Raw genomic sequence first — 144,179 nt, 5'->3', positions numbered from 1 at the left:
TAGGCTCAGGAGAGTGTACCTGGGGAGAGATGGAGGGAATGACGGGTTTCTGGAAAGTAGGAGCTAAACGTGGAATCCTTCTCTCACGGGTGACCTCTTTGGCACGCTCCTGGAACCGTAGGTCAATCCGGGTGGCAAGGGTTATTAGATCATCGAGAGAGGTAGGAATGTCCCGACCAGCAAGTTCATCTTTAATACGACCGGACAGACCCTCCCAGAAGACGGATACCAGAGCGTCGTTATCCCAAGCCAGCTCCGAGGCAAGGGTGCGGAACCGTATGGCATATTGGCCCACGGTGAGACCCTCCTGACGGAGGCGTAGCAGAGAGGATGCGGATGAGGTCTTCCGTCCGGGTTCGTCGAAGACTTTCCGGAAAGCCGAGAGAAAAGCAGGCAAGTTGGACACCAGGGGGTCTCCTCTCTCCCATAGAGGATTTAGCCAGGCCAGGGCCTCCCCGGTGAGATGGGACATGATAAAGGCAATTTTGGCCCGGTCGGAATTAAACTGATGGGACAAAAGTTCAAAGTGCAGGGTGCACTGATTTATGAAGCCCCGAGCCTGGACGGAGTCGCCTCCGAAGCGAGGAGGTGCAGACAGCTGGGGACCGGGATAGGTTACCATGGTATTAGTGGGTAGCGGAGCTGCCGGGTTGCGAGTCATGGTACTGGCAGTGGCTGCAGGTGGTGCAGTCAGAGTGTCCAGGCGAGTATTGACATTCCGCAGGTGACCCAGGATGGACTCCTGTTGGGACCTTTGACGGGACAGTTCATGACACAGGTCCGTGAGCGAGGGAGCTTGGGTGCCACCGGGTTCCATGGCCCGAGCAAACTGTAACGGGTCCGGGAGGCGGAACCTCTGAGCTACTATACAAGGGGGCGGCCCTTGTAAGGGAGCGGGTGGCAGTCTCTGGGTGAACGGACAGGGAGTTACGGCAAGTGATCAGGGCAGTCTCTGGGTAAGGGGTAGGTACGACCTGTGATGGCAGAGCCTCCGGGTAGGCTAGCAGGCAGATGGTAGATGTGTGCTCCCAGGTGAGCAAGCGAGAGTCTCTGGAATAGCAGGTGGTCACGGCACGTGACGGCGGAACCTCCGGGCTGGCAGGCAGGTAGGTAACGGAGAAGCGCTCCCAGGTGAGCGGGCAAGAGTCTCTGGAATAGCTGGTGGTCACCGCACGTGACAACGGGACCTCCGGGCTGGCAAGCAGGCAGGTAACGGAGATGCGCTCCCAGGTGAGCGGGCAAGAGTCTCTGAGATAGCTGGTGGTCACAGCACGTGACAACGGAGCCTCCGGGCTGGCAAGCAGGCAGATAACGGAGAAGCGCTCCCAGGTGAGCGGGCAAGCTGGTCCATAGACAGACTGACCGGAGTAGTAAGGCAGACCGTCGGACCTCAGGCAAGCAGGCAGGTAGCTGATATGCGCTCCCAGGTGAGCGGGCAGGCTGGTCCTTTAGACAGACTGACAGGAGTAGTAAGGCAGACCGTCGGACCTCAGACTGGCAGACAGGTAACAAGTATTCAGGCAGGAAACAGGCAGGTAACTGGCAGGTAACTAGCAGGAAACTGGCAGGTAACTAGCAGGAAACTGGCAGGTAACTGGCAACGGGACCTGAGGGCTGAAGCACAGGTGAGACACAGGTGCAAACAACATTGCTCGGGCACCTCCATTTTGGAGGAGGTGCCTTATATATGATGAAGTCCTCCGGCCATTGGCCGGGGACTCTTTAGGGCGGCGCGCGCGGCCCCTTTAAGAGGAGGGGAGCGCGCGCGCGCGCGCCCTAAGCACAGGGGCCGGGAAGGAGCGCGCGCTGAGAGCAGAGCGGGAGGAGGACGCCGGGAAGGAGCGCGCGCTGACAGCAGAGCGGGGAGAGGACGCCGGGCACGGAGCAGAGCGGTGAGGGGAGCAGCGTCCCTGCCTAGCAGAGGGCAGGGACGCCGGCGCTACAAAGGGGCTGCTGTCCAAGTCTTGCCGTCCCCACGAGTTGTGCGTCAATCCTCTTTATCTCAAAGTTCCTCCACTGCTTCTGCCTCCTCAACCTCCTCTCGGTCCTCCACCTGCACCCAAAGCCTGTCTGGTCATGCCACAAGCTTTCTAACTGCGCAGAAGGGATCCTGCACACCTCCTTACTATGCTGGCAGCAGGGCTCAACGTCATCAGGCGGTTTTTACTTTGAAATGTCTGGGAAATGTGAGTCACACAGCTGAGGAGTTGTGGTCAGCTCTGGAGACCCAGTTTCATGAATGGTTGTCTCCACAGGAAGGCCGTGTGCGACAATGCTGCAAACCTGGGTGCGGCCCTTCGCCAGGGCAATGTCACACACGTGCCTTGTATGGCTCACGTGTTGAACCTGGTTGTCCAGCAATTTTTAGCCCACTATCCCGGACTAGATGGCCTTCTGCAGAGGGCACGGTCACTGTGTGCTCACTTCCGCCATTCGCATCCCGCAGCTCAGCGACTTACATCTCTACAGAAGTCGTTGGGCCTGCCAGTTCACCGGCTGAAATGCGTTGTGCCGACGCGGTGGAATTCAACTCTGCACATGTTGCAGCGACTGTGGCAGCACCGACAAGCCCTGGTGCAATACGTTCTGACGTATAGCCTGGGCCAACGAGATCCAGAGGTGGGGCAAATCACGCTGCAGGAGTGGTCTCAGATCAGGGACCTATGAAGTTGACGCGCCCCCTGGGCCGTGGGGTACCCGGAGCCGGGCCAGTAGACGCTGGGGGTTGTAGTCACTGTGGCGGTGACCCGGTCCGTGAGCCTTGCTGTTTCTCTGCTAGTTGAGGGACCGGTTCCCCTTTTCTGGCCTGACCCCTCTACCTCCTGGTAGCAGCGGGAGTACGGGTGGCCTTCTGCACAGCCCGTACCCCTAGGGTCCCTTCGGTTCCTGGAGCCTTCCTGCTCCCACTCCTCTCTTCTCTCCTTCAGTCCTGGGCCTCCCAGGCTAGGCCCGCCTCCGGAGCAGAGCTCATGCAGAGCCTCTGCTCCTGTCACTTTTCCTCCTCTGACTGGCTTGCTCTTTCTAAGATGGCTTCCTATTTATACTCTCCCTGTCATGTGCTCCCCTAAGCACCCACTACATAGGACCTTCCCGCCAGCTAGGGACCTGGGACTGTGCTCTCCCTTAGGAGTAATCTCGCCCTACCCCCACTGCGGGTATGTGATGGATCCAGGTGTTAGGGGCCCGAGCCATACGCCTTCCTTACCTGAGGGTGAGATACCACACCTCTGGGTGAGATGCAGTAACTCTGTGGCGACTGAAGCCTCAGGGGCGCCACACACCCTTCTGCACAGTTTTGAAATGGTGACGAAGATGTTTAGTGCTGATGACGATGCCATTATCAGCATGACTATTCCGGTGATTTACATGCTGGAGCACACATTAAACAGAATTCAGAGTCAGGTGGTGGGACAAGAGGAGGTGGAGGAAGTAGAGGAGGAGTCGTATGCGGAAGGGATAACATCTCCAAGGTCCAGACGGTCGGCAGCACCAAGGCGGCAGGCATGGGAGGGTGGGGGAGAGGGATTAACCAGGGCGCATGGTAGCAGCCAAACTGTTGAGGAAGGTGCAGGAGCCGAGGAAGAAGTGGAGGATGAAATGGCGATGGGCATGGAAGACTCATCAGATGAGAGAGACCTTGATCACATTTCTGTTGTGCGAGGTTGGGGGGAGAGGGCAGAGGAAGGAAGCATGATTCTCACCTCGCTACCAACACAACAAGGACTTGGTCCTCCTGGATGCGCAAGACACATGAGTGCCTTCTTGCTGCACTACCTGCAACATGACCCTCGGATTGTCAGAATTCGAAGTAATCCTGACTACTGGGTTGCCACACTCTTAGATCCCCGGTACAAAAGTAAATTTGCCGAAATAATTCCTGCCATAAAAAGGGATTTACGCATGCAGGAGTATCTGCAGACGCTGTTGCAGAATCTTACATGTGCTTTTCCACAAAACACCAGTGGTGCACGTAGTGAATCTCACAGTTCTAACTTGCCAACCGTGGGACTGTCGAGTCTTCATCACTCAAACCGTAACAGTAACACAGTATCTGCTGGTAACAGCAATTTTGTGGAATCGTTTCACCACTTTTTTAGACCATCCTTTGCAAGGCCACAGGAGACAAGAAGTCTGACACATAGTCAACGCCTAGAGAGGATGGTACAGGAGTATCTCCAAGTAAACAATGAAGCCATGACTGTGTCACTGGACCCTTGCTCATTTTGGGATTCCAATCTGGAAAAATGGCCGGAGCTCGCCACTCACGCCTTGGAGACCTTGTCATGCCCCGCAGCCAGCGTTCTCTCTGAACGTGTGTTCAGCGCTGCTGCTGGTGTGCTGACAGATAAGCGCACGCGGCTCTCCACTGATAATGTAGGCAGACTCACGTTCATAAAGATGAACAAATCACGGATTCGCAAGGACTTTTCTACCCCTGTGTCATCCTGGGGAGACTAAAAGCTTGAGGATTTCGTAAAATCACCTCACCAACCGTTTTAAGCAACTGTGGGGCAATTGATGCCACTTAACCCTAGAACGCATGACCATAAAAATCTACACTTTCACATACCTGGGACCTTTTAGGCCCGTGTGCAAATAACATGGAATAACTCAAAGTCAAATGACAAACAACTATATACATGAAGAATACCTAGAGTTTCAAAATTCTAACTAAAGTAATCTTGCAGAAAATAGAAAACAATTAACAGGGCGGGCCTACGAGGCCCCAGGTATGCGTTCTAGGGTTAAGTGGTGTCTGTGCCACAATTTTGGGAAAAAATGGAGACTCTTTTTGGAGTCCCCTTGCTGTGTCTTACGTGACGTTGGCATCGTCAATTCCAGGTGGGTTGGGTCGCTCCCCCCGCCCTTTTAACTGTAAGAAACTACATACACTATGGCTTGGGGTAACACAGATGGTTGAGTGTGAAGAGCTGTTTACTCAGAGGTCTGCTCCAAAGCTTCAGTGTCTGCTAGTCAGCGTAGAATTTTTAACTGCATCTAGCCTAGGCAATACTTTGGGCGTAGTAGCCCAGCTGTGAAGCAAGCTGCACCGCCTGTGTATCTAATAAGAATTTTTAAATGCATCTAGCCTAGGCAGACTGTGGGGACCCCCAACCTAACCCAGATGCTCAGCCCCCCTACCGCCCCCCTTTCCTTGACAATACAATAATGTAACTCTTACAACTCGATGGGTGAGGATCGGTCACAGCTTTATTAACTCTTTATACTCATTCCATTAGAAAGGCACTTTATTTCTAAAATAATTCAGCTTGTTGCAGCATGCCCTGGGTCTCCACTCTGGCAAGTTGGCCAACAAGTGTAACTCTCCAACATGTCCTTTCTATTTCCACGCCACGGAGGATCCTGCGTACTCGTATGCAGGACTCTGACCCCCACCCATCACTCTTAACGCTTGTTCCACTCCGTGCTGGAGTCCTGACAGGAATATGTCCAGTCCAATATCCATTAAGTGAACACCGTCGGGCCGTATGAGGCCTGCTTTATCTCCTTCCAGTTGTCGGTGTCGTATCACTACACCCCATCTGTCTCTTCTAAATTTTGCCATCCGAATATTTATTACCCGCCTTGTCCGTTCGATAGCCGTGATGTCTCGCGCACCTTGCCATACTGCTATCGGCACAATCTCTGACCATACTATAGCCAGTTTTGTAAAAAATTCTCTGAAGCGCTCAGTGTCTACTTTCATTATTGCCATTAGTTATGCGCTCTTGTGATGACCTAGGTTGTTTCCCCCGGCCTGTATAACTAAGATGACCAGACCTCTTGCCTCTCTCCCTATCTTGATTACCTCCATTAGTACCTGTGGCCATAGCAGGCCTCTAATACCTCTCCAGTTGAAATATGTGTTATGAAACTCTAATTTCCTCCCGCCTGGGCGGACTTTCGCCCTTTTTTCTGCCAAATATATATACGAGTGGCCTATCACCCACACTGTTGGCTTAGCGTCACCTGTAAAAGAAACAAACCACGTTAGGATAACAAGTCCGGTCTTATGTATCTCGCCAAACACGTGGATCGCTTCTCCCTATCCTCTGAACTTCCGTTTCTGACAGTCCTGCTCTTGCTGCTTCCGTGGCCACGCCTATGCGGAATGAGTGTGTCCCGTAATCTTTGGGGTGGTTCCCTGCCGATGTTATGCATTTATTAAATATAGCTTGGAACTGGTATCTTGATAATGGTGTTCCATCAATGTGTGATAGGAAGAAATTACTTTGTGATCTGACGGTTATATATGTTTTTACTATTGTTACCCGACTCAGTGTACCGTTTGTGGGTTGTAGAAGTACCCAAGTGCCCCTGCCCGCTGGAACCATTTTCGATTGGCGTATGCGTAGACGTATTGCATTATTGGCTATGACTACGTCCTGGTGTAATAAGCCTCCACTGGTGGTAATTTTGGATTGAGGGACTAATTCGCTTATGCATAGCGCCCCGAAGAAGGTGATCACAAATGCAGTAGACAGTAGTGTTGCTTCAAATTGTGAGTGTCATGTTAATGGTGTTAGGGATATGATGTGAGAAATCAGTTTTAGTGACACGGGATGTCTACACTCCTGACTTGGCTGACCCCTTTTCCACCCTTTTATGGATTGTCTGATGATGAATCTTTGTCACATCTCCCCAATTCAGTAGTTGGAAGTGAAATGCTACTCCGGTCAGACACCGCTGCGCTGACACCCATGATATGCCCCTCATCATTAGCTGGTGGAGAAATTCTATGGTGACTTGTGATCTGGCTTGTTCACATTGGTCAACCCGTCTGCCTGCTACTAGTCGTGTCCACTCTTCCCATGCCTTACCGTATGCTTGCCACGTCGACGGGGCAACTGACGCTCTGATTAATGGCATCAACTATTCGCCACTAGATCCCATAGGGAGGGTGGGCAACAGCTGCCCGATGGGTGGGCGTTGGGGAAGAGCTCTGTGAAAATCTGCCAATTGAATTGTTATAAAGCGTTAGCAGCAGCTTTACACCCCTCAGCATAGTGGCTAGCGCGGACCCATACATTGTGTTTTAGGCACAGGAATGCTAGCCGGCGTAGTAGGCCTAGCACTGGGAGAGACGATGATGCCATTTTATTAATGCAATGCGCTAGGCTGGTGTTTTTTGTTATGAAGCGTATATTTTTGTTAGCCAGGCGCGCGCCCCTTATTTCTATTGCTACCACTATTGGGAAGAAAAATTATTTTCAGGGCTAGATGCAGCTAAAAATTATTATTAATTTCAAAGCTGGTGGAGCTTGGTATAGATGGCCTAATACAATGAGTACCACACACTGCTAGAAGCCGAAATATTTTTTCAGAGCTAGATGCAGAAAAAAATTATATTGAATTTGCATCCTGATGGAGGTCAGTATAGATGGACTAATAGACCAAGTCCCACACACTGCTAGAAGCCCAAATATTTTTTCAGATCTAGATGCAGATAAAAATTATTTTTAATTTGCAACCTGGTGGAGGTTAGTATAGATGGACTAATAGACTAAGTCCCACACACTGCTAGAAGCCCAAATATTTTTTCAGAGCTAGATGCAGAAAAAAAATATATTGAATTTGCAACCTGATGGAGGTTAGTATAGATGGACTAATAGACCAAGTCCCACACACTGCTAGAAGCCCAAATATTTTTTCAGAGCTAGACGCAGAAAAAAATTATATTGAATTTGCAACCTGATGGAGGTCAGTATAGATGGACTAATAGACCAAGTCCCACACACTGCTAGAAGCCCAAATATTTTTTCAGAGCTAGATGCAGATAAAAATTATTTTTAATTTGCAACCTGGTGGAGGTTAGTATAGATGGACTAATAGACCAAGTCCCACACACTGCTAGAAGGCCAAATATTTTTTCAGAGCTAGATGCAGATAAAAATTATTTTTAATTTGCAACCTGGTGGAGGTTAGTATAGATGGACTAATAGACCAAGTCCCACACACTGCTAGAAGCCCAAATATTTTTTCAGAGCTAGATGCAGAAAAAAATTATATTGAATTTGCAACCTGATGGAGGTCAGTATAGATGGACTAATAGAACAAGTCCCACACACTGCTAGAAGCCCAAATATTTGTTCAGAGCTAGATGCAGATAAAAATTATTTTTAATTTGCAACCTGGTGGAGGTTAGTATAGATGGACTAATAGACCAAGTCCCACACACTGCTAGAAGCCCAAATATTTTTTCAGAGCTAGATGCAGATAAAAATTATTTTTCATTTGCAACCTGGTGGAGGTTAGTATAGATGGACTAATAGACCAAGTCCCACACACTGTTAGAAGCCCAAATATTTTTTCAGAGCTAGATGCAGAAAAAAATTATATTGAATTTGCAACCTGGTGGAGGTTAGTATAGATGGACTAATAGACCAAGTCCCACACACTGTTAGAAGCCCAAATATTTTTTCAGAGCTAGATGCAGAAAAAAATTATATTGAATTTGCAACCTGATGGAGGTCAGTATAGATGGACTAATAGAACAAGTCCCACACACTGCTAGAAGCCCAAATATTTTTTCAGAGCTAGATGCAGAAAAAAATTATATTCAATTTGCAACCTGGTGGAGGTCAGTATAGATGGACTAATAGAATGATGCTATGCCCAAAAGGTTTTACTTCACTAGGTGCAGTAAAAAATTGGTATTCTATACACAGGTGGTGTAGCTTGCAACACAGATAGGCTACTCCACTGACTAACACACTCTGCAATAGGCCAAAAAGGATTAGCTTTGCTAGATTTAGCCAAATGCTGTGAAAAAAACTTGCACAGCACTGGCACAGACCTGCCTGGCAAAAACTGATAGGAACTGATGTAACTTAGTCCTGAAAAGGACTGCAATAACAATTTGTCTTTACTCCCAACCTATCTATTTAAGAGCACAGACCTGCCTGATAAAAGTCGTAGGAAATGCTGTAACCTAGTCCTTAAAAGGACTGCAATCACAACTATTCCCTACTCCCAAGCTATCTGTAGATTTGTGCGAAAATTGGCTTGAAATTAAGGAGGTATAGCGCACACAGCAACAGCGGTGCCGTCTAACACGCAGCTGCAGCAGTGAGAAAATGGTGGCGACGGGGAAAATGGCTTGGTCTTATAGGGCAAGGACATGTGACATACACTGCCAATGACACATGCCCTTGCTTGTGTGAAAAAAAGCACTTCGCTCCGTGTGTGCGCTGCTGATAGGCTGACAGATTGCACCTCCCCACTGTAAATGCGGGAAAGAGAAAAAAAAATGGAGATCTTCATTGCTCCTGCAGAGATCCATCCCCTGCCCCTCCCCCCGCCCCGCTGTACACTCAAACTGCGTATTAACATTAATTTTCAGCATTACTGAGAAAAAATCCAGTTATGATTTTGGGGCACGAACAGTTATCGAACATAACCTCGAACAGCCGAATTTTTTTCAAATCGTTCGTGTTCGCCGAACGGCTCGAACACCGCCCAAAACAGCTCGAATTTGAGATTGGCGAACAGTTCGAGTCGAACAACGCTCATCTCTAGTAATAACAGAATAATAGTATAGTATTCTCATCATATTAGGCTTCAAGAGGCGAAAATATTAACTAAAAATTCATCCCAACCAACTGATACACATGGAAAATAGAGAATCATTTTTGTAGGAGGCCATGCATTTTGTTATATAAACAATGTTATTGTAATTCCTAAATGTGATTTTGCCTTGTGTCAGCAAGTATCATTGTGCCATTTTGCCATCTTATTATGTTATCCTTCATGAAATGAATTGTATGTGAGATCTAAAACCCCAGAGCATATCTAGAATTCATAAGACCCCATAGTAAAATGAAATGGATCGCCACCGCCTAATAACAGGAAACTGAAAAAAATCTGTATAAAAAGCAATAATTACAGTTATGGATAGTAATGCCAAATGTCAAAGAAACTATATAGCAGAAAGTCACGAACTTACAGAAAGGTGCAAAGTTCTTGAATCTGAGTGAGTCCCCTCAAGTTCTGAGCCCCATACTACGCCCATACTAAAGCTGTATAACAGCCTATTCATGGCCCAACTATATTTACTCGATGGCGCATTACCTGGAGATTACCATTCACAGGAAATACCCGGTAAAGCTGAAACAGTCTAAGCTCTAAAACTGCAGGAACCATTTATGTCATCAACTAAGAAAAATGTATATATGGTTAAAACGTGAAAGAAAAATGTACACATGGTAGGAAATGTTAAACTTCTCTACATATTTAATGTCTGTGGTGTTTTCCTCATGTAACCTAACCGGCTTCATTACCAGTTCCTGGTATCAGTCTTTAGTCACAACTTCCTCAGTGAGCAAATTCCATAGTCTGATTACTTGTTCAACGGATATTTCTTGTCATCGGGATGGAATTTATACTTGCTCTATAACAGCCAGATATCGACTCCATATGGATATTGTAAAAATATGCCTTGTAAATGTATCCCTTGTCACATACTCATTGTGGAATCGCTATGCAGTACGATGGCTTTAGGCTCTTGCATTTGGAGACCTTGTAGACTACCAGTCACTTCACCATATGTCAGTAGTAAAAGTAGGAGGGACACATAACACCATTGTGATTAGGTATTTAGTTTTCACAAAAAAAATAATATTTAGCCAAAGTTCAGTAGTGAATGCTCCTACCATACCATCACATTAATCATTAGTCATATACTTAAAGGGAACCTGTCACCCCTACATAGGCTGCAGACCAGACTGTCAATCAATGTCCTGGGGAGTGACTACAGCGCCCTCACTGCATAGTGAGTAGTTACTGGTACTGCCCATTGCACCACCCCTATGACTTGAAGAGAGCAGCTGCAGGTAGAATTAAACCTTATTTTCCCATGTAGCTGCTGCATGAGTAAGCCTGACAGGCAGGATTTTAAAGCAATTTACCTGCAGATTACCTGTCACGGGTGTGTGAGATGTAACAGACAGTCACTCTGGATCTGGCTACAGAAGGTCACTGTGTTTGGCTTTGCAGACACCTTCTTAATGCTGCTTACTTTTGGACCTAGCGGCAACCTCCCTCCTGCTCTGATTGACGCACCCTGGTCTGGGTGTTTATAAACTCTCAGTCTGCTTCAGGGAGTCGCAGGTGATATTCTCATTTTCCCTTGTGAAGACTTGGAGCAATAGCAGTTGGCTAGCCTCCTCTCTGGTTCCCTTGAAGAACGCTTGGTGTTATCTCTCTAGTGTCTGCTCAAGCTAAGTTTCCCCGCTTTGTTTGTCTCCCTTGTTGTCTTTAGTTTATAGTGGGGACTGACCAGTGCTCACGCCCCTCCCTATCTAGGTCCTAGTTCTAGGGATATACAGGGATTAGGTTTCCTGTTCGGCGATAGGTGCGGAACCTATATAGGGATGGTAGGACAGGTAGGGTGATATTAGATCTGCCTAGGGGTCTTTACTTCCCCTTTTCCCTAGTGTTTGGACTACCCTCCCTTCATCCCTTCATTTTGCACTTAGTCTTTCCCACACTGTGCGCGACATTACCCCTACGTATTCCACAAAATCATATTTCTGGAAGTGACAAGTTGCCTTTAAAGGGGCATATCCCTCTTAAAACTTGATGTAATATCACTAGGATATGCAATCACCTTATGATTAGGGGGGTCTAATCTTTGGGAGCACAGTGCTAATATAATGTGAACTGTGCTGTCCTGCATCACTCCACATCTCCTCTCATTGGTAATTTTGTGAGAGGAGGCATAGAGACCTGCTGGGAGAGCTGTCTCAAATATAAATGTCCCCTGTAAAACTTATGTATAAAAGGTCTACATAAAACTCTTAAAAATGTTACTGTATATAATGCTATAAGCAGTGGTGGCATAATCAAAGGATTTTAAAGGTATGAAGTACTAGAGAATGTTCAGTACCACCTTGGCTGAAACGTAGTTGTTTCTCATGTCTTGTTGGGTAAGTTATTAAAGTTTTAATAAGGTCCTGTCCCTGTCGTGTACAGTTGATATTAGTAATGTCATACATTGGTGTGGAATACATCTTGTTGCCAGTAAAAGCAGAAGGATGCAATTTAATAGCATTACGCTGAGACATATACAGAAAGCTGTAATGTGTTGTTTCAACACCCAGTGGGCCAACATAAGCTTCTTCAGCACTTCCAGTACTCCTGTCCGCTGCCATAAGGCACAGGTAATAATGACAATAAAGCTTTATAGTGGTGCTAAAGCCTAACAAAAACTTCCTCCAGACATAACGAAACAGGCAGGGGCAGGTAGAGTCCGAAATATGGGCTGGTAGGTGTTTGTATAAAAAGCCAGACAAAGTTTTACAGGTAGAGCTGCCAGCAGAAACAGTGTCACTTTCCAGACTCATATAGTAATATATTGTAAGCATGGTTACTGATGGAAGAAGGACAGGTCAGATACTTCTGAAAATATAGGGCACAGCAATATTGCCCTAATATCATCAGAAGGTGACAATGCCAATAATACAACATGTTGTATTTTCACCTGAATACTGATGTCACAATGTATTGCAGGACATTGGGGCACATGGGACACCTGTAGGTGGAGGAGGAGGCAGATAACTAAATGCAGTAATCAAAGTTACTAGCAGATTGTTACACACCTGTCCCTGGTCTGGATTCTGCTCCATCTGCCTTGGTCTATTGAACTTTCTTGTGCTCCACATCGGGCTTTGCAGGTGACCTGGCATGCTTCCATATGATTAACTGCTTGGGCCTATTTAAGAGCTTCTAAGTCACACACCCTGGCCTTGGTATTGAATCTGAGACTAGACTTGCAGTTTGCATGTGCACAGCAACCTGGCTGTGGGCTGCAGGACATCTCCTGTAGACCAGCAGCCTCTAGTGCCTCTATATACTTGCCTGTGGCTTCTAGTGACTCTGGAGTCCTGTTGGCTACCTATGTCTGGGTCTTATGGACCGCTTCTCTGTGTCCAACTGTGGTTTTCAGGATGTCTTCCTGGCTGTGTGTAGCTTTCTTGGTTGTTGACTTTCTCATTACTCTGGAGTGTTATCTGCTTTCTGCCTTTGATTTCCAGCATTGCACTTTGCCTGCCTGCAGTTTCCTAATGTCCTCTGCCTGCCTGCCTGCGGTTTCCTGCATTCCTCCTGCCTACCTGTGGTTTCCTGATGTCCTCTGCCTGCCTGCTGTTTTCTGCACTCCACCTGCTTGCCTGTGGTTTCCTTACGTCCTCTGCCTGCCTGTGGTTTCCTGCACTCCGTCTGCTTGTCTGCGGTTTCCTGACATACTCTTTCTGTCTGCTGTTTTCTGCACTCCTCTTACTTGCCTGTGGATTTCTGATGTAATCTGTAAATATCTGACAGCGGCATTTAACATGCTCGTGCCGGAAGCACATCACTAACCCCGCCCATCGGCGCCCCTTTCACATAATCGCGGGGTGCCGATGGGTTGGCATGACAACCGAGGGTCTGCAGTGGCCGGTGCTCATAGCAGATGAGCATTTCAATGCGTTTCCCCATATTCAGTTCATTAGAAGGTCAGATACTTGGTGGAGAAACATATAAAAAATCCAGCATGGTGTGAATTAACCGGATTTTCTGGGATAGAGCATTCCAGAGAACTGATGCAGCACGAGCTGGGAGTGAGAGGTTTGGATTATGTAAGATGTTAGTGTTCTATCATCATTATCAGAACGAAGAGCACGGGTAGGATCGTAGACAGATGAAGGAGGAGATATGTGGCAGTGCAACTCTGTCGTGAGCTTTGTCGGTGAATGTGATAAGTCAGTGTTGTATTTTGAAATGGATGAGCAACCAGTGCAATGACAGGCTCAATTTTTGTGTTTTTTTTGCATTTTTGCATTCTGAGCAAGCCAGGGTGTGGCCTCCCTTCCTTGAGCTGGAAATTACATTTAAATAGCTTCCCAAGGCTGGTGTCCACAGTTCAGGACCTAGTCCTTTGTCTGCCCTTATTCACACACTGAACTCAACTCTGACACATGGTAATGTTTTTAATATTAGACAGTGTAGGACAGTCCTGTATTGGGTCACCTTGTCATGGTGGGATGGCTTTTATGCTATTCTTGATCAAAAACAGTGTTACTAAGAACCCTATGTTATTTAAAGGGAATCTGTCACCCCCTGGGAGATATCAGACCTATAATATGGGCATACAGGTTATAGAAATGTAAATCTATACATACCTTTATGTCCCATATTAGCGGTCTGCTTGCAGAGAAAGGTAGATTTAAAATATCTCTTTTCATTTGCTTGGTGCGCCAAGGGGCGCAAAGAAATGCCCGCCTATCTGCTTAGGAAGCCCAGAAATCCACGCCTGTCAGCTTATTTTGCATTTTCCTCCCCTCCCCTGCACGTCAGAGTGCCCTGTGACGTGCACTCTTTTCATTGACATCCCGCGCATGTGCAAAGCGCCGCTAACATCGGGAGCGCTTTTTTTCCTCCCGGCCCCATTTTTCCCTGCAGTCACTGTGAAAAAAAGCGCTCCTGATGTTAGCGGCGCTTTGTGCATGCGTGGGATGTCAATGAGAAGAGTGCACGTCACAGGGCCCTGTGATGTGCACTTTTGCTTTTTACTTATTTAGTTACAGCAGGGTTCATGTTCATTTTGTTTCTTGTAGGTTTTGTCTTTTATGGCCAATGTGAACATGCGTTTATGTTCTGCATGTGTACCAACTCAAGCTCAATTTTTGTGTTTTTTCTTTGTATTTTTTGCATTTTATGCAAGCCAGAGTGTGGCCTCCCTTCCTTGAGCTGGATAAATATTAGACAGTGTAGGACCTTCCTGAATAGGGTCAACTTGCCATTGTGAGACGGCTTTTATGCTATTTTTGATCAAAAACAGTGTTACTAAGAACACTATGTTATTTAAATGCACTTTTGATTTTTACTTATTTAGTTACAGCAGGGTTTATGTTCATTTTGTTTCATAGGTTTGCTTTACAATGTTGTAGGGGACTTATAGACCCTATAACAACCATACTAGCACTGCAACTGTTACTTGTACAGAGCCTGAAAAAATATTTTTTTGTATATATGCAAATGAGGAGACTTTCAGGGCACACTTGGCATGGCAAAGAGTTCCGTGCACTATTATGCTTGCTCATTTGCTTATTGGGGCCCTTCTCCCACTTCTGATTGGCAGAGCTCACTTCCCAAAGAGAGCACTGTCTGAATGTTGCAGATGTACAGTACAGACCAAAAGTTTGGACACACCTTATTATTTAAAGATTTTTCTGTATTTTCATGACTTTGAAAATTGTACATTCACACTGAAGGCATCAAAACTATGAATTAACACATGTAGAATTAGATACTTAACAAAAAAAGTGTGAAACAACTGAAAATATGTCTTATATTCTAGGTTCTTCAAAGTAGCCACCTTTTGCTTTGATGACTGCTTTGCACACTCTTGGCATTCTCTTGATGAGCTTCAAGAGGTAGTAATCGGAAATGGTCTTCCAACAATCTTGAAGGAGTTCCCAGAGATGCTTAGCACTTGTTGGCCCTTTTGCCTTCACTCTGCGGTCCAGCTCACCCCAAACCATCTCGATTGGGTTCAGGTCTGGTGACTGTGGAGGCCAGGTCATCTGGCGTAGCACCCCATCAATCTCCTTCTTCGTCAAATAGCTCTTACACAGCCTGGAGGTGTGTTTGGGGTCATTGTCCTGTTGAAAAATAAATGATGGTCCAACTAAACGCAAACCGGATGGAATAGCATGCCGCTGCAAGATGCTGTGGTAGCCATGCTGGTTCAGTATACCTTCAATTTTGAATAAATCCCCAACAGTGTCACCAGCAAAGCACCATCACACCTCCTCCGCCATGCTTCACGGTGGGAACCAGGCATGTAGAGTCCATCCATTCACCTTTTCTGCGTCGCACAAAGACACGGTGGTTGGAACCAAAGATCTCAAATTTGGACTCATTAGACCAAAGCACAGATTTCCACTAGTCTAATGTCCATTCCTTGTGTTCTTTAGCCCAAACAAGTCTCTTCTGCTTGCTGCCTGTCCTTAGCAGTGGTTTCCTAGCAGCTATTTTACCATGAAGGCCTGCTGCACAAAGTCTCCTCTTAACAGTTGTTGAAGAGATGTGTCTGCTGCTAGAACTCTGTGTGGCATTGACCTGGTCTCTAATCTGAGCTGCTGTTAACCTGCGATTTCTGAGGCTGGTGACTCGGATAAACTTATCCTCAGAAGCAGAGGTGACTCTTGGTCTTCCTTTCCTGGGGCGGTCCTCATGTGAGCCAGTTTCTTTGTAGCGCTTGATGGTTTTTGCAACTGCACTTGGGGACACTTTCAAAGTTTGCCCAATTTTTCGCACTGACTGACCTTCATTTCTTAAAGTAATGATGGCCACTCGTTTTTCTTTACTTAGTTGCTTTTTTATTGCCATAATACAAATTCTAACAGTCTATTCAGTAGGACTATCAGCTGTGTATCCACCAGACTTCTGCACAACACAACTGATGGTCCCAACCCCATTTATAAGGCAAGAAATCCCACTTATTAAACCTGACAGGGCACACCTGTGAAGTGAAAACCATTTCCGGTGACTACCTCTTGCAGCTCATCAAGAGAATGCCAAGAGTGTGCAAAGCAGTCATCAAAGCAAAAGGTGGCTACTTTGAAGAACCTAGAATATAAGACATATTTTTAGTTGTTTCACACTTTTTTGTTAAGTATATAATTCCACATGTGTTAATTCATACTTTTGATGCCTTCAGTGTGAATGTACAATTTTCAAAGTCATGAAAATACAGAAAAATCATTAAATGAGAAGGTGTGTCCAAACTTTTGGTCTGTACTGTATGTGTGGCCGCACGTGCACTCTGTGGCCACGTGTGTTCTCCTCCATGTCTTCTTTCTTATGATGCCGCTCACTGCACTTCCGGGTATATTAGTGTAGCAAGGGGCTTCAGAAGAAAGGAGACAGGGAGGAGAACGTGAATGACCACTGTATGCGCACGTGCTCGCACACAGACTGGCAGCATTCAGACAGTGTTCACTCTAGAAAGTGAGCACTGTCAATCAGAAGGAGGGGAAGGGCACAAATAAGCAAATAAGAAGGCATAACAATGTACCAAACTTTTCATCAAGAGTGCATCAGAGCCTCCTCATTTGCTTATTAGTTAAAAGCTATTTTCTCGGGCACCGTACCAGTAATAGGTAGTGCTAGTATGGTTGTTATAGGGGCCAAGTCCCCCACAACACTACATAGCCCATTTAAAATGCATTTTTGAGGTGAGAGATTTTCTTGAAACATTCAGTTTCAATATGCCTGAAGAAAGTGATTGACAGGAATTCGTAATCTCTACTGTAAAGTTTGTTGAACAAGGGGTAATGCTATGTTTTTTTTCTCAGGGGTTGGCCTAGGCCCTTCCTATGAAGGATCATTTTAATACAAAGTACAAAGCGATTTTAGCCAACTCTGTGCGTCCACCTTTGTAACATCACTTTGGGGAAGGCCCTTTCCTGTTCCAGAATGACTGAGCTATGAAGACATAGTTTGATTAGTGTGGAGAATCTCAAGTGGCAACACTGAGTCCTACAGTCCTAACTTGAACCCCATCAAACATTTTAGAGAGGAATTGAAATGCAAACAAGACCTTCTCATCCATCATCAGTGCCACAGACACACGTGAAAATCTTGTAGAAAGTCTTCACAGAAGAATGGAGGCTGTTATAGTTGCAAAATGGGGTTCAATTCTATGTTGACAACTAAGGTTTTGTGCTAGGCTAATATAGGGGTGATAGTCAGGTGTCCATGTAGAATATTTGAGCTTATTGATCATATGTCATATGTGCAATGATAGCACCCTTTAGGGTATGTGCACACGTTCAGGATTTGAAACAGAAATTTCCTGAGCAATTTTGCCTCTGCCTGGCAAAAAAAAACACATGTGGATTTACATGCATTTTTGACGTGTTTTTGATGCGTTTTTACATGCGTTTTTTGAAGCGTTTTTGTACATCAATGAATGCTTTTTGAAGCTAAATAAAGTTGGTGGGACATTGCGTAAGCCCTTGGATTACCATACAAACTGGGGTGAGTATATTGGGTTTGTTGTATTTCAAATAAAGTGTTTACACTGTGTCTGTGTGTTTCTTTACTTTAATTAAATTTTGGTCATGAACAGGTCTGATTCACACCTTGACATCACCAAACAAAAGAGCTGGGTGTCAGCTAGTCTAGTTCACCCAATCTTCAGTAGCATTTCTATTCATGTAATTTATGCCTCTGCTGTGAGATGCTAATTTTAGCCTGGGAAGGTGCTATTAGGCAAACATGGTCCCTGGCCATTAGATAACATCTCACAGCTGGTTCGTTAGCCACTACATCCCCCGATCAGCACTCAGCAGCGTTTTGCACACAGCGTATTTATATTGAATCCAAAACGCGATATTCTAATGCTGCACTTTTGTTGTCGGTACATGTGAATCCACCGCATATAATGACAGTTCAATTGGTCAAAATCTGCAGCAGAGACTATCTTGTCCGCTATAGAAATTGACATGCTGCGGGTGAGTCTGGGTACGTAGCCACGGTCAGGAGCCGCAGCAGGTTTGACGCTGCGTGTTTATACAGCGTCAAACCAGCAGCGTCCAGATGTTACGGCATAGTGGATGGGATCTCTAGAAATCCCACGTCCACTATGCGTGCATCAGAGGCTGTGAATCACCCGTGGACTCTGACATGCGCGTCTTTCAGGACCACAGTATGTCAAATTCTCTTGTGAAGTCTCCACTACAGAAATTTGACGACCAGAATGTATTGAATGCGGTAAATCCGCCTGGTTCAGTGAACACATATGCATTTACCTGTGTTCAATAGAATGCAATGTTTTGGGCGCAGCAAAAATTTGCGTCCAAAGCGGTGCTATGTCTGAATTATGGGCACAGAGCCTAAAATTAAAAGAAAAAATGGCGTGGGATCCCGCGTCATTTTTATAACCAGCAGAGGGAAAGCCGACCGCTGGAGGCTGATATTAGTAGCTGCGGAAGGGGTCATTAGCCAACAATGTTCCCTGGCTCTTAATATCAACCCACAGCTGTTTGTTTAGCCTTTACTGGCTATATTGCAGGGGGACCCCAGAAAAAAATTGATGTGGGGTCTCCCTATAAAACTAGCAAAGGTTAGACAGCTGCAGGCTGATATTAATAGCCATGGAAGGGACCATGGATACTAGCCCCCTCTGCAGCTATTAATATCACCCCTCAGCAGTCCCAAAAATGGCGCATCCATATGATGCGCTAAATCTGGCGCTTAGCCTTGCTCTTCCCACTGCCCTGTAGCAGTGGCAGTGGGGTAATGGGGTTGGGGTTCACGTCAGCCTTGTATTGGCGGCTGACGAGAAGCCCAGGTTAGTAATGGAGGGCGTCTATAAGATGCCCCCATTACTAACCGCGCAGTAAAGTGAACGGCGCTTTTTCAATAAAAATATGGCCAGAATAAAGTATTTTAATGAAATAAAAACACACTGTTTTTACATTTTTTTATTGCACGCCTCTGCGAAGCCCTCGATCTACTGCAAAAAACGTAAAATAACAAACAACCATATTCCTCACCTGTAAGCCGTCAACGACGCAGTCCATGATCACCGCCGAGTGTCCCACGACGATCTGTGCCACTTCTACAGCTGCGACATCAGAAATCACTGATGTCACAGCTGTAGAATGCAGCACAGTATACTGTCAGTATACAGGCTGCAGGAGGTCACCGATCAGCTGATGGTCGCGTGACCATCAGGCGATCAGTGATGTCTCCGCAGGTCCAGGCAGTACACTGCAGGGCGCAAGCCCAGAAGGACCACGGGGGCCGCCGGACAGGTGAGTATAAAGGTTTTTTCTTTTATTTTTACTTTTTTATTCTTTTTTTTTACTATTGTGGGCATGCGGGCTGGGAAGAGCAGATTTCTGCTCCTCCCATCCACGCTGCTCTTGCTGCTATCAGCCAGAGCAGCGGTCGGCTGAGAGGAGTAGCAGCCTCCTCTCCCGACCCAGGTACCACCCGCAGCATAATTTTGCGCCTATTGATTTTCATTGAAACGCAGCAAATCCGCATGTATAGATATTATACATGCCGGTTTTCTCCGATTCAATGCAAGTCAATGGATGAGAATTCACAGTGGAATCACACTATAAATGGTCCTGCTGCGGTTTTGCTGAAATGGTAACCCGGAGCGGAAATTTCTGCATCATGTACACAGCACATCCGGATTACCATTGCTATACCTGGCAGACCTATTAACAAGCGGTTTTAATGCGTTTCCGCGGAGGAAAAACCGCCATGGAAACGCATAAAAAAGAGGGTAGGCTCTCAGAGTCATTTTTCAATGCTTAGTGCAAGAGATCACAGTTTAACTTTGCAGTAAAGCATAGAGGGCACAATTTATTAATTGTTTTTTTAAGAAAGACAATTTACAAATGGAGAAACATGAACCAAGATGGTGCCTACTCCATATAATATTTGACACAAATCAAAGAATATGAGATACTATTAGGTCATCTTATAGCGGTCAGTCATGTACATTAATTTAGAGGTTTGTCCACAGTAAAAGGTGCTTCTCCAGGGTCGCAAGTTATTACAAAAGTCAAGCATCTTTTTCAAATCTATTCGTTATAGCACTAAATAAAATCAAAAGTATTTCTTGAATAGATACTTACAATTTGTATAACATATGTTAAAAAAAGGTTTTGGTTCTGTGCTAGCCAATTGTAAAAATTTTGTTTTCTCTCTGCAAAAAATGATGATAATCTTATAGTTATGATACCTTTAAAAATGTCTAACAAAAATAAAATAAGTGATGTTACAAGGCAAGCTTTTGGAGATTATTTAGGTCTCTTCATCAGGCATGGTATAACAAAGTATATGTGCTTCTTCATATACAGTACTTTATTGAACCATGCCTGAAGAAAAGAACTACAGTACAGACCAAAAGTTTGGACACACCTTCTCATTTAAAGATTTTTCTGTATTTTCATGACTTTGAAAATTGTACATTCACACTGAAGGCATCAAAACTATGAATTTACACATGTGGAATTATATACTTAACAAAAAAGTGTGAAACAACTGAAAATATGTCTTATATTCTAGGTTCTTAAAAGTAGCCACCTTTTGCTTTGATGACTGCTTTGCACACTCTTGGCATTCTCTTGATGAGCTTCAAGAGGTAGTCACCAGAAATGGTTTTCACTTCACAGGTGTGCCCTGTCAGGTTTAATAAGTGGGATTTCTTGCCTTATAAATGGGGTTGGGACCATCAGTTGTGTTGTGCAGAAGTCAGGTGGATACACAGCTGATAGTCCTACTGAATAGACTGTTAGAATTTGTATTATGGCAAAAAAAAGCAGCTAAGTAAAGAAAAATGAGTGGCCATCATTACTTTAAGAAGTGAAGGTCAGTCAGTCCGAAAAATTGGGCAAACTTTGAATGTGTCCCCAAGTGCAGTTGCAAAAACCATCAAGCGCTACAAAGAAACTGGCTGACATGAGGACCGCCCCAGGAAAGGAAGACCAAGAGTCACCTCTGCTTCTGAGGATAAGTTTATCCAAGTCACCAGCCTCAGTAATCGCAGGTTAACAGCAGCTTAGATTAGAGACCAGGTCAATGCCACACAGAGTTCTAGCAGCAGACACATCTCTACAACAATTGTTAAGAGGAGACTTTGTGCAGCAGGCCTTCAGGGTAAAATAGATGCTAGGAAACCACTGCTAAGGACAGACAACAAGCAGAAGAGACTTGTTTGGGCTAAAGAACACAAGGAATGGACATTAGACCAGTGGAAATCTGTGCTTTGGTCTGATGAGTCCAAATTTGAGATCTTTGGTTCCAACACCCGTGTCTTTGTGCGACGCAGAAAAGGTGAACGGATGGACTCTACATGCCTGGTTCCCACCGTGAAGCATGGAGGAGGAGGTGTGATGGTGTGGGGGTGCTTTGCTGGTGACACTGTTGGGGATTTTTTCAAAATTGAAGGCATACTGAACCAGCATGGCGACCACAGCATCTTGCAGCAGCATGCTATTCCATCCGGTTTGCGTTTAGTTGGACCATTATTTATTTTTCAACAGGACAATCACCCCAAACACACCTCCAGGCTGTGTAAGGGCTATTTGTCCAAGAAGGAGAGTGATGGGGTGCTACGCCAGATGACCTGGCCTCCACAGTCACCAGACCTGAACCCAATCGAGATGGTTTGGGGTGAGCTGGACCGCAGAGTGAAGGCAAAAGGGCCAACAAGTGCTAAGCATCTCTGGGAACTCCTTCAAGATTGTTGGAAGACCATTTCCGGTGACTACCTCTTGAAGCTCATCAAGAGAATGCCAAGAGTGTGCAAAGCAGTCATTAAAGCAAAGGGTGGCTACTTTGAAGAACCTAGAATATAAGACATATTTCAGTTGTTTCACACTTTTTTGTTAAGTATATAATTCCACATGTGTTAATTCATAGTTTTGATGCCTTCAGTGTGAATGTACAATTTTCATAGTCATTAAAATACAGAAAAATCTTTAAATGAGAAGGTGTGTCCAAACTTTTGGTCTGTACTGTAAGTAGTCTCAAAATCTTGATTTTTTTAATTGATCCGCTTTCACGAGTGATGTCTGTGCATGCACAATGCTTAAAAACTGATCATTAAACAGAAAGCATATTGGATGACCATCTGCTATGATCCATTTGCCATAGACTTTAGTGCTGTGCTATCACAGGCTATCTGAATGGGCCCCTCAGCAGGTAAGCCTAATTACAACTAAGGTAGCACACCCTAATAGTTACTGGCGGGATGGCTTTTACATTATTTTGATCAAAATTATGTTAACTAAATACCCTTTATTATTTATCATATTTTTTTGCACTGTGCGATTTATCCATTTACTTCCAGTTAACTGGGTATTTTGCTAGTCTTTGGTTTTTCTCTGTCTAGTGGCCTTATGTGAACATGCATTTACATTTTGCATGCACATTTATTTATGTTTCAGTTCAGACTCCCAGGTTTTTTCTTTGTAGTTTAGTGTGATTCAGTGGATATAAGGGTGTGGCCGCCCTTTGTCTGAGCTGAAAGGTTCATTCTGCCTCTCAGGTCTATGTTTCTACTAGGGGTTCAGTCTCTCTGCCCTTATCCATATGTATGTCACTTGACAACTGGTAAGGTTTTAATATTAGAGTTAGGACTGTCCCATAAGGGTTGCCGTGACGTGGCGAGATGGCTTTTACATTATTTTGATCAAAATTATGTTGACTAAATACCCTTTATTATTTATCATATATTTTTGCACTGTGCGATTTATCCATTTACTTCCAGTTATTTGGGTATTTTGCTTGTCTTTGGTTTTTCTCACTTTATTGAGCCATGCCTGAAGAAAAGACCTAAGTAGTCTCAAAATCTTGATTTTTTTAATTGATCCGCTTTCACGAGTGATGTCTGTGCATGCACAATGCTTAAAAACTGATCATTAAGCAGAAAGCATATTGGATGACCATCTGCTATGATCTATTTGCCATAGACTTTGTAACATACCTGGCGGCGTCCTTGCATGGTGGTCCATCTCCCACTGTGCAAGAGGGCGCACTTGATCTCCTGTCCAGAATGTCTCTCTGGCTTCCCTCCATGCTGTCTGTTTGTGTCTGTTTCTGCTGCTTAAGGGCGGCGCCCGATCACTTCCTGCCTTTTGTACCTGCTGTGGGTCACACCCCTTGTGCGTCCTCAGCCTATTGCTGTCTGTCACTTGGTATATAGCTCAGCAGCTCCCTTCTATCCCTGCCTGAGCATAGTGTTTCCTTCAGTGTGTGCTTGCACTCTGAAGGTGCCAGGTCCCGTTCTTTGTTTCCTTGTCTGCCTTTCCTGGAGGCTGTATTTCCAGGCCTGTCTGAACTGACTCCTGTATGTCTCCTGCTTTGCGGTATTAGTTCCCGTGTCTGAACTGAGTCCTGTATGTCTCCTGCTTTGCGGTATTAGTTCCCGTGTCTGAACTGAGTCCTGTATGTCTCCTGCTTTGCGGTATCAGCTCCCGTGTCTGAACTGAGTCCTGTATGTCTCCTGCTTTGCGGTATTAGTTCCCGTGTCTGAACTGAGTCTTGTATGTCTCCTGCTTTGCGGTATTAGTTCCCGTGTCTGAACTGAGTCCTTTCTGTGTTCTCTTGTCTGTCCTGTCTGAACACGCTCCTAGCCTGTTCCTCCCGCCTTCTAGGGGCCGATTACCTAGACCCGCTCCTGTATCTTGTCTGTCCTGTCTGAACACGCTCCTTGCCTGTTCGTCCCGCCTCTCTGGGGGCAGTATTCCCAGACCCGCTCCTGTATCCCGCTGCAGTGTCGGTCTCCTCCGTACACTCAGTTCCAGTCTGAACTCTCTCCTATCCTTTACCTGTTTTGCCTCTATGTCCGTTCCCTTCCTTTTTCTGCAGAGTCTGAACTCGTACCTAACTCCTGCTTGTTGTCTCTGTACTCCCGTTTGTGAGTTTGTGGTCCCCTCGCTACTTCACTGCAAGTACCCTGTGGGTATCTGGCTCTGCCTTTCCCTTCCTGTCTGTTCCGTGTGAACAGAGTCCTGTCCGTTCTGCTCCGGCAGCCTTGCTCCGCTCCTGCCCTGCTTCTGCCCGCTGCTCCGGCAGTCCTGTCCTGCCCTGCTTCTGCCCGCTGCTCCGGCAGTCCTGTCCTGCCCTGCTTCTGCCCGCTGCTCCGGCAGTCCTGTCCTGCCCTGCTTCTGCCCGCTGCTCCGGCAGTCCTGTCCTGCCCTGCCTGTACCCCTCTGCCTGTAATGTTCCTGAGTCCCAGTGTGTACTGGGTCCTATCCCGCCTGTGTTCCTACCTGCTAGTGCCTCCCTGTCTGCACTCTAGCTGTGCTTGCCTGTACCCCCCTGCCTGCTTACCCGCCTGCCTGCATACCAGTCGTGCCTGCCTATACCCACCAGTCTGTGTGCCAGCCTAACCAGTCTGTTCCTGTATTCCCCTGTGTGGGTCAACAGCCGTGTCCGGGGTCTGTCCTGGAGTAGCACCTGGTCCCTCTGCTCGGTTCCTCCTTGGTGCACTGGCGTCGTATGCCGTCGTGCGACCCTGGTCGGATCGGGTGAATACCTAGTTACGCCCCTCCAGGCATTCACTCTCTGGCACGGTCCAGTGGAATCACTACCAATCACACGCACACGCCGCTTAGCCCGGGCGTGTGCATAACAGACTTTAGTGCTGTGCTATCACAAGCTATCTGAATGGGCCCCTCAGCATGTATGCCTAATTACTAGTGATGAGCGAGCACTAAAATGCTCGGGTGCTCGAAGCTCGGGCCGAGCTCGCCATGATATTTGGGTGCTCGACCCAAGCAACGAGCCCAATGTTAGTCTATGGGAGACCCGAGCATTTTTGCGACGGCACCCCTAGCAGTCTTTTAAAAGCCTAACAAGTGCAAAAAACGATAGTGACAGTGCTCAAATGACATGGGGACAGCATGGGGATCGCCCCAGGAAGAATTTCTGACCCCCAGGTCACTGCTGTCAACAACGTGGTCAGAGGTATTAAGTCACTTTTAAGGGCTCACAGTAAAACGTTCAAAAACAAAACTGAAACTGATTTCCTTTGAAATATGTTAAGGAAGTTCCTTTCCAGGGTAAAGACTTGTGTATAAGGTAAAATAAATAACCAAAAAAAAAAATACTCCCCCACACCTTGCGCTATGTTCACAAGTAGCATTTTTATGCGTTTTTGCACTTTTGTATTGCTTTCAACCGTGACAAATCCATTCACCGGGAAATGTCATGTTAACATTTTACAACCTTATCTGGCCATGTGCTGTGTGACACATGCATACAGTGCTGAAAAGACATGGGAACAGCATGGGGAAGACCCCTGGAAGCATCTCTGACACCCAGGTCACTGCCTAAAAGTGTGCCCATCAGAAGTCATCCTTGCCACATCAGAAGATGCAGACTTGCAACTATCCCCGTGCAAGTCCTTGTCCCAGGGCTGTGTTCAATTGTACCTCCCCAATTCCTTGCAATGCAAGCGCAAATATGCAGCCAACCACCCACCCACCCCCAGGCTGCAATACCATACTGCTTGCTTGCACTTGAAATTGGGCCTTTTAGGCATGTGGAGGCGAAATCTGGCCACCACTTCATGGCTGCGTTGGCGGCCTGGTATCCATACTCAGTCCCCAGCCGCCCAGCGGCCGGGTGTCCACACACGGTCCCCAGCCGCCTGGGGGCAGCCGGTGTCCATAAATGGTCCCCAGCCGCCCCTATTTCTCCTGTCAACTTCCCCCCACACACTTTTCTTAGCCCGGCCTGCTTTAGGGCAGCATTGGACGAGCCCAAGAGAGAACCAGACTCCTCCGGTGGGTCCTGGCTTCTCCATCAGGGGAGTTGAGAGTGCCAAGGTGAAGAGCATGATGATAATGATAGAAGTTAGCATCTGCTTTGTTTTCTTGAAATGCAAGCGTAAGTGTGCAGCCTGCCACCCACCCACCCCCAGGCTGCAATACCATGCTGCTAGCTTGCACTTGAAATGGGGCCTTTTAGTTTGAAGGAGGTCGAAGCTGGCCACTACCTCATGGCTGCTTCGGCAGCGAGGTATCCATACTCAGTCCCCAGCTGCCCGGCGGCCCGGTGTCCATGCTCGGTCCCCAGCCGCCAGGGGGTGGCCGGGTGTCCACACACGGTCCCCAGCCGTCCCTATTTCTCCTGTCACCTTCCCACACACTTTTCTTAGCCTGGCCTGCTTTAGGGCAGCATTGGACGAGCCCACCAGGGAACCAGACTCCTCCGGTGGGCCCTGCCTTCTCCATCAGGGGAGTTGAGAGTGCCAACGTGAGGAGCATGATGATGATGATAGAAGTTAGCATCTGCTTTGTTTTCTTGGAATGCAAGCGTAAGCGTGCAGCCTGCCACCCACCCACCCCCAGGCTGCAATACCATACTGCTAGCTTGCACTTGAAATGGGGCCTTTTAGTTTGCAGGAGGCCGAAGCTGGCCACTACCTCATGGCTGCTTCGGCAGCGAGGTATCCATACTCAGTCCCCAGCCGCCCCTATTTGTCCCGGTGTGCCTTATACATAAGATTAAGCGCGCATACCAAAACATTACCCGTGCCCTCCCCAGTGCATTTAGTGGGAAGGACAGCCTATTCCGCTGTAGTGTGTGCATGCCAAACCCCTGTTCATGGTACATGCGAAGATGCCTTCCACCCTGCACCTGTCGTTGCAGACTTGCAACTATCCCCGTTCAAGTCCTTGTCCCAGGGCAGTGTTCAATTGTACCTCTCCCATTCCTTGCAATGCAAGTGCAAGTATGCAGCCTGCCACCCACCCACCCCCAGGCTGCAATACCATATTGCTTGCTTGCACTTGAAATTGGGCCTTTTAGGCATGTGGAGGCGGAATCTGGCCACCACGTCATGGCTGCGTTGGCGGCCTGGTATCCATACTCAAATATAAAAAATTGCTGCACTGCTGTCCAATGGTGCTCAAGTAGGGGCCGAACCCACTGACATATAAAAATAACCTTGGCACTCAGATGATCAAAGCAGTGAAGTTTTATTGCAGTCCATTAGTAAATATAAAACGTTTCGGTCATTATGAAGTTCATCAGTTAACAATGTTTCAATCTGACTAGGGGTTTGGGTGTTCAGTTAGTCAATCCTATGAGCAAAACTGATGAGGACCACCTTATTGTATATGGGACCAGGCTGGCTTCACAATGCCTGGCTGGCTTCACAACGCGGTATCCACCGCTTGTTGTTGTTGTGGATACCGCGTTGTGAAGCCAGCCAGGCGTTGTGAAGCCAGTTTTGCTCATAGGATTGACTAACTGAACACCCAAACCCCTAGTCAGATTGAAACATTGTTAACTGATGAAGGTCATAATGACCGAAACGTTTTATATTTACTAATGGACTGCAATAAAACTTCACTGCTTTGATCATCTGAGTGCCAAGGTTATTTTTATATTTTGGTATCCATACTCAGTCCCCAGCCGCCAGGCGGCCGGGTGTCCACACTCGGTCCCCAGCCACTCCACGGCCGGGTGTCCACACACGGTCCCCAGCCGCCTGGGGGCAGCCGGGCGTCCATAAACGGTCCCCAGCAGCCCCTATTTCTCCTGTCAACTTCCCCCCACACACTTTTCTTAGCCCGGCCTGCTTTAGGGCAGCATTGGACGAGCCCACCAGAGAACCAGACTCCTCCGGTGGGCCCTGGCTTCTCCATCAGGGAAGTTGAGAGTGCCAAGGTGAGGAGCATGTTGATGATGATAGCAGTTAGCATCTGCTTTGTTTTCTTGGAATGCAAGCGCATGTATGTAGTAGCGGCTAGGCCTGAGGTGGTCAGCGTTTTGGTGCATATCCTACCTCCTCCGAGGATTGCTGGATGTTTTCCTGCTACTATCCCAGTTCTATGACTCCCGTTAAAACAAAGCTTCAGGTGATAAATGATGGATGAGGTGGTGGCAAAGAGGAAAGAGCAGGAGGAACAGGGACCATTCACATCAATATCAGGCCAGTCAACCACATATGTCTTGTAGGATATGTTTCTGTAACAAAAGGAGCGGTTCGGCTACACAGTCATAGGGCATACAGTGAGTGCAATGCCTACCAAAAATTTCGAGGCACTCCAATGCCCCTTGGAAATGACATGGAGGTCAGAGGGCCTTAACTAAACCGTTTTTTCCATTTATAGCAACTGGGTCTCCTGTACACTGTTGGCCTAAGCAGTGAATGGAAGGCTTTCCAAAAATTATGAGGAACTGCACAGCCCCTTGAAACAGACGTGGATTACAGCGTACTAAAAACCTTCTACCCATTATTGGGGAGTGAGTCTCCCTTAGTTTTTGCCTTTGCATTGAAAAGCAAAAGCTGACTAAAATTAGGAGGAAATGCAATGCCCGTTGGAAGAGTCGTGGAGGTTAGAGGTAATTAAAAACAACATTTCAATGCCCCTTGGAAGAGCTGTGGAGTTCAGAGTGGCTTAAGAAGATGCTTTTAATGCCCCTTTGAAGAGACGTGGAGGTCACAGTAGCTTAACAAGACGGTTTTAATGCCCCTCGGAAGAGACGTGGAGGTCCCAGTAGCTTAACAAGATGGTTTTAATGCCCCTCGGAAAAGTGGTGGAGGTCGCAGAAGCTTAACAAGACGGTTTGAATGCCCCTCGGAAAAGTGGTGGAGGTCGCAGTAGCTTAACAAGACGGTTTGAATGCCCCTTGGAAAAGTAGTGGAGGTCGCAGTAGCTTAACAAGACGGTTTGAATGCCCCTTGGAAGAGATGTGGAGGTCCCAGTAGCTTAAAAAGATGGTTTGAATGCCCCTTGGAAGAGACGTGGAGGTCCCAGTAGCTTAACAAGACGGTTTGAATGCCCCTTGGAAGAGACGTGGAGGTCACAGTAGCTTAACAAGACGGTTTTAATGCCCCTTGGAAAAGTGGTGGAGGTTGCAGTAGCTTAACAAGACGGTTTGAATGCCCCTCGGAAGAGATGTGGAGGTCCCAGTAGCTTAACAAGACAATTTTAATGCCCCTCGAAAGAGACGTGAAGGTCACAGTAGCTTAACAAGACGGTTTTAATGCCCCTTACAAGAGCCATGCAGTACAGCATATTACAAACATTATTCCCATTATTGGGGAGTGGGTCTCCCATAGTCTTTGCTTATGCCTTCCAAGCAAATGCTGCCAAAAATTAGGAGGAAATGCAATGCCCGTTCGAAGAGTCGTGGAGGTTAGAGTTAATTAAAAACAACATTTCAATGCCCCTTGGAAGAGCTGTGGAGTTCAGAGTGGTTTAACAAGACACTTTTAATGCCCCCTTGAAGAGACGTGGAGGTCCCAGTAGCTTAACAAGACGGTTTTAATGCCCCTTGGAAAAGTGGTGGAAGTCGCAGTAGCTTAACAAGACGGTTTGAATGCCCCTCGGAAGAGACGTGGAGGTTCCAGTAGCTTAACAAGACGGTTTTAATGCCCCTCGAAAGAGACATGGAGGTCACAGTAGCTTAACAAGATGGTTTTAGTGCCCCTTGGAAAAGTGGTGGAGGTCGCAGTAGCTTAACAAGACGGTTTTAATGCCCCTTGGAAAAGTGGTGGAGGTCACAGTAGCTTAACAAGACGGTTTTAATGCCCCTTACAAGAGACATACAGTACAGCATCTTAAAAATATTATTCCCATTATTGGGGAGTGGGTCTCCCACAGTCTTTGCTTATGCCTTCCAAGCTAAAGCTGACAAAAATAAGGACAGAGGAACTTTCAATAATGGCAACACGGACCACGGTCACCCTGGTGGTATAGTGGTGGGGGAGGCTGAGGATAAGGAGAAGAACATAAAACAGCCGAAATGAGGAAACGTATACCCATGTGTGGGTGTGAAGCGGTGCATGTGAATACACCTCCCGAAATAACACAGTGGATTTGACTTTATGTTACTCTGCTGTCATTTGGTGGTGATGAGAAGTCTGGCCCAATCCAGCCCTTGTTCATTTTGATAAGGGTCAGCTTGTCAGCATTGTCAGTTGACAGGTGAGTGCGCTTATCAGTTATAATTCCCCCAGCGGCACTAAAAACACGCTCCGATAACACGCTAGCGGCTGGGCAGGCCAGGACCTCCAAGGCGTACAAAGCGAGTTCATTCCAAGTGTCCAGCTTGGATACCCAATAACTAAAAGGCACAGAGGAATCACGGAGGACGCTGGTACGGTCGGCAAGGTACTCCCTCACCATCTTTTGAAACTTTCCATTCCTTGTGAGAGTACCCCGTGCCTCAGGGTCTGTCCGAAGGGAGGGTCTGAGAAAACTGTACCAGAACGTTGACAGTGTTCCCCTGCCTCTTCTGGATTGGAGTTGCGACTCTCTCGCATGTACGCCTTGGTTGGGCAACGAACTGTGACCTCTGCCGCTAGCGTGTTCAGATGGGAATTTTTTTAACAGTTCTGCAGCAGGGGCCTTCAGGTACTGCCCCATTTTTGCAGACCTCTCCACCTCAGGAAAAAGAGAGTGAAAGTTCTCCTTGTAGCGGGGGTCTAAAAGTGTCACCAACCAGTAATGACTGTCACCCAACATTTTGACAACACGAGGGTCACGGTTAAGGCAGCGTAACATAAAGTCAGCCATGCGTGCCAGACTGGTAACGGGCAAGACTTCCGTGTCCTCACCAAGATGACGACTGACCATGCTCTCCTCCTCCTCCCCCCTGTCCTCAGGCCACCCACGCTGAACCGACGGTATGACAGCTGTACAGGTACTACCGTCTACAGCGCATGATACAAGATCCTGTTCTTCCTCCTCCTCCTCCTCTCCCTCATTGTCCCCCAATGCACGTTGGGATGAGATGAGGCTGGGCTGTGTGTAATCGACTGCTACGGCTTCTTGATCCATCTCATCATAGTCTGGCTGCAATGCCTCCTCTTTAATTCTCTGCAGAGAGTGTTGCAAAAGACAGACAAGTGGAATGCTGACACTAATGATGGCGTCATCGCCACTCACCATCTTGGTGGACTCCTCAAAGTTTGTCAATATGGTACATATGTCAGACATCCAGGTCCACTCCTGAGGTCTTATGTGTGGAGTCTGACCTGAATATCGATGGCCTTGTTGCAGCTGGTACTCCACAACTGCCCTCTTCTGCTCACAAATCCTTTGCAACATGTGGAGGGTAGAGTTCCAACGTGTGGGGACATCACACACCAGTCGGTGTGTTGGAAGCTGCAAACGCTGCTGCAACACAGCAAGGGCGGCGGAAGCTGTAGCCGACTTGCGAAAATGAGCTGACAGGCGGCGTACTTTGACGAGCAGCTCTGGCAACTCGGGGTACGATTTAAGAAACCGCTGAACCACGAGGTTAAGCACATGAGCCAGGCATGGTACGTGTGTGATCTCGCCTCGCCTCAGAGCTGCCACCAGGTTACGGCCATTGTCACACACGACCATGCCTGGATGTAGGTTCAGCGGTGTCAGCCACAGATCTGCCTGCTCTTTCACAGCTATCCACAACTCACAAGCAGTGTGAGGTTTCTCACCTAAGCTTATGAGTTTCAGCACAGCCTGTTGCCGCTTGGCGGAGGCAGTACTGCAGTGCTTCCAGCTTGTAACTGATGTGGTGATATCTGAGATGGAGGCTGAACAGGAGGAGGAGGAGGATGATGCGCAGGAGCTGTACACTGTGGGGGCAACTCTGACTGACATAGGGCCCGCAATCCTCGGTATGGGGAAGATGTGTTCCGTCCCAAGGTCCGACTGGGTCCCGGCTTCCACTATGTTTACCCATTGTGCCGTCAGGGAGATGTACCGTCGCTGGCCACAAGCACTTGTCCACGTGTCCATTGTCAGGTAGACTCTCCCAGTAACTGCGTTGTTGAGGGCACGGCAGATGTTTTGGGACACGTGCTTGTGTAGTGCAGGGATGGCACACCGGGCAAAATAGTGTCGGCTGGGGACCGAGTACCGAGGGACGGCCACCGCCATAAGGTTGCGGAAGGATTCCGTCTCCACCAGCCTAAAAGGCAGCATTTCCAACGCAAGCAGTCGTGAAATGTGTGAATTTAGGACTGTGGCCTGTGGGGCGTTAGCTGCGAATTTCCGCTTTCGTTCAAAGGTCTGGAATATGGACAATTGAACGCTGCGGTGGGACGTGGACGTGGACGTTGATGCTGTTTATTGACAAACTGCAATAACAAGTGAAGACTGAGAGGAGGGGGCATCTTTGCATGCAGTATGGACAGGGGATTGCCTTGCACACACAACAGGGGGTTCTATTGCACATACAACAGTGGAAGAAGCAGTGGTGACACCCGCTGACACTGGTCATGGACCCTGGGGTTCTCCCCACAAAGTCGGGTGCTTTGCTGCCATGTGCCTGATCATGCTGGTGGTGGTCAGGCTGGTAGTTTTGTCACCCCTGCTGATGCTGGCCTGGCAGGTGGTACAAATGGCCTTTTTGGGGTTATCAGCAGAGTCTTTAAAAAAATTCCAGACTCTGGAAGACCTACAGGTTGTACTGACAACGTCCCTCGTGTTGGTGTTACGGGGAACTGTTGCCTGCCTTCTGTGTGCGGCCACCACACTGCTTCTTCCTGCCTGTTGGGGTACTCTGCCTCCCTCACCATGTGTGCTGCTGGCCTCGCTCTGCATGTCATCCTGCCACGTTGGGTCAGTTACTAGATCATCCACCACCTCCTCCTCTTCCACTTGCGCACCACGATCCTCCTCCTCACTTCCTGGCAATTGTGTCTCGTCATCGTCCACCTCTTGTGACAAATTGCCAGCGTCGACTTCCTGTGGCCGTGGCTGTTCAAATATTTGGGCATCGCTACATGGGATCTCCTCTTCCACTACTTCAAGCGGAGCAGGCGAGGGGCACAAATCTGGAAATGGACCAGTGAACAGCTCTTCAGAGTGTCCAAGTGTGGGATCAGTTGCTGTCTGATGACACTGGGCATGGTGGGAGGAAGGAGTATCAGGGTGAGGAGGAGTATGCGGTCGAGACTCACGGCTAAGATTTGATCGTGTGGAAGACAGACCGGAGGTGGTGGTGCCCAGGTAACTGGAAGTATTATCTGCTATCCAATTAATAACCTGTTCACACTGATCAGTTCGCAATACTGGTGTTGTTCTGTGCTTCCCTAGTAATTCGGTCAAGAAGTGGGAGCGAGAAGATGTGGCTGTTGGTTGTGGCACATTTTCACCTTGGCCACGGCCCCGTCCTCTGCACGCACCATCACCAGAACGTCCAGTTCCATGTCCCTTGCGACGCGCCTTGCCCATTGTAAAGGAAGTAAAATTGCTTACACTTGCACTATCAATGGAAAAAGGGTAATAAAAAGGAGATTAGAACCGTGGAAGAGGAAAACCACAGTTCTATTTCTCTGGCCTACACCCGACTCTTTTAAACAATCTGAACAATCAGGGAGAAACTATTACTGTTTTTCTTTACGGAAAAAATAACAAAAGCTGGATAATAGAGATTTTTTACCGTGGAACAGCAAAACCACAGTTATAATTTACTGGTGTATACCAGACTTTTTTAAATATATACAGTACAGACCAAAAGTTTGGACACACCTTCTCATTTTAAGATTTTTCTGTATTTTCATGACTTTGAAAATTGTACATTCACACTGAAGGCATCAAAACTATGAATTAACACATGTGGAATTATATACTTAACAAAAAAGTGTGAAACAACTGAAAATATGTCTTATATTCTAGGTTCTTCAAAGTAGCCACCTTTTGCTTTGATGACTGCTTTGCACACTCTTGGGTGAATGGGTGAAGCCATTTATTGTCAAACTACTGTGTTTTCTCTTTTTAAATCTTAAGGACAGCCAAAAACATCCAAATGACCCTGATCAAGAGTTCACATACCCTGGTGATTTTGGCCTGATAACATGCTCAGAATTTGACACAAAGGGGTTTGAATGGCTACTAAAGGTAACATCCTCAACTGTGACCTGTTTGCTTGTAATCAGTGTGTGTGCATAAAAGCTGAGTGAGTTTCTGGGATCCAGACAGACTCTTGCATCTTTCATCCAGCCAATGACATTTCTGGATTGTGAGTCATGGGGAAAGCAAAAGAATTGTCAACGGATCTACGGGAAAAGGTAGTTGAATTGTAAAACACAGGAAAGGGATACAAATAAAAAACCAAGGAATTGATCATTCAAACTGTGATTAACAAATGGAAAATCAGAGGCTCTGTAAAAACCAAACCACGGTCAGGTAGACCAACAAAAATTTTGGCCACAACTGCCAGGAAAATTGTTTGGGATGCAAAGAAAAACCCACAAATAACATCAGCTGAAATTCAGAACTGTCTGAAAACTAGTGGTGTGGCTGTTTCAAGATGCACAATAAGGAGGCACTTGAAGAAAAATGGGCTGTATGGTCGAGTCGCCAGAAGAAAGCCATTACTGCGCAAATGCCACAAAGTATCATGCCTACAATACGCCAAACAGCACAGAGACAAGTCTCAAAACTTCTGGAACAAGGTAATTTAGAGTGATGAGACCAAAATTGAACTTTTTGGCCACAACCTAAACGTTACATTTGGAGAGAGGTCAACAAGGCCTACGATGAAAGGAACACCATTCCTACTGTAAAGCATGGAGGTAGATCAGTGATATTTTGGGGATGTGTGAGCTACAAAGACACAGGAAACTTGGTAAAAGTTGAAGGAAAGATGAATGCAGCACGTTATCAGCAAATACTGGAGGCAAATTTGCACTCATCAGCCCAGAAGCTGCGCATGGGACGTACTTGGACATTCTAACATGACAACACAAGGCCAAGTCGACCTGTCATTGGCTACAGCAGAACAAAGTGAAGGTTCTGGAGTGGCAATCTTGGTCTCCTGACCTCAATATCATTGAGCCACTCTGGGGAGATCTCAAGCGCGCAGTTCATGCTAGACAGCCCAGGAATTATTCTTTTTGCCAAGAATAATTGGCAGTTTTACCATCTGAAAAAATAAAGAACCTCATCCACAACTACCACAAAAGACTTCAAGCTGTCATTGATGTTAAAGGGGGAAATACATGGTATTAAGAACTGGGGTATGTGAACTTTTGATCAGGGTCATTTGGATGTTTTTGGTTGTCCTTAAGATTTAAAAAGAGAAAACACAGTAGTTTGACAATAAATGGCTTCACCCAACCAATAACCATGAGTGGAGAAAAAGTTTTTTTGTTATCATTCATATTCTCTGAAACAAGGCCAAGAAAGCAAAAATTCTGCCAGGGTATGTAAACTTTTGAGCACAATTGAATAAAAGATTTCAGTACAGTTATATATAGTAAATTACAGCTGATGTTCTTTCTAATGGAGTCGTTCACTTTTCCCATCTTTTCCATCAGCAAAAGACAGACATGAAAACTTTTCCAGCCACAACTCGTCTGCAGAGATTACAAAAAAGACATATATGATTTCTCACATTTCCAGCCCTGTCCCCATCTATTCCCAGCCTGCACAAAATTCGTATCCTGCTGATACTCCATTGCTGAGCCGCTGCTGCCGTATGTGTCCATATAGATGCCCTCTAGATGGTAAAATTGAACCCTAGAAAATATTAAAGCTCTGTGCAAGTGTCCTAGAAAACAGTGTACACATTTTGCCCCTGCAATGTAATAATGCCCCGTGTGCATCTTTTGACGGTCACAATACTCTATCAATAATGCTTAAGTCCCCACTTAACATTTAATAATGTCCCCTGAATATCCCCATGTACAGCTCCCCCATACACAGTGTGATAGTCCCACAGCCCCCCTATGCACAGTATAATGCCCCCACTGCTCCCTTATACACGGTATAATGTCCCCACAGCTCCCCATACCCAGTACAATGCCACACAGCTCCTTATACAGATTATAATGGGCCACAGCTACCCTATATGCAGTATGATGGGCCCATAGCTCCCCTATACACAGTATTATGGACTCACAGCTCCCCTATACACAGTATGATGAGCCCACAGCTCCCCTATACACAATATGATGTCAAAGGCTCTCATATATTCAGTGTAATGGTCCCACTGTTCCTCTATTCACAGTATGATGGGCCAAAAGCTCTCCTATACACAGTATGATGGGCCCACAGCTCCCCTATACATAGTATGATGTTGGCCCACAGCTTACTATACATAGTGTGATGGCCCTATAGGTCCCCTATACATAGTATGATGTCCTCATTTCTCCCCAAAACAGAGTATAATACCCCTCACAGTAGTCCTCTCACTGTATAATGGCCCCCAAACTGTATAATGGCCCTCACACTGTATGATGCCCCCCTCTGCAGTCCCCACACTTTATAATGGTCCTCACAGTTGTCCCTACACTTTATGATAGCCCTCGCTGAAGTCCCCACTTGAATCACCCCCACATTAGCTCCCATACTGTATGAGGGCCCCCACAATAGTTAAATAGAAGCACAGCCAAAGCAATAAAAGGACCTCTAAAAATTCACAAAATAATTCAATTATAGGCAGCAAAAAGGTCACAAAGGAAAATGCACAAAAAGGATGCAGCAGACCACTTTACTAAAGGAGGTAACACAGGTGCAAAATACTGATGAAACAACCACTCTCAGCCTACCAATCCATGGAGGAGCTGATTGCCTAGGCTTAGAATTACACACAGATGAAGCTTGCATTAGGTCACACAAATGTATAGCACAGTGTCCAGCCTTTTTGCTATGTCCTCCACAATATTCCCCACACTATATGATGGCCCACACATTAGCCCCCACATTAGTCCCCAAACTGTATATTGGCCCCCCACATTAGCCCCCATACTGCATGAGGACTCTCCACAATAGTCACTACACCTTAAGGGCCCCAACATTAGCCCCCATACTGTATTAGGGCCCCCTACAATAGTCCCTACACTATATAATGGCCTCTAAATAAGACCTCATACAGTATGATGGTCCCCACATTTGGTCTCATGCTGTATAATGGCCCCCACACTTTAAGGGCCCCACACAGTAGCCCCTAAAATGTATGAGAGTCCCCCTCCCACTGTATGAGGGTCTCCCACACTGTATAAAGCCGCCACAGTCACACCAAAAGTTTTAAGTAAAATAAAAAACATCATATACTCACCTAATCCAGGATCCCGATGAGTCCACCGGGCAGACCAACGTGTTGATGTCCCTACACTACACTGTCAGTCACGCGGGATGATGAAATGGCTGAGGCTTCGGCACTCACACTGGACATCAGAACCCCGACGTGACACAATGATGTTACCACGCTAGACTCTGACCCTCCTGTGCATGTGCTGGTGCCTCAGCCATTTTTCTTCATCCCCCATGGCTGAGAGCGGTAGTGTAAGCAGATCCTGTCGCTCTGCGCTACCGCAGAGCCTAAGTTGAAGATAGTTAAGGGTAGCGTAGCTCTAGATGGGCCCCTCTGATTGTAGTGCTGGGGGCAACCACCCCCTCTGCTCCTCCGGATAGCTACGCTACTGTGTGCTATCCATTCTTTTTGGTGGAAAAAAGTTGTGTAGACTAGGGGAGCGATTAATTAAAGTGTTTTCACCAGAAAACTGTTGTAAAATAGTTTGAAAATTTTGCACAATATGGAATTGTGCAAAATATTTGGTAACTTTTGGCATTTTCACACCATTTTGAAGCAGCTCTTCCAAAATGGGCAAAGCTTAGGAGGACCTAGATTAGGGCATGGCTACACTCGTCTGTCAAATTCAGCAAAAGTTCCAGGGTTTATTATGCCAGAAATGGTACTATAGTCCATTATCGAAGTAACATTTCTGGCAAGGCACATGGAGGCACATGCCACTGAGAATGTGCGCTGAATTGAAAGTGGCATTAACCTCCTAATGAATTCAGTGCACCGAACTATAGTGAACCCTTGATTAAGACTGGCATGCGTAATGCCACCCTTAATTAGGTATTTTCTGTCTGCCAAAAAATGGATATCAGAAGGAATGGATGCAAGTCAAAGATATTTTAGGAAGAAAAAAAACATTCAAATGAATAGGTCTTATAACTGAACCCTCTATTCCAGAAAATGGAAATACAAATGGAATTGTGAACAGGTCTAGTCTGACATAACTGCCCTTATTGCTTTGCATTAGGTACATCTGTATTCATATGTATTCATATGTCCCGTATTTGAGCACCCCAAGAAATTCTTACCATAGTTTGGAAACTCTGTCCAACTGCTAAGTGATAAAGTGTCGTTGGATATTGCTGTCAAATATTGGAATATGTACAATCCTTAATGGCTTACATCACGGTAAAATATTACTTTAATAAAAGGTTGAATTGTGACAAGTGGGGATTAAATGGGAACATTCAGGTCTTGGAAACACATTCAAAAACAGTATGATCATTTTTTAGATTAAAATAAGAAGTTTCTTTGTCTTTTGTACCTTATCCTGAGCTCTATGTTTCTATGTATTTCCCACTAGGCAGTTGAAGGCAGGTGCCCAGGGCAGACGAATTTAGGGGGCAGCACTAAAAGGAATGTTTGTCTTTTTTGTTTGTTTTGTTGCTGCTGCCACAGAGGTCAGAAAATTGCATAAAATTCTATCACACCAGAAAGTAAAGGCCCCGTCACACTAAGCGACGCTACAGCGATCCCGACAACGATACGACCTGGCAGGGATCGTTGCTGTGTCGTTATGTGGTCGCTGGTGAGATGTCAAACAGTCAGATCTTCCCAACGACGCAGCAACGATGCGGCGACCCGTAACGATCTGTATAACGATGCACGCCTATGTGTTTCTGTATCTGAATCGTCAACAAGGTCGTTGGTAAGGTGTCAAACACACAGATGCATGCTACCCAGCGGGACCTCAACGATCAAAGAAATGTCCAGACCATTCCGACACGACCAGCGATCTCACAGCAGGGACCTGGTCGCTGCTAAGTGTCAAACGTAGCGAGATCGCTGCTGAGGTCGCTGTTGCGTCACAAAACTTGTGACTCAGCTGCGATCTCGCTAGCGATCTCGCTTAGTGTGACGGGGCCTTAAGGAAGGTTTTCTTAAGCAGGGATAGCTTGTATGCAGACAGAGTTCTTCTTACAGGCATCACTGTGAACGTGAGCTGTAGCTGAATTTAGGGATTACAAGACGCATCCAATCACAAAATGAACAATAATGTTAGTACATCTTGGGATGATGCTGTCATTTGGTCCAGAAATCCAAACACATTATATACTGGTACGTCACACTTTACCACTGCGCAGTGTGCACATGTTCCAATATGTAATGAGAGAGTTTGTAGTAAACGTGCACATGCTTGTAGGTTAGTGAATGTGCATATACTGTATGTGTGTAATGAGTGTTCATATGTAAAAAGATGGAAGTTTTGCCCACATTCCCCCTTGAAGATGTATACATTAATGTAATATAATATGATGTGCGACATGCTTAATAATGTCTGTTATTAGTTATAGGTTGTGTTCTACCCAGCAGCAGGGAGTTAATAGAAACCGTTAGGGTTAATAGTTGGGACTAGCCCAGAGTTAGAGGGGCTAAAGTGAAGGGACAAAGACAGTTTCCTGTCAGAAGGTTAGATGGAGCCCAGGGAGCATTAGAAGCAGACCTATGGTCTGACCAGAGAGCAGAGTCACATGATGTGGTTGTCCATGACGTGAGTGGAGACCAAGGCAGTGGATAGTGTGATCATGAACAGAGAAAGGACAAGGGATAGAAGGACAGAGTGATGCACTGGAGACAAGTCCTGGGACAGGATGCCTAGTATTACGTTCCCGAGTTCACAAGACAGACAGGTAACGGGCTAGGACGGAACAGGGAACGTGAGACAAAGAGACTGGTAGTTCCAATGCGTCAGCAAGCCAAGTAGCTAAGTAACGGCCACAGTGGCAAAAGTAGCTTCCCTAAGGGGAAAAGGATGAGGAACCTGGGGTTGAAGTACAGGACTCTCACTTACTGAACTGTAGTGCCATTACTAGGGACCTGGGAAGCTTCCGAAGTACTGTGCTGGGTTGTGATGAAGGCATAGGAACTAGCTAAGGTAGAAACCAGTGACGCTAGAGAAGGAAAGAGATTGTGTGTAAAGATACTCCATGTTCTAAAGGAAATATTCGTGACATTATGCACTTGCTCATTGAACCTTTCAACATCTGATAAAGGCCAATCAAAGTCAATGGTATCATGCGGCTTGCAAGGGCACAGCATCCCCGTAGACAAAGTCCACACACCCAGCCAGGATCTCCATTTTCATGTAGCATGCCGGGGCGTGAAAGATGAGCACCTCGCCCACGGCTATCATCCTGCGTCACATTACACATACTTGAGCATGCGGCATGCCGTATAAAGCATTGGCTGAACACACCGATATCAACAGGTTAGGTCAACAGTCTAAGGCCTCCACCACCTGTCTGTATAAAACACATACGTGAAAAAACAGTACCGGTGTCGGTGTTGTACATCTATGTGTCATCAGTGTGTCAACCATGTATCCATTTTTACCATCAGTGTGTCATCAATGTTTTTCCGGTATGGATAAAAAAAGAAAGAAATGAAAAAGCTTCTCCTGTACTTTGCAATGTTAAACACGGACAGCACACGGACTGTACACTGATGCCATCTGTGTGCTGGTCTTTGTCAGTGCCTGAAAAAAATGGATATGTATTTGTGTGATTTGCATGGACACATGGTCGGTGTAAAAGCACAGACATGTAAGCAGTACCATAGGTTATAATGAGTACACGTGTCTGATTTTAGACTGCCGATATTTTTGTTATTCCAGAGATAAGCTGCCGGCTTGCATGTCTGGCAGCGACTCTCATGGAGAACACAGGAACGCTCAGCAAAGTGAGCATTCTTGTACAGTATATGGGAGAGTCAGGCAAGGTAGCTGCCAGCTGAACCATCATTATCTAAAGTGTATGGGGGGCTTAGTGTTGGCGCATATGTTCTTGCATGTGGTGAAGGTACATGCGGATGTACAGTACAGACCAAAAGTTTGGACACACCTTCTCATTTAAAGATTTTTCTGTATTTTCATGACTATGAAAATTGTACATTCACACTGAAGGCATCAAAGCTATGAATTAACACATGTGGAATTATATACTTAACAAAAAAGTGTGAAACCACTGAAAACATGTCTTATATTCTAGGTTCTTCAAAGTAGCCACCTTTTGCTTTGATGACTGTTTTGCACACTCTTGGCATTCTCTTGAGCTGTATGTAGTAAGTGAATGTGTGTTTTTTTTATCATTTTCTAATTTTCTATTACCTTTAAAATTAGGCTGTCTTACATAATATAAAAAATAAGAAATGAGCTTTGAGAGTCTTGAAAAAAGAGGCATTAAAAAAAATGGGGTGTATGGTACCCAAGTGCCTAGACCAGATTTAAATATGTCCCCGATTTAAATATGTCCCCTTTTTAACCACTTCACTACCGTTGATGTGCATGTATGTCATTAGCTATGTCCCTGCCTTTGATCCGGGCTCCCTCATGCCTATCATCATGATTCTCCTGTGAACCCCATAGGAGTTCGTGATTTTTGCTATACATAGCAGAGCAGAAGCCCTGCTATGTATAGCACAGGTGATTGGACGATCGCTGCTTCAAAAGTAAAAAGAGAAAAAAAAAGTTTTAAAAAATATGAAAAATAAACACAAATTCAAATCAGCCCCCTTTTGTCCCATCAAAATAAAACAATTAAAAAAAACAAACACATATTTGGTATCGCTGCATTGGGAAATGTAGAAATGTCCGATCTATCAAAATATAAAGTAAATGAATCCAAATGGTAAATGGCGTAATGAGAAAAAAAATCAAAACTCCAGAATTTAATTTTTTTGGTCGTTGCAAAATTGCAATAAAATTCAATGAGAAGGGATCAAAACATCGAATTTACACCAAAATGGTGTCAGTAAAAACGTCAGCACAGGACACAAAAAATAAGCGCTCATCCAGCCCCAGATCCCGAAAAATGGAGGCGCTACGGGTCTCGGAAAATGGTGATAAAAGCAAAAAAAATTTTGGACAATTTTTTTTGTTCACCAAAAAAAATATATATATATACACATTTGTTATATGCGTACTCGTACTGACCTGGGGAATCATATTGCCCGGTCAGTTTTAACATATATTGAAATTGGTAAATAAAAAAATTAAAAAAAAAACATTGTTGAATTGCACATTTTTGCAAAAAAAACAAAACGAAAAACAGAAAATCACTCGGGGGTGAAGGGGTTAAAGAATATAGTTTGTTTTTTTAGTTGTAGTAATTAGTGTCCCACTGTCCTGCCTGGTGGCATGAGATGCTCTATAAACCTTTTGGAATCCCTATGTGATTTCTATGCTTTTTAAGATCTGGTTTTCTCTGTGTCCTGTTGCTGCCAGCCACTCCCGAGCTGTTAGCTGAGCAGCTATATAAAAAGACCCCCACACCGCTCCGGAGGAGAAACGCAGCTCTGCAGGACAACTGGAAGCACAAAAGCACAAGCAACTTTGGTAAGACTAAATATCTGGCAATACCGCATTTGTATCGCACATAGAAAAATAGGGCAACACATCTAAGGTTTAAGTATTAAATACTAATATATTAGGATAGATAGATCTGCATTTAGTTTATTTTTTTCTATTGGGCTTAATTAAAAGTTTGTGTAATTATTATGATTGTTATATTTTATGCAACATTTTGCAAATATTAATTAGTATGAAAGCTATCTTCCCAGATATATTAGTAGGAGTATATTAGAAATGTTGAAGTTATATAATTACACTGTTATGTATTAGTTAAATAATATGATTTTTATACACTTTTTTTGTAACATTGAACTAAAGGTTTTGTACAATTATTTATTTCCAAGAGTTTACATTGTATCTGATGATATGCCCTTGTAATTGGTCATAGTATTTGTTCCTAATGTATTATTAAACGGGGTGTAATCTATTGGAAAATGTCCAAACAGGTTTAAAGTTGTTTTAATACTCTGTATGTAAAATCCATGGATCCATGGTCAGTTTATTTGCTTTTTCATGCCCATTAGAGAACAGCATGGATGTCATATATATACATCCGCATACATAACAGTGTGAAATAAATAAACCCTTCCGCAATCTACGCTCAGGTATTTAATTTTGACGTGCAAAGTTTGAGCCGCTTTGCTGACTTTTCATATAAACCATATTTATTCTTAAGTTTAGAAATTCTTTGTGTCTGGTAAGAGCTGTATCTCTTAGCTGTGTCCCAGATGAAGGATACATACATCCTGGCACGACGACAGGACATGTTGGTCATCGTCTGGATGTCCCCGATATGCTATGACATACACCTGTATGCAATATACATTTAGGGCAGCAGTGAAATGTATTCATTATGTCTATTTCCAAATTTTCAATATTGTTTTTTTGTAATACAGCACTTAACTTTACTTCTACACATAATGAAGAAGGCAGATGGGTAAAGAAAATGTATTACGGTAAATAACGTGCTGATTTTGGATATTCTCACTAAGTGCCCAGGGGAATCAATAGCACTTAATATATCTTGTGCTATGGTTAGAAAGGACTGTTTATGAATCCTAATTGCTATGAAATACTTAAAAACCCAATTGGCTTTTGGACTAAAAACTAATTTATGCTAAGATGTATAGACAGTGTGTCACAATGTTTATTCAGCACTATGAACGGTGCATGGTAAAGGACTTGTACATCAGAGCACGAAACAGTAAGAGCAGTAAGACAGGTGTTTGCGTGACCTAAGTGGTCTTAAACTAGAAGTAAAAGCTAAAATTGGATTATTTATTCTGCGTGGATGAACATTTGAGTTGGGCTTTTAACTAAGTCAATTACAAAGTTAAACATTTCCAAAAATTTCCAAAACTGAGCTACTGTCTACACAATGATAGAACAGCTGTAGGAGATCAAAATGTGGATGATTGATCCCCCCCAAAATGAATGACCTTCTTCCGTGATTTACAGCAGCCTGTAGTTTTCTTATGACAGGTAACTGCTTATAGGTAACTGAGCAGGCAAAATACAGCAGCTTGCAAAAGTATTCGTCCTTCTTGGCCTTTTACCTATTTTGCTACATTACAACCTGTGTTTACATATTTTTGTAATCCGGTTTGTGCATCAGCACTAAATAGCCAAAGTCGGTGAAGTGAGAAAAATATATGCATAAATTAAATTTATGGGATCAAATAACTAAAAATTGCATGTGCATATGTATTCACCCCTTTTGCGATGAAGCCCCTAAACATTTCTGGTGCAAGCAATTACCTTCATAAGTCACATGCTTAGTGAAAGGAAGTCCTCCTGCATGCAATCTAAGTGTCACATGGTCTGTCAGTATATACATAGTTTGTAAAGCCGAATAAAGACTTGCGTCCATCAAGTTCGACCTGTAAGTTCTGTAGTTGCTAAAGTTGATCCAGAGGAGGGCAAAAACCCCAAATGATTTAGCCAATCTTCACCTGAGGAAAAATTCCCTCCCGACTCTGAAACCAGCAGTCAGAATAAATCCCTGTATCAACCTACTATTTTATTCTATTTTTAAGTATATGCAGAAATCTGCCTGGTATCTAGAAAAGCATCCAGTCCCCGCTTGAACTGGTGTAGTGAATCCGACATTACCGTCTCCTCACTCAGTGAATTCCATATTCTCACTGCTCTTACCGTAAAGAACCCCTTCCTATGCTGGTGCTGAAACCTTTTCTCTTCCAGTCTTAGTGAGTGCCCTCTTGTTACCGTAATATCCCTCCTTTTGAACAAATCCCGGGCAAGGTCTCTATACTGTCCCCTAACATATTTGTACACATTTATTATGTCCCCCCTCAACCTTCTCTTTTCCAGGCTGAATAGTCCTAGTTTTGCCAACCTCTCTGGGTATTGCAGTCCCTCCATTCCCTTTATTAATTTTGTTGCCCTCCTTTGTACCTTTTCAAGCTCATTTATATCCTTTCTAAATATTGGGGCCCATAACTGAGCACAGTATTCCAAGTGTGGTCTGACCAGTGCTTTATACAGTGGAAGAACAATGTTCTCATCCTTTGCAGCTATACCTCTTCTGATACATCCCATTACCCTGTTTGCCCTTACAGCAGCGGCCTGACTTTGGGCACTCCAATTTAGTTTGCTATCAATCAAGATGCCCAAGTCCTTCTCCATCTCTGAATTCCCCAATGATTTCCCATTCAGTGAGTACTGGTGACTTCCATTTTTCCTTCCCATATGTATGACCTTACATTTCTCCTCGTTAAACCTCATTTGCCATTTAATGCTCCACCTACCCAGCTTATCCAAATCCCTCTGAAGGTCTTCACTATCCTCTTTTGTATTAATTGTTTTACATAACTTTGTGTCATCTGCAAATATTGATATTTTACTATTTATCCCGTTGACTATGTCGTTAATAAAGATATTAAATAACATTGGGCCTAGTACAGACCCCTGTGGTACCCCACTAGTGACGCTTACCCAATCTGAGTATATTCCATTTATAACCACCCTCTGCCTTCTATCCTTTAGCCAGTTAGCTACCCACTTGCAGACATTTTCCCCCAGCCCCATCATTCTCATTTTGTATACCAACCTATTATGTGGCACGCTATCGAACGCTTTTGAGAAGTCGAGATACACGACATCCACTGGTTCCCCCTGATCTACTCGAGAGCTAACCTCCTCGTAGAAGTCAATCAGGTTTGTTTGGCAGGAGCGATTCCTCATGAATCCATGTTGGTTCGGGGTTAATAGATTATTAGTGTCAAGATGCTCCATGATTGCCTCATTAATAAAGCCTTCAAAAATTTTGCCCACAACGGACGTCAGACTCACCGGCCGATAGTTTCCGGCGTCACTTTTTGCTCCCTTTTTGAATATTGGCACTACATTCGCCTGTCGCCAATCAAGTGGTACAGACCCAGTCTCAACAGAGTCCTTAAATATAAGATATAACGGTCTGTCTATCACATTACTTAGTTCCCTTAGTACCCGTGGGTGTATGCCATCAGGTCCTGGTGATTTGTTTATTTTAATATACACTTTACCTTTTCTGAAAGGCCACAGAGGCCGTAACACCACTAAGCAAGAGGCACCACTAACCAAACACCGTGAAGACCAAGGAGATCTCCAAACAAGTCAGGGATAACGTTGTTGAAAAGTACAAGTAACGATTCTGTTATTAAAAAAAATATATCCCAATCTCATTTTGAGCTTTGCAAAAGACATGTGGGAGACCCCTCAAATGTATGGAGGATAGTGCTGTGGTCAGATGGGACCAAAATTGAATTTTTTGGATACCAAGGTAAACGCTATGTCTGGCTCCAAACCAACACAGCTCAGCAGCCCAAAAACACCATCCCCACAGTGAAACATGATGGTCGCAGCATCATACTGATGTTTTTAGGTAGCAGGGACATAAAAAATGGAGTCCAGGAGAAATGGATGGTGCGAAATACAGGGATATTCTTGAGCAAAACCTGTTTCAGTTTGTCAGTGATTTGAGACTGGGACAAAAAAATGCCAAGGGGGTGAATAATTTCGCAAGCTACTGTATATTGTATGAATTATCCACTGCCTGCCTCACACTGCAGAATGATTGTGAATAGATATACTAGAGGTGTACAGGGTTATAATAGTAAGACCATCTGGTGACCCCAGTAGGGTTGTCAACTTGACTTTTTATTTTTAATGGACAGCTTATCAAAAATTATGGACAAACAATATTTTTTTATTAAACCATAATAAAACATTAAGAATATGTCTATAGCCTATAATTCTGCTATGAAGACATCAGATGCATGCATTGTACATTGGAAAATGATGATAATTACAGTCAAAATAATGTCTATAAGTTTCTCCAGCCTCCAAAAAAATCACAGACGCCTTCATTTTTTTATGGATAGGGCAAAAAAGTAACCAATTTTTATGGACTGTCCTGGAATTTCTTGACAGTTTGCAACTTTGGGCCCCAGGTTGTGACAAAATAATGGACTAAGCAGCATAAGACAAACTCATTTAAATTGGTTTTGGAGCCAATTACATGTCACTAGGGTCTTGAGTTGTTTGACAAATTTCCTATTGGATATTATAAATTATGTCCAGTTTATACAATGATAACATCAAAGTTTACAGCATAATTAAAAGTCAATTTACACATATTCTGTATAGATGGAGTCTTGTTCTTAGCATCACTTTCTCTAGTGGCTCCATTGAAGTCCAGCCCAATATTGTCCTAATTCTATATGTGCTCCGCCATTCACACCTTCATACTGTATATACTATCCCACATTGGGCTGAGGGCAACTTTTGTAGCATTTTGCAAACATTACATTGATTCCCAGTTTTTGACCAATGCAATCCTTATGGTATGTTCAGTGTAATGAAAAATAATGAACATGAGAGTGCAGTGTAGAATACTTGGTATGTTGTTTTAGCTGTTTCTTTAATTAGTATTGGTCGTTTTAATTTAATCCTTCTAGCCTTATGTTTTGTGTGGACATGTGTGTGTAAAATGCCTGAAGCACAGAGACCATAGGGATGATATTATACACCTCATTTGGTTATAGTGCTTTATAATGGATTGCTTTGTTCTGTAAGGAAAATGAGTATCGCTGCCACAAGTAATTAAATTGTATGAATTTTGCTGAGATGCCTGCTTAAAGACAATCTGTCAGCTGGATTTCTCCACTCTTTCAAAGACAAGTCCAGCAACACCTTTACATGGTCAGTCCAGTCCTCCATTACTGAAAAATCAATGTTTGAATTGATATGCAAATGGATATTGTAAATCAGAAGCTTCTGTCACTCCAGCTCTATTCCCCACCTAGCGCCGTCTCCTCCTGTGTGACTGAGGACTCCTTTACCTGAAGTCACACAGCACAGAGGCTGTCAGTGAAGCAAGAGAAGGCGGAGCTGGGGGGGAATAGAGCTGGAGTGACAGAGATTTCTGATCTACAGCCTCATTTGGATATTAATTCAAACGCTGATTTCTCAGATCGGGCCAGCCATGTAAAGGATATGTCCGTGAAAGCCCATGAGGGCTGGTTCCTCTCCCCACTCTACCAATCTCTACCAGTCTGTCACTGTTTGACCATTATCATTTATATCTGTATGTAAACCCTCTTCACATCTTCACATATACAGCACCATGGAAACAATGGTGATTTAAAAATAAATAATAAGAACAATAATAATAGCCTAACATGCTACACCATGTGGAAAAAAATGTGTCAAATTGCGGTGCATATTTCTGGCACAAAGTAAGCCAACTGATAGGTGATGTAAACTTAAATCCCACAGTATTAATATTAAGTATTAAGGATTTTTTTGGTTTAAGAAAACCCTTGTCCCTCAGCTGCAGTTTTTTTTTTTTTTTTTTTTTAAAAAGCAGTGGTTTTACTCACTCTTCCCAGGTCCAACACTGAGTTTCAGCTGCTGGTCCTAGTCTTTGTTTTGTCTGTAGTTCTGACATCATATTGACAGCGCTGCAGACAATAACTGAGCTTAGTGACTCTGACTTAGTTGATTGGCTGCAGCGCTGTTGATGTGACGTCAGCACTGCAGACAATAACAGACATTAGGAGCAATAGCAAAGACTCTTCCCTGCACCTGGGGGGGTTTCAGCAAAGACAGGTTTTTTTTTTTAACAAACTGAAGCCGGGCCACAGGTGTTTCTCAAATTTGAAAATCCCTTTATAGTTAGTTTTATCAAACAGTATGAAGCATTCGGTAAATTGGATGCATTTTAAGACTGTCTAGTATAAGTATACACTGTCTGAGAATTAAACAGTTTCTGATAGATCTAACCAAACGAATGTAGCACTTCTGATATATCACAAAGTAAGATTTCTTGTAACTTATACATGTGCATGAGTTCATTTGTGTACATACAGATTCATAACTCTCAATTTTAAGTTGCTAAAAAAAATGGAAAATGCTAGATTTCTTCACAAGCTGAAATGATTTGTCCTTAGAACAGCATGTAAACATGGAACTTTATCTGCTTCTCCTAGAACAATAATACCACTGATAACACACAATATTATACTGAGATCTACTTTAATCAGACAGACATTATAGTCTTGGAGCATACCAAAAAACTACAGTGTGAAAAAGTCTGTATGTATGCCTAATTTGAAGAGGATGCCCAATTTATAAAACTTATTTTCATAATACTAAAATATGAAATTCACAAGGTCATCCATTACGCAGTGTGGAGAGCAGGTACAAAGAATATCCCCCATTCTGGAGGACCTGTCCTGTGTTACATGGACCCATTTATTTGAGTGAATTCTGTGCGAGAATTGAACACTGTCTTCCAGGATTTTTCACAGGTTGTGGCAGATTACTGACTGCCCCAGCAAGACACACTGTCATCAGATTACTGTAACATCCTCTTTTAATAAGCAGGGATTGTCCAATGCAGAGAACTTCTTTAAGTCTACTAAGACTACTGTAGAGACAAAAGCATTGGGACATACCTCTTAATAATTGAATTTGGGTTTTGCATTCAATCCCATTTCCACATGTGTTTAATCTCCAGCCCCTCACCATCTAGTCTTCATGTATAAACATTTGTGAAAGAATGGCTCCTTCAATTTGAACGTGTTACTGTAATAATACTCCACCATTGTAAGAATTTTTCCCTTCCTAAATATTCCATGATCAACTGTACTGTTAAAAAGTGGAAGAGTTTAGGAACGACAGAAATTTATTCAGAAAGTGGAGGCCACGTAAAGTTATAGAGCGGGGTCGCTGAGATGCAGAATGCATAAAAGTTGTCAAATTTCTGCAGAAACTGCAAAATACAAACCTCCTCTAGCATTTAATCAACACAAAAACTGTTTGCTTTGTAGCATGAGTTTCCATGGCATAAGAGTTGCATGAAAGCCCAACATCACCAAGTACAATGCCAAGCGTCAGATGGAGTGGTGTAAAGCCACCACTGGACTCTGAAGCAGCGGAAACTTTGTTCTGAGGAGTGACGAATCAAACTTCTCTATCTGACAGTGTGATAAATGAATCTGGGTTCAACCCCATTGAAACACCTTTGGGATGAGCTAGAACAGAGATTGTGAGCCAAGACCTTATGCCCAACATCAGTGTTTGACCTCACAAATGCCTTCAGGAAGAAGGGGCAAAAATTCCCAAAGACACACTCCAAAATCTTTCAGAAAACCTTTCCAGAAGAGATGAGTGAATATATTCAAGTGGAATTAAAATTCTACCAAATTTTTCAAAAATCCACATTCTCCAAAATGCAGAAAATTTTTGTAATTCACTTCTGTGCGGATTCAGCAAAAAACTGTAAAGGGCCATCAAAATGTTAAAAAATAAAAAAAAATCCTTATACTCACCTTACTTTTCTGGCCTCTCCATCCCCCCTCCGATCCATGACGCATCTTCTGTTTGCCACCGCTCGTGGTGAAATATCTGCACAATGTGACAGTGCTCATTGTGACGCTGTGAACTTTCAGGGATTTCAGCGTGAACGGAGGCCAGCAGAAGATGCTTTGAGAACTGGACAAGTGACGGTGAGAATCAGAAGTGTCAGAGAAGTGACAGTTGAGGTGAGTATAAGGATTTTTTTTACTTTTTACAGCTGAAGAGACCCCAGCGAATAAAAAGGGCATTAAATTCACACAGAATAACCTCTCTGCCAAGTGAACTTTCCAAGAAAACCCACATGAACAGTGGAATTAAAATTTTGCCTGATCTGATTATCTCTACTTCCCAGAGAGATGAAAAATGTTAGAGTTGAAAACCTACAATATATTAATGCCTATGGATTTAGAATAGAATGTCAGAAAAGCTCCTGTAGGTGTAATTTGTAGGGGTCCCCATACTTTGTCCATGTAGTGTAATTTTATAAATCTTGTTCACATTTTATGATATTTGGATTTTATGATTTCTTTAAAGAACAAAAATATATCAATTAAGCATGAAAACTGGCAAGCTGCCAATTGTCAAATTAGCCTAATCTGACTACATCTCCATAGCAGATTAGGTGCATGAATATTTGCATTCTTTTCTAGCTTTTTTTTTTTTTTTTTTAAATGCTACCAGGTCTGGCACAAGAAAAGTATAAATCAAAAACTTAAAAGGGGTTAAGATAATAAAAAATCAAAAGTAATTAAACAGGACCTTTAACCAAATTTTCCATGTTGAACTGGACACAGGTTGTAATAGTGGCTGTAGAGTGGAATAAAACATTTTGGTTTTGTTTTTTAAATTGTGCCTTTCTGCTGCGGAGATATTACCAATAAAAGTATTTGGCCCCTATTGACTTAATTTCCGTTAATTCCAAAGTGGGTGTTATCAAATAGTTTTCACTAGTGGCATATACTTCTTCCTCATGTATGATGCTGACCAATTATAAGCTGGCAGCAACACTCAAAGGAAAGATAAAAATGTCCCACAATAGCTCAGAGCAGATTTCTCACTGCCTGTCTGGATTTGTGTCAGTATCATACTTATGTCTGTTCTGCTCCCTGCAACCTGTAATCACTCTTCGGTGATATCAGAACTGTCATTATGTCTCACACAGGAGTAACCTGCCTGTTACTCGTGTGTAAGATGTAATGACAGGCACAACTGATCTGATGGCAGAGTGATTACAAGTTGAGCACAACAGACATAAGTGTGACACTGACACTTTGAGCTCTCAGCTCTGAGCAGACAGTTTGGGGTGAGGGGCAGTACAGCAGAGATTACAATGCTATGAAAGGAGGAGAGGTTTGTAATCTGACACAGCTAAACTCAGTTGTACTGCCCCTCTCTCCACGCTGACTAATGCAGGAGGTTAGACCAGAAGATCAGAACTGTATCTTTTGCATCTGACACAGTGAAAAACATGTTCTGAGCTATTGTGGGACATGTGTAGCTGCCTGCTTATGATTGGCTAGCATCATGCAGGGGGAAACACATGTCACTAGTGATATCTATCTGGTAACACCTACTTGAAGTTAACAAAAATTAACTCATTAGGGGCCAAATACTTTGACTTCTATTATCTCTGCAACAGGGAGGCAAGATTTAAAAAAAAAAAAGTTTTATTCCACTCTGCAGCCATTATTACATTGTGTCTCCAGTTCAACATGAAAAATTTGGTGAAAGTTCTCTTTAAAGGGAACCTGTCACCAGAAGAAAACACTATTAACATGCAGACATGGGGTTAATATGCAAGCTAATAGTGTTACTAACCTGCATTGGGGCCAGCTGTCAGTCAGGGTTGTGGGCGCAATTACAGCCACCGATCTGTATTCTCAGAGTGGTGAGTGAACTAGCTCCGGAGCCACCCCCGTGAGATTGTTACATTACATAGACAGTTAGGATTAAAATAAATGTTAGTTTCGGACCACTCTGAAAAGTAGTGGACAACTTCTTTAAACGAGACGCCATCAGAGGGCAGAGGCTGCGATCACTGCTGTAGCCTCTGCTAAAAACCTGAAAAGAAGCATCATCTGTGACTTCCGTTTCAGGGGTTGGGCTAGTCCCTGCTCTACTGAGTTGTGTTGGTTGTTAAATTCCGATGTATGCTTAGTAGGATCTTGTCTGTGTGCAATACTCTTTTTAATGATGAGAAGGGACAAGATGACAGGAGAGCACACTGTCAGTGCACATTGCAATAAGTATATGAGCATAGACCAGCCCAACCCCCACAAGTGATGTCAGTGATGACGCCTCATTTCAGGATGGGGACAATTACCGCAACCTCTGCTCCCTGATGACGTCTCATTTGAGTATCCCAGCATGCACAGGGATTTTCAAACAAAGCGTCATCAAATGGGAAGAATGCCAAAAAAATAAAGCAAATGGAGTAGAGAGGGATAAAGAGGGTCTTTTTAATTAAGGTATATTAGAAAAGAGATTAGATTATTCCATTAACTAGACATTTAGGATTAAAGTAAGTGTTAATGTCAGACCACCCCTTTAATGATAATCCAGCAACAATTTATATCTATGCATGTACAATCGTTATTTGGCATTGGACATTAGATTATAATATAAATGTAACATAACAATAGCCCAGTATTAACATTTTGTTTCTTCATTCATTTCTGGTCTGACCTAAAAAAACTCATGCGGAAATTGCAACAAATGTGCATTATGTGAACAAGGACTGGCACGTGATCCAATGGAAAAAGTATTTTTTTCACGTAGACTCCAAAGTTTCTTGACTCTCATGACAATGCTGAGGAGGAGGCAGCTGGCAGGACACTACATGCTATGGTGCACGCTCTCCTGAGATGTGAGATGCAATACGTCATCCAAACACATTTCATGACAATGGTGCAATGCAGTGAATGAATGCCAGGCTTCCCGAACTAATATGTTTATGGACAAGGTTCCCTTAGACAAGGAACATATAACTTGCTGCAAGTGTTTATATATGAACCAACAAGTCATATGTTACACATCACTGCATATAAATACAACAACTATAATTACAGAATAATCTGGTAAAAATGATCTGAGCGCCATATGTGTGGAATGGACATAGAACTAAATAGCCAATAGTCCTTTGGGAATATCATGCACAGATATCCTCTATATGTTTGTTACTGAACCATTTTAAATTTTCTGCACTTTTTTTCCACACAGCTATAGTCCCTAAATCATAAAGCACTCGTTTTCCCCACTGAGATATTTGGGTAGGACTCGGGAACATTGGTAACATTGACTACTTTAGCATATAATATCAAAGTTATTCGAGATTGTACATGTCAATCTTTTTCCACAGTTTTCACTGACTACATGTCACATTCGTTCATGTAAAAACTGTCAGGGACTAGATGTCTTCCAATGTGAGAAGACAAGGCCACGTTATGGGCTTGATTAATCAAAGCTTTTAAGTGTAAAAAGCTTTGAAAAGATGCATAATTTTTGGTGCACCTCGACGCTGAAATTTTGAAAATTTTGGCATTCTTCAACATTTTCACCCAGCTCCAACATAATTATCAGAGCGGGAGCATCGTGACTGCAGCTCAACAAATTCATGGTGAGCAGCGGCGATCGGTATGCTACAAATCTTATTCCAGCAGGGACTGGAGTAGGATTTTTGGCGAGGTAAACACACAGCTGTACAACACTTCTCCGACGTTCTTTGTAAATCAGTAGTGTCTGACTCCAGCACACCTCTTCATCAAAACCAGCATGAACAATGCCGATGTTGATGAATCGGGCCCTATGGGTCTGAAATGATGTATAGGGGTCTAAAAGCTATTACTAAGAAAAGGAAATATACAGACAAGAACCCTTACCTCTCCTGTGGTATTACCACTACTTTATTGTCATTACTCTGGTTATACTACTATTATTCCACTTATGATACTAAAATAACGTCAAAGTCCACAAGGCTTGTGTCCTCAGCTGCAGCTCTACCACCGCTCTCAGAATACTTTCATATATGTATTTTCAGTCCGTATGCTTTTCATATGCGCAATGGTCCTCACGCAGGCAGCAAACAGACCAATTGTAGCCTATGTCCTAGTGCACATGGGGGATTTTCCACACAGCTTCAGGTCTAAGTGGAAAAAGTCGCAATATGCACTAGTTTGGTCCGATATATGGTTAGGCAGAGTTGTATATAGGATATAGAGTGTATTCTAAATAGAGATTAGCTTCATGAGGTGCAAAATATCTATGGTGGATGCAACTGTGCTGAGCCCATTATAGCAAAGCTGTGTTGGAAGCCTGTACTATTTTACACATTCATCAGTCAGCCAGCTTCCAGCACAGCTCAAAGTCATCAATTCGGAGAGTTAGAGCTAATTAGGAGCACACAGGAGAGGGAGGGGTCTGCAGCACTGAGGAGAAGCAGGATGCTGCTGGGAAATTTAGTTTTAGCAGTGTAAAAATAGGACTGCCCAAATTCAGTTATATGAAGCTGGATGCTTAGATGCAGATGTAGATTAAAAAGCCACAAAACAGAATCTTTATGCTGGGCTTGGTCTGTATATTAACAAGAAGTATGCTTTTATTGTGTTTTTTGTGAAAAATAATGTGACTGTGGGAATAACCCTTTGAAATGGAGATTGTCAATGCCATGGCCAGCAAGCCAGTTAACAAGCGGAAATGTGACGCATCCTCATTAGACATTGGCAGACATTTCTGGAGGATGTGTTTATACTAAAAAAATGCCAAGGATACCAATGGCACGTAAAGCAGCCTGGTAGGGATGTACAATTACCCTGCTCTATGTACCTATACAGATATGATTAAATGTTTATTTCCATTGGAAGACATACAGAAACCTGATTCTGGCCTTTTAACTCTAGGATACAGGAGACGTTGCCCACAGAGCCAAAAATAAGTAATGAAAACCCAGACATTCATCTTAAATCTTTCCTCTACCAGATGAAAGGATCCAGAGCGAGGAAGATTCTCATGATTATAAATAACTTTGCAGTCCAATGAAACATATAGCAGAGGATCGTTCTGGAACGTCGCTTTAGATCTGAATGACAAGAGAAGCATTTCCCCAGTGCTGATGTATAAAGCAGCCTGTGTTCTCATGACATCTTTACACAATTGTGCCGCTTATGGCATGATGTCACACACCTTCGTGCAGTCAGCTGGTTAGGAGGACTCATGATTAGACGCTTGGTTAACAAGCAGCACATTTGCTTTCTACGTCTGGCTTTTTCAAGGCTCAGTTTCAGCTCAATGGATTCTTATTTCAAGGCAAGCAAAAGTTGAAAGTTGTCCGACATGCTAAATAAGTCTTCCTTCTCTTGATTTTCAATGAATTGGATTTATAGATTTTCTTAAGTAGGATTAGTGGATTATAGCAGGGAAGTTGCTACAATCTAAATTTTGGGCCCCCAGAGAAAACATGAACAGGGGGTTACAGTGGTTTCACACATACAGTTCTAATGCATTTTCTATGTTGTTTTTTGCTTGTTTTTGAGGAAACTTGTTACTTTAAGGAGGAGCTGTCACTTCCCAAACTTATGTAATTTTTTTTACCTGGCGTAAATGTGGCTGTTCTCCTGAATCTGGCAATGCTTTTCTTTTGCTCCTACTCTTCTCCATTCCTGAGATATGACCCCCTCTTCTCTGCATATAATCCTAGTCTTTTTAGACAACTGGGCGTGGTCCTCAAAATATGCCCACTGAAGCATTTAGAATCAGACCTATTTGGCTTCCTGCCGGCAGCTGCCGGTAACAACTGATCAGTGGGGGCACCAGGTGTCAGACCCCTACCGATCAGACATTGATGACCTATCCTAAAGATTAAAGTAGTGGACAACCTCCTTAAAATACTAGATTTCTATGCAGGGAAGAGAGCCATATCTCTGGAATGGAAAGGCACAGAAACAAAAAAACATTGCCAGTTTCAAGGGAACAACGTAAAAATTATATATCTACGGCTAGTTATAGGTCCTATTTAAAGTCAAAAGTATAATATACAGTTGAAACCAGAAGTTTACATAAACTATATAAAAAGACACATATACATGTTTTTCTCAATATCTGACATGAAATCAGAATAAACCTTTCCCGTTTTAGGTCAATTAGGATTACCATAATTTTTAATATTAGCCAAATGCCAGAATAATGAGAGAGAGAGAATGTTTTAAGGCATTTTTATTACTTACTGCAAAGTCAAAAGTTTACATACATTTCATTAGTATTTGGTACCATTGCCCTTAAACTGAATGACTTGGGTCAAACGTTTGGGATATCCTTCCACAAGCTTTTCACAATAGTTGGTCGGAATTTGGACCCATTCCTCCTGACAAAACTGGTGTAACTGATCCAGGTTTGTAGGTCGCCTTGTAAAGGACATATCAATATTCATGCTATAGTTACTTTTATAGTTACTTCATTTTTTATTGCTTGCTTCTAAAATCATGTTATTATTACTCCTTGCATAGCATACATTCTTTTATTCTTTTCTCCTGCTTCACATGCAATTTTCTCACAAGAACCTTTTCTCTCAAGAACATTCTATGAAATACCCTGCTCCTGTTATCTAACTAGTCTGAGCCGGGATGTATAACCTTGTAACTTTCCATCATGTGCCGAACTAACGATAATATGACCATATGTGTGTTTCCGTAATAATTGTACTAACATTGGTTTAAGCCTGTAGTATGGCTGTAGGTGATTGGCTATTGATATACTCAAAACAATATATAATGCTAAGTAAAATAAACGGGATTAGAGATTCTCCGAATCCTCCCATACAGAGCTCTGTCTCCGTCTGGTTCCCTGATTGCAATCAACCTTGTAACATAATAATTTGACACTCACTTGGTCAACCGTGAAGGGTCATTGCTGCCCTCCCTCAACAGCCTTGCTGGCACCTGCCTTTTCAGCTTTGCCCATAAATTTTCAATAGGATGGAGATCAGGGCTTTGTGATGGCCACTCCAAAACCTTGACTTTGTTATCCTTAAAGGGGTTGTCCACTACTATTCAAAAAAGCCCAGTGTGTTTTTATGATGAAAAGAAGCTTTTTTTAATTACCTCCCTCTTCTGTTTCTGCCTGTGAGCGGCGCTATCGCTGGCCGCTCACAGGCATCAGGTGACCCCCGGCTGCAGCCGGCTCCGACATCCGCTGATGTTACGTCATGATTCCGGATGCAGCCGGGGGTCTCTCTTCTGCGTTACACAGTGGCTTCTGGGTTGTGGGCGGGGGTACCGTGGGTTGTGGGTGTGGGTGCTGGGTGTGACGTGCGGGGTAACCACGCCCACAACCCAGCAGCCACCACGGGGACCCCAGCTCTGAGTTAGGTCTCACTTGACGTGACGTCAGCGGGGGATCACGTGCTGCTTGTGAGCGGCCAGTGATAGCGCCGCTCACAGGTAGAAACAGCAGAGGGAGGTAATTAGAAATGAGTTTCTTTTCATCATAAAAGCACATTGAGCTATTTTGAATAGTAGTGGACAACCCTTTTAAGCCACTTTGTTACCATTTTGGCAGTATGCTTCAGGTCATTGTCCATTTGGAAGACCCATTTCCTCCCAAGCTTTAACTCCCTGGCTGATGTCTTGAGATGTTGCTTCAGTATTGCCACATAATCTTCTTTTCTCATGATGCCATCTATTTTGTGAAGTACAACAGTCACTCCTGCAGCAAAACAACCCCACAACATGATGCTGCCACCCTGGTGTTTCACAGTTGGGATGGTGTTTTTAGGCTTCCAAGCTTTTCCTTTTTCCTCCAAATGTAACGATGATCATTATGCCCAAAAAGTTAAATTTTAGTTTCATCAGACCACAGGACATGTCTCCAAAAATTAAGATCTTTGTTCCTGTGTGCATTTGCAAACATTAATATGTCTTTTTTATGTTTCTTTTGGAGTAATGGCTTCTTCCTGGCAGAGTGGCCTTTCAGCCCATGTTGATATAGTACTCATTTCACTGTGGATATTGACACAATCTTACCAGCTTCTGCCATCGTCTTTACAAGGTCTTTTGCTTTTGTCCTTGGGTTGATATGCACATGTTGGACTAAAACACGTTCATCTCTGGGACACAGAACCCGTCTCCTTCCTGAGTGGTATGATGGCTGGAGATTCCCATCTTGTTTGTACTTGCGTATAATTGTTTGTACAGATGAACGAGGCACCTTCAGGTATCTTGAAATTGTACCCAAGGATGAGCCAGACTTGTGCAAGTTCACAATTCTCTTCCTGATATCTTGGCTGATTTTTTTAGACTTTCCCATGATGCTACACAAAGAAGCAGTGTGTTTCAGGTGTGCATTAACATACATCCACAGGTGTGTCTCTAATAATCTCAGATGTTGCCAAAAAAACAGAAAAATCAGAAGCTTCCAAACCCATGACATCATCATATGGGCAGTCCAGAAATTTTTAAAGGCATAGTAATCTTAGTGTATTTTGACTTTGTATACATTTGACTTTGCAGTAAGTAATAAAAATGCCTTAAAACATTCTCTCTCTCTTATTATTCTGGCATTTGGCAAATATTAAAAATTATGATAATCCTAATTGACCTAAAACAGGAAAAGTTTATTCTGATTTCATGTCAGATATTGAGAGAAACATGCATATGTGTCTTTTTATATAGTGTATGTAAACTTCTGGTTTCAACTGTACATACTGTACACAGTGTTTGGTCTTTTGATGACTTTATGAAATTTTTATCAAAACGCAATATGCTCTAAGATTGGTATGTTTTTCCTTGTGTTTTTTTTCTTCTAAGTGATCTAAAATAAAAAAACAAGAAAAAAACATGCACAAAACATCACAAAATAAAATGCCATGCAAAGTAAGAAAATAATTATATTAAAAGTATTGAAAGTCCTGGCATTCTTTCCTTTTTGAAAAAAATGCAGAAAAAATATGTGTGAGCAAATGATCGCACAAATTCGTAATATTATTATTGCCTCAATATTTATCAGGCAGTCAAGCAGTAGATGAGTCTGCTGCTTGAACACCTAGCCCATGGCGCTAAGACCAAAACAATGTTCCTTTGATGCCTTTTAGTATGCTATTATTATAAAGCAATAGATAGCCACTGTAGGATGTGAAGAACATAAGAAGATCATTAATTTTTAAGGGATGGGCCATGTGTTTCTTGCAGCTGAGTGGCAAAAATAGCATATGATTTTACCATGAATTGTCACCATTTAATTCCTTTTTATTGTGCACTGTAACCACTGTATCTAAAAACCCTATGGCTATGATCACAAGAAGTAGTTTTACATAGATTTTTGAGTCGATTCTGCTCCAAAATCATCATGAAAAATGAATCAAAATTGTTTTGAATAAGCTTTCTATTGATTTGAATGGGAAAATCCATAGTGCACATGGTGCTGTTATTCCTACAATTTTTTTTCAAATGGTAAAAGAAGCAGCTTGTCAATACGTGAGGGTTTTTTTTCTGCTTAAGTAAATGCTACAAACTTGACTTCTGAACTAATTAAAGCAGAAAAAAACACTCCATAAACAAAGTAGCATCTTCCTCTCATCTTACCCTTACTGTCGGGGTTCCTCAGGGTTCAGTCCTAGGTTCCTTCCTCTTCTCTATACATTGCCCTTATTGGACAAACCATCTGTAGATTTGGTTTTCAGTACCATCTCTATGCTGATGACACCCAATTATACACATCGTCTCCTGACATCACCATTGCCTGTCCGCGGTCTCTAACATTCATGTCCTCCCTCTATCTAAAACTGAATTTGTCAAAAACTGAACTTGTGTTTCCTTGCCCTCTACTAACCTTCCTAATCTCAATATTGCCATTTCCATGTATGGCTCTACCATAACTCCCTAGTAACACGCCAGCTGTCTTGGGGTTATACTAGACTCAGATCTTCCTTCACTTCCAACATCCAATCACTCGCCCTTTAATGTCACCTGCTCCTCAAAAAATCACTGGAATTTGACCTTTTCTTACCTTTGACTCTGCAAAATTTCTTACTGTCGCTCTTATTCATTCTCGTCTGGACTAATGCAACTCCCTACTAATCAGTCTCCTTCTTACCAAACTCTCACCTCTCCAAACCGTCCTGAATGCAGCAGCCAGGATTATATTCTTGTCCAACCGCTAGACAGATGCCTCTACCCTGTGCCAGTCATTGCACTGGTTGCCCATCCGCTACAGAGTCCAATATAAACTTGTCTCTCTCATCCAAAAGCTCTCCACAGTTCTGCACCACCCTACATCTCTTCCCTCATCTCTGTTTACCGAACAACCCGTGCCCTCCGTTCCACTAATGACATAGGATTAACATCCTCAATAATCCGAATCTCCCATTCCCATCTCCAAGACTTCTCGTTTGCTGCACCAATTCTCTGGAATGCATTACCCCAGAAAATTAGATTAATTCCCAATACCCACAGTTTTACATGTGCCCTAAAAACACATTTCTTTAGACTGGCCTATCGCTTCACCTCACTTATCTAACCATTCCTGTTTTGCGCTCTAAATCTGGTCCCTCGTATCATCTGTTTACACAACCTCCAGGCACTCAGTAGCACTTTGTATTATTATTTATTATAGCACCATTTATTCCATGGAGCTGTACATGTGAAAATGGGTATACATAATAAAAAAAAAACAAGTACAATAATGTTCAACAATAGAAATCGCTGACTGGAAGAGGAGGAGAGAGGACCCTGCCCACGAGGGCTCACAATCTACAGGGGATGGGTGAGGATACAGTAGGCGAGGGTACAGATGGTCGTGCAGCGGTATGGTGGAGCGAGGGTTACTGCAGGTTGTAGGCTTGTTGGAAGAGGTGGGTCTTCAGGCTCCTTTTGAAGGTTTCCACGGTAGGTGAGAGTCTGATATGTTGGGGTAGAGAGTTCCAGAGTAATACTTATACTGTTACTAGCTGGTGACTGGTTCATGCAGAGTTATTTGAACACCCTATTTATTATACTGATAGCTGATACCATTTACTTTTTGTGTTCCCCCTATTTCTTCATAGACTGTAAGCAGGGTTGTCACTTCTCTTGGTATCTGTTGAATTATATATTTACCCTGTTATGTCTTTATTATCTGTGCAAGTTTCCTCTGAATTGTAAAGTGCTACGGAAAATGTTGGTGCTATAGAAATAAAATTATTATTATTATTATGCTCTAAAAACTTTACATTATTTTTTAATCAGTTATTTTTTGTGGATTTTTCATGGTATGAGCATACACTAAAAGAACACAAACAGTGTCGCTTATCCATGTTCTAGTGACAAAGTGACCTGTTCTGGAAAGTGAAAAGCTTTTTTTTTTTCCTTTACATTCTGGACTAGTTTTTCATTTTCCAGAATAGGACAGGGTATCTCATGAATAATGTATGTAGTGACGAGGGGTGGGGTCCCAATGTTTCGACACTGGTTTTGAAATGACCACTAGATTTACATCACCTCTATTTTCCCCTCTAGTAACATCTGTCTCTTGTTTTCAGATGTTGCAAGTTTCCCAAAAAACAAATTGATTCTTCAGATGTTGATCTTTATACCTATTTTTCAGAGTTTATCAGAGTTGAGGTTCATGTAGAAGCAGTTAGAAGGTCTTTTTTAAATACCTGAGGGCTTTCAGCTTCTGGCTTGATGCTTCTTCCTCCAGATGCTATTCAGGGCGTGGGCTGAGGTTGACTTTATGGTATTTCCAAGTTATGTGAGACATAGATGTAGACAGAGTCAGAAATGTCAGAAAAAGCTAGTAACTTATGGACATTTAAAGACGCATATCAATTGATGTAATGTCTCATCTGACATTAAGGAGTTGCCTTGGAATCAGGTAAATCTTTGGTGTCAATGGAAGCATAGCACATGGGCAGCTCCTAGAAATCTTGGTTTATTTAATGCTCAATGTCATATGTGTTCATTGGCTTCTAACTGAAATGAAATATGGTCAGTCTGGAGGATTTAATTTGCAGTGCGGAGGTGGAAATTTATATTGTGGAAGGTTCTCAAATTTAAAGAGGAAATTTAGACCGCTCGCAAACTGTTACCTTAAATTAATTATCTGTCAAATATGTTGACCCACCAGGGAAATGGAACAATTTTACGAACTTCGTAAAATCTGAAAACGAACCTTTCTCAGTTAGATATAATAAATATGCTGTCTAAAGAAAGAGATATAAATCATTTCAAAGTGAAGTCTCCTATTATCAATATGTTAAAGGAGATGTATGACAATGGTGGAGTAGACTTCCAATAAAGTAGCATATAAGTTACAGTTCCTAGTAATGTTTCTATAAAGAATATCTAAAAAAAATAATGATGGGAAATGTGTTGGCAGGTATCTAGTAACAGTGAAGCCCAGGACAAGACTCTCCAGGGAAGATGAGACCTGGCCTATTTATTTGCCTGCTTCTCTTGGAGTTGGCCTATGTGTATGGACAAGGTATGTACTCGTTTTACAAGATGTCATCTTAATCTGGTAACATTTATACAAGGAGAATTATTTGCACTTGTTACAGATGTCTTGAATAAATCAAGAACAAGGAACATAAATTCCAGATTTATCTACAGCCATTGGGGAAATATTACCATAGACGTTGGGGGGATATCTCCCTCTTACAGCTGTATGGAGCATGTTTCTTTCACACCTGTATTAACTCAATGTCCTTATATTTTGGTTACATTAATATAGAAATGTGCAGCAATTCCCATCATGAAATGATTAAGACTTGTAGAACTAATTACTTGTTGATAAGATTCATAGTAATACATTTCAAAATGTCATCTAGCCGGACTGATTGCTACAGACAATAATGAGACTTTGTCACTCAGCCAGTTTTGGATGTATAAAAATATCTTCTGCTTGTGTCTAGAGCTCCTATGTAGAACTATGTGTCTTTATGGTAACAGGTTACAAAAAGACTCTGTGCCAACATACTGTCACTAGTGTTGAGCATTCCGATACTGAAATATCGGGTATCGGCCGATATTCACTGTATCGGAATTCCGATACTTAATTCCGATACTTTTATAATATCGAATACCGGAATCGGAAGTTCCCATAATGCCTGCGCTCTGCAGTGTCTGTGAAGGATGACAAGCTGGATGGCAGCGCTCAGCTGCGATCCAGCTTGTCATCAGAATGCCATCCCAGCGTGGGAGAATTCTCCTGATTGTTTAAAAGCCGGCGGGCGGTAAAAAGCCGCCGGCTTTTAAACAATCACACAGCCCCATACTGCTTCCCCGCAGCCTCCCACCCCGATCCTCCGCTCCCCTCGCCACCTCCAATCCCAATCGTAAATTAGGACCGGGCGGGGAGCGCAGCACCAAGGAGCGAAGGACCCGGGCGGGGAAGCCGGCAGTGAAAAGACTTCACCGCCGGCTTTCCCGTTCTGTGCTGCGCTTTCCCGCCGGTTATTTCAAATGAACAGCTGAGGTATCAGGTGATGCCGATCAGCTGTTCATTTAAAGTAGCCGCAGTGCCCTCAGAGGGTTCATGTGAGTTCATGCTTGACTGCATGAACTCACATGAACTTTCCCACGGCCGCACAGGTCAGCCTCACCTCCCAGACCCGTCATGATTAGTGTGTGCGGGGTGTGTGTGTGTGCGGGGTGTGTGTGTGTGTGGGGTGTGTGTGCGGGGTGTGTGTGTGCGGGGTGTGTGTGTGTGCGGGGTGTGTGTGCGGGGTGTCTGTGCGTGCAGGCAGACATAGGCCGATGTGACACTACTACTCCCATCGGCCTATGTCTGTCCCCCATCCACTCGTGCCAGCAGGATCAGCTCGATGGGAGCAATAGTTCCCATCAGCCTGATCCTGCTATATAAATTGCCCTACTGTGTCCCCAATAAATGTTAGATACATGTCATTGGTGGCCAGTGGTTACCTAAAAGAAATTAGTTTATACATTACCTGTCCCCGCCGATCGCCACCTAAAATAAAGTAAAAAATAAAAAACTACACCTATACTCACCTAGACACCTAATTCCCCGAAGCCATCGATCTCCTGTAATAAAATATAAAATAATAAACCACAACCTTATCCTTACCCCTCCGTAGCAGTCCACGAGTGTCCCACGAAGATCTCCAGTTCAGAGCAGCCACATAGAATGTGACCGCTCTGAACCGCTGCCGCCGCTAGAATGACGGGGCCGTAAGGGTTCACCAGAGTTAAGGCAGCGCTGCTCCGGTTAGCTGCTTTACGGCACTGCTGTATCGTGAGAAATTCCCACGGTACAGCACTGCCGTAAAGGAGGTCTCCGGAGCTGCGCTGCCTGAATGCACTCCGGTAACCTCAGTCAGTGGCTCCCGCTGCCGGGAGCGGACGTGTTCCCGGCAGCGTGAGCTTACAGCAGCCATGCACAGCTGTCACCATCTCCAGATGTGACAGCTGTGCATGGGAGATCAGCGCAGGAACGTGGACAGGTAACTATTTTTTTTTAGTAAACTAAGAATTAAATAAAATGGTGTTTTATTTCAAATAAATTATTTTTTTCTGGGTGTAGTGTGTTTTTTCTTTTTAACACTTTGTAGGTTAGTAATGGGGGTGTCTTATAGACACCCATCATTACTAACCTGGGCTTCATGGCAGCTGGCGCTGACATGAACCCCACCACTATTACCCCCTGCCACCGCACCAGGGCAGCGTGGAAGAGCGAGGCTAAGTGCCAGAATTGGCGCATCCTATGGATGCGCCATTTCTGGGGCGGCTGACGGCTGGTGTTTCTAGCCTGGGAGGGGGCCAATATTCATGGCACCCTTCCTGAGCTATTAATATCAGCCCCCAGCTGTCTGCCTAGCCTTTGCTAGCTATTAAAATAGGGGGGACCCCACGTCATTTTTTTGGGGGGGGTCCCCCATTTTAATAGCTAGTAAAGGCTAGGTATTCAGCTGGGGGCTGATATTAGTAGCCTGGGAAGCTCCGTGGGTTTTACCCCCTTCCCAGGCTTCAAACATCTGCCCCAGCCGTCTGCTTAACCTCCGCTAGAGACTAAAATTATGGGGGATCCCACGCCATTTTTTTTTTAAATAAATCCTTTATTTTAACACTAAATGACATTTGAGGACTTAATAAAGATGCAGTCCCTAAATTATTATTTATTTTTTAATAAATTTTTCCCAAAACTTTTGACGTGGGCTTCGCCATATTTTTGTATGCCAGCCAGGTACAGCATCCAGCTTCTATGAACGCGCCATTTTCCGGGGCGGCCGCGGACTGCAATTTTCAGCGGGGGGGGGGGGGGGCAGAAAGCTTGGGCCTCCCTGCGCTGCAGATTCCATCCCCCAGCTGCCTAGTTGTACCTGGCTGGACACAAAAATAGGGAGAAGCCCCACGTTTTTTTTTTTTTAATTATTTCATGAAATTCATGGAATAATTAAGAAAAAAAGGGCTTCCCTATATTGTTGTGTCTGGCCAGGTACAAATAGGCAGCTGGTGGTTGGGGGCAGCCCGTTCCTGCCTGCTGTACCTGGCTGGACACAAATATAGTGTGAAGCCCCACGTCAATTTTTTTTAAATTATTTCAGGAAATTCATGAAATAATTAAAAAAAAATTATGTGGGGCTTCGCCCTATATTTGTGTCCAGTCAGGTACAGCAGGCAGGAACGGGCTGCCCCCAACCACCAGCTGCCTATTTGTACCTAGCCGGACACAACAATATAGGGAAGCCCTTTTTTTCTTAATTATTCCATGAATTTCATGAAATAATTAAAAAAAAAAATGTGTGGCGCTTCGCCCTATTTTTGTGTCCAGCCAGGTACAACTAGGCAGCTGGGGGCTGGAATCTGCAGCGCAGGGAGACCCAAGCTTTCTGGGCCCCACCCGCTGCAAATTGCAGTCCGCAGCCGCCCCGGAAAATGGCGCGTTCATAGAAGCGCCATCTTCTGGCGCTGTACCCAACTCATCCAGGGCCCTGGTGCGGTGGCTCATTGGGTAATAAAGGGGTTAAGGCCAGCTTGGCATTATCAGCTGGCCCTAAGCCCGAAATTCATGGGGTCACGCCAATATTAGACATGACCGCCATGAATTTCTAGTAAAGTATTTAAAAAAAACACAAACACCCAGAAAAAAGTCCTTTAATTGAAATAAAGACACAATTCTTTATTGTTCTAAATTAAACCATACTTACAGTCACGCCCATTCCAGCTGAAGCCAACGATCTCCTGCAATAAAAGTAAAATAATAAAGCAACCTCATCCTTACCTTTCCATGGTTCCCAGGACAGCTTCAGCTCTGCTACATCGAGATGACAGGCTGGACCGCAGCAGAACGCTGCCATCCAGCCTGTCATCCCGCAGACACTGAGAAGCGCAGGCATGCTTGCGCTCCTCAGTGTCTCGCTGTGACGGCATCCAGATGAGCCGAGGTCATGTCCAATGAACTCAGCTCACCTCATGCACGTCACTGACAGCGTGGGAAAATTCTCCTGCACTCAGCGCTTCAGCGTGAGAATTCTCCCACGCTGTCAGTGACGTGCATGAGGTGCGCCGAGTTCATTGGACATGACCTCACCTCATGCACGTCACTGACAGCGTGGGAAAATTCTCACGCTGAAGCGCTGAGTGCAGGAGAATTCTCCCACGCTGTCAGTGACGTACATGAGGTGAGCCGAGTTCATTGTCGGCTCATCTGGATGCCGTCACAGCCAGACACTGAGGAGTGGAAGTATGCCTGCGCTTCTCAGTGTCTGCGGGATGACAGGCTGGATGGCAGCGTTCTGCTGCGGTCCAGCCTGTCATCTCGATGTAGCAGAGCTGGAGCCGTCGTGGGAGCCATGGAAAGGTAAGGATGAGGTTGCTTTATTATTTTTCTGTTATTGCAGGAGATCGTTGGCTTCAGCTGGAATGGGTGTGATGGTAAGTATGGTTTAATTTAGAACAATAAAGAATTGTGTGTTTATTTCAATTAAAGGACTTTTTTCTGGGTGTTTGTGTTTTTTTTAAATACTTTACTAGAAATTCATGGTGGTCATGTCTAATATTGGCGTGACCCCATGAATTTCGGGCTTAGGGCCAGCTGATAATGCCAAGCTGGCCTTAACCCCTTTATTACCCAGTGAGCCACCGCACCAGGGCCCTGGATGAGTTGGGTACAGCGCCAGAAAATGGCGCTTCTATGAACGCGCCATTTTCCGGGGCGGCTGCGGACTGCAATTTGCAGCGGGTGGGGCCCAGAAAGCTTGGGCCTCCCTGCGCTGCAGATTCCAGCCCCCACCTGCCTAGTTGTACCTGGCTGGACACAAAAATAGGGCGAAGCTCCACGTTTTTTTTTTTTTAATTCATGAAATTCATGGAATAATTAAGAAAAAAAGGGCTTCCCTATATTGTTGTGTCCGGCTAGGTACAAATAGGCAGCTGGTGGTTGGGGGCAGCCCGTTCCTGCCTGCTGTACCTGACTGGACACAAATATAGGGCGAAGCCCCACATCAATTTTTTTTAATTATTTCCTGAATTTCCTGAAATGATTAAAAAAAAAAAATACGTGAAGCTTCTCCCTATTTTTGTGTCCAGCCAGGTACAACTAGGCAGCTGGGGGATGGAATCTGCAGCGCAGGGAGGCCCAAGCTTTCTGCCCCCCCCCCCCCCCCGCTGAAAATTGCAGTCCGCAGCCACCCCGGAAAATGGCGCGTTCATAGAAGCTGGATGCTGTACCTGGCTGGCATACAGAAATATGGCGAAGCCCACGTCAAAAGTTTTGGGAAAAATTAATTAAAAAATAAATAATAATTTAGGGACTGCATCTTTATTAACTCCTCAAATGTCATTTAGTGTTAAAATAAAGGATTTATTTTAAAAAAAATTGACGTGGGGCTTCGCCCTATATTTGTGTCCAGCCAGGTACAGCAGGCAGGAACAGGCTGCCCCCAACCACCAGCTGCCTATTTGTACCTAGCCGGACACAACAATATAGGGAAGCCCCTTTTTTCTTAATTATTCCATGAATTTCATGAAATAATTAAAAAAAAACATGCTTGGGGCTTCGCCCTATTTTTGTGCCCAGCCAGATACAACTATGCAGCTGGGGGCTGGAATCCGCAGCGCAGGGAGACCCAAGCTTTCTGGGCCACCCCCGCTGCAAATTGCAGTCCGCAGCCGCCCCAGAAAATGGCGCGTTCATTGAAGCGCCATCTTCTGGCGCTGTACCCAACTCATCCAGGGCCCTGGTGCGGTGGCTCACTGGGTAATAAAGGGGTTAAGGCCAGCTTGGTATTATCAGCTGGCCCTAAGCCCAAAATTCATGGGGTCACGCCAATATTAGACATGACCACCATGAATTTCTAGTAAAGTATTTAAAAAAACACAACACCCAGAAAAAAGTCCTTTAATTGAAATAAACACACAATTCTTTATTGTTCTAAATTAAACCATACTTACCATCACGCCCATTCCAGCTGAAGCCAACGATCTCCTGCAATAAAAGAAAAATAATAAAGCAACATCATCCTTACCTTTCCATGGCTCCCACGACAGCTTCAGCTCTGCTACATCGAGATGACAGGCTGGACCGCAGCAGAACGCTGCCATCCATCCTGTCATCCCGCAGACACTGAGAAGCGCAGGCATGCTTGTGCTCCTCAATGTCTGGCTGTGACGGCATAAAGATGAGCCGAGGTCATGTCCAATGAACTCAGCTCACCTCATGTACGTCACTGACAGCGTGGGAAAATTCTCCTGCACTCAGCACTTCAGCGTGAGAATTTTCCCACACTGTCAGTGACGTGCATGAGGTGAGCTGAGTTCATTGGACATGACCTCACCTCATGTATGTCACTGACAGCGTGGGAGAATTCTCACGCTGAAGCGCTGAGTGCAGGAGAACTTTCCCACGCTGTCAGTGACGTGCATGAGGTGAGCTGAGTTCATTGGACATGAACTCGGCTCATCTGGATGACGTCACAGAGAGACACTGGGGAGCGCAAGCATGCCTGCGCTTCTCAGTGTCTGCGGGATGACAGGCTGGATGGCAGCTTTCTGCTGCGGTCCAGCCTGTCATCTCGATGTAGCAGAGCTGGAGCTGTCCTGGGAACCATCGAAAGGTAAGGATGAGGTTGCTTTATTATTTTTCTTTTATTGCAGGAGATCGTTGGCTTCAGCTGGAATGGGCGTGATGGTAAGTATGGTTTAATTTAGAACAATAAAGAATTGTGTCTTTATTTCAATTAAAGGACTTTACTCTGGGTGTTTGTGTTTTCTTTTAACTTTGACTATGGGGTTAGTAATGGGGGTGTCTTATAGACGCCTCTCCATTACTAACCTGGGCTTGATGTCAGCTGACATTATAAGCTGACATCAACCCCAACCCTATTACCCCCTGCCACCGCACCAGGGCAGCGTGGAAGAGCGAGGCTAAGTGCCAGAATTGGCGCATCCTATGGATGCGCCATTTCTGGGGCGGCTGACGGCTGGTGTTTCTAGCCTGGGAGGGGGCCAATATTCATGGCACCCTTCCTGGGCTATTAATATCAGCCCCCAGCTGTCTGCCTAGCCTGTGCTAGCTATTAAATTAGGGGGGACCCCACGTTATTTTTTTGGGGGGGTTCCCCCATTTTAATAGCTAGTAAAGGCTAGGTATTCAGCTGGGGGCTGATATTAGTAGCCTGGGAAGCTCCGTGGGTATTACCCCCTTCCCAGGCTTCAAACATTTGCCCCAGCTGTCTGCTTAACCTCCGCTAGAGCCTAAAATTAAGGGGAACCCCACGCCAATTTTTTTTTAAATAAATCCTTTATTTTAACACTAAATGACAAGTACAGTAATCAACACTGTCACTGTACTTCATATATATGTGACTGACATGTTTCTATCTATCTAATCTATGTGTGATTCTCTATTCTTTCTGTTCTAAATTGTCGGGTACAGATGCTGAATTGCCGGCCGGCTTTCTTAAAGAGACGGTGCATGAAAACACTATTATTTTTTTAAATAAATCCTTTACACTAAATGACAAGTACAGTAAGCAACACTGTCACTGTACTTCATATATATGTGACTGACATGTTTCTATCTATCTAATCTATGTGTGATTCTCTATTCTGTCTGTTATAAATTGTCGGGTACCGCTGCTGAATTGCCGGCCGGCTTTTTTAAAGAGACGGTGCACGAAAACACTAATATTTTTTTTAATAAATCCTTTACACTAAATGACAAGTACAGTAAGCAACACTGTCACTGTACTTCATATATATGTGACTGACATGTTTCTATCTATCTAATCTATGTGTGATTCTCTATTCTGTCTGTTATAAATTGTCGGGTACCGCTGCTGAATTGCCGGCCGGCTTTTTTAAAGAGACGGTGCACGAAAACACTAATATTTTTTTTAATAAATCCTTTACACTAAATGACAAGTACAGTAAGCAACACTGTCACTGTACTTCATATATATGTGACTGACATGTTTCTATCTATCTAATCTATGTGTGATGCTCTATTCTTTCTGTTGTAAATTGTCGGGTACCGGTGTATGCCGCTGATGAATTGCCGGCTTTTCATGTCATTCTACATTATTCTTAGTTGTTTTACTTCATGTAGAATTAACCTACAAGGAAAGAAAGGGTTTATTTTCATTCCGATATTTGTGTCCCATTGACTTGCATTGGTTTCCGGTATCGGAATCGGCGATATCCGATACTTTTTGGGTATCGGCCCGATCCAATCCGATACGATATTTCCTGATATCGGAAGGTATCGCTCAACACTAACTGTCACAAAAGCACTGGCAGCTCTTAAAATGGCTTCCACGGACAGGCTTAGCCACTCCAAGTACTAGATCCTAGGAATTGTCCAGGTCTTTATTCTTTAATCTGGATCTGGATTTTGACAGAGGTCCATGGGTCATAGCCATGGAGAAGACTGCTGACCGGTGAAGCAAACTGGCAACAAGAAAGATTGTCATGTGGGGTCAATACTAAGAGGTCTTGTCTGGGACAGAATCAGAAAGAAAGCGGGTGGTCAAAATGCAGGCCAAGGTCAAAAAACAGAATAATTCAAATAGCACCACAGAAGCAAAGAGCAGGGATGATGATGACCAGTGGGCTGAACTCTTTAATTCACAGTGTGAAACAGGTATACAGGAATTTAAATAGTAGCAGCCAACCTAAGGTTAATCAGCAGGGAGCAAACACAAACTAGAAACAGAAGTAAGTCCAACTGCATTATTGCAGTCATATTTCAGAGAAAATATACTTTGAAAAGTTGGCTGGTGAGTATGGGCCCAATTCAGCAAATCTTTTATGCCAAAGTTCCAGGAGTGGAACAATCAGAGGAAAAGTATAATGGAAACACATCACCACTTCTGTATTTATCATCCACTCCTGGTTTTGACTTACAAATACTGATGTAAAATACTGACCGAATACTGAACGTGTGTGAACGTCGCCTAAGACTGTTAGACATAGTCAAGGAGTTCCCTGTCCACATAAAAACACCAGACTGCAAGCAGCGTCAGAGACGGACAAACCATTGGTGCAGCCTGTGCAGCTGCACAGGGGACCAAGAGATAAGGGGGCCACTACCACCTTCAAACCAGATAGCAGCTTCTGTCACAGAAACATAAAGGGGTACGATACTGGACTGCAAAGGGCCCACATACTGTTCTGGCAAAAGGACCCTCTTCTTTCTGTGTCCGCTCCTGGGCCACGTGCATTTATAAAGGTCATAAAATTGTGGGGTGACTTTTAGTATTCTTATATTAAGTTATAGTAGGCAGCATAAAGCATATTATTTCTTATATTACATACTTCAGCTGCTGCAGTATTTTGTGTTTCCATTATACTTTTATGCTCGTGTTTCTATTATATTTTTCGTCTGATTCTTCAACTCATGGTTTTGGCTTACAAATACTGATGTAAAATACTGACCAAATACTGAACATGTGGATGTGGCCTAAAAGAGGATAAATCCAATTTAGCCCTATATAGTGCACTGGAAACATACAAGAAAGTACTATACTTTTCTGTTGTGTAGAATGACAGTGGAGGACGTGTTCACGTGTTTTATCATTTAGGGTGCAATATATACTTCCTGATTTAGCTGTTCTCCCGACAGAGCAGCTGTTGTGTGATTTCTAACACTGCCACCCATCCCTGGAATTCACCACTAAGGAATTATTCTTAAAGCCCTGTTCCCACTGGATCTAACTATAGATTGCTTGAGATCAGGTGGCCCCAGCTTTATTTTTGGGATCTTGACATTCATTGGATGTCAAATGATAGATGAAGAATTGTCTTCTTCATACACATGATTATGTTGTGTGAGTCATCCTTAAATAACCTACCAGACCAGTCTAAGTTAGAAAGTCTTTCCAACACTGGTTATTATTTTATTCTAACCAGTACATGAATTTCTATTATTTAAAACCTATACACATGACGCACCCCTGGGCCTTCGTCGCGCGGCATCGCGCGCACGGGAGCTTACCCGGAGCCGGATCTGTTGAGGGTTGTAGTCTCGTGGCGGTGACCCGGTCCGTGCCCAGGGAGTCAAACTGAGCGGCGATGTATTAGCGGTAGATGTTGGACGACTACGCCACCCGTTGAATGCAGCGAAGGAGCTGCCGCTGCAGGGCAGACCGCTGAGGCCGGTGGTAGGATTGTGCAGCGTGATAGTATCACCCCCAACGGGAGGGGTATGGCCTCAGGGCAGCCAACGTGGATGATGGGGGTAGCAGGAATCACTCAGAGACGATGCGGTGTAGTTCAGGGTCTTTACTGGTGATAAAGATAGACCCTCCCGGAGTACTGGCTAGCAATCGGGGCCTGGTCAGTCCTTGAGCAGATGGGATCTCCCCTGGCCAGGCGGAGTTGTAGGCCTCCCAAACTGACTGTACTCTTCTGGCTACCTTGCTAGAGGCGGGTATAAGTAGCCCACGTCCCTGAGTGTACCGTGTGGTGCTCACCCATATGGCCGGTGACTCGGGGCCTTCTAGTGGCGTCCGCTCCACGACGGCGGTGCTGGTCCCACGCGTGTGACCGTGCCTTCGGGTTTCTTGGCCAGAGGACCTGAAATCCCCTGCCGGGCGGTTTCTGCTGCTGGGTAAAGATTAGTCCCCACAGCCTCGGACTCCGGGTCCGGTGATAGCTTCTCAGTCAGGGCGAGCTCTGCAGCTGCCAGCCCCTGACTCCTTATAGCACTGCTCCCACAGAGCTCCTGATGTTCTTTTCCTAGATCTGCTTCTCTTCTCTGTCTCTACTTCTTCTCTACTCACTAACCCTGCCTCAGCCCTAGGTTTATATAGGGGAAGTTCTTCCCCTCCCAGGACTGGGCAGGAGGTGTGGCATGCACAGGATCCCTGACCAAGAGACCTCCCACCTACTCTCAGACATAACATTGCTGTTACTGTGGAAACCAGACCCCTGGGGTGCCACACACACATTGTTTGTTACTCTTGAATTTTAAATTGGCAAAAGTGTTGTGCTTTTTGTTTAGTGATGTATATCTAAGTTGGATAACTCCTTTAACTCACTTTCCATTTAAAACTACTGTAACTAATAGGTTTCACACAGATGTAGTCCACCAACATTTCTAATAAATTTCACAGAATAGAGTGATAATCCCAGAGGCAGCTGTAGCATCTCCTGTCCTAAGTCAGGAGAAATACATCCCAAAGATCGGAGCACATCTTAACATGTTCCATCTCTTTTCTTAGAACTCTCCAGAGCTTCCTCTTCAGGATCTTGAAAAATCTGGTTTCTTTTATAAATAATCTTCCTTGAAATGAACAAATCCTTATTGGAAGTTAGAGCTGCCAGCAACATATGGAATTTATAACCATAATTCAGCTCTTGTAAACTGAAGAGTAACAGAGAATCCTTCTAAATGCATTGTCAAGTTCTCACTTTATCTATAAATGTTAGAAGATTTTAAAAAATGATCATACTCCAATAAAATTGTTCTGATTTGTAGGACCCCGGAAAGGAGATGCTGTGCTAAATCATTCCACAAGAAGAATTCGCACTGGGAAAAAAATCAACACTGCTCCAGTAAAAGTCAAACTCGATGGTAAAGATATTTTTTTCTATACTCACCTATAGTATCACATTGAGGATATAAACTGAGATAGGCAAAAACATAATTACTGGATAATTTGAGAAAAGATATATTTTTATATGAAATCTAAGGTTCTGTTTTAGATCTAAACGGATCTTTTTAAATTCTAATTTCCCGGCTTTGTCAATTTTTCCTGATTGGATTTGCACAAATCTCACAATTAAAAAGTCTCTAAGGCTATGTGCCCACGTTGCGGAAATGAAGCATATTTTTTACGCTTCTCCCTGGCGGGAAAATCGCATGCGGATTTTACATGCGGTTTTCCCGCCAGGTAGAAGCGTATGTGAGGCGTCTTTGCAGCGTCTTTGCATGCATTTCCGCATGCGGGTTATCAAGCACTTCTCCAAGTGATTCAAGCATCACTTGGAAAAGTGCTTGACAACTTGTTCACACTATATAAATCCATGCAACCGGCATGGATTTATATAGTGTGACCAAGTAATAGTTAAAAAAAAGAATCAGAATGGTAAAAAATAAAAAAATAAAGTTTATACTCACCTACCGATGCATTCTGTGCCCCGTCCGGAGTCTTGAGCGGCTCACGCTGTTGTGTGCAGGACCTTCGGTGACGTCATTGAGTCATGTGATGGGTCACATGACTCAATGACGTGGCAGGTCTTTCACACACCTCACGCCGGCGGGAAAACACCGGGAAGACATCAGAAGATAAGTATAAACTTTATTTTATTCTTTTTTTTACAGGTTCTTTGGTACCCAGGTCTGGATGAGAGTCTCCTCTCCTCCAGACTTGGGTACCATCCGCATGCGGAAACGCAAAATTAATGAACATGCTGCGGATTTTTGACCGCAGCATATACGCTGCGGAAAAATCCGCAGCATGGGCATTGACATTGCGGAATGCCATTGGGGACCATGGGGTGCGGATATACATGCGTTTTACAAGCGTTTACGCTGCGGAAATTCCGCAGCATATACGCTTGTAATATGCAACGTGGGCACGCAGCCTAATTGTCTGGAAAATATGTATAACTCACTGAATTCCAATTGGAGTCTATTGAACCCATTTTAAGCTGTGTAATGCAAACACATCCTTTACAATGTCCAAGTGACTTCAACCTAAAAGGTTAGGGGAAAACAGTTGGTGACCAGTGGTGAACAGCCTATTAAACCACATACAGCAGTTTCAAACTTTGTAATCTACTTTTATTATATAAACTGTACAAAAGTTATGTCTTTGGAGGGCAGATGCATGCCTTGCTGTTCTTTATACTTAGGCAGTGCAAATGGAGGCTTTTTGCACAAGCAGACAAAAAAAATATCCCTTTAACTAGGAAGACAATGTGTATTATTTTGAACATGAATTTATTGTTTCTCAACTAGGAGTAAACAATTATCCATCTTTTAGAGTCCACAACTGGCTTGCTAATCACTAATTGATTAGGCCATTACAAATCCTTTTTTTATCAAACCATCCAAAAATTATCCCCTTTTTTTCTGGAAACCTAACAGGTGTAATATTTTGGAAGTGAAGAAATTATTGTTTCTCAATTAGGAGTGAAAAATTATCCCTTTTGAGTAGACAATTACAAAGCCTTTTTATCAAGCTGTTCAAAAACTATCCCATTTTATAAAGAGGCAAAACAGGAGAACTGTTTTCAAAGTGAAAAAGCTATGGCTTGTTGTCACTATTCCTATTAGAAATCTAGACCTATAGATATTTTAGCTGTTTCAAAAGAGTACATTTTTCAGCATCAGTAATACTGTCTAGCACTATGAAACACAGTGATCAGCCAGGAGATGTATGCCTAGTGTAGCTGTGCAATGGCTGCGGCAGAAGCAGCATGGCAGAGAGTTAGGAAATGGCAGGCAAGGAGATGTGTAGCAGTTTATGGTCAGTAGCAGAAGCCCCAGCAGCAGCAATACAGTCTAGCAATATGAAACAATATGTGGTTGTGGCAGAAGCAACATAATAGAGAGTTAGGAAGGGGCAAGCGAGGAGATATGTGTCAGTTTAGGGCCAGCAACAGCAACCTCAGCAGCAGCAGAACTACAGTATAGAAGACATGATGGACAGAGAGTAGATGCTCTGCTGAATGTGGTCAATTGGCACTGGTGGAAGCAGACCGGTGGAGAAGACAGTGAATGGTCAGGCAAACAGATGGTGTGGTCAATTTAATCATTGGCATCAGCCATTAGTGCATGAATGTTTGCATTGATCCATGCCTGATTCATTCTGACAAATGTTTCCCACGCTTGTAACAGTTTACCTGCTCCACGTTGGTGTGAGACATCCAACGGCCGCACTGAATACTGGACACGACAGTACATCTATAGAAAACTGGACCAGTTTTTGACATTGGTCGAATTCATTGACCAGAAATCCATGAGATCAGGGCATATGCCTGAGAAAATACATATTCAATGTACGACTCAACCTGGCTGTTAAGCCAGTGTGTCTGTCTTTGCTGATGACACAAAGCTAGGAGGGATAGCTAATACTAGAGAAGAGAGAGAGAGGATTCAAAAAGACCTAAATAAACTGGAGCAGTGGGCAGCAACCAACAGAATGGTTTTTAACAGGGAAAAATGCAAAGTACTACATCTGGGCAATAAAAATGAAAAAAGCATATACAGAATGGGAGGAATAGAGCTAAGCAACAGTACATGTGAAAAAGACTTAGGTATACTAATAGATCATAGACTGAACATGAGTCAACAGTGTGATGCAGCAGCAAAAAAGGCAAATACAATTCTGGGATGTATTAACAGAAGCATACAGTCTAGATCACGTGAAGTCATTATCGGTCTTTACTCCTCTTTGGTCAGACCTCATCTGGAATACTGTGTACAGTTTTGGGCACCACATTTTAAAAAAGACATAGACAAACTGGAGCAAGTTCAGAGAAGAGCGACCAGAATGGTGACTGGTCTGCAAACCATGTCCTATGAGGAACGGTTGCAGGATTTGGGAATGTTTAGCTTGCAAAAAAGAAGACTGAGAGGAGACTTAATAGCTGTCTACAAATATGTCAAGGGCTGTCACATTGTAGAAGGATCATCTTTATTCTCATTTGCACAAGGAAAGACTAGAAGCAATGGGATGAAACTAAATGGGAGGAGACACAGATTAGATATTAGAAAAAACTTTTTGACAGTTAGGGTGATTAATGAGTGGAACAGGCTGCCACGAGAGGTGGTGAGTTCCCCTTCAATGGACGTCTTCAAACAGAGGCTGGACAGACATCTGTCTGAGATGATCTAGTGAATCCTGCTTTGAGCAGGGGGTTGGACCAGATGACCCAGGAGGTCCCTTCCAACTCTACCATTCTATGATTCTATGATGTGCACCAGGTTGTCCCAATGGCAGATAAAACATCTCGTCCATCATGTCAAATATGCTGAAAATAATGCTGCTGCTGCCTTAGCTATTTGTTGTAGTCCTAACAATGGCACAGGTGGAGAAGCGTTGTGTCTCCGTCAACCCACTATGATGGTCGGTTGTTGTCATCGTCATTTTTACTCTGACTGCTTCCCTTGTCCCTTGACTGTGCCAAGTCTATGTTTCCCTCCACATTCACTAGCTGATCACCATCCTTCTCTTCCTCTTTCTCTTCCAAATCCTGCAGCTTGTGATATGGACCTTGAAGGTCCTCTGCAGACAGAGGAACACTGAATAGGTTCAAATTGGTGTTTTTCCTCCATCTTATGTTGCATGCTGATTAATTTTTTTTTGCAAGATAAATATTAGAAGGATTACATCACTGATTCCACATGTATTCCTACAGACAAAGTTTTCTGCCTCTTAAATGGGTTTCAGCAGGTGACACATATCCCTCATTAGCTCCCATTGTGGGCTATCAAAGTAACCCACACTCCAGTTTGACTGCTACATGATGTAGTCCATTACTGCTTTACGCAATGCACAGAAATGCTGCAACATACACAGCGTCAAACTCCAGTGGGGTTTGTGAGGCTGCATTCAGGCAGCCCGTTTTTTGGGTGGGCTGACACTTTTCTGCCAAAGCCAGCACCTTCCTCAAGTGTCTCTATTTGTGAATGAAATGTTACACTATTAAATTTAGGAGATGAGTCATGTCTAGAGCATGAGTTACTTTGCCTTACCGTAAGGCAGCCAGAATGTTGTGGCCATTGTTGCACACAATAATTACAATTACAGTTTAAAAGAAGCCAGCCAAGGGGTGAGTTGCAGCTTGATGCAAAATTTGTCCACCATATGGCTTTTCTTCCCCCTGCCTTTCAAACTGTAAAACTGTTTGGCAGTGTTTTACCTTGCATGAATGAAAAGAAATTGCTCAGTGTGTGGAATCAAAGATGTTGTGCCCTGTGGCTGTTCGTGATGTCACTTGAACATGACCTGGAGGAGGTGTAGGAAGAGAGAGATAAGCATCACCTGGTGGTGGAAACAGATGTGGTTCCCAGTCACAGAGGCCTCACCATCTGTCCCAGATATGGTAGTGCATCGCTGCTGAAAATATTCACCCAGCGAGCTGTGAAACTCATGTATTATCCCTTTCCATAGTTGCTGCTCCAGGTATCTACAGTACACTACTCTTTAAAGCTCAAAGACGAGTCCAGAGAGTTCCCTATGTCTTCCTGGAAGTTCTTTCTGAGAGCAATAATGAGGCTTGTTATTTCACAGTGAGGATGAGCGATACGCCATCATTTCTTGAAAGACAGCAGAATCAACAAACTAGTAAGGTAGCAACTACACCAACAGCAACTTGACAAGGGGAGAGTTTAGTTGGCAAACAAGCGGATGACTAGGAACATATGCTTGTTTCCTCAACACATAATTGTGAATGGAAAATTGTCATTGTGATGGAGAAGAAGGAGAAGGTGTACTTGCTGTATTACACGCACAAGAAGAGGATGACAATGATGGTGGTGATGTCACCGACCAGGTAGTATTTAGGTGTGCATCTTGGCTGACAGAAAGACTAGCATGGCGAGAAGGGGAACAGGACAACTTGAGGTTTGGTCTGATTGCTGGCCGATGTAACTTAGCACATAGTTAAATCAGATGTTCGTTTGGCAGAATGAAAGCCGTAGTTCCTAGTCTATAAGAGCTGGGATGTTCACAACTTATTTTCTTATTGCAAAGGCTGTAGAGTGCCAAAGAATCATCTGGCAGCTACATGCAAAAGAACTCCCACGTGCGAGAAACCCATACATATCACTAGCCACCACCACAAGCAGACCTTTCAGGAGCTGCATAGCCTCCTCCTCCATGTTTTATTGGTACAAAGCATGCGGCATAACCTGTTCCAGAGTTGACAGCAGAAAACGCTGATTTGGCCCTTGAGGATCTTTTTGACACATGTTTCCTGCGATTTGTATCATCGATGCAAGCAATCTCCTCCACTGATGTCTTCACCTTCTCGTCACCCCTGTCTGGTTCGCAGGTTTTGTCCACCACAGAATCATTATCTTCATCATCATCCCTAATTTGGCAGACAGGTGCCTTAGTGTGGAAAATGGCCAGCGCTCCTTGCCCTCCACCGATTCCCATCCTAAGGTTTGCCCTGACTCACAGTGCTACTACCACGAACAATATTCCTACCACCTTGGCTTGCAAAGCCTGAAACACAGATTGGCATCAGAATCATGTTGTTCATCTACTCCATGACTACACCATGTCTTCCAAGAACAAAGGCTGACTGTTCATCTCTTTTAAAAAATCAACTGGAAGCATTTTTTTGCGGTGCAGTTTGTTCCATAGACCCCCAGTGTGCTGTGGGTTAGGGGTCTGTAGGGCAAAACAGAAACAGGTGTCATTGACGAATTGGAAATTCTGATATGTACAACATTATTATAGCTGTAGGAGAGGTGGACTGAGCAGAACACTGACTCCAGTTATTAGGATCGCTGTCAGAGGCTGGGACATATCCTTGATTACACCCTCTGCTTCCTCCCACTAATACTCTTGGCAAAGGAGACCAAATGTGACCTGCGTTTTGTACTACTGCCGGGAAGTATGCTGCCAGGAGTGCCAGGGATGTTGCTGATAGCAGCTAACACATTCTCATATGTGATATTAATTTTTTTTCTGTTGACTCAACCATTACATTGCCTGTGCCACGTTTTGAGTTTAGCATACATTTTTGACACAAGGATAATATTTAATTTGTGTCCAAATTTTGATGACAAACTTAGCCAACCAAGGAAAAATATGACATTGACCAGAAATGCTAGACAATGGCAGGGTTCATGTGGCGGACAAAAATGTTTAACTCAACAACAGCCTGACCATAATACCAGTATCACATATATGTGTTTCAAATTTGGCAAATTAAACAGGTGTGGCAAAATTTGATTGATTTTCTGCAATAATATACAGTATTTACAAACTTTTGGCATAGTCCACAGGAATTCCCACAGGCCAAAATGAACCATATGAAAACTAATGGCAGGAGGTAGGAACACTGCCTAAAAATGCATCAACAGATCACAGTATGGTTTTATGGTGTTCCATTGCCAAAATAAAATATTGAGAAAGGTAGGCAAAAAAATAAAAAACGTATAACTGTTTATTTTTCTCCTATCCTTAACAAAAATGCTTGAATAGTGACTGCAGAGCAGAATACAACATTTTGTTTTATTTTATTTTTTTAATTTTGCTTCTCTGTTATAGGCAATCAAAGGAGATATTAGCAATCAAAGTATTTAGGACCAAATAAGTTAACTTTTTGTTAAGTCGAAAAGTCCAAGTGGGTGTTATTAGATACCCTCAGTGAAAAGTATGTAATTCTTCTCTCTGTATCCCTATATGAAGCTGACTAAGCAGCAGCAACACAGCAGAAAAAGAACACGCCCCTACCATAAATTAGGCTTCTCACAGTATGAGATGTACTGATACAGCGCTGATCTGGTCTAACCTCTTGCATGGATAGAAAGTGCTTGGAGATTAGAGCACAAATGAAACGCCTTTCAGATCACTGGTATACAGTGATTTTGGTGCCAACGATGTTCCAACTGTTTTATATTAAGTTTATGGTGCTGATTAAGAATATGAGTTCGGTTTTGCCAGATTGGCTCTAGTTTCTGAGATAATTAATAGTTAATTAATTAATTACAGTAGAATTCTGGCTTCAAATAGTCGCTCTTATAGCATTGTAAGCCTGCAAATTGAAATACAAAATAATTATGTGGGATATCTCATTACCTAAGACATTGTTAAAGAGTCAAAAGACAGACCAAAAGTCCAAACGCTATTGCATTTGTTGACCCAAGTCACATTGGGTGAATGCATTATTTTCATGGATGTATTATCTAAAAAACTAGAACTAATTAAGCAAAAGTAATGGGATTTTTTAATTCAGCACCTCAAATACCCTAAATTCATAAAAAAAAACTTGGCTGGCACCTGAAGAAAAAAAATTGTAGAGCTGTGTAATAGTTGATGTGGGGGGTGAGGGTACAGTGGAGTTTAACTGGGTCACGTTACAAATCCTTCTATCAGTTCCCCTCCCCCAGCACTGTCAGCTTTGCTGTACTGCCCCTTCCCATATACTACCTGTTTTCAGATAAGTCACACTTATGTCTGTTGTGATAAAAGTAACTTGTAATTGCTATGCAGAGAGAGTACAACAAGCTATTCCTGTGTGAGATGTAATGACACCCTGCTCTGCTATCACTACAAAGCGATCAAAAGATACTGTGAAAACAAAAGACATAAGTGTGACTCATCTCCACACAAGTAATGTGGGAGAAGATGCTGTAAAGCACAGCTGATCTGCCATGAGAGGAGGAGAGCTGATAGAAGGGTTTATAATGTGACAAAGGTAAACTCTGTTGCACTTTCTAATCATGTAGAAGGTTAGATCAGAAGATCAGGGCTGTATTCTTACATCTCACACACTGAGAAAACTAAACTATTGGCAGTGGAGTATCTAGAGTCTGACGGGCCCTGGTGCAAGATTTGGACACCCCCATCATGAATATTCCCATCCTGAATATTTTTTTATATATACAGTACAGACCAAAAGTTTGGACACACCTTCTCATTTAAAGATTTTTCTGTATTTTCATGACTTTGAAAATTGTACGTTCACACTGAAGGCACCAAAACTATGAATTAATACATGTGGAATTATATACTTACCAAAAAAGTGTGAAACAACTGAAAATATGTCTTATATTCTAGGTTCTTCAAAGTAGCCACCTTTTGCTTTGATGACTGCTTTGCACACTCTTGGAATTCTCTTGATGAGCTTCAAGAGGTAGTCACCGGAAATGGTTTTCACTTCACAGGTGTGCCCTGTCAGGTTTAATAAGTTGGATTTCTTGCCTTATAAATGGGGTTGGGACCATCAGTTGTGTTGTGCAGAAGTCAGGTGGATACACAGCTGATAGTCCTACTGAATAGACTGTTAGAATTTGTATTATGGCAAGAAAAAAGCAGCTAAGTAAAGAAAAACGAGTGGCCAACATTACTTTAAGAAATGAAGGTCAGTCAGTCCGAAAAATTGGGCAAACTTTGAAAGTGTCCCCAAGTGCAGTTGCAAAAACCATCAATCGCTACAAAGAAACTGGCTCACATGAGGACCGCCCCAGGAAAGGAAGACCAAGAGTCACCTCTGCTTCTGAGGATAAGTTTATCCAAGTCACCAGCCTCAGAAATCGCAGGTTAACAATAGCTCAAATTAGAGACCAGGTCAATGCCACACAGAGTTCTAGCAGCAGATACATCTCTACAACAACTGTTAAGAGGAGACTTTGTGCAGCAGGCCTTCATGGTAAAATAGCTGCTAGGAAACCACTGCTAAGGACAGGCAACAAGCAGAAGAGACTTGTTTGGGCTAAAGAACACAAGGAATGGACATTAGACCAGTGGAAATCTGTGCTTTGGTCTGATGAGTCCAAATTTGAGATCTTAGGGCTCCAACCACCGTGTCTTTGTGCGACGCAGAAAAGGTGAATGGATGGACTCTACATGCCTGGTTCCCACCATGAAGCATGGAGGAGGAGGTGTGATGGTGTGGGGGTGCTTTGCTGGTGACACTGTTGGGGATTTATTCAAAATTGCAGGCATACTGAACCAGCATGGCTACCAAAGCATCTTGCAGCGGCATGCTATTCCATCCGGTTTGCGTTTAGTTGGACCATCATTTATTTTTCAACAGGACCATGACCCCAAACACACCTCCAGGCTGTGTAAGGGCTATTTGACCAAGAAGGATAGTGATGGGGTGCTATGCCAGATGACCTGGCCTCCACAGTCACCAGACCTGAACCCAATCGAGATGGTTTGGGGTGAGCTGGACCGCAGAGTGAAGGCAAAAGGGCCAACAAGTGCTTAGCATCTCCGGGAACTCCTTCAAGATTGTTGGAAGACCATTTCCGGTGACTATCTCTTGAAGCTCATCAAGAGAATTCCAAGAGTGTGCAAAGCAGTCATCAAAGCAAAAGGTGGCTACTTTGAAGAACCTAGAATATAAGACATATTTTTAGTTGTTTCACACTTTTTTGTTAAGTATATAATTCCACATATGTTAATTCATAGTTTTGATGCCTTCAGTGTGAATGTACAATTTTCATAGTCATGAAAATACAGAAAAATCTTTAAATGAGAAGGTGTGTCCAAACTTTTGGTCTGTACTATATATATACATGTGCCTTCCATCCTGGTATATATGTCCCCCATCCTGGACCCATTCTGGTGTATATATATATATATATCCCTCATCCTGGTATATATCCCCCTTTCTGTCACTGTTCTTTAATGTATAGGAAAAAATAAACTGTTATACTCACCAGGGGCGTACATAGAAGTCATGGGGCCCCATAGCAGATGTATAATGCACTCCTGTCACGCTGGGTATGGGGACAACCCAGCGTATAGTGACAGGAAAAGGGAAGGGTGCCCTACAAGTAGGTAAAGGGGGAGTGGAGACCCCTAAACAACTCAAACGACAAACCTTGACTCCCCTATGGACCCTATATAGGTTCTGCACCTATCGCCAAGCAGGAAACCTGTCCCTAGCTGAACCTAATGCTAGGCCCTAGGTAGGGAGGGGGAGGAGTGAGCACTAGTCAGCCCCCCTGCAAACTAAAGTATACACAAGGGAAACAAACAAGAGAATACACTTAGCTTCAAGATGACACCGGAGAGAAAACGGCAACAATCCACAAAGGAACTCCTAGAAAATTCTAGCAGACTACTAGAATTTCAGGCCTGAATAGAATCAGAACACTCTATCACCAGCAACTTTCTGGAGAAACTGAGTATGTTTGAGGATACAGCAAGGGCGTGATAATTAGCAGCAGAAGGTGATGATCACCGCTGAGTCCTAAAGCAAGAGGGATCATGAAAGGATCAGGAAGATGTTTGCAAGGCCAAATGAAGTGACCTTCTACAGCCGGACCCCATATGACTGTCTGTCAAACCTGACACACCCATGGCAAGTCCCCATAGTCCTCCATATAGTATACCACACAGCCTATAGTTATCCCTATAGTATAATGCACCCCCATAGTCCTCCATATAGTATAATGCATCCAATAGTCCTCCATATAATATACTGCACAGCCGATAGTCCTTCATATAGTATAATGCACCCTATAGTCCTCCATATAGTATAATGTACTCCTTACAGTCCTCCATATAGTATAATGCACAGCCTATAGACCTCCATATATTATTCTGGACAGCCCATAGTCCTCCATATAGTATAATGCACCTCCATATTAGAATAATACACAGCCCATATCCTTCATATAGTATAATGCACAGCCCATAGTCCGCCATATAGTATAATACACAGCCCATAGTCATCCGTAAAGTATAATGCACAGCTCTTAGCAAAGTAAATAAATGAATACTCACCTTCCGTCTGCTCCCCCACCAGGCATCCTCTTGTGAAGCCGGCAGCTGAATTTAGTGTGCAAGCGACGAGATCGCATGACGTCACTGACATGCATCCCCAGTCATGTGTACGCCGATATCAGCTGCTAGCCTCTGATTGGCCGGCAGCGTATATTGCTGCTCACGGACCCGATGGGTCTATGCGCAGCAATACACTTCCATAGGACGCACATCCAATTGAAGTTTCTACTGGTGTCACCGGGTCCTTACCTGCACAGGCCCAGTCGTGACCTCTGTGACCGCAGTCGTTTCGCCCCTGGCTATTGGTCAACTCATACAAAGATGAGACATACACTCCCCCATCAAAAATTATCTAATAACATCCATTTAACAAAAGGTAACTCATTAGGTCCCAACTACTTTCATTGCTAATATCTCCGTGTCGGAGAGGAAAAATAAGAAAAAAATAAAAAGTTTTATTCCGCCCGGCAGACAGTATTACATCCTGTTTCCAGTTCAATATTAAAAATGTAGTGAAAGATACTCTTTAACCTTAATTAAAGAGGTTGCTACATAGGTAAACAAAACAGTATTGTTTTGGTGCCTATGATTGTTAAATGCAACCAGTCAAACCTTAAAGAGAACCTGTCAGAAGATTTTTGCTATGTAATCTGAGGACAGCATGAGGTAGATTTCAATGATCTGTCATATGTCAAGCTGTGTGCTGTTGTTTACTTACATTTAAGGTTTTATTACTAGGAGATTACATGGTCTGGAACATAGCAGCTACAGTTGCACGTGCTTGCTGGTCCAACTCCGTCCCCTCCTATGATAAGCAGCTCACTGTCTATAGACAAAAGAGAGAGCCTGTTGTGTTCGGGGTTAGCTTTCTCAGCTCTGCTTCATTTTAAATCTAAAAACTCTAATTGTGTCAGAACGGCTGTACCCAGTAAACTGACGCATCGTTAGATTCAGGGTCTCTTTGCCTACATAATGCTGCTCTCAGATGAGGTAGCAAAAACTTTCTGACAGATTCTCTCTAACCTTTTGTGATGAAAGCCGGCCGGTGGGTGCAGCTCTCTGGCGCCCCCTTACCTCTCAGGTCAGTCAAGGTACTGCACCTAGAGAAAGTAGTGCCAGGTAGCTGCAACCAGCGCAGGGAACACGGTAGTGTGTTATCCCTTCAACGTCACTAAACCGTAACGTCACTACACAGCACAACTCGCTAGCGCCCTCTTAGCCTCAGGTCAGTCAAGGAACTGCACCTAGGATAAGCGGTCGCCAGGGAGACTGTCCTGTAACCTACTGGGTATCGGGGCCCTCTGTAGTGAGGGCGGTATATATATCTTCCTTGGCCGCGCCAGGAATATATATATCTGAACCTCCGACCGTCACTACCAGCCTTCCCCAATCCCCAGTTGGTATGCTGCCACCAGTCCCTATTTTAGATATACGCCCAGTCCGTGAATGGGCCTATATCGGGTCAGGAACCAACCCTGGGTAGCGTTTTGGCTTGAGCCGAGCTCACACGGACGTGCGTTCGTTATGCAGAATAAAAGGCAGGCCCACAATTACTTGAGGTAATTGATTATAATAATACACTAGATACACGATATACAACTAAATATACACAGGTATAAGGTCAGGCTAAACTATACAACAATGGAATACAACACACAGAATCACCACAGCATATCAGTTACCGGTTTCTTGATTTTCTTGTGACGCAGGGAGAGGATTCTGCGGTCGCAGGCACGGTTCTTTGTTACAGGCTGAGGCCTACCACCGCATGGTCAAACTGCTCCTCCCCTTGGTGGCCTCAGCTGGTGCTCAGACGTTCAGCACCCCACTCTTGGGTCAAGACTGACTTGTCTCTTGTCTGTCCTGCTATCTTACCTGCCCCGTCCCGCCCACTGCTGGTGAGGTCAGCTGGCTCAGTCTCCACCCTCAGGTCTAACTTCGATCAGAAGCCCAAATTCTATGGAACCCAATAACTTCTTCTGGGATGGTCTCATGATACCCCCAGGGGTTCCCATGGATTCGGGTCGCCGTAACCGACCTTTTGATATCAATTATGATACCATACGGTCCTCAGGAATGGCTCAGCGCTATATCTTGGCTTCCAGAGCACGTACAAACGTCTACCGCGGAGGCTTGTGTGCGCAATGGCTCCGGGACGCCGTGATATTTTTTTATTGGCCCATCCCACGCAACATGCGTGTACTTTTCATGTTTCTATATCTTATGCCTCCATGCTTGTGACAGACAAAGAAACTAGTCCTATGGGACAAATGGTCAGGTACAGATAGACGAAGCACCCCCCCCTGCTGGCTGTGTTTCCTCTCGAAGTCTTTGAAGCTCCTAGCATTCAAGTGTTAAGTAGGCTTCTTATCTTACAGGAGCCTGGATGGGGGGAAACTATCTAGTTGACGTTTTAACAGAAGGTCCCAAGGGTGGGGGCTGCTGAAGTGTGGCCATCCCTGGATATGATTTATCATTACCAAGATGGCGGCTACAGGTTCATCACACCTCCCCCTATACGAGGGCGCGAGGGGGTAGCACATTCCTGTGTTCCCCCGTGCGTCCTTCTGCACCCTCCCCTTGCCGGGATAACCCGTCAGCGTTACCGTGGTCACGGCCTCTTCTGTGGCGAATGGAGAAGTGGTACTGCTGGAGAGCGAGGCTCCAGCGTAGCAACCTGCCATTCGACCCAGAGACCGTGTGTAACCAGCTGAGGGGGTTGTGGTCCGTCTCCACGGTGAAATGGCTCCCGTACAAGTAGGGCTGCAGACGCTGCAGGGCCCATACAATTGCCAGGCATTCTTTTTCCACCGTGGAGTAAGCCACCTCCCGGGGCAGTAGCTTCCTGCTCAGGTACAAGACAGGATGTTCCTGGCCTGTCGTGTTGACCTGACTTAGCACAGCACCGAGGCCAAAGTCACTGGCGTCGGTCTGTACCACAAACGGCCGGTCGAAGTCGGCAGCTTGCAGTACAGGGGAGCTACTTAGGGCGGCCTTGAGTGCCCCGAAAGCTGTCTCGCAGGCGACTGTCCAGTCGACTGCGACGGGCAGCTTCTTCTTGGTGAGGTCCGTCAGGGGCTTGGCCAGGGTGCTATAGTGTGGGACGAACCTCCTATAGTACCCGGCGGTCCCCAAGAAGGACATCACCTGCTTTTTGGTCCTAGGAGTGGGCCAGGATGCGATGGCATCCACTTTCCCCGGTTCTGGCTTCAGAACCCCCCCGCCTACCCGGTGACCCAGCTAGAGGACCTCACTCATGCCCAGCTGGCACTTTTCCGGCTTGATGGTCAAGCCTGCCCGGTGGATCCGACCGAGCACCTGCCGCAGGTGCTCTAGGTGATCCTCCCAAGTGGGACTGAAGACTGCAATATCGTCCAAGTACGCAGCCGCGTACCCTTCAAGTCCCTCAAGCAGCGTATTGACCATCCGCTGAAAAGTGGCAGGGGCATTCTTCATGCCGAATGGCATCACTGTGGACTCGTACAGTCCAAAAGGGGTGATAAAGGCAGAGCGTTCCCTTGCCGCGGGGGTCAGAGGAATCTGCCAGTACCCCCGGCTCAGATCCATGATGGTCAGGTACTTAGCCCCGGCCATCCGATCGAGCAGGTCATCGATGCGTGGTATGGGGAACGCATCGGTGGCCGTTACAGCGTTGAGCCCCCGGTAGTCCACGCAGAACCGTGTAGTTCGGTCCTTCTTTGGTACGAGGACTACAGGCGAGGCCCACGCGCTGCTGGATGCCTGGATCACCCCCAGCTTCAGCATCTCGTCTATCTCTTGGCGCATGTTTCCCTGCACCTCGAAAGAGACCCGATATGCTGAACGCCGGATCGGCGGGTGATCGCCAGTGTCCACGTCGTGGACAGCCATCTCAGTCCTTCCGGGCAGGCTGCTGAACAGCCCCCGGAAGGGGTGCAGGGTGGTCCCCAGCTGGGACCGTTGGTCCTCCGTGAGCTGGTGGCCAACCCCCACATCCTCGATGGACCCACCCGCCTTGGCTTGGGTGAGCAGATCCAGGAGGGTTTCTACCTCTCCTTCCTCGGGAAGGTTGCACACTGGGTGGGCAGTCGCTTCCCGCTCATGATGAGCCTTCATCATGTTCACGTGGAAGGCCTTCCTCCTTCCACGGGCGTGATCCAGGGTGACCAGATAGGTGACGGCATTGAGTTTCTGGTGCACGAAGTAGGGACCTTCCCAGGCTGCCTGAAGCTTGTTCTGTGGTACGGGGACCAGTACCCACACCTTTTGACCCACCTGGTAGGTCCTCTCACAAGCATTCTGGTCGTACCACCGCTTCTGGTCGGCCTGGGCCTGGGCCATATTGTCCTGCACCAGCTTTGCCAAGGCCATCATCCTGTCCCGGTGGCGCACGACATACTCGATGACCGACACCTCGGGGGTGGCCAAATCCCCTTCCCATGCTTCCTTCACCAGAGCCAGGGGGCCCCGTACCCGTCGCCCGTACAGGAGCTCAAAGGGGGAGAACCCCGTTGAGGCCTGCGGAACCTCCCGGTAAGCAAATAGGAGGTGTGGGAGGTAACGCTCCCAGTCTCTCCCGTGGGAGTCGACCAACATCTTAAGCATCTGCTTTAAGGTGCCATTGAACCGCTCACACAGGCCATTAGTCTGTGGGTGATACGGGCTGGCCACCAGATGTTGCACCTGCATTTGCTTACAGAGGGACTCCATCAGCCGCGACATGAACTGGGTCCCTCGGTCGGTGAGCATTTCTTGGGGGAAACCCACTCTGGAGAAGATCTCCAGTAAGGCGGTAGCCACCTTGTCGGCCCGAATGGACGACAAAGCTACCGCTTCCGGGTACCGGGTGGCATAGTCCACTACCGTGAGTATGAAGCATTTCCCGGAGTGGCTGGGAGTGGACAGAGGTCCAATAAGATCCACAGCGACCCTCGAGAAAGGCTCTTCGATGATTGGCAGAGTTACCAGTGGGGCTTTGGGGCGCGGCCCCCCTTCCCCACCCTCTGACAGGTGTCACACGAACGGCAGTAGGCACCCACCGCGGCTCCCATCCCAGGCCAGTAGAAATGCTGAGCTATCCTGGCCTTGGTTTTAGCGATCCCTAGGTGTCCGGCCATCGGAATCTCGTGTGCGATCCGCAACAATTCCGCCCTGAACGGATAGGGTACCACTAACTGTCGGTCCCTGGGCCACGCCTCCGGTGAACCCTGCTGGACCGTTACCCGGTACAGCCGTCCCTGGTCCCAGACCACCCGCTCGCAGTCTGACTCCATGGGAGGCTGTGCCGCCTGTTCCTTGAGAGCTTTCAGGCTGTCGTCTGCTTCCAACGCAGCCTGAAATTCCTGACTTGATGTGGCCAGAATCGACGAAACTGCCACATCCTCCGTCAGCCCCTCCGGGCATGTCACCTGGCCGCTGTCTGACCCGGCAGACACTTGGTCAGAAGTGGGGAAGCCGTCGGACCTCTGCAAGGCTCCTTGGGCTCCGGCGCTCCCACTCCTGGTGACAGCGGCTATGACCGCTGTGACCGTGGGTAGTGCCTGCTTCCCCTCTGTTTCTGACCAAGCCGCCCGATCAGGCAGGCTTCCTAGGCCTTTGGACATCTCGGATGTGGGGAACTCCTGCCCTGGGGTCTTACCTGGCGGCTCCTCTCTTGGGACACCCCCACCTCCCATGGCCTGTTCCTCCCCCTGCAGTGGGCCTATACTCAGCAGCCTGGATACCCCTGGGAGCCCTACACTGCCGGTAGCTGCCCCCCTCTCCATCCCTGAGCTTCCCTCTACAGAATCCTGCCCGCCCCCTCCCTCACCGGAGGACAAGAGGTCACGGCACGCCGGCTGAGCACCTCTGCGGGCATCCCCACACTCCCCACCTGCTTTCACTAACCCTGTTTGTGTTGTGTCTGTGCAGGTGTTACCCTCAGGTTTCACTCCCTCCTCCTCAGCAGGACACACACTACATACAACATGGTTGGCATTAGCAGCAGACAAATCAATACACTCTTGGGGGGCCGAACTTGGGGGTTCAGAGGGTACATACTGCGATACTAGACGCCCCAAGTCGGTCCCTAATAAAACATTTGCGGGAATATTTGGCGTTACTCCCACCTCCCGCATCCCCCTTCCGGCACCCCAGTCCAAATACACCATGGCAACGGGAAGTGCCGGCTCCACGCCTCCAACCCCGGAGACGGAAAGAGTCTTTCCTGGTACCAAGTCCTGGGGGGACACCACCTCAGGCCGTACCAGTGTTCGTTCAGCGCCCGTGTCCCGCAGTCCCATGACCGCAGAACGGCCTATGGTGACGGGTTGGATGTTGTCCAGGGACCTACCACCACCCCCTCCCACACACAAAACATTGGGCGCTCTCTGGGAATGGGATGGGGTCTTTTGGCGCTGGGGACACTCAGCCCTAAAGTGTCCTGGTTTGTTGCATAGATGACAACGTCTTACGTCTGGTCCTTGCCTGGAGAGGGCAACAGGGGGATACACCCCTTGTGTTCTAGGGGCCGGGGAAACAGGGGCATGACTGGGCTTACCCCCTCTCCAGGTGCTGCTGGCAGACTTCTTCAGCTCAGGCGCCCTGTTATTGGCATACTCGTCTGCCAGGGCGGCTGTAGCAGAAGCCCCTGTTGGTTTTCGGTCACGGAGGAACTGTCGGAGGTCCTCTGGGCAGTTCCACAAAAACTGCTCCGTGACGAACAGTTCCTGGACCTCCTGGCGGGTAGTAAGCGCTAGACCCGAGGTCCAGTGCTCTGCGGCTCTCAACAGCGCCCGCATATGATCGGTCCAGGTGTCCTTGGGGCCACGCAGCAGGCTCCGGAACTTCTGGCGGTACGACTCGGGAGTGAGGTTGTACTGCCGGATCAGGGCCCGCTTGATGCAGTCGTAGTTCTGTACCTCCCCGGCAGGTAAGTCCCCCAAGGCATCCAGGGACTTACCCCTCAAACGGGGGGTCAGGTATCTGGCCCACTGATCCCGGGCCAGATGGTGCTGAAGACAGGTCCGTTCAAATGCCACCAGAAAGGAGTCCAGGTCCCCATCCTTCTCCAGTAGAGGGAAGTCCTCAGCTCGGACTTTGGACGACTTGGTCTCCTGATGGGTTGGTTGCTCTAGCGGAAGCCCCCGCTGGGCCAGGTCCAGTTGGTGCTGGCGCTCCGCAGCTCGCTCTGCACGCTCCGCAGCCTCCCGGCGCTCTGCAGCTTCACGCTCCGCAGCCTCCCGGCGCTCTGCAGCTTCGCGCTCCTCCTCCGCTGCCTTCTCTGATGCTGCCAGGAGGGTTTTGTAGACGGCATCGCCATGAGACTGGAGACTTGCCATAGCCGCTTGTAAAAGGGCTTGTGATCTGGACAGGCTGGGCTGGGTAGGTGGTGGGCAGCCCACTGCGGGACCGTATACTGGGGACTGGCTCCCTGAGGTGCCCGGGCTGGACTCCTCCTCGCCATGAGTAACAATGTCCTCCCCTCCTGCCACACGGACCGTAGCATTAGCCTCCTGCAGGGTCTTGCTCCTGGTGCCGTCTGCCATCTTGGTAACCGACACCGCTGCAACCCTGAGTTTGCACACACCTTGTTATACTTTTAGCCTGACCGTCTAACGTTGGGCTGACCTTAAGACTCCAGCAGTGGAAGTTACCACTGGCAGTCTTTAGTGCCTGGGAGTAGGGGTCCCACAACACTATTATTCTGCAATCCCACCGCTCTGCCACCAATGTGATGAAAGCCGGCCGGTGGGTGCAGCTCTCTGGCGCCCCCTTACCTCTCAGGTCAGTCAAGGTACTGCACCTAGAGAAAGTAGTGCCAGGTAGCTGCAACCAGCGCAGGGAACACGGTAGTGTGTTATCCCTTCAACGTCACTAAACCGTAACGTCACTACACAGCACAACTCGCTAGCGCCCTCTTAGCCTCAGGTCAGTCAAGGAACTGCACCTAGGATAAGCGGTCGCCAGGGAGACTGTCCTGTAACCTACTGGGTATCGGGGCCCTCTGTAGTGAGGGCGGTATATATATCTTCCTTGGCCGCGCCAGGAATATATATATCTGAACCTCCGACCGTCACTACCAGCCTTCCCCAATCCCCAGTTGGTATGCTGCCACCAGTCCCTATTTTAGATATACGCCCAGTCCGTGAATGGGCCTATATCGGGTCAGGAACCAACCCTGGGTAGAGTTTTGGCTTGAGCCGAGCTCACACGGACGTGCGTTCGTTATGCAGAATAAAAGGCAGGCCCACAATTACTTGAGGTAATTGATTATAATAATACACTAGATACACGATATACAACTAAATATACACAGGTATAAGGTCAGGCTAAACTATACAACAATGGAATACAACACACAGAATCACCACAGCATATCAGTTACCGGTTTCTTGATTTTCTTGTGACGCAGGGAGAGGATTCTGCGGTCGCAGGCACGGTTCTTTGTTACAGGCTGAGGCCTACCACCGCATGGTCAAACTGCTCCTCCCCTTGGTGGCCTCAGCTGGTGCTCAGACGTTCAGCACCCCACTCTTGGGTCAAGACTGACTTGTCTCTTGTCTGTCCTGCTATCTTACCTGCCCCGTCCCGCCCACTGCTGGTGAGGTCAGCTGGCTCAGTCTCCACCCTCAGGTCTAACTTCGATCAGAAGCCCAAATTCTATGGAACCCAATAACTTCTTCTGGGATGGTCTCATGATACCCCCAGGGGTTCCCATGGATTCGGGTCGCCGTAACCGACCTTTTGATATCAATTATGATACCATACGGTCCTCAGGAATGGCTCAGCGCTATATCTTGGCTTCCAGAGCACGTACAAACGTCTACCGCGGAGGCTTGTGTGCGCAATGGCTCCGGGACGCCGTGATATTTTTTTATTGGCCCATCCCACGCAACATGCGTGTACTTTTCATGTTTCTATATCTTATGCCTCCATGCTTGTGACAGACAAAGAAACTAGTCCTATGGGACAAATGGTCAGGTACAGATAGACGAAGCACCCCCCCCTGCTGGCTGTGTTTCCTCTCGAAGTCTTTGAAGCTCCTAGCATTCAAGTGTTAAGTAGGCTTCTTATCTTACAGGAGCCTGGATGGGGGGAAACTATCTAGTTGACGTTTTAACAGAAGGTCCCAAGGGTGGGGGCTGCTGAAGTGTGGCCATCCCTGGATATGATTTATCATTACCAAGATGGCGGCTACAGGTTCATCACACCTTTTATTGCTTTTTTTATTGTTTGGGGGTTTTTTTTATAATTTTTTTCCATTTTTTCTTTGCTAAATATTGATGATTTTTCCCCTTCAACCAAACTGAAATGTGCCCTGATTCCTCCGTTCAATGAGTGACTGACTGTTTTGCTGCCCTATGAAATCATGCTGAATTGTTGGTGTTTTGATTGACAGCTCGGCCATCCAATCTTGTGACAGTCAGCTCAGACTGTCAATCTGTGACTGGGAGGTAGTGGGTTTTCTCCAGGTGTTCTCTGTTCTGGAGATTGCCCAGCTACTTAACTAAGCTATCTAACTCTGATCCCTGCCAAATGTAGTTTGTGCTTCCTGGTGAGTGTTTGCCTGATTCTGTTGTGCTGAGTTCTGATCTTCCGCTGCCTGATCCTTTGGACCGTGTTCTGACTATCCCTTCGTCCTTTTGCTTTGACCCGCTTTTTCTTGGTATTTTGACCCCGGACCGTGACTTGAATTACACCTTTGTCGTTCCCCTTGGATTTCCACGTGCTCTCTTGGTACTGGCCCTGGAATGTCTGACTTCTCTGCCTTACGGTCTGTCTGTGAGTAGTGACAAGCATCACAAAATGTAATTTAAGGAAACCGAAAATGCTAGGCTGCAGAGTTACTAAGCAAAAACATGTGGCAATAGCAGGCAGTATGGTCATGGGGTATACAATATCTATAGTAGACAATTGAAACAGGTATTCAAAAAATAAAGATACATTTTATACCCTATTACAAAATAGGATAGAACCCAAAAATTAGGTTAAGAGAACAAGCACCTGCAAATGATCGTTGAATTTAGGTGGCATGTGTACACATTTTATATTAGACTATTAGAGCAAGAGAATGGGCTAAAATATTTTAACCAATGCACACTCTTTAGTAGATAAACAGTTGTGTTTAAGTTTTAGGATTATGCTGATTAATTCTCTTTAAAAAAAAAATGGCTTTTGCATCTCAAAACACAGGAACCACAATTTCAGTGACACAACAAGCTTTGAATTCAGATTTTGGTATTTTGGAGTTTCAAAATGAGCAATAAAGGGTTTAACACAGGTCTTGTGAAAAAAATGCAGCTATTAAGATGCTGTTGCTGCAATATATCACAGCTTAATTAATTCAAAAGTGACTATACAGCTACAATAGTCCCCTATATATCACTTGAATCTTTGGATTAGTATTCATAGACTGAGACCAACACTCCAATGTTTAATCTGCCTCATCAGCATTGAAGTAATACATCACAATCCCATTTGGTTTTTCTCTATCCCTATCCTGTGTCACTGAGCTCCTATCCCTACACAGTACAGACAAGAGTATTCCTTGTCCGGCCCCTATCTTTTATACTGGCTGTGCTAACCCACCCACGATTGGTGAGTGATTGCTGCTCACAATTTTCATCTTTTCCATCAATTTTCCACTACTCTGACCGTCAAAGTAATGTAGCATACTGCTATAGTCTATCCAGCATATGGACGTCATAAATGAAGGCCCCTCATTTGGATATGGTTTTCATTTTTTAGGTTACAGTGATAGTTTCTTTACCTTTGTCATATGTTAAATACTAATTCATTTATTCTGCTACTGCTCAGAGTTTCAGCAATGGACAACCTGGTTCAACATTGATCACCCAGGTGGCAATGGAGATTATGAGCGTCTGGATGCCATTAGGTTCTACTATCCTAATAGAGTTTGCTCAAAACCTCGACGTATGGAAGCACGGACAACAGAGTGGGTTCCAGCAGGAAAGACTGGAGAAGTGGTACATTACAGCCTGACTAAAGGATTCTGGTGTATCAACACAGAGCAAGAAGAAGGCAAAAATTGTTCTAATTATGCAGTTCGCTTCTTGTGTCCCGTTGGTGAGTTCACCATTTTCTATATTTTTTTGTCGTTTATGAAACAATTGTATTTTTATGATGTGTGAATGTGGATATCATCTGGAATATAAGTATAAGTAATGCAGCATAAAATATTTGGTGGGGTGTGGAATTTTACAATTTTATATTGCATTAAATATTTATTGATTTCAACTTTATATTATATTCTCACTGGAGTTCCAAAACGTCCATAACTTATATAACTTATATATAAAAGTACTGTCATAAGCACTTTTGTCAAAATGAAGAATCTGTATAATTCGCGCTTCACTAGAGCCAATAGGGGACAGCTAGGGAAAGTAGCAATAATGCGGAAAATGTGCAATTTAATATGAAACTAGACCCAGAATACACAGAACCCTATAACCATAGATTATGCCTCAAAATATCTGACCGCATATAACTACTATGGGTTGGCACTTAGCGGACTGGTTATATAAAGTGCATAGTGATTAGCAGCATGGAATATAGATGGAGTTCAGCATTGGGAAGCAATGTTCGTATACGATTGAAATACAAGTGGCAAAGTACCTTGTAGTGTCAGTCCAGATCCTGAAGCAATGGCTGGGGAACAGCTGATAGACGCAGAAGAGAATGTCCGTGACGTCACGCTGTTAGTGCCGGTATGAATCTCTTAATGGACCAAACTTCATCCTACGTGTTTTGGAAAACGATGGTTTCCTTCGTCAGAGGAAGGACTGACACTACAAGGTACATTGCCACTTGTATATCAATCATATACGGATATTGCTTCCCGATTCTGGACTCCATCTATATTCCATGCAGATATTTTGAGGCATAATCTGTGGTTATACGGTTCTGTGTATCCTGGGTCTAGTTTTATATTAAATTGCACTTTTTCCATATTATTGCTACTTTCCATATTGGCTCTAGTGAAGCACGAATTTTACAGATTCTTTATATCCCTAATTAGACAAATGGTGGCATTTGCATTTATTTGCTGCTAGCCAGAACCTCAGATACAAGCGCCACTGTGTTAATTATACCTGTTTTTGTCAAAATGTTTCTTTTCTTCTGTAAGGCGTTGATATTACCAATTTTCCCTTTACTGTAGTTTGGAGTGCTGCTCTATTACCCAAATTAAGTAAATTCGGAGATGTAGATTTAAGGTTAAGGCATAAAAATTCTGGATGATCATCCCCAAGGGTACATACACACATTGTGGATTTGATACGGGTTTTTGTGCTGATTTTCGGCAGTGTGTCTGCAACATTTCTTCAGACTTTCCACTGTATTCCCCTGCATCATGTGTTACAGATTATGTTGCGGATTTTATTGAGAATTTCACTGTATGTATTGCAAGAGTGAAAACCACAATGAATTTGCACAAAATACTGACATGACACAGCAAGTCAATTTATGTGAGGAAAATTTACGAAACTTGTAAATGACATTTTTAAAATCTCATTGAAAAGTACCTATCACCAATCTGGGGCTGCTGCTTTTTTAATAAGAGTGGGCAGCCCCAGACTGCTTATTTTATGAAATATAAATCACAGTCAAAAGCTCTCATAAGTGCTCCTAAAATCCCTCGAAAGGACCCAACTTTTTACCAAAATTAGGACCAAACTTCTGGGTTGTGGCATCCCTGAAATTGGTGTCTCAGCAGCTACATTATGCTGATCTCAGATTACATAGCAAAAATCTGCTGCCAGATTGCCTTTAAAAGGGGTATTCATTATACACTCTTCAACATTGAGATTACAAAACCAAAAAGGAAAAGTCATGGAATTATGAAAATCACAGGATATATAGACATGCTAATGATAGGCAAATGATGAAAAAATGGAAACACTTCTAAAACATCTAGATTTATTTAGTATTGAGTACACACAGGAAAATAAGCACATCCATGCCTTGGCTGCTATCTATGAGGTTATTAGTGGTTGTCTGAGGAGTGTTCTACCTCACTGAATGCACTTGAGCAAGCAAAACATCAAGATCCGTTGGTGGCAGCTCCCATTGCAATTACTAACCATTGATGTTCCGGATGTGGTGAATGGGAGACATGTCCGGGGACATTGTAGGCCATTGTAGCACTTTTAGCACAGTAGCACAAGCAACATGCAGCATGATGTTGTCATGTTAAAAAATGGCTTGTGGGACGCTTTGGAGAAATGGCCGCTCCACTGGTTCCACAATGTAATGTCGAGCTGTTAGTGTACCTGGAATGAAGACTAGAGGGGTCTGGCTATCGTACATTATGCCACCCCACACCATAATCCCTGGAGTAGGACCGGTGATGTATTCTCTTATGAAGGCCTGTTCATTGACCTCACATCACCGCTCTCAAAAGCTATAAAAGTGCACATCAAGACAGCAATAAAGGTTGTATTGAAGGTCTATCCTCTTCAGTGATGAGTACCAGGCCACATGTTGCTCTTGCGACTGTGAGCAGCCTACTTGGCCTAAACATGCTACCAGCCTCTCCACCCTTGTCTCACATCGAATAAATCTGGGACTTCAATGGTCAGGAATTGCAAAGGGAGCTGCCAGCAGCAGATATTGATGATTTGCATGCCCAAGTGCATTAAGCGTTCAACATTCAGCACATTTCTCAGACAACCATTAATAGATTCAGTAATAGCAGCCGAGTCATGTAAGTGGAGGAATTTCATACTCGATACTGAATAAATTGAGACGTTTTTAAAATGTTGTTCCATTTTTTTCATCATTTGAATATCATTAACATGTCTATCCATGCAGTGATTTTCAAAATTCCCTGACTTTTCCTTCCTTATGTGGCAGTTTCAATGATGCACCAACTGAAATAATGTTTCCCACATCTATTATGTGTATTGTTGCACATGTATTTTATCAACCACACAAGTCCACCAAGCGCCACCTTTCATCCTTTCATACAAAATCCCAATCAGAGAAAAGCCAAAATTCAACCTTGAAAGATAAGGCAACATTCTTCATAATATCAGAACCATGACTAATTAAATAAGACATGTAATTTGCCATAAGTATGTATTTTTTTTATACCTCATGTGAATGTCGCTGCTGCTCTCTTCTCCCAATGATATCGTATCAGTACAGAAAAGAGCTGAAACATCATAACAATGAAGATGATCATGCATGCAGCGTTTGTCACATACATAGCTCTGGAGCTATCATAGGATGTAAGGCATTACTCTCAGATACCTTGGATAGATCCAGAGCATTGTATGTAACAACATTAGAGTACAACAAGGAGTGAGGATAAGGTTAGACACATCAGTCTAACCAGATCACATTGTAAAAGCTGATTCTCACCTTCTCTGGGGGCATTTGCTTTTTTTCACCTGTATAAGGCTGCCTTCTTATGATTGGAAACTGTCATACAGGTGAAAAAGTAAACGCCATCTAAAAGAATCTCTCCTACTGCCCCTTTGGTTGGGAGGGAATTTCGCATATTAGGTGCACTAAAATTGAAAAGCTAATGTCTCCGCAATGGAGAGGAGTAATAAATAAATAAAAGTTATATATTGTTTAGTTCTTCAGACAGTTTATCATAAGGTTGGCAGAACACTAATCACAGGGTGATGGTAAACAATGTGGCAATAATTTATTAAACCACCAGCAATCACTAACATATAGAACAGTCCCAGCAAATACACAAGATGGTGCAAGTTACAGAGTCTCACCCTTCCGCTGGCCCGCCGGGAGTAGAGCAATGAGATGTGTGGCCAGGTGACCTGAGTGTCCCAACCCAGATTTCTTCATTACGTCTCTAAGAGTTCAGTGATATTCACTGGAGCAGATCTGTATTCCTCTTGATGGAGCCATGTGTTCTTATTGCTGTCCTGAAGAGTCTCTCTTGGCTAAGTTTTTGTAAAGTCTATCTGATACAGAGGCAGATAAGCCTTCCACAATTCACAACTGTCCTTTTATGAGGGAGGTGAAATGAGTTTAACTTACATTGTTAGAACATCTAATCGATCTGCAGTTTGTCATCCTGTTTAGCTAGTCAATAAGCTAGCTGGCCTGGGACAATATGTAATCAGAATTTTAGTAAACATCATTCTTTCATGACTCTCAATCTCTGGCACCAGAGATAACAGACCATAAGTTGCAGTTAATATCAGCTCAAGTGTCAACATGCAGGCTTACACTAACAATAGTCTGTCCTACTTGACCAACCAAAGAAATACACATAAATTCAAAAGTCAACATAAGAATAATAGTGTATTTCTCCTGAATTTAGATGTCTGGGTGATTAAGAAGAAATGCTGTGTTGTCTCAATAACCATTTAACACATCTGTAAAAAAGAAGCACCACATTGTCATTTCTTTGTGCATTAATGTTGTATTTCTATTACAGTTTTTCAACCAACTGTTCCAAAAGATCCATGGTCAGAATGGTCAGCTTGGAGCATGTGCTCAGCCAGATGTGGTAGCAATGGCATGCAGATTCGGAGAAGAACCTGTTTAGCCGAGGATCAGTGGCAAGATCACTGTAATGGACCCACTGAGGAGGGGCGCAGATGTACTGGTGCCCCATGTACAGGTAAAGAAAATTAACTCGTATTTGGTTTTATGATTTAAGATCAATAACTAATTAATAAAAAAATAACTAATAGAATTGTTGTTAACACTTATCTTGTAGCCATAAAGTTGCATTCATCCTTATTTTTCTTCATAGTATGCAGCCTCACCTGTCCTATGGGCAAAGCGAGTGCAGACTGCAGTGTGTGTGAATGCAAGAACCAAATACTGTACGGCACGGTCACACTTCCAGATGGAGCGCCCGCTGCTGGTGTAAATGTGTATGTTATCTCTAAAAAACCCAAAGTGAAAGCAGTATCCGATGGCCAAGGCCAGTTCCGCGTGGTCGGTTTGTGCCCCAACAGCACATTGCAATTGAAATTGGAAAAATACTCTGTGCTCAATGTAAAAATTCCTCAAAGCAATGGATCATCCTCACCCATCAATATTAGAATGAAGAGGAAAGGTAAGAGTAATGTGACTATATTATATTTTCTTTGTGTTTTGAATGTCAGGGATGTTAATACTAATTCATGAAGGCTGAGCCAAGTGCTACAAATGGAAAAAACTGAACTCTGGTCAAAACTCAATATTACGTATGAATTCATTGACTGAGTGGAATTCTCATAACCACAAATAGAGATGCCAACAATGACCTAAAGTTATGCCAACAGTGTAGCTCACTTTTCATACGCTGTTTCTGTAACCCCAATTTAATGGAAGTTATGCAAACAACCTAGCACAACTTCGCTCAGCTGTTTTCATAACCTCATCTATGATGACTGAGACCTAGAAGCTTTTATTCCCATCTTGTCCAAGGAAGACAGACATGGGAATAACAAATAAGTGTTGAACAAGGGCTGTATGGCGGCTCAGTGGTGGGTTCAGATCACACTGAGGGCAAAATCTGCAAATAGTTTGTGTTCTCCCATGTTTGTGTGGGTTTCCTCCCAAAAATCCAAAAAGATACTGATAGTGAATTTAGAATGCTAAACCCAGTGGATACGGGGATGATGATGGCTGTAGAGTGCGTGGAATATGATGGCACTATGTAAGTAAAATCAAGAAAAAAACACAAATCTAATAACAGGAAAAATTTGACTGCAATTTTAAATCACCAAAATTCTGATTTACAATGAAATTGTTGATTTCCTTGAAGTTTCAAAAACCATGAGACTGATTTCTATTGCTACTTACTTAATAATAAACTAAAACGACCTAAAGTGTAGGGTTCACTGGATGATGGAGGGCAGGGTGAGCGTTTGAAAACTGTATTTCCTTCCTGTTTACAAAAGAAAGAGAGAACCAGAAAGAAGAGCCACAAAGTAAGGTAATGAGTGACTAAAGGCCCCGTCACACTAAGCGACGCTACAGCGATCCCGACAACGATACGACCGGGCAGGGATCGTTGCTGTGTCGCTGTGTGGTCGCTGGTGAGATGTCAAACAGTCAGATCTTCCCAATGACGTAGCAACGATGCGGCGACCCGTAACGATCTGTATAACGATGCACGCCTATGTGTTTCTGTATCTGAATCGTCAACAAGGTCGTTGGTAAGGTGTCAAACACACAGATGCATGCTACCCAGCGGGACCTCAACGATCAAAGAAATGTCCAGACCATTCCGACACGACCAGCGATCTCACAGCAGGGGCCTGGTCGCTGCTAAGTGTCAAACGTAGCGAGATCGCTGCTGAGGTCGCTGTTGCGTCACAAAACTTGTGACTCAGCAGCGATCTCGCTAGCGATCTCGCTTAGTGTGACGGGGGCTTAACTCTACCATAAGTTGTGATCAGATACCTTTTAATAGCACCTTATATTGTACAAAAATGAAGATAACCGTAGGGAGAAAGTCAAGTAACTTGCATACAGCCATAAACACGTTGGCCAATCCTATAAAAATTGTTGGGTTCAGCTGACTTATTTTCATTTTTTACACTAATGCTATATTAAATGGATCTTTGTTTTATCAGATAACATTGAAATCAAACTTTGCTAAGACAATACAATTCCAAATGTTTTTCATTTAAACTGTGTTCCCTTTGTGATCCTTATCTCCACAGAAAAGCCTTACATGCTAGAAAATCCTGAAGCCAAGGTGAGGAGAGTGGGGCAAAGCGTCACATTCTGCTGCAGTGCTGTGGGAGAGCCAGCCATAGAGCAATATCTATGGTAAGTGACACTGACGGGTTTATCCACATAGTTTTACTTAAATGTAACCAGCAATCCTGTATGAACTAGGCATGTGTAATAAAGGCATCAGCAACTTTTCAATTAGCGCTGAAATTTGTGAATATAATGATTGTATGAGGATACTAGATTTCTAAACTTCTCAAAGCCGAGTCTTGCATGTTCTTCATTGTGAGCGTAAACAAAACCTATAACTACTTAATAGCACATTCACTTCTACTAAAGAGCTAGGTTTCTTCTAAAACTGATTCTACAGATAAGTAAATGTGGAGCAATATACTGCACATTATACTAGTATGAGGCCACGTTTACACGTTCAGTATTTGGTCAGTAGTTACATCAGTATGTGTAAGCCAAAATCAGGAGTGGAACAATCATAGAAAAAGTATAATAGAAACACGTCACCACTTCTGTATTTATCACCCACTCCTGGTTTTGGCTTACAAATACTGATACAAAATACTGAACATGTGAACATGGCCTAAGAAATGGTCAATGAGATCTATGTTTATATCAAAACCCCAGACTGCAAGCTACGTTGGGGACAGACAAGCCATTGGTGCAACCGGTGCAGCCGCACAGGGGACCAAGGGATAAGGGGGCCCACTCTCACCTTCAAACCAGATAGCAGCTTCTGTTACAGACACATAAAGGGGTGCAATATTGAACTTCAATGGGCCCATATACTGTTCTATCACAAGGACCCTCTCCTTTCTGTGTCCTCTCCTGGGCCACATGCATTTATAAAAGTCATAAAATTGTGGGGTGACTTATTCTTATATTAAGTTACAGTAGGCAGTATAAAGCATATTATTTCTTATACATACTTCAGCTGTTGCAGAACTTCTCTTGAAAGGTATGATGTGGTGTTACCCATCCCTATTAATTAATATGAAATATACTCTTAAAGCTAACCTGTCAGATTTGAAACGCTGTGCAGTCTATGGGCAACATGTCAAAAAGAGGGAGTTGTATAGCTTAATAAATAAATATACAGTACAGACCAAAAGTTTGGACACACCTTCTCATTTAAAGATTTTGTTGTATTTTCATGACTGTGAAAATTGTACATTCACACTGAAGGCATCAAAACTATGAATTAACACATGTGGAATTATATACTTAACAAAAAAGTGTGAAACAACTGAAAATATGTCTTATATTCTAGGTTCTTCAAAGTAGCCACCTTTTGCTTTGATGACTGCTAGTCACCGGAAATAGTCTTCCAACAATCTTGAAGGAGTTCCCAGAGATGCTTTCCACTTGTTGGCCCTTTTGCCTTCACTCTGCGGTCCAGCTCACCCCAAACCATCTCGATTGGGTTCAGGTCTGGTGACTGTGGAGGCCAGGTCATCTGGGGTAGCACCCCATCACTCTCCTTCTTGATCAAATAGCCCTTACACAACCTGGAGGTGTGTTTGGGGTCATTGTCCTGTTGAAAAATAAATGATGGTCTAACGAAACGCCAATCGGATGGAATAGCATGCCGCTGCAAGATGCTGTGGTAGCCATGCTGGTTCAGTATGCCTGCAATTTTGAATAAATCCCCAACAGTGTCACCAGCAAAGCACCCCCATACCATCACACCTCCTCCTCCATGCTTCACGGTGGGAACAAGGCATGTAGAGTCCATCCGTTCACCTTTTCTGCGTCTCACAAAGACACGGTGGTTGGAACCAAAGATCTCAAATTTGGACTCATCAGACCAAAGCACAGATTTCCACTGGTCTAATGTCCATTCCTTGTGTTCTTTAGCCCAAACAAGTCTCTTCTGCTTGTTGCCTGTCCTTAGCAGTGGTTTCCTAGCAGATATTTTACCATGAAGGCCTGCTGCACAAAGTCTCCTCTTAATAGTTGTTGAAGAGATGTGTCTGCTGCTAGAACTCTGTGTGGCATTGACCTGGTCTCTAATCTGAGCTGCTGTTAACCTGCGATTTCTGAGGCTGGTGACTCGGATAAACTTATCCTTAGAATTAGAGGTGACTCTTGGTCTTCCTTTCCTGGGGCGGTCCTCATGTGAGCCAGTTTCTTTGTAGCGCTTGATGGCTTTTGCAACTGCACTTGGGGACACTTTCAAAGTTTTACCAATTTTTCGCACTGACTGACCTTCATTTCTCAAAGTAATGATGGCCACTCATTTTTCTTTACTTAGCTGCTTTTTTCTTGCCATAATACAAATTCTAACAGTCTATTCAGTAGGACTATCAGCTGTGTATCCACCAGACTTCTGCACAACACAACTGATGGTCCCAACCCCATTTATAAGCCAAGAAATCCTACTTACTAAACCTGACAGGGCACACCTGTGAAGTGAAAACCATTTCCGGTGACTCTTGAAGCTCATCAAGAGAATGCCAAGAGTGTGCAAACCAGTCATCAAAGCAAAAGGTGGCTACTTTGAAGAACCTAGAATATAAGACATATTTTCAGTTGTTTCACACTTTTTTGTTAAGTATATAATTCCACATGTGTTAATTCATAGTTTTGATGCCTACAGTGTGAATGTACAATTTCCAAAGTCATGAAAATACAGAAAAATCTTTAAATGAGAAGGTGTGTCCAAACTTTTGGTCTGTACTGTGTGTATATATATATATATATATATATATATATATATATATATATATATATATATATATTGTAGGAAAAGATTCAGGGACCGATTTATAAAACAGTTTTGATAAGAATTCTGCGGTAAAATAGTTTGAAATGTCGCAATATTTTTATACAACTTAGTTTCACAGAAATGTCGGCACTATTGATGATTGATGTTTTTACGCATTTTGGCCAAGTCAAAAAAAAACTTTTTAAAAAGTGAGCAGAGCTTTGTAGCAAAGAGCCTAGCACACTAGAAAAATGTATCTTAATTTATATCACAAAAGTGAAATAAATTACGACAGAAATGTATACAGTTAACAACTGGGGTACATTTCTTTTGGTGATGCATCTTACTCCAGCGCTCCCTTAATTAAAACTGGCGGACAAAATGCCAGCATTGGTCAATCAGGGCCTCAGTATCTATTGTAATTTAGTAATTATTAACCCTGCTCTTTCTATGCATAGGTGGTCAGTCCTATTTAGATTGACAGCCTTCACTGGGCATACAGAAATAGCTGTCAATCATTAATTAGGACCTCCCACTTGACTCCAAAATAGAAATTACAAAGAAAATGTGAGTTACACTGAATCTCTTTTCTCAATTTTTATATCAATCTTCTCATCTCCTCCCGCTTTATGACATGCTGTGGGGAGATTAGATTGCATGTTCAATGTGACATTTTCCAGTTAGGTATTTTAGTAGCATGTTTTCACATTGTAGTATAGTTATGGAACTGTTTTTTTTTTACAATTGTATAATTTATTTTCAGGTACCATAATGGAACCCTTTTGGACCAAAATATCCATAAATCCAGTAACCAGCTGATCCTTCGCAAGCTCAAGCCAAGCCAAACGGGAGAGTACTACTGTAAGGCTAAAAATGATGCAGGATTTGTAAAATCCAACCACGCCAAACTCACTCTTATTGGTAAGTTACAATTTAACAATAGAAAAATACTTAGTTTATAAAACCTTAAAAAATTATACTTCACTCATTAATCTTAAAACTACAGCTTTTACATTGAACTACAGCATTTACATTTCATAAACAAAATGGGACAAATTTGTTAAGCAAAATGCACAATAATTCTGTTTCATATTGAAATAAAAAACTGTTGTACATGCCATGTATTATTATTATTCATTATACATAATCATATGTTCATCTTCTCTGATAATCATTCCATTCATTTGTTTCTATTATTTTTTTGTCAAATTAGTCACTTGTTATCATTTAATGGCTTAACCTTCAACATATCTGTGCAGCTTTAGTGTGATAGATGTCAAATAATAATGTATCAGTGAAGTGTCATTATTAAAAAGGATTTTTTTTTTTCTACAGCTCAAGATGATCATGCCTGTAGTCCAAACCCAGAGAATCATCTCATCCAACTTCCTCATGATTGTTTTCAAAATGCCACTAATTCACTGTACTACAATGTGGGGAAATGTCCCTCTACATCTTGCCCCGGGGATCTGGACAATGGACTGCGATGCAAGGACACTGTGCCCTACTGCTGTGGAATTACTAAGACAGAACTAAAAGAAGTCTCCTGTCAGGGCTATGTTCTCCCCATTAAAGTTGCTGTGCAATGTGGTTGCTTAAAGTGTGTGGACACCAAAATAATTGTCCGTGGAAGAGCAGTGGCAGCTGATACTGGAGAACCAATGCGATTTGGACACATTTACATGGGAAATAGCAGGGTTAGCATGACAGGTTATAAAGGCACCTTTTCAATTCAGGTTCCTCCAGAAACAGAAAGGTTGGTTGTTACTTTTGTTGACCGACTACAAAAATTTGTTAATACCACAAAGGTTCTTCCTTTCAATAAAAAGGGAGGTGCTGTATTCCATGAGGTCCTTCTTCTGAGAAAAAAAGAGCCAGTAATATTGGACTCTATGAGGACAAACCAGATATTATTAGGAGATGTAGAAAACAGTGATCCTATAGCTGAATTGGAAATTCCACCAAATTCTTTCTATCGACAAAATGGAGAGATTTACAATGGACAAGTAAAGGCAAGTGTTACATTTTTAGACCCAAGAAATATATCTACAGCAACAGCTGCACAAAGTGACTTAAATTTTGTCAATGATGAAGGTGACACCTTGCCACTACGTTCATATGGAATGTTCTCAGTAGATTTTACTGATGAAAAAGCCACTGAGTCTTTGAATGCTGGAGCAGTTAAAGTATACCTTGACTCTTCCCAGGTCAAAATGTCAGAACACCTTGAAAGCATGAAATTATGGTCTCTAAATCCAGAAACTGGTCTTTGGGAAGAAGAAGGAGACTTTCAACAATCAAGAGTTCAAAGAAGTAAAAGAGAAGAGAGAACCTTTCTTGTGGGCAACATGGAAATTAGGGAGAGAAGATTATTCAACCTCGATGTTCCTGAAAGTCGAAGATGTTATGTGAAAGTTCGTGCATATAGGAGTGAAAGATTTTTACCAAGTGAACAAATAGAAGGTGTAGTAATGAATCTAATCAACATGGAACCTGTGTCAGGATTTTCATCCAATCCTCGAGCTTGGGGACGATTTGACAGTGCAATAACTGGTTCCAATGGGGCATGTTTGCCTGCATTTTGTGATGACAAAAGCCCTGATGCTTACTCTGCATTTGTAACTGCCACATTAGGAGGAGAAGAATTGGAGCCAGTTGAATCTTCTCCAAAGTTTAATCCAAATAAAATTGGTGTTCCACAACCCTACCTAAATAAATTGAATTACAGAAGAACAGATCATGATGATCTGAAAGTCAAGAAGACAGCTTTCAGTATCAATGTGGCCAAACCAACTCCAAATGTTGCAGAGGAGAGCAATGGCCCTGTTTATGCCTATGACAAACTTCTAGAATGTGAAGAAGCCCCCCATAGTGCTGCACATTTTAGATTTTACAGAATAGAAGGTGACAGATATGACTTTAATACTGTATCGTTTAATGAAGATGACCCAATGAGCTGGACTGCGGACTACTTAGCCTGGTGGCCCAAGCCAATGGAGTACAGGGCTTGTTTTATGAAAGTTAAAATTGTTGGGCCTCAGGAAATTATTGTAAGGTCTCGAAATATGGGTGGCACACACCCACAAACAGTTGGCCAACTCTATGGAATTCGAGATGTACGGAGTACAAGAGACCTAGATGAATCCAGCACTTCTACAGCATGTGTGGAATTCAAATGTAGTGGTATGCTGTATGATCAAGACAGGGTAGATCGTACACTAGTGAAGATTGTTCCGCAAGGAAGCTGTCGAAGGGACGCCATAAACAGCATGCTTCATGAGTATCTTGTAAATCATCTACCAATGGCAGTTAACAATGACACCAACGAGTATACTATGCTTGCTCCTCTTGACCCACTTGGACATAACTATGGAATTTATACAGTTACTGATCAGGATCCAAGAACAGCTAAGGAGATTGCCCTTGGTAGATGCTTTGATGGCTCATCTGATGGGGCTTCTAGGGTGATGAAGAGTAATGTAGGGGTCGCACTTACTTTTAACTGCTTAGATAAGGATGTCGGACATCAAAGTGTATTTCGTGGGAATGGACTAGCAGCTTCAAGTGCCGCTAGACAGGGAGGCAGGCTTGGAAGGCAGGAAAGAGCAAGTAGTAGAAACAGATCAACAAGCAGAATAACCTCTCTTTTAACAACAAGACAACGCAGCTCAGATCAATAGGAAATGAACTAATGCCAGAACAGACTGCCAGTACACTCCTTAACTTCATGGGTATTGCAGAGTTTTCGGAAAATTACATACTTCAATTTTTTTATGCCATTTTTAAAGTCATCTACCCAAGTGAAGTGTACAGAATTATAGCTGAATGTATCTACATATCATTATTTTTATTCTCAGTTTCTTCTTTCTTAGGAGCAGAACAGCGAGAAGTATCCTAATAAAACTGCTGACAATGACATCTAACATACAAAAACAAACCGACATATCACATAACTGTTAACTTTTACAGCAATCATCATTTTAGAAAACATTGCTTCTTTTTTTCCTTTGTCGTTCAGTATGCTAAAACATTATGGCACACATGCTTTTTACCTACTTAGAAGCTTATTTCATCCGAGTTATGTATCAGACTTAACGGCTTCCTTCCTTCTGTCATATTTTGATTTGTACCTTTCAGCAGCCAAAATCAACCCCTTCCTTGTGGGAACTGGTTAAAATAGTATTTTGTATTTCCCACTACTGGAAACTAGTACAAAGCCGTAATACATTATCTTTCCAGATGTGAGTCCCGTTGAGGATGTAATGTGGAAAACTGAACTAGAATGTGACCAATATTTTACACATTGGGAAACATAAATGACATCTACAATATTTTACCAAAAATGTTATAGAAAAATCCTAATGCAAAATGCTTTTTGTCTATTCAAGGAGACAATGCCTGTCTTACTATTGATTGCATAATAAGGTTTCAAAACCTGAGCAAAATGGTTATATAAAAGCCATAAAGGTAGTATCTTATCATTTATGTTTTTTTAAATCTTAAATTATTTACCTGCCAAACAAATCTGTAAAAAAAAATCTATGCATCTAGTTCTGTTTTGGAGATGAATTATGTTTATTCCAAATAAAAAAAGGTGCTTTCTGTTACTGACACGAAAAAAAGGTGAACTGGACTCAAACTGAATTTATAGTGAACAGAGCAAGTCCTGGCCTCAGCGTCAGGAGTGAGATGGCTATTTGCCAACACTACTAAGAAGGAAATATGGTTCCAATCAATGTTCAGTGAAAATGTGCCATCTATCAGTTGAAATGTGCATATTAGTTGCTTCCTTTCTTGAATTGGCTATTCCCCAGAGGAAGAATAAATTCCAAACTGTAATACTGTACTTGAAAATGTAAATAACATTTTATTTATTTTCTTTTTTATTATTTCTTGTAATTGTAACTGAATCTGATTTTTTTTTTTTTGCTTTACTGGATAATGTGGAAGCGGTAAAAATGTTACTGTAATTATTATAACAGCTAAGTATTAAATATGCCTTGACTAAAAAAAAAAATCTGTTAAACAGATGTAAAAGTCAAACTGTGTTTAGATTCTGTGCTATTATTTCTGGCCTAGAGGTAAGGAAAGTACAATCATATGGTTAAAGTATTAGATTGCAGATTTCAGCATGAAAAAAAAATGTGCAAGTAACCAATTGCTTTACTAAAATTAGTCTCTCTTCACTGATGTCTGTATTCTTAAATCGGCCGTAGGGATCGAACTTTTAGGGAATGCAGAACTAGTAATTGGGGTCTTGCCCTTCAGTCTTGCTAAGCAGACAGTCAGCAATCCATGGCCCTTCTCTACAAATTATGGTGCATGGCACAGAGGTTTATTCTTGTTTGTCTGGGGTTTCTGAACATATATTTTACACTTTTTACATTAACAAAAAAGTAAAAACAATCACATTTTTCCACTAAGTATTACCGATGAGCGGATCTTTTGAAATTTGATTTTGCCGACTTATCTCCAAATATGTGATTTACAAATTTACACTAATCTCAATATTGGAAAGCTTGTAATTGCTCAGAAAATACATGTGGGGGGAATGTGTGGAGAAAGAGAGAGAATGTACCCTGCTGCCTATAAGAGCTTACACACTAGAGAAGAGAGAGAGGACCTCGCTGACCATAAGAGTTAACACTCTACGAGAGAGAGGACCCCCTCTGACCATAAGAGATTACACTCTACCGGAGAGAGAGGGGACCTCACTGACCATAAGAGCTTACACTGTACAGGAGAGAGAGAAGACCTCACTGACCATAAGAGCTCACACTCTACAGGAGAGAGAGAGAACCCCACTGACCATAAGAAATTACACTCTACAGGAGAGAGAGAGGACCTCACTGACCATAAGACCTTACACTCTATAGGAGAGAGAGACTTACCCAGTGACTCTGGAGATGGAACAAGACTATGCTCCACTGGTAACCGCTGATCTGTAATGGCCCAGGTACTGATCTCCACAGTACAAGGTATGATGATCCGTAAGATGTCACAGCTGCAGGGCATTATGGGGAGACCGGCACAGCCATGCAAAAAATATTATCCTGCTTTCTGATGCTTCAACAGTGTGGGAAAAGTGTTACAATGTATAATGTGTGAAAATGCAAAAAAAAAGTTATCTAGAAGTTTGATAAGAACAAAGCCTGAGACAAACAAAAACTTCATAAAATTAGTTCATACATGCTACCTATGCCTATGTTTCCATGCACACATATTCTCAAAATTATTAAAACTGAAGTGATCAAAAATCTGTTTTTAAATCTCAAAGTTAAAAAATACCACTTATGGAAAACTGATTATTCAGCTATGTGTTACACGCACGCCGCTAGGTTCAGATAGGGCGAGACGGTTTTCATGAATTCTTTGGAATCCTGGGGGAACCGTTACTCAGAGCGACCATAGGCTGCAGCTTCTCTCAGGCACACAATAGATTAAATTACTGACTAGACACATCTGAGAAGAGTCTTCATAAACTGTTGAACAGTGGAGTTTAATTAAGTACAGCCAGTACCATTTAATTCTTTGAAGCAACAGGCTTAACCACAGTACAGTCTATTAAGGCAGGCACAGTAACGTCAGTCTCTTCAGTAGCATAATTCAGCACAGATTAGATCTCTTAGCAGCACACCTCTATTCATAAACAACCACAGGTTTTTCCTTCACAAGGACACAATAGTGCACAGCATTCTTTATCCTGCATGGAGATGGAAGGGGGGAGGGTTTGATGAGGGAGATGATCCCTGTGACACGATTCCTTCCAGTCCTTATCTTTCTGCCCGATAATACTCTGCACTGTTATTTTAGGGAGTCTATCTGACTCGTGTTTATCTTCCCTCCTGACCTGAATTCTGTTCACTGATCACACACCACCTTTCTCTTCTGCTCCAGCCAGACTAATAAACAAGTTCCCCACAATCCCCCTGGGGCTCTGCTAAACACCTGGAGTTGCTGGATGCTTCTGAAGCACAACACTTTCTGTCTCTTGTGACTGTGTTAACTTTTATTGTTGCTGGTGGTTTTGAAGCAACAGCAATACTTCTGCATGTCACATATGCCTTAAAAATCCAAATTAACATAATGTTTTTTTCTTACATTTGTGGCTAAAACTGGTATAAAAGCAGAGGCTTGCATACAAAATGCACTGAATAAAATTCTAGCTCAAAGTGTGCACAGTTCATTTATACCACACATGTCTACATTGAGAATTGCTTGCATTAGCAAAAAATGGTATGAAGCAGGAATACAGTAATTAAGCTTCACCTACAATGTTCATGAAAAATATATATTACATACCCTAAGCAGCTACTAAACCTATATTTTTAGAAAGATCACAGCTATTTCTACAAATACAGCTTATGTTTTTATACAACTGTGCATCAGATATTTCAATTCCATGTACATACAAATATTATACAAAATAACACTTTTTTTTACATTCTTAAATTTACTGTACAAAAAAAGAGGGCAGTTTATATCCCCTCAGTGTTAATTTTCATACTTAGGAAAAATACTAAATCTAAGTCTTGTCAGTCATCTACCCCCAAAATGGCATAGTTTTTGGATCGTTTATACAATTTATGTAACCTAAAAAGTTTATTACAGCATTGTTGTTAAATTGACTGTTGGTTACCACCAGTTATTATCTGTTTTTAACTAACCAGGAACCTGACAGCAGATTTGTGCTGCCCAAACAGTGGACAACATGTATCAGACACTGGCTGTATGATTTCAGCCATGTAAGTTTGACTCTGGAACTCTGCAGTGTTTCAGAGAAATACATTAATGCCACACGGATGACCAGACGAAAAGGTGGTGCCTGGCAGCTTCTCCCCGCCTGCTGCCAATGACTGACAGGTCTCTCTCTATACAGCCATGATAATCGTGGTTTTGGCAGCATGTATCAGCTATCAGGCTAACTTTAATAAGGCTGCATTTGTGGTAAAGAACTCAAAAGGGGTTCAATGCACTCTTTGAAGACCTCAGATCATTATATACATCTCTTCTGGACAAGTAGAAACTTTGCTGTATTGAGATGTGTGGCAGATTTATTTACTGCTAATCAAATTTGGGGGAAAAATTCATTGAAGCAGGTAGCTGCATTTTAAATTTGCTAATTTTTAGTACACAACTATAAACGTCTTTAACGGGGTTGTCTGGTCAAAACCGATAAGTCTGCAGTTACTCTGTGTGACTGCAGACTTATGAATCCCCCCAGTGCACGCACTGTGCACCGCAGGGATTCGCCGGTTTCAGACCTGGTAATGGAGGGTATTTATGTGTTACGGTTTTCGCTCTCAATACACTAGTATGGAGCAAGGCCGCGCCCACTGGGATGGCTGCGTTACAAGACGGGGCGTGGCCTTGCTCAATAGAAGTGTATGGGGGGAGGCTGCGCTCACTGGCTGGGGGTATGTATAACTCATACGTACCCTCAAAATGACTGCAGACTTATCAGTTTTGACCGGACCCCTTTTAAGGTTTTTTAAAATCTTTACGGTCTTCTCCAGGTTTTAAAGAAATCCAATCATATCATGGTCTGTTACTGGTCTCTATTTACATCACTGCAGCCTGTCATTAGCTTGAGACCATGTTTATTACCCAGAGAGGCTACAAAATTAACTAAGCCAATTTGAGGACTTAGTTCTTAAGGCAGCAAGAGTTATGTTTTATTTAGGAGAACTATGTTGATCGCAGCCTGCAAAGAGTCTTTATGTGATGATGAGCAAAGCAGTTAATATATGTCATCCCAAACCTGGACCTGGAATACTTTACCTGTCTTTATCCTGAAGTCCATTATACTGGGAATGAGAGTAGAAATTCTTGAAAATGGGAGAAACATTTTCAGTAATTCTATAATGGTTACAATCTTGAAAATCGCTTGTCTAAGCCATAAGAGCGGCAGTCCTGTTACCTGAAAATTACTATCAGGTTATGTTCAACTAAGTGACCATATTTTCGGTCCGGCTGCTGCCCGTAGGAAAAACTGACAGCATTTGGAGCAATGTTATTCAATAGGGCTGTTCAAATGACCGTTTTTTTTTACATAGACTGAGCATCCGCGTGAAAAAGATCTCAGCAAAATAAATTGGATCCTGTACGAATCAACCCTATATCATATTTTTACAGATACATTGCCATTATTAAGTTATGAATAGTGTTGAGCATTCCGATACTGTAATATCGGGTATCGGCCGATATTCGCGGTATCGGAATTCCGATACTTAATTCCGATACTTTTACAATATCGGATACCGGAATCGGAAGTTCCCATAATGCCTGCGCTCTGCAGTGTCTGTGAAGGATGACAAGTTGGATGGCAGCGCTCAGCTGAGATCCAGCCTGTCATCAGAATGCCATCCCAGTGGGGGAGAATTCTCCTGATTGTTTAAAAGCCGGCGCGCGGTAAAAAGCCGCCGGCTTTTAAACAATCACACAGCCCCATACTGCTTCCCCGCAGCCTCCCACCCCGATCCTCCGCTCCCCTCGCCACCTCCCATCCCGATCGTAAATTAGGACGGGGCGGGGAGCGCAGCACCAAGGAGCGAAGGACCCGGGCGGGGAAGCCGGCAGTGAAAAGACTTCACCGCCGGCTTTCCCGTTCTGTGCTGCGCTTTCCCGCCGGTTATTTCAAATGAACAGCTGAGGTATCAGGTGATGCCGATCAGCTGTTCATTTGAAGTCGCCGCGGTGCCCTCAGAGGGTTCATGTGAGTTCATGCTTGACTGCATGAACTCACATGAACTTTCCCACGGCCGCACAGGTCAGCCTCACCTCCCAGACCCGTCATGATTAGTGTGTGTGCGGGGTGTGTGTGCGGGGTGTGTGTGCGGGGTGTGTGTGCGATGTTTGTGCAGGTGTGTGCGGTGTCTGTGCGATGTGTGCGGGGTGTGTGTGCGGGGTGTGTGTGTGCGGGGTGTGTGTGCGGGGTGTGTGTGTGCGGGGTGTGTGTGTGCGGGGTGTGTGTGCGGGGTGTGTCTGCGGGTGTGTGCGATGTTTGTGCGGGTGTGCGCGGTGTCTGTGCGTGCAGGCAGACATAGGCCGATGTGACACTACTACTCCCATCGGCCTATGTCTGTCCCCCGTCCACCCCTGCCAGCAGGATCAGCTCGATGGGAGCAGTAGTTCCCATCAGCCTGATCCTGCTATTTAAATTGCCCTACTGTGTCCCCAATAAATGTTAAATACATGTCATTGGTGGCCAGTGGTTACCTAAAAGAAATTAGTTTATACATTACCTGTCCCCGCTGATCGCCACCTAAAATAAAGTAAAAAATAAAAAACTACACCTATACTCACCTAGACACCTAATTCCCCGAAGCCATCGATCTCCTGTAATAAAATATAAAATAATAAACCACAACCTTATCCTTACCCCTCCGGAGTAGTCCACGAGTGTCCCACGAAGATCTCCAGTTCAGAGCAGCCACATAGAATGTGACCGCTCTGAACCGCTGCCGCCGCTAGAATGACGGGGCCGTAAGGGTTCACCGGAGTTCAGGCAGCGCTGCTCCGGTTAGCTCCTTTACGGCCCTGCTGTATCGTGAGAAATTCCCACGGTACAGCAGTGCCGTAAAGGAGGTCTCCGGAGCTGCGCTGCCTGAATGCACTCCGGTGACCTCAGTCAGTGGCTCCCGCTGCCGGGAGCGGACGTGTTCCCGGCAGCGTGAGCTTACAGCAGCCATGACAGCTGTCACCATCTCCAGATGTGACAGCTGTGCATGGGAGATCAGCGCAGGAACGTGGACAGGTAACTATTATTTTTAGTAAACTAAGAATTAAATAAAATTGTGTGTTTTATTTCAAATAAATTATTTTTTTCTGGGTGTAGTGTGTGTTTTTTCTTTTTAACACTTTGTAGGTTAGTAATGGGGGTGTCTTATAGACGCCCATCATTACTAACCTGGGCTTCATGGCAGCTGGCGCTGACATGAACCCCACCACTATTACCCCCTGCCACCGCACCAGGGCAGCGTGGAAGAGCGAGGCTAAGTGCCAGAATTGGCGCATCCTATGGATGCGCCATTTCTGGGGCGGCTGACGGCTGGTGTTTCTAGCCTGGGAGGGGGCCATTATTCATGGCACCCTTCCTGGGCTATTAATATCAGCCCCCAGCTGTCTGCCTAGCCTTTGCTAGCTATTAAAATAGGGGGGACCCCACGTCATGTTTTTGGGGGGGTCCCCCATTTTAATAGCTAGTAAAGGCTAGGTATTCAGCTGGGGGCTGATATTAGTAGCCTGGGAAGCTCCGTGGGTTTTACCCCCTTCCCAGGCTTCAAACATCTGCCCCAGCCGTCTGCTTAACCTCCGCTAGAGACTAAAATTATGGGGGATCCCACGCCATTTTTTTTTTAAATAAATCCTTTATTTTAACACTAAATGACATTTGAGGAGTTAATAAAGATGCAGTCCCTAAATTATTATTTATTTTTTAATTAATTTTTCCCAAAACTTTTGACGTGGGCTTCGCCATATTTTTGTATGCCAGCCAGGTACAGCATCCAGCTTCTATGAACGCGCCATTTTCCGGGGCGGCTGCAGACTGCAATTTTCAGCGGGGGGGCAGAAAGCTTGGGCCTCCCTGCGCTTCAGATTCCATCCCCCAGCTGTCTAGTTGTACCTGGCTGGACACAAAAATAGGGAGAAGCTCCACGTTTTGTTTTTTTTAATTATTTCATGAAATTCATGGAATAATTAAGAAAAAAAGGCCTTCCCTATATTGTTGTGTCCAACCAGGTACAAATAGGCAGCTGGTGGTTGGGGGCAGCCCGTTCCTGCCTGCTGCACCTGGCTGGACACAAATATAGTGCAAAGCCCCACGTCAATTTTTTTTTAATTATTTCAGGAAATTCATGAAATAATTAAAAAAATATTATGTGGGGCTTCGCCCTATATTTGTGTCCAGTCAGGTACAGCAGGCAGGAACGGGCTGCCCCCAACCACCAGCTGCCTATTTGTACCTAGCCGGACACAACAATATAGGGAAGCCCTTTTTTTCTTAATTATTCCATGAATTTCATGAAATAATTTAAAAAAAAAATGCGTGGGGCTTCGCCCTATTTTTGTGCCCAGCCAGATACAACTAGGCAGCTGGGGGCTGGAATCCGCAGCGCAGGGAGACCCAAGCTTTCTGGGCCACCTCCGCTGCAAATTGCAGTCCGCAGCCGCCCCAGAAAATGGCGCGTTCATAGAAGCGCCATCTTCTGGCGCTGTACCCAACTCATCCAGGGCCCTGGTGCGGTGGCTCACTGGGTAATAAAGGGGTTAAGGCCAGCTTGGCATTATCAGCTGGCCCTAAGCCCGAAATTCATGGGGTCACGCCAATATTAGACATGACCACCATGAATTTCTAGTAAAGTATTTAAAAAAACACAACACCCAGAATAAAGTCCTTTAATTGAAATAAACACACAATTCTTTATTGTTCTAAATTAAACCATACTTACCATCACGCCCATTCCAGCTGAAGCCAACGATCTCCTGCAATAAAAGAAAAATAATAAAGCAACCTCATCCTTACCTTTCCATGGCTCCCACGACAGCTTCAGCTCTGCTACATCGAGATGACAGGCTGGACCGCAGCAGAACGCTGCCATCCATCCTGTCATCCCGCAGACACTGAGAAGCGCAGGCATACTTCCACTCCTCAGTGTCTGGCTGTGACGGCATCCAGATGAGCCGAGGTCATGTCCAATGAACTCAGCTCACCTCATGTACGTCACTGACAGCGTGGGAAAATTCTCCTGCACTCAGCACTTCAGCGTGAGAATTTTCCCACGCTGTCAGTGACGTGCATGAGGTGAGCTGAGTTCATTGGACATGACCTCACCTCATGTATGTCACTGACAGCGTGGGAGAATTCTCACGCTGAAGCGCTGAGTGCAGGAGAATTTTCCCACGCTGTCAGTGACGTACATGAGGTGAGCTGAGTTCATTGGACATGACCTCGGCTCATCTGGATGACGTCACAGAGAGACACTGAGGAGCGCAAGCATGCCTGCGCTTCTCAGTGTCTGCGGGATGACAGGCTGGATGGCAGCGTTCTGCTGCGGTCCAGCCTGTCATCTCGATGTAGCAGAGCTGGAGCTGTCCTGGGAACCATTGAAAGGTAAGGATGATGTTGCTTTATTATTTTTCTTTTATTGCAGGAGATCGTTGGCTTCAGCTGGAATGGGCGTGATGGTAAGTATGGTTTAATTTAGAACAATAAAGAATTGTGTGTTTATTTCAATTAAAGGACTTTATTCTGGGTGTTTGTGTTTTTCTTTAACTTTGACTATGGGGTTAGTAATGGGGGTGTCTTATAGACGCCTCTCCATTACTAACCTGGGCTTGATGTCATCTGGCATTATAAGCTGACATCAACCCCAGCCCTATTACCCCACTGCCACCGCTACAGGGCAGTGGGAAGAGCGAGGCTAAGTGCCAGAATTGGCGCATCCTATGGATGCGCCATTTCTGGGGCAGCTGACGGCTGGTGTTTCTAGCCTGGGAGGGGGCCAATATTCATGGCACCCTTCCTGGGCTATTAATATCAGCCCCCAGCTGTCTGCCTAGCCTGTGCTAGCTATTAAATTAGGGGGGACCCCACGTTATTTTTTTGGGGGGGTTCCCCCATTTTAATAGCTAATAAAGGCTAGGTATTCAGCTGGGGGCTGATATTAGTAGCCTGGGAAGCTCCGTGGGTATTACCCCCTTCCCAGGCTTCAAACATTTGCCCCAGCTGTCTGCTTAACCTCCGCTAGAGCCTAAAATTAAGGGGAACCCCACGCCATTTTTTTTTTAAATAAATCCTTTATTTTAACACTAAATGACAAGTACAGTAATCAACACTATCACTGTACTTCATATATATGTGACTGACATGTTTCTATCTATCTAATCTATGTGTGAAGCTCTATTCTGTCTGTTATAAATTGTCGGGTACAGATGCTGAATTGCCGGCCGGCTTTTTTAAAGAGACGGTGCACGAAAACACTAATATTTTTTTAAATAAATCCTTTACACTAAATGACAAGTACAGTAAGAAACACTGTCACAGTACTTCATATATATGTGACTGACATGTTTCTATCTATCTAATCTATGTGAGAAGCTCTATTCTGTCTGTTATAAATTGTCGGGTACCGCTGCTGAATTGCCGGCCGGCTTTCTTAAAGAGACGGTGCATGAAAACACTAATATTTTTTTAAATAAATCCTTTACACTAAATGACAAGTACAGTAAGCAACACTGTCACAGTACTTCATATATATGTGACTGACATGGTTCTATCTACCTAATCTATGAGTGAAGCTCTATTCTTTCTGTTGTAAATTGTCGGGTACCGGTGAATGCCGCTGATGAATTGCCGGCTTTTCATGTCATTCTACATTATTCTTAGTTGTTTTACTTCATGTAGAATTAACCTACAAGGAAAGAAAGGGTTTATTTTCATTCCGATATTTGTGTCCCATTGACTTGCATTGGTTTCCGGTATCGGAATCGGCGATATCCGATACTTTTTGGGTATCGGCCCGATCCAATCGATACGATATTTCCTGATATCAGAAGGTATCGCTCAACACTAGTTATGAAACCATTTTTGGTCTTGTAAATTTTATTCTGAGCCGGTGTATAAAAACAAACAAATACAATACAGATTGCATATGGATGCCATACGGATGACAATACAGATGAAAAATAATCCATTTTTTTAAATGATATTGGACAACTTTTTTATATGCCTGTGTGAACTGTGAGAGCACAGCCTTTACATATCTGATCTCTTTTCTATTTATGTATGACATCCAGGACATAGTATATACACTTAATTCACATTCTGCTCTAGAAATAGGCTTTTGAAAAAGGAAGAGGAGCTTGCGTGAATGTTATTTACAACGTAACCTTGTGAATCAATATTAGAAGCAGCTTCTTCTTTTAGAGAGCATTACTTACATGCTTTCCAATTGCCAGAATGTCTTCTTTACTCATTGTCGCAACATGTCTATTTTCTGCTATGGAAAATCCACAAATGACGCTGTCCTTTGCAAAGGTATATTTATTTATTTTACTCACTTATAGAGCGCCATTAATTCCACAGCACTTTACAGACATTATGGGCACTCTTCCCATTGGGGCTTGCAATCTAAATTCCTTATCAGTATGTCTTTTTGGAGTGGGGGAGTTAACTGGAGAACCCAGAGGAAACCCACGCAAACACGGGGAGAACATACAAAGTCCTTGCAGATGCTGTCCTTAGTGGGATTTGAACCCAGGACCCCAGCGCTGCAAGTCTGCAGTGCTAACCACTGAGCCACCATGCTATAAATGTTTTTTTTTATTACATGAATGTTTCATTCTCTATAAAAAACATCAAAGTTCTTTCATGTGAGATAGCATCAGACAAACAAGTCTCAAGCTGCTTTCACATATTGCAGCCAGGGTGCGTTTTTTGTTTTTTTTTGCCACAATAGTTTTGATGCAATTTTTGAAAAAAGAAAACAACACGATGTGACTGCAATGTGTGAATGCAGCCTCAAAGCTGATCATTTTAGAAAAGCAGTATTGGCATGGCTGTGATTGGCCGGTGAACCACGTGACCCGGCCTGTATGAATGCGGATCATGAGTGCCTCTGCCATTCTGCTCTGATTAGTGCAGGGACAGGAAGTGGCTGGAGTGAGGGACAGTGTTAGGTTGGGCACTCTGCAAAAAAGCCATTTTGTATACTCTGCACATGTCTCAGTGGGAGAACTGTGCCAAAAAGCAGCTGTGTGTACTCTGCACCGATATCTTTCAGAGTACTGTGCCAAAAAGCCACTGTGTGTTCTCTGCAACACTGCTTGTGGGAGTATTGTGTCTTTTAGCCACTGTGTGTACTCTGCAACCCTACCTGTGGGACTACTGTATCAAAAAGCCACTGTGTATACTCTGCACCCCCACCTGTTGTAGTACTGTGCCAAAAAGCCTCTGAGTGTACTCTGCAACCCCAACTGTGGGAGAACTGTTCCAAAAAGCCTCTGCTGCCATGTCTGCATGAGTAGTTGTCCCTAAAAAATAAATCTACTCTGCAGCCATCTCTTTGCCATTTGTAGGCCAAAAAAGGAATTCTACTCTGCAGCCATCTCTTTTCCATTTGTAGGCCAAACAAATGATTTTACTGTACCACTGTGTCTATATGAGTAGTGTGGCAAAAAATTTAATCTACCCTGCAGCCATCTCTTTGCCATTTATAAACCAAAAAAATATTTTTACTGTACCGCTGTGCCTATACGAGTAGTGTGGCAAAAAATAATTCTACTCTGCAGTCGTGTATTTGCCATTTTTGGTACAAAAAAGTTACTTTACTCTGCAGTCGTTTCTTTGCCATTTGTAGACCAAACAAATGATTTTACTGTACCTCTGTGTCTATATGAGTAGTGTGGCAAAAAATTAAATCTACTCTGCAGCCATCTCTTTGCCATTTGTAGAACAAGAAAATATTTTTACTATACCGGTGTGCATATACGAGTAGTGTGGCAAAAAATAATTCTACTCTGCAGTCATGTATTTGCCACTTTTTATCCAAAAAAGTTATTCTACTTTGCAGCCATTTCTTTGTGATTTGTAGGCCAAACTAATCATTTTACTGTATTGCTATGTGTATAAGAGTAGTGTGGCAAAAAAAATAATTCTACTCTGCAGTCGTGTACAGTATTTGCCATTTTTGGTGCAAAAAAAGTTATTGTACTCTGCAGCCATCACTTTTCTATTTCTAGGCCAAACAGATCATTTTACTGTACTGCCGTGTCTATACGAGTAGTGTGGCAAAGAAAATAATTCTACTCTGCAGTCGTGTCTTTGCCATTTTTGGGGCAAAAAAATAAATCTGCTATGCAGCTGTCTCTTTGCCATTTGTAGGCCCAAAAAATAATTTTACTGTACAGCTGTGTCAATACGAGTAGTGTGGCAAAAAAACTACTATGCCGCCATCTCTCTGCGAGTAGTGTGCCAAAAAAAATTTCAAAAAATGAGAAGAGCATAAAAAAGGGGATGTGGATGTGGCCGTGGTGCTGATGGTGTAGCTGCTGCTGGTGGTGGTGTAGCTGCAGCCGGGAGAGGACGTGGTCATTCTGAGCCTGCTACATGCCCAAATACAACAACTTCCTCTGGTGCACGCAGCGATAGGACATTATGTGTTCTTTCGTAGGTCCGAATACCGCTGCATGAATTGTGAGGCCACAAGATGTTGAAAAGGTGTTAGATTGGATGGCTGAAAGTGCCTCCAGTTCCTTCGCATTATCATCTACTCGGACCATTGCAGAGTTGGCACCTGAGGACCATGGTCTTCCAGCTTCCACCTCACCCTTGCAAATCAGCCAAGCGGTCTGAGCCCCAAGTCATGCAGCAGTCTCTTCTGCTTTTTTATGACTCCACTGGCTGGAGTTCTATGGCCCATATACCTGCCCCTACCCCAGAAGTGGTAGAGACTGAGTGCACTCATGCCCATCCACTTATTATGTTGGAGGATGAGTACGTAGGAGGGCTAGTGCACACGGTCAGTGAACCACCACAGCACATGTCAGAGGATGACGAAACAACTGCAGCGTCTTTTTGCAGTGTGCAGACTGGCAAGGAGGGCAGGGATGAGGAGTGGGTGGAAAATCATGCGAGGAATGATGAGGTCCTAGACCCAACATGGAGTGGAGGCCATCCTAGTGACATGCGCAGTTCGGAGGCAGAGGAGGTGGCAACGCTGCCCCAGCAGCACAGCAAAAGAGGGAGCAGGGTTCCAAAGGCACAGCGGGTGGCCCAAGCCAGTACGTCGGCTGCTACTGCCCACTGCACCGCTGAAATCAGCACACCAAAGCCATCACAAAAGATCTCCCTGGCATGGTATTTCTTCAGGGAATGTGTTGACGACTAGCGATGGGTGGTTTGCACGTTGTGCCATCAGTGCCTGAAGCAAGGCATAAATCATCTGAACCTGATTATCACATGCATTACGAGGCATCTGAATTCCAAGCACGAGGTGCAGTGGAGTACACACCTTAAAAAGCATGAGCCTCCCCCTGCTCCCTCTTCTGCTCACGATAAACAGGACCACCTGCCTCCACGCAAAGAGAGGATGTGAGAGCACCACCACCAGTGTCACTGAGCATCTCCACACTGTCCCATGGAAGTGTTCAGCTTTCCATCGCCCAAACCCACGAGAGAAAGAGGAGATACCCCCTACCCACTTATGAGCCATGGTCCTGAATGACAGCATTTCCAAATGACTGGCCTTTCAAATGCGGCCATTCCGGCTAGTGGAAACGTATAGTATAAAAAAACTGATGGTGGTGGCTGTCCCACAGTACGTTCTTCCCAGCTGCCACTACTTTTCCTGACAGGCCATCCCTGCCCTGCACACACATGTTGCGGACAAAATAAGCTGCACAACGCCATCCATGGCAAGGTCCTCATAACCATCGATACGTAGACCAGTATGCATGGCCAGGGACATTACATCTTCCCTACTGCCCACTTGGTAAATTTAGTGGCGGCTGGGACAGAGATGGAAGGTGTTCTAGCTCATGTCCTACCACCACTGAGGATTGTTAGACGTTTCTCTGTCCAGGTTGCCTCCTCCTCCTACTCCGCTTCCTCCACCGCCTCCTCTTCCGGTCACAGTAAGACCTGCACCATCAACTTCAGCACAGCAAGGGGGAAATGACAGCAGGCTGTTCTTAAACTCCACTGTTTGCGGGACAAATCCCACACCGCACAGAAGCTGTGGATGGAGATCAAACAGCAGACAGATGAGTGGTTGGTGCCGGTGAACTTCAAGCCTGGCCTGGTGGTGTGCGATAACGGGCAAAATCTCGTAGCAGCTCTGGGCCTCGCTGGTTTGATGCATATCCCTTACCTGGCACATGTGCTGAACTTGATGGTAAAGAGTTTCCTGAAAAACTACCCACATATGTCGGCGTGGCTGCTGAAAGTGAGGGCAATGTGTGCACGCTTTTGGCGTTCTCACTCTGCTGCTGCTTGACTGTCAGCACTGCAGCGTCACTTCTGCCTTCCCGCTCACTGCCTCATATGCGACGTACCCACAAGGTGGAATTCTACCTTACATATGCTGGAGAGACTGTTCGACCAGCAGCAGGCAATAGTGGAGTTTCAGCTGCAGCACACACAGGTAATCCGCTCTGCAGAACAACACCACTTTACCACCAATGAGTGGGCCGCCATGTGGCATGTGTGTGCCATGTTGCACTGCTTTGAATGCTCCACCAATATGGCCAGCGCTGATGACCCATCATCGGCGTTACTATACCACTTATATGCCTGCTGGAAAAACAATTCAGGCGATGATGGATATATATATGAATAGATGCTCATTAAAGGATTTAACTACTCATTCCAATTACAGAGCCTCTAAATTGTCATGGATGACTGTTTTGTCTTGCAACATCAACTGCTGAGTTGAGGAGTGGTTAATTTGCTTGACTGCTGCCTTCCTTGGATATGGTACCCGTTTATCAGCTGCCTCTCCAGATTCAAACCCTGATTCACTGTACAAGGACACCAGCATGTAAAGGAGCCCATGGGGTCAGGTCCAGAAGCGGCAGGCGGAGAGAAAACACCCATTGCACGGGGAGGGTGAGGTGAATGGCCTCCAGAGGACACCACGGCAGCCCTGCCTTGTCAACCAATGAACCCAAGGCAATGCACAGGGTTGCCCGGGAGAGGGGCGAACGCGTGGGGCCTATGCGCCGCCTCTTTCGGGCTTTCCATGCATTACTTTTCCGGTGATGTATAGCCAGAAATTCAAAAAATTTAATCCAAATTGACTGATTTAATGACACCCACGGTCCCACTCATCCCTACTCAAAACTATATGTTTCCATGGTAGGAAATAACAAGTGTACCCTGTATAGTCTAATCCTGAAGTCATACGGTCTCACTATTGCAAAATCAGTGAATTGCTTCATTGTGAATCAAATTAATGTTTAATTTTATGAAATTTGCTGGGCCATTAGAACAATTTGCAATTCAGTTTGCGCAAATTGCTAAAAAAAAATGCCAGCTGCCATTTTACACAAAGAAGACTGCATCAGTTACAGCATATACACAGCCTGCATAAAAGCTGAGACAGGGAATGCAGCAGCCTTTTTGTGATGAATCTGGATACTGAGAAAACGTCAGAGCTCAAAGCTTAGCAATTGAGGTAGGGAGAGAAAGCCATAAAAAATATTGGACAAATATGACACTATGTGTTGTATAACTGCAGCAGTGAAGAAGATGAGTATAGTAGACTGAGAATAATACATGCATGGCCACCATGCAAGATCCCCGCTACAAGGACAACGTACCATCATTACTTCCGTCAATGGAGCAGGATCACAAAATGTGTGAATACAACTACATGCTGGTAGAGAAACTACTGATGGCTTTCCCACCTGACAGTGGGGACTCAGTGGAAGAACAAGGCAGAGGTGGAGGAGAAAGTCCCCGCTACAAGGACAACGTACAATCATTACTTCCGTCAATGGAGCGGGATCGCAAAATGTGTGAATACCAAACAGTGTTGGATTACGCCTTCCATGCCTTTTCCACCTATACCGCCACGTCCACCACTTCTCCCACTTGGACCTACGCATCCTGGTTCTAGATTGTTAGTTTTAGTTTTGTTAATTATAGGTTGTTTTAAGTCAATTCCATAAAAAAATTAAAAAAACAAGAAAAAAACACTGAAAAGAAATACAATAAAACAGTGTTGTATTAGTCCTCCCGTGCCTCTTCCACCTATACCGCCACGCGTCCATCTCTTCCTCCACTTGGACCGACACCACCTGGTTCTAGATTGCTAGTTTTAGTTGTGTTACTTCTAGGTTGTTTTAAGTCGTTTCCATAAAAAAAAATAAAGAAAAAAGAAAAAAAGAAAAAAAAATACAAAGCCAAAAAAAAAAAGTGTTGAATGACTCCACCCTTGCCTCTTCCATCTACACCGCCATGTTCTCCTCCTCCACTTGGAAATGTTCCTCCTGGGTCAAGATTATTATTTTTTATTTCTGCTCTGCTTAGCGTAGGGACAGTACACAGCTGTAGTAAGGGACAGTATTAGGTTTTGTGTGTGTGCAGTTTTCCAAAAACACTCTCTATGTGTACTGTGCACCCGTGTCTGTGATAGTACTGTGCATACCCAAAAGTTTTTCTAATCTGCAACCGTGTGCGTGGGAGTCATGTGCGTCACATCAAAACAAATTTTTCTACTCTTATACACCTATGTCTGATAGTACTGTGCATCAAAACAAAATGCACTCATGTCTGTGCTACAACTGTGTGTCAAAAAAAAATTTTCTAATCTGCAACCGTGTTTGTAGGAGTACTTTGCCTGAAAACAACTTAAAAAAATGAGGAGAGCATCAAATAAGGGACATGGACATGGCCATCAAGTTTTTGTTTTTTGTCATCTTGTTGTGTCATATCAGTATCATCTGCTGGAAATGAGTGTTCATTCTGGTCACATACAACTCTTCCACAGTCCACAACATGATAGCTTCCTTCCATGCATTCATTGACAGATTCATTTTTTTACGCTAATCCGCAGTCAGAAATTCATCAAAGCAGGCAAAATTAACTAATTTAATGACCGTTCACAGTTTTACTGTACCATCCGTGTGTGTGCGGTAGTGGTGGGAGAATTTACTGTACGCTACTGGAGCTGTAATTACCGTGGATGCTGGCACCAGATTTGCCCTTCAATAGACGCTCATTAAAGGATTTAACTACTCATTCCAATTACTGAGCTTCTAAATTGTCATGGATGGCTGTTTTGTCTTGCAACATCAACTGCTGAGTTGAGGAGTAGTTAATTTGCTTGACTGCTGCCTTCCTTGGATATGGTACCCGTTTATCAGCTGCCTCTCCAGATTCAAACCCTCATTCACTGTACAAGGACACCAGCATGTAAAGGAGCCCGTGGGGTTAGGTCCAGAAGCAGCAGGCGGAGAGAAAACACGCATTGCACAGCGAGGGTGAGGTGAATGGCCTCCAGAGGACACCATGGCAGCCCTGCCTTGTCAACCAATGAACTCAAGGCAATGCACAGAGTTGCCGGGAGAGGGGCGAAGGCGTGGGGGCCTATGCGCCTCCTCTTTCGGGCTTTCCATGCATTTCTTTTACGGTGATGTATAGCCAGAAATTAAAAAAAGTAATCCAAATTGACTGATTTAATGACATCCGCGGTCCCACTCATCCCTACTCAAAACTATATGTTTCCATGGTAGGAAATAACAAGTGCACCCTGTATAGTCTAATTCTGCAGTCATACGGTCTTTCATATGTCCTCTAGTCCTATTTTCCTAAAGTATGTATGTCACTAATGCAAAATCAGTGAACTGCTTCATTGTGAATCAAATTAATGTTTAATTTTATGAAATTTGCTGGACAATTAGAACAATTTGCAATTCAGTTTGCGCAAATTGCTAAAAAAAAATGCCAGCTGCCATTTTACACAAAGAAGACTGCATCAGTTACAGCATGTACACAGCCTGCATAAAAGCTGAGACAGGGAATGCAGCAGCCTTTTTGTGATGAATCTGGATTCTGAGAAAACGTCAGAGCTCAAAGCTTAGCAATTGAGGTAGGGAGAGAAAGCCATAAAATATTGGATAAATATTACACTATATGTTGTACAGCTGCAGCAGTGAAGAAGATGAGTATAGTAGTCTGAGAATAATACAGAGATTCAATTCATAGGGAGAGAGAGAGATAGATAGGAGAGGTAGGAGCAGCAGCATGAGATTAATTGTACACACATTCATTTATCATAGTGTGCAGTCTTGTTGCATTTGAATTACACATTTTTTTCATTCTCCATGAACAATTAAGAAACAAGTAAGCACAATAATTCTTAAATAAAAATGTTTTAACTCTGTGTCTGTTAGAGAAAATGCACTTGTCACAAGAGACTGCACTGAGTTTTTAAATTTCTTGCTTATTCTTTTTTATGAAGAGAAGTATAATTGTGTTGAAAATAAAATTCATCCATTTAACTGCGACTGTCTACTTCAGAAAGTGTGTGTGTCATAAAATATACAGTACTGTGCAAAGTTTAAAGGCAGGTATGAAAAAAATTCTGCAAAGTAAGAATGCTTTCAAAAATAGAAATAAATCATGTAGAAGTACGTGCATTTATGTGACAGTTGGACATTGCAGCCCATTTTCCATCTGATGAGATACATCATATTATTGATTTGATCCATTGTGATCTGTTCGGGATTCTCTTATGGTCTCCTGGTTCTAATGCACCATCCATTTTAGTGCCTTTTAGTGCCCGAAGGGTTGTATCAATAGAGTACAATTACATGTATAAATACCTACAATTTATCACATATGCCCATATAGTGTAAGTTATGCTTTCTATATTCTGATGTGATATCATGCGGTACTTGATTTAAACATAGACATTGGTTTTGTGTATAGAGATCATGTTATGGTTCCGGTCCAGTTGTAGCTATTATTTTTTATCCTTTTAATTGTGTAATTTCTTCATAACTGTGCGTGTGTGCACTCCTCAGTGCAGCAACATTTATAACCACTGGTTGTATGAATAAAGGCTTTTTATCCTGTAATTTATTATACTGTCTGTATATGACCTAATTGTTTGGGCTTTTTTGTTTTTGGTATTTTGTAATATTCCGAATGGTCAGCCATTCAACGTCCAGGCAGATATACACACGTGGTCAAATTTGTTGGTACCCCTCGTTTAATGAAAGAAAAACCCACAATGGTCACAGAAATAACTTGAATCTCACAAAAGTAATAATAAATTAAAAATCTATGAAAATTAAGAAATGAAAGTCAGACATTGCTTTTCAACCCTGCTTCCACAGAATTAAAAAAAAAATTAAACTCATGAAATAGGCCTGGACAGAAATGATGGTACCCCTTAAAATAATGTGACAAAAGAGACATGTTATATCAAGTTGTGTCCACTAATTAGCATCACAGGTGTCTACAATCTAGTAGTCAGTCAGTGGGCCTGTATATAGGGCTACAGATACTCACTGTGCTGTTTGGTGACATGGTGTATACCACACTCAACATGGACTAGAGGAAGCAAAGGAAAGAGTTGTCTCAGGAGATTAGAAAGAAAATTATAGACAAGCATGTTAAAGGTAAAGGTTATAAGACCATCTACAAGCAGCTTGATGTTCCTGTGACTACAGTGGCACATATTATTCAGAAATTTAAGATCCATGGGACTGTAGCCAACCTCCCTGGATGTGGCCGCAGGAGGAAAATTGATGACAAATCAAAGAGACGGATAATACGAATGGTAACAAAAGAGCCCAGGAAAACTTCTAAAGAGATTAAAGGTGAACTTCAAGCTCAAGGAACATCAGTGTCAGATCACACCATCCGTCGTTGTTTGATCCAAAGTGAACTTCATGGGAGATGACCAAGGAGAACACCATTGTTGAAAAAAAATCATAAAAAAGCCAGACTGGAATTTGCCAAACTACATGTTGACAAGCCACAAAGCTTCTGTGAGAATGTCCTATAGACAGATGAGACAAAAATGGAAGTTTTTGACAAGGCACATCAGCTCTATGTTCATAGACAGAAAAATGAAGCATATAAAGAAAAGAACACTGTCCCTACTGTGAAACATGGAGGAGGCGCTGTTACATTTTGGGGCTGCTTTGCTGCATCTGGCACATGGTGTCTTGAATCTGTGCAGGGTACAATGAAATCTCAAGACTATCAAGGGATTCTAGAGAGACATGTGCTGGCCAGAGTCAGAAAGCTTGGTCTCAGTCGCAGGTCATGGGTCTTGCAACAGGATAATTACCCAAAACACACAGCTAAAAACACCCAAGAATGGCTAAGAGGAAAACATTAGACTATTCTGAAGTGGCCTTCTATGAGCCCTGACCTAAATTTTATTGAGCATCTTTGGAAAGAGCTGAAACATGCCGTCTGGAAAAGGCAACCTTCAAACACGAGACAACTGGAGCAGTTTGATCATGAAGAGTGGGCCAAAATACCTGTCTAGAGGTGCAGAAGTCTCATTGACAATTACAGGAATTGTTTGATTGCAGTGATTGCCTCAAAAGGTTGTTCAACGAAATATTAAGTTAAGGGTACGATCATTTCTGTCCAGGCCTATTTCATGATTTTAATTTTTTTTAAAATTCCGTACAAGCAGGGTCGAAAAGCAATGTCTGACTTTCATTTGTTCATTTTCATAGATTTTTAATTTATTATTACTTTTGTCAGATTCAAGTTATTTCTGTGACCATTGTGGGTTTTTCTTTCATTAAACGAGGGGTACCAACAATTTTGACCACGTGTGTATGTCAATTTAATTAATGTGTGATTGACATCATCTTCCCTTATATTGTATTGACATATAATTACTGCCAAGGTCCAGTATTTCTTCTGTGCATCTAACCAGTCAGATCAAAGAGAAACTTGCTGGTAGGAATTTGCAATCTTCCCTTGGAAATTTAATTTCTCTTGCTATCTGATTGGACTTACATTTTAAAGTGTGGTCAAGGGAAAAAGCTCAAGATTCCTGTGTTCCACATTCCAGAGCATCTTCAAGATTTCCTCCCAGAACGGCAAAACTGTAACCCATGCAAATCTGCTGGAATACATTAACGTCGCCCAAAAGATCCTTTCACCTTAATGAAAAACTTTGTCTATGTTATGGTGAATTGGATAACTTTTTCATAAATTGTTAAAAACTCAAGACTAAACAGGAAAACTTCAGAATCTAGGCGAAGGAGTAGGGATTACCTTGTGGTTAACTTTTCCTCCACTAAAGATAACCTTGTCGTGCCTATATCTATTTCCTTTAATTCCTCTTTGTTCACAAGAGAAGCCTTCATTGATTACGGAGCTGCAGAGAATTTCATTTACTTTTTTTAGCTAAAAGACAAAAAATTCCTTTTGCTTCTTTGAGGACACGACCATCGTTAATCTTTGTGATTGGTCCTACAATTCCTCGTGGTTGTATTTAAAGGGGTTGTCCAGTCTAAAATCAAAAGTCTGCAGTCACTCTGTGTGACTGTGCGCTGTGAGAATTTGCCGTTCTCGGCCCCATGCGATATGCATATTCCTGGGCAGAACCTGTATAGTGGGCGCGACCTTGCTCAATACAAGTGTATGGAGTGAGGCCACGCCCCGTCTAGTGGACATGGCCGTCTAGTGGGCGCTCTTAATGCTAATGTCGGTGTCCCTGCATGTTTCCTCTCCCTCCTCCCAGCAGGGACACCGACATACTCACTGCCCCGGCCGCTCGGCGGTGTCTCCGTTCACTGCTGCTGCTTCCTGGGACTGCGCACATCACAATTGCCCAGGACCACAATGCCCTGGGGGGCCCCCAGCGTCTACAGCAGGAGCTACACTGATAATAGTTATCTGCGTAGATTCTGATAGGAAGATTGCTTCAGGACCTCTGGTGACATCAAGATCATGTCTGATAACATGATATTGTATGGGGACAGAGTAATCTACTAGTGATCGTTCTGTGCCCATCATTCTCCATCAACCTGTGTAAAGAGGTCGGTAAACAAGACTTCAATATTGTCGATCACGCTCGTTTAACGGTCTGAACTCAGCGCATGTATATGCAACCTAAATGTTTGAGTGTGATGTTGCAATATGTTAACATTTAGAGCCCTACTTTAAACTTTTGCTCAAGGCCCCATTTTGTCTAAAACCGGCTCTGCTAGTAGGTCTGAGGGATAGTAGATTCAAGTTGCAGAAACCACAGAAGAATGCAGAGAGGATTGCAGCATAATATGAATAGTCTCAAAATAACAGTTCGTAATGCTTATCTCAAATGATGGATTAGTCAGCTGGTCTGAGGAGCAGACGATACAAGTTGTAGAAATCACAGGAGTTTGAAGGGATGATTGCAGCTAAAGGAACACAATAATGGCAAGCTCCAAGACAAATGGCAACTGAAGACCACACTGACTGAATACTCAAATACCAAATATTTGTCAAAGTGGACCTTAAAAAGCCTTAGATGATGATGTCAATGAGGTACGCTGAGCAACTTGTGACACCTGGCATTGGACACAGCAAAGGGCGATGGTGATAAGTGAGTGAAGTCAAGACAGTTGCGTAAAACGTTAATCAATATCCAGCAGACAAAATTACATGACTGCTGCAGGCAATCAGTGTAACAGCTACAGCCTTCTCATTTGATTTGAATTGGAATCTCTTCTCGGACATTATGACAGTGGCCGCTGATTGGCATCACAGGTCCAGACATGAAACTCCCGTTCAGATGAAATTAGAAGTCTGCAGCCTATCAGGGGTCACTGATTGGCTACAGCAGTGACATGTTGCACTCCACCGGACATTGCTGTCAGCAGAATGGTGAGGGTTGCAATAGCAAGTACAGAGAAGCAACACCACTCTAGGAGGTAAGTATAGTTTTTTGTTTTTGGTTTGCTTAAAGCACCTTGTGTCCATTAGGCATAACTTGTGAAGAAGGGGACAACACCTTTAATCTCATACCAGTCTACATGTCTCCTGTTAGAACTAAGAATACATTTTACAGTCTGTCCCTGTTCAAACACTTTTAAAATAGATCACAGTAAGAATATGGAAAAACACATCAAGAAACTGGAAAGAATGTAGTCAGTCAATGCCGTCTGTAATACTGAAATGTCACCAAATTGTCAGTAATAAATAGTGCAGGCTAGTAGGAAATGTTATTGTACATGAGGATTAATCAAAATCCATTCTTTCCACACAAGCATGTGCATTGTACCAGGAGACGTAGAGATCTGGATATATTGCCGTATATTCAGACCTAAAGCTGTCTAACAAGACTCAAATAAAGATTTATCATGTGCTGAGCACCTTACTTGATTAAGTGGTGTCTGCTTAAATTCTTATGAAATACCGCAAGTGGTGACAGCATAATGACATCATGTTTGTACGGTGACACGGACACACTGCAGTATCTGTTTCCTATTTTCAGTCTAACAGCTATAAACACCAGAGATATTTCAGTCTGGTTAAGATAAATCACATTTCAATTTAACTTAAGTATAAAGCAAATCCAAAAATAAACCTACTGTGGAATTTTACTTTTACTATTTGGAAGCAAGTAAAATCACTGCTTTGTATCAAAAATATAAGGGTTGTCTATGCCCAGTGCCCCACACCCCATTGTGGTGTCTGCTTCACAGAATATGCATACAGCACAATGCAAAATATGTGGCAAGAGTGACGAGACAAGGGGACATAGCTTGTATTGTGGTAAATATGACTTTTTATGAACCAGATCTGTGTCCGATGGCCAAACAAACAGACCAATCATCAGATCAAGATGGAAATCTTCACAGTTATAGTCACCTTTATATTCAGCTCAATGTTTCTATTAGGTATTAAAGGGAACCTGTCATGTCCTGTCTACTATGTAAACTGCCCCATAGCGTTGTTAGTGATGCAATGTGCGAGGATCCCACCCCTATGACTGAATGAGCAGGTAGGATTATAAGTATATAAAATGTTATATACTCATTATATTTGCACCAATTTTAATGAAAGAAGCTTGTTTAACACAATGGGGGCAGTTTACATAGTAGATAGGACACGACAGGTTTCCTTTAAACTTGAATGGATAGAACTAAAGCATACTACATATTTAAAGGAGTTATTCATCCTTAGATTACAAGTCTGCAGACTTGAGAATCCTTGTGTCACACGCACAGTTCGCTGTCTCATGCAGGTGAATCTTACCATCTATGAATGTATACTAGGTTCCTTGCTATTGTTACGGATCCGGGTGGTGGAACCTCTGTGCTGCGGTGCAAGGAGGGACCAGAGGGGCATAACTAGGTATCAACTCAGACAGACCAAGGTCGTACGGCGGCTCAATCGACTCCGTGACCAGGGAAGGACCGAGCAGAGGGACCAGGTGCTACTCTGGGCCAGACCTTGTATGAGAGCAGGTGACTCCCATGGGTCAGAAGGCAGGGACTGACCGGTACAGCAGATGAGCACGGCAGGCAGGCTGACGGGTGATCCGGGCAGACGGACTGGCAGACACGGCAGGTAACAAGCAGGAGCCTCCAGGTAGGCTGGCTGGTAGGCACGGCAGGTAACAAGCAGGAGCCTCCGGGTAGGCTGACAGGTAGGCACGGCAGGTAACAAGCAGGAGCCTCCAGGTAGGCTGGCTGGTAGGCACGGCGGGTAACAGGCAGGTGCTTCCAGGTAAGCAGGCGGGCAGGGCCCATAGACAGACTGGCGGACTGGACTGTAGACAGACTGTCGGGCTGGAGAGTAGACAAGCTGGCGGACAGGACTGGTAGTCAGGCTGGCGGACAGGACTGGTAGTCAGGCTGGCGGACTGGACTGGTAGTCAGGCTAGCGGACTGGACTGGTAGTCAGGCTGGCGGACTGGACTGGTAGTCAGGCTAGCAGCGGGATCTGAGGGCTGAAGCAGAGTTTTACACGCAAAGCTACAACCTTGCACGGGCACCTCCATTTTGGAGGAACTGCCTTTTATATGAGAGGTCCTCCGGCCATTGGCCGGGGACTCCTTAGGACGGCGCACGGCCCCTTTAAGAGGGAGCGCGCGCGCCCTAAGCACAGTGCCCGGGAAGCTGCGCGTGCCGGCAGCAGAAGAAGCAGGAGCGCTTGAGGACGCCGGGCGGGGAGCGCGGCGATAAGAGGGACGGCGTCTCTGCCTGTCAGGGGGCAGAGACGCCGATACTACAGCTATTAGGGTCAGATTCAGTTTTTTCACTGCACCCGCACTTTATGTAAGATATATTTGACATCTTTACCCACTGTGGGGGTTGTACTCACTCAGGTGTGTCAGGAGGCAAACAGGATGCATGTTCTTGTAAATGTCCATGTTAGTTTATTATGTCATAAACCCGGCAAAAGAAAAAGGAATACAAACAGCCTTTAGTTCAGGCAAAAACAAAGTAAAGAGTCCTTAAGGCAAAGTCTCCGGTTAGCCAGTTCTTTGGGCACACAGGCTGAGTAGCATCCAGTCCACTGCCTCAGTCGGTGTCACGGGTGTGTCAGAAGTAACAGACAGTCACCCTGCAGTGGGTTGCAGGAGATCTCTACATTTGGCATTACAGACATCTTCTTAGAGGCTGTCTCTAGGACCCAGCAGATACCTTCCTCTGGCTAATTAACACCCTGGCCTGGGTGTATAAATACCTGCTGTGTTCCAGAGGGAGGTGCCGGCGATATTTATTACTCCTTGTGAAGGCTTGAGCAAAAGCAGTACTTCTTCCTCTCTGGTGTTGAGGACGTGTGCGCAGTTGTCTGGAGTCCATCTAAAACTAAGCAATTCCCCTTTGTTTGTCCCCCCTTGTTGTCTTTAGTGTCAGTGGGGTCGACTAGTGCTCATCTCCTCCCTTCCCTAGCCTTAGCCAAATGCCAGGGAAAGACAGGGCGAGGAACACGTGTGGCGATTGGTGAAGAGCCTATATAGGGACGTTAGGGGAGACAGGGTGATATTCTATTAGCCAGGAGTTCTCCACTCCCCCTTTCTCTAGAGTCTGGGTTTCCTTTCCCTCTTCCCTTTGTGGTGCGCTAAGTCTTTCCCACACCTTGAGTGACAGTCGGAAGACCACAACACCCAGGAGGCCTTCTCCCTCCAAACACACAGACCATGTGCCAAACAACAGCCTCCATTTTATACCTTAATCACACCCAGAGGTGAGGTATGTGGGTAGCGAGACCTGCCCATCTCTCAAACTACCCATAATCCAGTCCCTGGTGCACCAAACAGTCCTCTTAGTGCTTAAGTGCACTAGAGCAACACACCGGGTTACATCTCTGTGATACATACCTCCCATCAACTACAGTATGTGTTCGTTAGCAACCTTACACCACCTTTTGTTGTATGTTACCCCATGTCTGTTTGGATCTCCTTTTTATTTTTATATTTAATACATTTTTTCAATAAAGATTAATTGCTTTTATACTTTATATCTGGCATATTCTCCAGTGTTGAGCGAACATGCTCGTCACTGCTCGGTACTCGCCCGAGCATCACGCTACTCGGGATGTTCGGCGAGCACCGAGCATTTCCGGGTTACTCGGGCGGGAGCTCGGGTCTCCGCCCTGCATGTTTGGCGCTCTTTACAGAGCCAATGAACATGCAGGGATTGCCAGCCAGTCACTGTAATGCCGCAGCCATGTTGTTTGTGGGCATTACAGTGATTGGCTGGCCCCACAGCGTCACCTCGAGTATTTAAAACCGGGCGCCGCCATCTTGGACACAGTCGCTCCGGATCAGACAGTGTAGGGACAGCGCTGCTGATTTAGGGAGAGATATATCCTGCAAAATAGTTAGTGTAGGGTCTGTAAAGGCTGCCAGATTACACAAACAGTCCTTCTCAGGACTAATATCCATCCCAGGTATATCAGGCAGGCAGGCAGGCTGTATAGGAGACGCAGTGGTTATACCAGCAAACGCTGCATTACAGTCCTGTGTGCTGCTCCTGTTGCTGAAATTGCTGGACTTAGCTCCAGGTCCCGGCGGCCAGGAAAAATCCTTTTTTTTAATCTAAATCCTCTTTTTTTTTTTCCTCCTTCACAATGTACAAATACTCATCTTATTAACCTTTTGGTGCCCCCCCCCACCCCAAAAAAAAAAGTGTGCCTCTGATTTTTCAGACACAAATATATCTGTTGAAAATAGTCTGGTGTAGGCCAGAGAGACAGAAGTGTGCTTTTGCTGTTCCACGGTAAAAAATCTCTATTATCCTGCTTTTTGCATTTTTTGCTGTAAAAAAAAAAAAAAAATAGTGTCTACCTGATTTTTCAGACACAAATATATCTGTTGAAAATAGTCTGGTGTAGGCCCGAGAAATACAAGTGTGGTTTTGCAGTTCCACGGTAAAAAATCTCTATTATCCTGCTTTTTGCATTTTTTGCTGTAAAAAAAAAAAAAAAATAGTGTCTCCCTGATTTTTCAGACACAAATATATCTGTTGAAAATAGTCTGGAGTAGGCCCGAGAAATACAAGTGTGGTTTTGCAGTTCCACGGTACAAACCTCTGTATTATCCACTTTTGGGCCATTTGTATCTAAAAAAAACAGTTTGAGTGTGTCGCTCACTGTTCAGCCGCAAATATATATATATTTTAAAAAGCCTGGTATACACCAGTAAAATATAACTGTGGTTTTGCTGTTCCACGGTAAAAAATCTCTATTATTCAGGTTTTGGTAGTTTTTTCCGTAAAGAAAAACAGTAGTGTCTCCTGACTGTTGTGACACAAAAATATATCTGTTGAAAATAGTCTTGTGTAGGCCCAACATCCCAGTGTGGTTTCGCAGTTCCACGGGTCAAATCGCTGTACTATCCAGTTTTGGGCCTTTGGTATCTAAAAAAAAAAGCAGTTTGAGTGTGTCGCTCACTGTTCAGCCGCAAATATCTCTATTTAAAAAAGTGTGGTATACCCCAGTAAACAATAACTGTGGTTTTCCTCTTCCACGGTTCTAATCTACTCTTTATTACCCTTTTTCCATTGATAGTGCAAGTGTAAGCTATTTTACTTCATTTACAATGGGCAAGGCGCGTGGCAAGGGACGTGGAAGTGGACGTTCTGGTGATGGTTCGTGCAGAGGACGGGGCCGTGGCCAAGGTGAAAATGTGCCACAACCAACAGCCACATCTTCTCGCTCCCACTTCTTGACCGAATTACTAGGGAAGCACAGAACAACACCAGTATTGAGAACTGATCAGTGTGAACAGGTTATTAATTGGAGAGCAGACAATACTTCCAGTTACCTGGGCACCACCACCTCCGGTCTGTCTTCCACACGGTCAACTCTTAGTAGCCGTGAGTCTCGACCGCATACTCCTCCTCACCCTGATGTTCCTTCCTCCCACCATGCCGAGTGTCGTCAGACAGCAAGTGATCCCACACTTGGACACTCTGAAGAGCTGTTCACTGGTCCATTTCCATATTTGGGCCCCTTGCCTGATACGCTTGAAGTGGTGGAAGAGGAGATCCCATGTTGCGATGCCCAAATATTTGAACAGCCACGGACACAGGAAGTCGACGTTGGCAATCTGTCACAAGAGGTGGACGATGACGAGACACAATTGCCAGGAAGTGAGGAGGAGGATCGTGGTGCGCAAGTGGAAGAGGAGGAGGTGGTGGATGATCTAGTAACTGACCCAACGTGGAAGGAGGACATGCAGAGTGAGGCCAGCAGCACACAGGGGGAGGGAGGCAGAGTACCCCAACAGGCAGGAAGAAGCAGTGTGGTGGCCGCAGACAGAAGGCAGGCAACCGTTCCCCGTAACACCAACACGAGGGACGTTGCCAGTACAAGCGGTAGGTCTTCCAGAGTCTGGAATTTTTTTAAAGACTCTGCTGATAACCCCAAAAAGGCCATATGTTCCACCTGCCATGTCAGCATCAGCAGGGGTGACAAAACTACCAGCCTGACCACCACCAGCATGATCAGGCACATGGCAGCAAAGCACCCGACTTTGTGGGGCGAAACCCAGGGTCCACGACCAGTGTCAGCGGGTGTCACCACTGCTTCTTCCACTGTTGTGCGTGCAATAGAACCCATGGTTGTGTGTGCAAGGCAATCCCCTGTCCATACTGCATGTAAAGATGCCCCCTCCTCTCAGTCTTCACTTGTTATGGCAGTTTCTCAAGAAACAGCATCAACGTCCACGTCCACGTCCCACCGCAGCGTTCAAATGTCCATATCCCAGACCTTTGAACGAAAGCGGAAATTCGCAGCTAACGCCCCACAGGCCACAGTCCTAAATTCGCACATTTCACGACTGCTTGCATTGGAAATGCTGCCTTTTAGGCTGGTGGAGACGGAATCCTTCCGCAATCTTATGGCGGTGGCCGTCCCTCGGTACTCGGTCCCCAGCCGACACTATTTTGCCCGGTGTGCCATCCCCGCACTACACAAGCACGTGTCCCAAAGCATCTGCCGTGCCCTCAACAACGCAGTTACCGGGAGAGTCCACCTGACAACGGACACGTGGACAAGTGCTTGTGGCCAGGGACGGTACATCTCTCTGACGGCACACTGGGTAAACATAGTGGAAGCCGGGACCCAGTCGGACCTTGGGACGGAACACATCCTCCCCACACCGAGGATTGCGGGCCCTATGTCAGTCAGAGTTGCCCCCACAGTGTACAGCTCCTGCGCATCCTCCTTCTCCTCCTCCTCCTCATGTTCAGCCTCCATCTCAGATATCACCACATCAGTTACAAGCTGGAAGCATTGCAGTACTGCCTCCGCCAAGCGGCAACAGGCTGTGCTGAAACTCATAAGCTTAGGTGATAAACCTCACACTGCTTGTGAGTTGTGGACAGCTGTGAAAGAGCAGGCAGATCTGTGGCTGAGACAGCTGAACCTACATCCCGGCATGGTCGTGTGTGACAATGGCCGTAACCTGGTGGCGGCTCTGAGGCGAGGTGAGATCACACACGTACCATGCCTGGCTCATGTGCTTAACCTCGTGGTTCAGCGGTTTCTTAAATCATACCACGAGTTGCCAGATCTGCTCGTGAAAGTACGCCGCCTGTCAGCTCATTTTCGCAAGTCGGCTACAGCTTCCGCCGCCCTTGCTGTGTTGCAGCAGCGTTTGCAGCTTCCGGCACACCGACTGGTGTGTGATGTCCCCACACGTTGGAACTCTACCCTCCACATGTTGCAAAGGATTTGTGAGCAGAAGAGAGCAGTTGTGGAGTACCAGCTGCAACAAGGCTGTCGATATTCAGGTCAGACTCCACACATAAGACCTCAGGAGTGGACCTGGATGTCTGACATATGTACCATCCTGACAGACTTTGAGGAGGCCACCAAGATGGTGAGTGGCGATGACGCCATCATTAGTGTCAGCATCCCACTTGTCTGTCTTTTGCAACGCTCTCTGCAGAGAATTAAAGAGGAGGCATTGCAGCCAGAGTATGATGAGATGGATCAAGAAGCCGTAGCGGGCGATTACACACAGCCCAGCCTCATCTCATCCCAACGTGCATTGGGGGACAATGAGGGAGAGGAGGAGGAGGAGGAAGAACAGGAGCTGCTATCATGCGTTGTAGACGGTAGTACCTGTACAAGTGTCATACCGTCGGTTCAGCGTGGGTGGCCTGAGGACAGGGGGGAGGAGGAAGAGGAGGAGGAGGAGGAGAGCATGGTCAGTCGTCATCTTGGTGAAGACACGGAAATCTTGCCCGTTACCAGTCTGGCACGCATGGCTGACTTTATGTTACGCTGCCTTAACCGTGACCCTCGCGTTGTCAAAATGTTGGGTGACAGTCATTACTGGTTGGTGACACTTGTAGACCCCCGCTACAAGGAGAACTTTCACTCTCTTATTCCTGAGGTGGAGAGGTCTACAAAAATGGGGCAATACCAGAAGGCCCTTGCTGCAGAACTCTTAAAAAAATTCCCATCTGAGCACGCTAGCGGCAGAGGTCACAGTTCGTTGCACAACCAAGGCGTACAGGCGAGAGAGATGCAACTCCAATCCAGCAGAGGCAGGGGAACATTGTCAACGTTCTGGGACAGTTTTCTGACACCCGCCCAGCTTACAGACCCTGAGGCGCGGGGTACTCTCACAAGGAGTGGAAAGTTTCAAAAGATGGTGAGGGAGTACCTTGCCGATCGTACCAGCGTCCTCCGTGATTCCTCTGTGCCTTTTAATTATTGGGTATCGAAGCTGGACACTGGGAATGAACTCGCTCTGTACGCCTTGGAAGTCCTGGCCTGCCCTGCCGCTAGCGTGCTATCGGAGCGTGTTTTTAGTGCCGCTGGGGGAATTATAACTGATAAGCGCACTCGTCTGTCAACTGACAATGCTGACAAGCTGACCCTTATCAAAATGAACAAGGGCTGGATTGGGCCAGACTTCTCATCACCACCAAATGACAGCAGAGTAACATAAAGTCAAATCCACTGTGTTATTTCGGGAGGTGTATTCACATGCACTGCTTCACACCCACACATGGGTATACGCTTCCTCGTTTCGGCTGTTTAATCTTCTTCTCCTTATCCTCAGCCTCCACCACCACTATACCACCAGGGTGCCAGCATTGCAAGTTCCTCCGTCCTAATTTTTGGCAGCTTTTGCTGGGAAAGCATAAGCAAATACCATGGGACACCCACTCCCCAATAATGGGACTTATGTTTGTAATATGCTGTACTGCATGGCTCTTGTAAGGGGCATTGCAAGTTGCTCCGTCCTAATTTTTGGCAGCTTTTGCTGGGAAAGCATAAGCAAATACTATGGGAGACCCACTCCCCAATAATGGGACTTATGTTTGTAATATGCTGTACTGCATGGCTCTTGTAAGGGGCATTGCAAGTTGCTCCGTCCTAATTTTTGGCAGCTTTTGCTTGCAAGGCATAAGCAAATACTATGGGACACCCACTGCCCAATAATGGGACTTATGTTTGTAATATGCTGTACTGCATGGCTCTTGTAAGGGTCATTGCAAGTTGCTCCGTCCTAATTTTTGGCAGCTTTTGCTGGGAAAGCATAAGCAAATACTATGGGAGACCCACTCCCCAATAATGGGACTTATGTTTGTAATATGCTGTACTGCATGTGACGCGCCCCCTGGGAAGTGTGTACACGTGTGTGGGATACCCGGTGCCGGGTCTCTGGGGTCTGTAGTCTCCGTGGCGGTGAACCGGTCCCGTGGCTCAGGCTGGTCAAACCAGTGGCAGTCTTTCTTAGGTTTTGAGGTTAATTGTCCGACTGCGCCACCCGTGGATTGCGGTCAGGGAGTACCACCGCTGCGAGGCAGACCGCTGAGGCTGGTGTTGTGTGCGCAGCATAGAATGGGATAACTCCCCTCGGGAGGAGTATAGCCTCAGGGCAGTGAGTGTGGATGATGGGGGTGATGGTGCACGAGCGCAGCAGGAACGACTCAGAGTCTTTGCAGTGCAGTTCAGGGTCTTTACTGATGATTATAAGGTAGACCCTCCCGGGAGTACTGGCTAGCATAAGAGGCCTCTGTCAGTCTGTGAGCAAGCAGGAGTTCCCCTGGCCAGGTGGAGTTGTAGGCCTCCCCGTCTGTCTGCACTCTTCCTGGCTACCTTGCTGTAAGCGGGTAGAAGTAGCCCACGTCCCTGAGTGTACCGTGTAGTGCTCACCCGTATGGCTGGTGACTTGGGGCCTTCTGTTAGCCTCCGCTCCACGACGGCGGTGCTGGTCCCTTGCTTGTGACTGAGCCTCCGGGCCAGAGGACCTGAAATCCCCTGCCGGCTGGTTTCTGCTGCTGGATATATAAGTCCTCAGAGCTTCCGACTCCTGTGTCCGGTTCCTATTGTCTTCTGCCAGGGCCAGCCCCTGGTCTTTAGCTCCTAGCTCCTACAGAGCTCCTTGCTGTTACTTTCCCTTGCTCTCACTCTGACTCTGACTGTTCTCTGACTCACTCAACCCCGCCCCAGATCCAGTTTATAAGGGCAGAATTCTCCCCTCCCAGGACTGGGGCAGGAGGATGTTGCATGTTTAAGGGATCCTGACCAGGAAACCTCCCACTTGCTCTCCGACGTAATATCTCTATTACTGTGGTGACCAGACCCCTGGGGCGCCACACATGGCTCTTGTAAGGGGCATTGCAGTTCCTCATAATTTTTGGAAAGCCTTCCATTCACTGCTTAGGCCAACAGTGCACGGGAGACCCAGTTGCTATAAATCGAAAGAAAGGTTTAGTTAACGCCCTCTGACCTCCATGTCATTTCCAAGGGGCATTGGAGTGGCTCGAAATTTTTGGTAGGCATTGCACTCACTGTATGCCATATCCTACAAGACATATCTGGTTGACTGGCCTGATATTGATGTGAATGGTCCCTGTTCCTCCTGCTCTTTCTCCTTTGCCACCGCCTCATCCATCATTCATCACCTGAAGCTTTGTTTAACGGGAGTCATAGAACTGGGATAGTAGCAGGAAAACATCCAGCAATCCTCGAAGGAGGTAGAATATGCGCCAAAACGCTGACCACCTCAGGCCTAGCTGCTACTACATACATGCGCTTGCATTCCAAGGAACAGAAAGCTAAGGAGGTGGATGGCCTCATGATCATGAATAATTTACTCGTTGTGTAGGAGGCCGACCACTGCTGCCGTCTACCTTCTGAACTTTGTGTTGAAGCCTGATTGACCCAGGACCCGCAATCCTCTATGTCTGGAGGACGTGTTGCATCCCAGTGTCCAACTGTGTCCCGGCTTCCACAATATTAACCCAGTGTGAAGGCG

The 144,179-nt window shown here is 44.3% G+C and overlaps 1 protein-coding gene across 2 annotated transcripts; it reads left to right on the top strand.

Moving 5' to 3' along the window:
* Positions 1 to 42,786: 42,786 nt before the first annotated feature.
* Positions 42,787 to 111,115, top strand: CILP (cartilage intermediate layer protein). 2 transcript variants are annotated; one of them, XM_073653414.1, is made up of 9 exons: positions 42,787 to 42,889; positions 63,110 to 63,214; positions 74,672 to 74,767; positions 96,399 to 96,668; positions 101,014 to 101,199; positions 101,335 to 101,643; positions 103,241 to 103,349; positions 106,736 to 106,893; positions 107,308 to 111,115. In XM_073653414.1, exons 2-9 carry the CDS (start codon positions 63,154 to 63,156, stop codon positions 109,650 to 109,652), a joined length of 3,534 nt encoding a protein of 1,177 aa, XP_073509515.1. In that variant the 5' UTR covers positions 42,787 to 42,889; positions 63,110 to 63,153; the 3' UTR covers positions 109,653 to 111,115. The 2 variants fall into 2 exon arrangements, with proteins under 2 accessions (XP_073509515.1, XP_073509516.1); XM_073653415.1 differs by lacking the exon at positions 74,672 to 74,767.
* Positions 111,116 to 144,179: the final 33,064 nt, after the last annotated feature.

The sequence above is a fragment of the Phyllobates terribilis genome, unplaced genomic scaffold (assembly GCF_046119375.1).
Source record: "Phyllobates terribilis strain yellow unplaced genomic scaffold, ASM4611937v1 Scaffold_11__3_contigs__length_659146591, whole genome shotgun sequence".
NCBI classification, from domain to species: Eukaryota; Metazoa; Chordata; class Amphibia; order Anura; family Dendrobatidae; genus Phyllobates; species Phyllobates terribilis.
The sequence above is the reverse complement of the archived record's forward strand: the minus strand, read 5'-3'. Positions and strand labels throughout refer to the sequence as shown.

Excerpts from the sequence above, each read along its gene's own strand:
- CILP (XM_073653414.1), top strand. The coding sequence starts at position 63,154 with ATGAGACCTGGCCTATTTATTTGCCTGCTTCTCTTGGAGTTGGCCTAT. Across the intron at positions 74,768-96,398 it reads AGTAAAAGTCAAACTCGATG|AGTTTCAGCAATGGACAACC; the intron begins GTAAAGATATTT and ends GCTACTGCTCAG. Across the intron at positions 101,644-103,240 it reads TATTAGAATGAAGAGGAAAG|AAAAGCCTTACATGCTAGAA; the intron begins GTAAGAGTAATG and ends TTATCTCCACAG.